The 144,179-nt window shown below is 42.0% G+C and overlaps 1 protein-coding gene across 1 annotated transcript; it reads left to right on the top strand.

The window, feature by feature from the left end:
- Positions 1 to 12,643: 12,643 nt before the first annotated feature.
- On the top strand, positions 12,644 to 99,419 carry RHOBTB1 (Rho related BTB domain containing 1). Its single transcript, XM_051982614.1, is given in 11 exon segments — positions 12,644 to 12,877; positions 47,881 to 48,082; positions 48,715 to 48,818; positions 74,936 to 75,121; positions 79,163 to 80,136; positions 81,424 to 81,542; positions 88,449 to 88,599; positions 92,535 to 92,623; positions 95,334 to 95,439; positions 97,199 to 97,234; positions 97,237 to 99,419. Coding segments are annotated over 10 exon segments (2,088 nt in total). The 5' UTR covers positions 12,644 to 12,877; positions 47,881 to 47,890; the 3' UTR covers positions 97,368 to 99,419.
- The last annotated feature ends 44,760 nt before the right edge of the window (positions 99,420 to 144,179 follow it).

The raw sequence follows: 144,179 nt of genomic DNA on the forward strand, positions 1-144,179 counted from the left end.
ACATTCCTCTAGAGAGGAATACAATATTTAAATAGATTCAAGTCCATTCAAAAATGATTTGTTATGTGCTTCTAAGGATACAAACACTCAAAAGCCCCTGCCTTCAGGAAGCTTCGTTAATCCCATTTAAGTTGTATAAGGATTTACCTGTATTTTTTCTGAATTACATACATCTTCATATGTTTCATTTTTCATAATGATGTCTAATGTTCCCTTTCCTCTGCACCCTCCCCACAGCTCCAACGCCTATTGTCTTGGTCCTTCCATTCTTCCTCATGAGACAGTTAATCCAAAAACAAAAGAGACAGAAAGGAAAGGCTCCCACCCCTGATCCCAGCATGGGACTGAGTGGCCATCTCATTCAGGACATGAGCTATCCCTCAGAGGAGTTTGACCAGGAAGATTTCAGGAAACTTTATTTAGTAGCAAGAACTCTTCATTTCATTGTGAACTCAGGTCATTAAATCTCAGTGATCAAAGGCAGTTCTTGTTCGTGTGAATAACCAGTTTATGTCTGGCCAAGACCTCATGTCTGACTGTGTACGTCAGACTCCTATATTATTTACAAAAACACACAATTTGATTACATCTTCCCACCACCACCCCCACAATCCAGGCACGAGGGGCCTCTGGTTGTCATGTTAATCGCATTCTGCAGAAGGTCAATGGAAACAACCCAAATTAGGTTTTGCACTTAGAGCTTATCAGAACCTAAGAAATGGCAATAGAGCATTTTGGATGTACCAGTGAAATCCTTGATAAGTTTGTTACAGAGATTACACCAAAGGAAGCTGTTAAAATCAATAAGCTTATCACTGTAGTAAGTGCTTATTTATTTACTAAGGTTCTAGGTTTATATAGAAAGAGTTAAATCTTGGGGTACATCTCCTTAAAAATCTCTTGCTCACACTCTTGCTGTGTTTCCTTTGGGAATATCAGAATCTAAGTTTCCCCATCAGAGGAAAAGAGTCTTCTTCTCCTTGGCAAGCACTTGGGCTAACAAGACCAAATATAATACAGATTTTATTTAGTCAGACTGAAAACTCAAAAGGGATTTCTTCTCAGTGGTTCTTGCTTTCAAAGGCAAAACCCCAAAGACATAACTTGTGTGAACTTCATCAATGTTAAGATAGCAGATTGATATCTGATGATGCTCAATGGATAGACACCTAAATCCCCCTCAATATTGCTATCAGAACAATGGGTCATGGATACCAGCAAGAATAGGAGGTAAAATCATGCCATTTCAGACAGCAAGAAGAGAATATTATATTCCTAAGTCATGTTGGGCTTTATGACAGTGATATAGATATATATCAAAGCTTCTTAAACTATGGATCGTGACCCCATATGGAGTCCCACAACCAAATCAAAATTATGATTTATTATCAATGAATGTTTGATTTAAATGACTATTTCATATATCTACATACCTGGGGTCTCATAAAAATTTCTCGGGCAAAAGGGGTCCCAAGTAGAAGTCCCGCTATATATCACAGTTCCTTATATTAAAAGTCTTCTGACAGAAATGTTGGATGGAATACTTTGAATCAGGTGACCACTATGTGCCTCTCCAACTCAGAAACTCTATGATTTTATTCAAATATTGAATAAAGTTTTATGTTTTTTAGGGGGAGGCAAGGAGTATTTGTAAATTCTATACATACTGAGGCAGAGTTACATGCTGCCTTAAAGATTCGATTCCAAAGCATTTTCTTAGCAGCCATTTTTGTAAGAGTATGTTGCATTCTCTTACATATTATTATATTAGCTAGTATCTATTTGCAGAATCTAGGATAGAGCACTGGACTGGAGTCAGGAGGACCTACATTCAATTCCAGTCTCAGATATTTCCTAGCCGTGTGAGCCTGGGCAAATTCTTTGCCCTGTTTGCCTCGGTTTCCTCAACTGTAAAATGAGCTGAAGAAGGATATGGTCAAGTTCAATATTTCTCCCAAGAAAACCCCAAATGGGCTCACAGAGAGTAAGACAGAAATGAAATGATTCAACAACAATTTATTTTATATTTGAGGAGAACAAGACAACGGCAGGTTGTCCATTGACTGGTGTATTACAAGTAAACTGGTAGCAAAACTGGGCTTAGAATCCAGATCTATTAATTTTTAGTGCAGGTTTCATTTGATTATAATCACGAATCTGTGACTTTCCCCCCCTTTTTTTTTTCATTTTGCTTCTGTTCTAGTCTATACACTGCCAGGCGTTTTTAAAAAAGTACAACAAATATCCTTGAGTGTTGATGCTGGTGTTGGTGGGAGCGTGTGATTTTCTTGTGCCTTCTCTCTTTCCTTGTCCTTCAGATTATCTTTGGTAGGATGTTTCCATTCTTTGGAAGCAGCTTTGGCTTAGTATTCATTCCTCATATCTAAGCTCCACCTTCCCCTGGTTTCCAGACTTTCACTCTGCAGGAAATCGAAATACCCTGAAGCGCGTAATGTTGTCATGGATGTTCTTTCCAATAACACAAGTCACAATCCATCCAACCCTGTCTATCCTATACAACTTTTGTCTGTGTCTTAAGTCCATTTGCAAGGAAATCTACACAGTGCTCTAAGGACCCTCTTGTCTTCATCGTGACATTTTGAAGGTACCAGTGTTGTCCCCAGACTGTACGTTGAGTCTTCTTCATTCTTGTTTAGTTCTCTGCTTAAAGACCTCATGTGCTAGGAAACCCGCTATCTCTCCCAGAGGGAGAGCACTTCTTAGGAAGTGCTTCCTGAAACTGCTTCTCTGGACCTGCCACTCATTATTCCTAGATCTCTGCTCTGGCAGCCAAACACTTGGACAAAGTCTGGATCAACCTTAAGTTGTTCTATCCCGATGGCGGCACTAAGAGCAATCGCAAAAGTCCCTTCTGTTTGTCCCGCCTGACCCCCCTCCCTTCACTACTCTGTAGTGATTACTGCCTGCATCCAGAAATCACTGCCCATAGGGTCCAGGTTTAGAGCCAGGAAATGCTTGACAAGGGTCAACTTCCCCAGCCCTTATTGTATTCTAAACATAGAAATTGAGGCTCAAAGGGGTCCAAAAACTTGGCCAAGAGATAGGAAATGGCAGCACTGACTTCAAGGAGTTTCTGTTCCACTGGGAAAATAGACCACTTAATACAGATGGCAAATGTAAAGTTACTTAAAGCAATTTAGGGATGAGGGGACAGCAAGAACCTGAAGAAATTGAAGTAGGTCACTCTTGAGCTGGTTTAGAGAATGCTAGGAGGTATTCCAAGAGACAGAGGTCAAAGGAGGAGATTATTAAAGAAAGGGGAAGGGGGACACTGCCTGGGCAAAAGCAGGGAGGAGATAAATTACATTCTGTGTAGGAAGAACAATGAAGGGAGCAGCTTGACTGTAATGGGAAGTCTTGTGCATACAGCTGTGTAGATGATGTCCCGGAGAGGGATGAAACCAGCCAGACAGAATCAATCTGCAGGCTCCTGCAATCTCCTAAGGAGAAAGGCTTTTGAGGGTGGTCACAATGGAAAGGGGAAGCACTCTTAGAGAAGAAGAATAGATGAGACATTATTCTCATGCTCATTCTTGGAGATTCAGAAACTGAAATTAATTCCAGCCTGGCTAATGCCAACCAGGGAGAACGCGGACTCTCACTAATGTTTACTAGAGAGCATGAAGCGGCCCTGTGTCCCCGGCTCCCAGAGTCACTCTGAAGCAGAGGGATCCCATGCTCCTTTATTATTGATCTGAGGTAGTTTAACTACTGATGAGACTTAAGAGTGACTAGCGGCTTCTGAACTTAACCAATCACATGGGCCGGCAAGTTTACCAATGGTGGTTTTATGGCATCTGAAACATTCCTGTTTCCCCAAATATTAACAGAAGCAATGAATGTTACTCTGTGGCCATGAGCCTGGGGACCACGGCTCAATGCTCGGAAAGGGAAGTCGGCCCTTAATGGCTTTCCAGGCAAGGAGCCATGATAGAAGGCACAGCGCCAATTAAAATGAAACCTCCGAATTTATCTTCCTTCTGGGGACCAAGTCCCGTGCAGCCTCCCAGGAAGGAAATCAACTCTGATTAGGGCTTTAGCAGCCTAATCTGGTGGTGTTGCTAGAACAGGTCTATTTTTTTTTTTTAAGGAACCTTTATACAGGGAAGAAGCATGTAAATTATCACTAATAGATAATTATGACTCATCTCATAGGGGCCCAATAAAATGATTGAAGCTTGAAAGATAATTTAACTTAAAACCAGGAAACCATAGGATCATAGCCTAGTGCTTGAAGGAACCTCAATGGTCAGGCTAGGCCAGTCTTCCTCATCTTAGACATGGGAAAACCATGACTCTAGTTTATTATCCTTTTAACTAAAAAAAAAATGAATATGAATAATAAAAAAATAAAAATCAATTAATTAAATTAATTACTTCACAGGGTTCATTGTGAGGATCAAAGGAGACACTTTGCAAACTTTAAAGTGATCTCTGTGGGTATAACATTATAATAATAGTATATAAACTATTTATATGTAAATGATAATATATACTACTAATATATACTATATATAATATGATAGTATGTATATGATAGTATATATCATGTATGATAGTATGTAAATAGTATGTATATGATAAAATATAGTATATATAATTATTAATATATAGTTATCTTTAATGATAATGTATACTCATAATATGTAGTATATATGATAATAATAGTTATATACTACTAATATGTAGTGTACATAAAATATTATAATAAAAAACATATGTGTGTGTATGGAGAGAGACAGAGAGAAGCACAAAGAGAGAGAAGGAAAGAAATACATAGAGAGAAATAGAGACAGAAAAAGAAGGAAAGAGATAAAGAGAGAGAGAGAGAGAGAGAGAGAGAGAGAGAGAGAAAGATAAACAGAGAGAGAGAAGGAAAGAGAGAGAGAGAAGATGGTTGTTGTCCTTTGTGCTCATAGAAGACCAAAATGACAGTACTATGTTGGGGACAATGTACAGTATGTCTGACTATGGCTGATCAGACCAATACAAATCTCATATACACACACACACACAAACACACACACACACACACACACACATGTATGTGTATACATACTCACAGCTGTACTATATATAGTGCATGCATAGTATTGCTAGTACATAAACCCGTTGTATACTATAAGCACGTATGTACATATGTGACTGTGGGCATATGGGTGCATATATATATAGATATATATCTCTATCCACATACTCATTATAGCCCCAGATTCTACCAATCGTATCAAGCAGCAGGACTGACTTCAGATTTTCCAACTCCAAGCAAGGAGTCGCCGGTCACAACCTGCATGACATTGGGGGTGTCTTAGCGAGTGGCTCTGAGCTTCAGCAGCTGGCTGACACAGTTTAAGGTTGGGACAGGATTTGACCCCGGGGCTTCCTGACCACAGTCCAGCACTCTGGATTAACACATGACCCTGTGCTTGGAAATGACAAAGCACGAGAAATGAATTTCCCTTTTACAGGTGAGGAATTGCTGAGACTGCCAGCCAGTGTTAGAATATTAGCACAAAACACAGAATTTACATCTTTTAGACTTGTCACTATCCAGAAAGAAAGAATAATGCAAGGGATTATGGGGGCAGGGGTATTGGGGAAGAGACAAACAGACAGTTGGAATTCTATGTCTCCCCCCACATCTCCAGGCAACTCCGTAGTGATGTGTGGATCTCTTTAAGTTTTACCATTCACAAATCCTTGGACTGTCTCACTGGGCTCTCTTGTTCAGTCCAGTCCTTCCTCCATCCCATCCACCCCCTTCTCTCAAAAGTCTCCAAACTCATGCTTCTCTCCCCACAGTTATTATAACACTCTGCTAATTGTTCTGTTCTTGTCACTGATCAAGTGAACTCCCCCAACTCTTGTCGGACCCCATCTCACTCCCTTATTCCCTGGCTGGAAAATCTTCTTTGGCTCCCTATTAACAAAGAATTAAGACTTCTTTTCTGAGCATTTTACAGGCCTCTCCAATCTATTTCCTCTTGACATTTCCCCCTTTTGGCTGTTGTTATCTTACTCTTCCCCTTCATAGGTTCACAGACACACAGTCTCTTATTTTCCTGACACAGTAAGATCTTACACTAAATGCTTGTTGACTGACTCTTGACTATCACCCGTATTTTCCACCTTTACCCCTGTCAGGGTGCTTCCTCTTGCTCTTCCATCCCAGATCAATATCTCCCTCTCCTTCCCCTTCCTGTGCTTCTCCCCCCATACTCAGTGTGTAAGCGATCTCTCCTCCCTCAAATGTTCTTAGGACACTTTATCTGCATGTCTGCTTTAGACTCAGTGGGTAATCTTTGTTGTGCATTATATTACAATATGTGTGGGGTGTTTGAGGGGGGATGTCCACCTCAAAGCCTGTGAAAGACTTCCCCCAGCTGATTGGGTGGTTGAGAATTTCTCCTATGGCCAGGAAGGAGCTAAAGAACATGCTCTGCTTAGACTTGGTCAGACATTGAAATGCCAAGGTCAGCCCTTGCCATGCCATCAGCAGATTGACTTTTGTCCTAAGGCTGATGACTCTAATTTAGTTCCTACACAAATCAAGAAATAACCCCATGTCAAGCCATCGATCCTTTTTAAAAATAAAACAAAGATGTATGTGTGTATTATGTATAGGAATACACACATATCTATATATACACACACATATATACATCTACTCACAGACATATTACTACACACAGAGAATTAGGAGGTTCAGTGAATAGAGCGCCAGGCTTGGAGTCCAACAAACTCTGACTTGGGTTCAAATTAGTTATTTGCCTCAGTTTCCTCATCTGTAATATAAGCCAGAGAAGGAAATGGTAAACCACTGTCATTTCTTTGCCAAGAAAACCCCAGAGAATCAAACAAGACTGAAATGACTGCCCAACACATAAGCACACACAGAGTAAGATACAAACAATGGGCCAATCAGGAAAAATCACTCACTAAAAAGTTCCACTCAAGGTAAAGGGATGAAGGAAAGGGGAAGCATGTCAAGAAACAGACATGGAGGTAGACTAGCTCTACTGGGAATACATATAAAAGTGAGAGTTCCTGCTTTCAAGGAACTTGGGTTCTACAAATAAAGTGAACTGATGTGGAATATATAAGAAAGAGCTCTATATTATTGAATTCAATTAGTTGTTTTGACTAAAGGTCTTCATGTTAGATCTGGAAGACCACAATCCTATACCTCCAGGCAAGGGAAGGTTAAATTATAGGGTGTGAACACCCTTCACTAGTTGGGAAGTTTCTTGGGACAAAAATCTAGATTCTGGCTATTTATAGAGCATCTGTCTTATTTATTATAGACCTCTCTCTTATTTACAGTTGAGGAAACAGAGGCATAGAAAAATTCAATAAGTCACACGTGGCCAAACAACAGCTTAGTGTCAGAACAAGGATCAAAATGCCCGACTTAAGAGTTTCTATTCTTGCTATCTCACACCCGCCCCCAAAGCCATGTGGAAGACATTTTAACCGCTTGCCAAGTGATCCTATGATCTCGGTAAGCTCTGGAGACTATAATAGACACTAGGATATATACACTTCACCTTTCATAAAACATTCCTGAAAGGCTGTCTCTAAACTAGGTTTTTCCCCAAAATGAATTGTAAATGCACAAAAATGCTGAATGTTTAAAGGGGATTCCAGCAGTGAAACAAAGACTCCTTTATAAATCATTTCCTAAAGTTACAAATACATCTGTTTTGTAGAGTCAGGTTCTGCTGCACCATTATTTACTTTAATGGGTACATGTGTATTCCTGAAAGAGTTTGTCTTGGCCTCCCTTCTGGGAGTGAAGGGATATGGGATCAAAGGGAGAAGTGCTTAGCAGTGTAACTGGGGGAATACTTTCCGCTTAGATGATAAAAAAGAGAATGATGGGAGAATGAGGAGAATGAGGATTTGGGGAGGGAGAAATTTTGAAGTCTAGAAAATGACAAAAATACAAACAACATAAATAAACAAATCTTTCTCCCTACACACACCAAGGTGATATATGTCACACAGTGAAAAGAACACTGAATTTTAAATCCTGATTTCTGTTTCTCTTTACTAACCTGTGGAGACTTTTGTCGAATCACCTTACCTCTCTGACCATCAAGAGTGGTTTAAAGAACTGAGTGGTTTAAAGGATTTCTGAGATTTCTTCCACCTCTAAATCTGTGAAACTAGATAGGATTGAGATTTCAGCCTAAAGAAAAAAAGTCTTAAGGAAGTCAAGAATATGAGAGAAGCACCCAGAACATCATTTTTGCAAATGGAACTTTCCATAAAATAGACTTTGTCTGATCAAAAATCATAGATCACAAGTCATTACCCTAGATGTTACATTTACTTTTAATAATCAGTTTAGAAACTGAGGCAAATAGCTCATTTGAACCCAAGTCAGAGTGGAAAGGAATTACTTTTAGAGAATAGTAAATAGTACAAAACAGAAGCACTTATTTAATAAAACAATGAGATGCAAGAGAAAAGTGCCAATTGAATATTTCTCCATCAAACCGAATATACTTTTCCCACAAATCACACGTCCTCAATGGGAAAGAGTGAACAATTTAGGAAAGACAATAAAGAACACTCAACAGTAAGCACATATATAAAAGATCATTCTTCATCCATTAAGAAATAGGTGTGTGTCTGTGTGTGTGTGTGTGTGTGTGTGTGTGTGTGTGGTCTAACATTGGTTCTTTAAAAATATGGTCATCTAGACATCTAGACATGTTCCAAGACATTTTGTAGAACACTGAAGTAAAAGATATTTTTAATAACAATATTGAGATTTTTAATTTCTGAAATAGTTATTAAATAGTTATGAAGTAGTTATAATAGTTACAACATGTATATATATAGTTATAAAATAGTTATAACCCCACATAAATAAAGAGGACTTCACTGATTTGTTTAAAAGTCTCTAAGGGGAATGGTCCCAGAGCTAAAAAAGATTTAAGAGCTATTGCCCTAAAGTATATGGAGAGAGGGAGAAACATATAGAAACATATAGCATATAAAGACATAAGTCTAAAGCACATATATGTAGGAACACTCTCTTTAGCCTAGGGGTGCTGCTGGCTGTTCCTGGGGCTACTCCCCTACTTATTTCACAAGGCAACAAAATTTTTCTGACCCGTGTTCTTCTGATCCCGCAGATTTTAACTACTTTACTTTCATTTGTAGTATGCGTATTATTGTCCCATGGGGCATGTAGTTTGGGTGTAGCAAAATCTTCAATGTATTCAGCTTGCAAATTTTATTTCTTTCCCCCATAAGAAATATGAACTCTCTCTTCTCTTAACTTATAGAATCTCTTATAGAAGTGATGTATCAGGCTGTTTTTATGAGACTATTGTAGTTCACCCGGATAAAAGGAAACCCTTAGCTTTTCTTTTTTTTTTTTTTTTTTTTTTCCATAAGGAGCAAACAATCTAGGACTCTTCAGGTTTTAACTATTCAGCTTTTCCTCCTCCAAAAGTATCCGTGCCTCAAGAGGCCAAGCTCTTTTAGAATACAGAACACCAGTCAGTTAAATAGAGCCTATATTAATCTGTCTTTTAACCTGCCATGTCTGGGGGCCTTGTATTGAAGTTCTAGACAATTATCTCTGATAACTTCTAGCTCCCACATAAGGCTTTAAATGTGTATTCTTACTCTTGGAATTCCATTTCAAGAGTGTGGGAAGATTTGACAAACAAACAAAAACACAAAAGATTTGTTGGTCCCCAAATTTGTCAACACCCCCCCGCCAAAGCTTACTGTCGTCATGAATAGAGATTGCTTCAGTCTTTATATTTATAATTCCAGTGCTTCTGAGGCAGTGTCTGGCCATATATATGCAAAGATACAGAGAATGAGAGAGAGACACGGACTGCTTAATTTTAAATAATTGTAGAATTGAATACTCTGATGAAGGAAGAAGAAAATCGACATAAACTAAACTCCCAAGCCAAACAATTAACTCTCAAGGTCTTTGTTACCTGATAGCCCTGATTTTATGATTTATATTTGACAAACAAAATGGAATACTGAGACATACTTTGCTTGCCTGAGAGGACCCATGTAAGAGGCCTGAGTGCGCAATGTAGGAACAGCAAGAGGCTGAAGAGCTTGTATAGTAATGTATCAAGTAAGATGTAAGGGAAGAGATCTTATCAATTTGAAATATCCAAGATGTGGAATGGGAGGCCTTGGGAAGTTGGGAATTCTCTCTCATGAAAAGTCTTTATGGGAATGATGAGTGCTACCCAGTCATTAGGAGATGATTCTTGGATTTGATTAGATGTGTAATGTATCTTCCCCAAGTCCACAAAGTTACACATTTATATACACTTTCAAGTTAGAATTGATGTCATAAAACCAAGGAATACCAAATAAGCAGCAAGAAAGCTATTAAATACCTCTGGTTGATAGATTAGATAGATACATAGATACATATATGGAGGATGGATACATAGATACATAGTAGATGAATGAATGAACATATGAATGGATAGATAGATAGGATAGATGGTTAAAGAGAGAAACAAATATAGATAAGAAGATGGTTCCAATAGTAGATGAAGCAGACCCCAAACCCTGTGGAGTTGAGTCACACATTGCAGATACCAAATTCATCCACTGCACCCCAGACTACCACCAGTCACCTTTGTCCTGCTATAAGACTTCAATGACTATAAAGAAGAGGCACTGAGGCTGATGACTTTGTATATCTCGTCTTCACTTAAATCCAATTCACAAGCAAGTGATGCATTGGTTCTCTTTGAAAAGAAATAACAAAAACAAATAGAAATATATGTGTGTGTGTCAGGAATTGTATTTCATAAGCTCTGGGGCTACAAAGACCAAACTAAATCATCTCTTTCCACAAAGTGGGGACATTCTAATGGGGGAATCGACATTATGGATATATGATAAATGCCAAATATCTTTGACGGGGAAGTTCTAATGTGCCTAGGACTATCAGGGAAGGTTTTCCAATGAAAGTGGTACTTAAAGTGTGGTTTGAAGGAAATCAGGGAGGAAGGGTGTCTCAGGCATGGAGGAACAGACCTGTCTTTTGGGGGAAGGGATACAAAGGTGGGCTGATGGCTTTCCCATGTGAAACAACCAATAGGCCCTTGATCTTATGGAGAGAAGTAAAATACAAGAAAAATAGAAAGGTAGGAAGGGTCAAGCCTCTAAAGGGCTTGTTAGTCCTGGTGGGAGCCCTGGTCAAGTCCCTTCATTTTCCAGATGAAGAGACCAAAGGCTTCTGAGACTTCCTGAGTCGAGGAAGGCTGAGAGCCAGCCTTCACTTTAATTTCTAAAGCGTGATCTAAATCTAAAGTATGATCCGTTTTTGGCTTCCTCACCTAAAATGCCCTTTACAGAGAGTCCTAACAGAACAGATGTGCCAAACCAACACTGTAACCGCCTGCTCAGTGGGCTCAGTTACTTTCTAACAAAGCTTCCTAAGGGATATCATGGGTATCCAATGGAAAAGTAACAGAAAGGACTGGCCTTGGCCTCCCATATCTGACTGGCTCAGCTCTAACAGTACCGTGGCCTTCGAAGAGGAACGGGGTTACCCACTGGAGATGACCCTTTAGAGGAGCAAGCAATGAGTCGGTGGGAGAATTGCCCATTACCCGCCAAAGTTTGCTATTTTGGGGTAGCCCCTTGCATCAAATGAGAAGTGTTCAGAAAGTCTGAAAACCTGCCTTCGGATGCCCAGGTGACATTATTCCTGGGATTAAATGGGATTGAGAAGAAAGGAGGTTTGGGGCCACAGATCTCTCCCTTCTTCTTACAAATGGGGGACATCCCGAGGCCCAGGAAAGTAAAGATGGGTTCTGAATAGCAACAAAGGCTGCCTCGACCTACACTCCCTTCCCTTCGAGAGAGAAGGCAGAAGTGGACGGAGTGTGGGGAGTGGGTGAGAAGAGGGAAAAGCAGTAAAAGCCGGGAGCTGGATGAAGGTGGCCCCACGGTGCCGGATTGGAGTGAGGGAGGACACGAGCAAACTTTCTGGGCCCGGACTCTAGAAGGGGGCCACACGGAACTGTGTAGTGAGACCAGGAGTCCGGCCCCAGCAGAGGGATCGAACCCGGTGGGGGGCGGACATTCCGAGCACGTGTCTCTGCTGGGGGAGGGGGACCCTCCTCCCCCTGGGCCCGGCCCCCTCGGCGCGCGCGCAGCCCCGGGCCAGGCCCGGCCACCAGGCCCTATTTTCATGAATGAAATCCAATGCGTGCCTATAAATAGCCACGAAGGCTGCTCACGTCACAGTGGGAGCCGTGGCCGTGGCCGCCGCCGCCGCCGCCCACTCCCCGCTCCCTCCTCCTCCTCCTCTCCGTCCTCCCCGCCCCCTCTTCTCCCACCTCCCCCTCCTCCGCCCCCTCCCCACCCCCAGCCAGCGCAGCCGCCCGGGCGGGGCGGGAGGGCAGAAGGGCCGGGCCCGGAGCCCCTCGGGACTGGCCGGGGCACTTCGGGCGAGCGGGCAAGCGGGGAAGCGGGCGGCCCGCAGCAGCCGGCCCAGCAGCGCACGGCGGGCCGGGCGGCCGGCGGGCCGGGCGGCAGGAAGCCAGCCAGGCGGGCCGGCGGGCAGGGGAGGGGAGGGGCGGGCGTGCCATGCTGCTGCCGCTGCCGCTGCTGCTGCTGCCGCCGCCTTTGTGCAAAGTTGGGCAGCGGCTGGCGGGCGGCGGCAGCGCGCGGCGCCCCGTGCGCCCCCGGGCCCCGAGCTGCGGCTGCTAGAGCGCACGCCCCCAGCCCCTTGCTGCCAGCCAGCCGGCCCTCCCTCCGAGCCGCCGCCAGCCGACCAGCGAGCGCCGCCCCCGGCTCCAGAGCTCCGGGCTCCAGGGCTCCCGGGCTCCCGGGCTCCAGGGTAGGTTCTGTGTCGTGAGTCCGCTATTGTCCCAAACTTCCGGAGCAGCCGCGGTTTCCTCACTGCCCGGTACCCCTGCCTGGGCGCCTTCCCTTTAGGGGCAGCGGTGTCTGCGGGCCGATCGCCTTGCCCCTGTAGACAAAGGGAAGTGACAGCTGCGCCCCCGCCCCCTCCCACCGCAAGGGTCCGCTTGGTGCAAGGAGGGCCCCCCAACAGGTTGCACCTCCCCCTTGCCTCCACCCCATACACCCTGTTCTTCAAAGACTGGGCTTCCGAAAAAAAAAAAAAAAAAAAAAAAACGAAATGGGCTGGTCCCTCCCCGTGGCCCGCATGACAAAGGGCTGCTCTCTGGCACGCCCTGGGCACTGGGGAGGCACGGATGCGCCAGAAACAGTCTCTGGTCGCACTTGGCCCCCTCAGAATAGTTTACAGCTCGGCCCAGAGTTCGGTGCTCCCCCAGCCCCCACTCCCGCCCGTGTCTGTGGACTCTGTTGTGAGTTGCTGTGACAACAGCGGAGGGGCCGGTGCCGTGCATGAGGGGCTTGGAGATCCCGCATACCCGGTCCCGGTCCTCCGAACTCTCGAAGGGGGCTAGCCTGGGAAAGGTACGGGCATGGGAGGGATTTCCACCGCAGGAGACCTGCGAGGAAGGGGGAGGGGAGGCATTTTAAGCATTCCAATCAATTGCTCTGTTGGCCGGGCCCTTTCCATCCCTTGCGATATCAAACATCTCAGTGCTGAGAAATGTCAATATTTGGACTTGAGCAAGCCAGAAAGTTGGAGCAGGAGATTCAAGCAAAGGGTCCTGGACTTGGCTTGGCTTGGGAGAAGCCAAGCTGTGCCTTTGGAGCTGACTGTACACATCTGCTGAAGTTTGATCCAGCCACTGTCCGGGGCAGATCTAGGAAGGGAGGCCCAGAGAATGGCCTCCTCCTGCTCCTCAGCCCCTCCCCGGGGGCTCTCTAGGGGCTTTCCTGCCTCTCCCCCCTCTCAAATGTCAATCAACAAGCATTCAGCACCTACTAGGTACCAGGCACTGTGCCAGTCTCTTGGGATACAAAGAAAGACAAAAGCGGCCACTGCAGATCCAGTGGGGGAGATAACAATGCTAAGACCTATGTAAGTGAGAGCTATCCAGGGGAGATCCTCCCCCGGAACCTGCCCTGACTGGCTCAGCACCCTTAATGCCTGCCCTGAGCTCCCCACTCAGGCTTTAACTTTTCCCTTTTCACTTGGTTCCTGCTTTCATTTCTGAAGTTTATCTGTTCTGGAAAAGATCAGGCTTCTTCATTCTTGCCAAACAGCATCCACCTGCCTGCCCCCAGATAGGAGTGCATGAGCAGAAATAGGTTTCTTGGATGTTGTCTGGGCAAGCTTCTGGCTCATTAACACATTGTGTTTACAAACACTTGTCAGATTCAGGGAGTTGTTTCTAACTCCTCCTAAAACTTCTCAAAGGCCTATGGGAGACAGTAGCTACTAGTGGTAAACACAGAGCTGAGCGTTTTCCACGTAAACAGAGACAGCAGGCCCAGCGCACACCTCCACGGGGGAGTGAATGAGCCAGTGAGTGATTTGGACCATTGTTGTCCCCCAAAGAAAGAAATCTCTGCTTCTCTTCCGACTGTAAACCTCGTTGTGGGTAGCTGAAAGGCGTCCTGAGTTTGTGAGTCTGGGAATGGGCTTGTGCTGTGTGTGGTATCGGGAACTCCCCATAATCACCCCTGCTCTATGGGGGCTATTCAGTTCAAGCCCTTCTGGCAGCTTCCAGCTGAATATCTCCCCCAGATATCTTGTACCTACATAGGTTTTAGCATTGTTATCTCCCCCATTGGATTGGCAGTGCCTAAAAACCAGTAAATGGGTTTTTTTGCCTTTTTTTTTTTTGATATTTCCAGATATTAGTTTAGCACAGTACCAGCACATAGTAGGTCCTGGTGGCTTGTTGATTGACATTTAATTGTGGCCCCAGGAAGAAATGTAGGTGGTGGAAACAAGTAACAGTCCCAAAGAGAGGAACTGACTTGTTCAAGGTCCTGAAGGTTCTGGAGGTGGGTTTCGAAACGAGTGCAAATCTAATCATCTTTCTACTCTAATCATGTGGAATAAAGTCTGCAGAGACTGAGAGGCAAGCCTGGAAAGGTGACCTTAGAGTCAGAAAGATAGCAGCGGGGTGACCATGGGCAAATAATTCCCCGATTTCGGAAAAGTAGTGACGCTGCTGCTAGAAAGACTCTCAAACCATTCTGATTCATTTGGTAAACTTTAAAGGATTCTCTGAATGTTCTTATTGGAGTGCTAGACCAGGAGCTCAGTCAACTTGAATGCATTAAGCACCTTCTGTATGCCTCAAAATAAAACATAATGAGCTGTGAGCTCAAAGACCATGTTTTTGTGGCTCAGTTGTGGCAGATTCTTCATGACTTCACATGGGGTTTTCTTGGCAAAGATACTGAAGAGATTAAATGTTTCTTTCTCTGATGAATTAAGGCAAGCAGGTTAATGTGACTTGCCCAAGATCATACAACTGGTGAGTGTCTGAGACCAGATCTGAAGTCCGATCTTCCTGGCCCATGCTCAATCCACTGAGCCATCCCAAACATACCTTAGAAATTATCTGATCCAATCCCCATCTTTTCTAATAGATAAAGAGGTGAAGTGACTTTCACCTAGAGAGGAGAAGTGACTTCTCAAGTTGTTATTCAGTCATTTTTCAGTGGTATCTGATTCTTTGTAACCCCATTTGGAGTGTTCTTGTCAAAGATACTGGATAGTGTGTCATTCCTTTGGCTCATTTTATAGATGAGAAAACTGAGGCAAATAGACTGAAGGACTTGCCTGGGGACACAGAGCAAATAAGAGAATTAAGATGCGAATTTACTTTCTCTGGCTTCAAATCCAGTGCTTTCCACCATGGTGAACTCATATTTTGCCAGGGTTTTGCATGCAAAGACCTTTCTCTAACCCCATGGTTTTTCTCCCCTGATTTAAAGGGAGAGCTTTGGTGCACACATGGTATGTGGTTCCTGATACCACACACTTGGTCATGCTTACACAGAGCAGATGTGGAAGGAAGGATACTAGTGAATTGAGTGTGATAGGACTCCCCAGCTCAAGGGTCACCAAGGGCTCCTTCCTAGTGTAATGGGAATGACCAGAGGAGCTAGGCTTCTCCGGGTAACTCTGGAAAACTCCATCATCTGCTTCTTAAAATGCTCCTCTGCCATGTAAGAATCTATTTTCTAGGCAAGGCAGATGTTACAAACAGTGAATCCAGTGGAGAGAGTCAGAGGGGAATATCGACACACACTGTCATGATGCTGGGCAGGTCTTAAACCCTTCAGTATACAGGGCAACCCTAAGAGGCAATACAGAGGATGTGCCGGTCTCCATGAATGGGGATGATTTCCTTCACCAGTGAGTCACACATCTGGACCAGAAGGAAACAGAAGCACAGCAATCTAACTCCCTGATCTCGGCCAGCCTTCACTGTGTGAGCTTAGAATTACTGGATTCCACCCCTAGCCCCACCATTGTTGTCTTCTCCCTAGGACTCAGTTTCCTCACCTGTAATATAAAATGGGCTGGTCTAGAAAACCAGTGACATGGCTTTCAGTACCACATTTATGATGCTAACATGTGCCCTTCACCTTGTACCTGCTGTTTACCACGTGTTTATTTTTTAACGTTCCAAGATGTACAGAACACTGTGCGCACTATAAATTATTGCCTATCAATTTCAGAATATAATAGACACATAGGCTAATGGGGGAGAGAGCTGACCTTGTTAGGAAGGCCAGGTTCAAGTTCTTCCCCTGATTCATGCTGGCTTTGTGGCCCTGAACAAGTCTTTCATGTTTGGGGAGGTCCCTCTTGGAGATTCAGTTGTATGGAAGTCATCAATCGGTATCAACAAAGTTACCCCTTGCCCAGATTTCCTGACATCATTCAAGTCAAGAGATTTGACACCCCCCCCAAAAAAAAGGAATAAAGGCAGCTTCAGACAGAGAACTCAACAAAGGAAAAGGGAGCTCTTGCCCTTTTAGAGAAGACATGTCCCTGCTTAAGCTGAAGCTGCCAGTAGCTAGCTATAGGTCTTCTCCGTGGGCTACGGTTTGGAAGAGTACTTTTGTATTGAAGTAGGCAATGCCAGCCACGTTCCATTCTTTGTTCTAGGTGGAGCGAGTTAATATCTGCAGACAAACCCATCCCCTGGCAGATTGTTCTATTATGATTTTATTTCCTATCCCGTGCCTTGTTTCAGAAGTTTCAGATCATTCCAAGACATCAGATCATGTAGTCAGAGGGAGAAGGGAGCTTGGACTAGAGTTGTTCATTTGACAGTTGATATTAAAGGGTTTGGGGATTTACCTGGGTCTGACTCCTTTGGGGGTTTTCTTGGAAAAAGACATTTTGCCATTTCCTTCTTCAGCTCGTTTTACAGAAGAGAAAACTGTGACAAACAGGTTAAGTGACTTTCTCAGACTCACATAGCTAGTGACTCTCTGAGGCAACTTTTGAACTCAAGAAGATGAGTCAGAATGTCTCTGGGCTGAATGCTTTGGGCACTATGGCTCCCCCAGCTGCCACTAAATTGTGTATAACTGATTTCTCTCTCAACCACCTTAGCCAAAGGCAATCATTGTGGATGGATGGCCATCGTACTTTGTTTCCTGTAGGTGGTAAGGTACTTTAAGCTGAACCCATCCTCAGCCCTCTCAAAATGTTCTGGAACTTAATGTACTAAATAAATATCAGTTTGCTTTCTGGCATGAAAAGCAAATAAATAAATGAAATGAAAGAAAAAGACATCTTCACATAATAGAATATATGAGTTTGAAGCAGCCTCCTCCTAAGTTATTTTCTCCACTTCAGTGAAATGATCTTGGCTGTCATTTTCATTGCTGTTTCGGACATCTCAACACCATTTTAAATAGATCCCATCGTTTCAACATTGAAAGCCAGCCACTTGACCCTCCCTATCATCTTTCATTCACTTCTTGCCCTGGAAAGTAACATATCTCTTTCCACATATCCACTTTCATGGGGAAAGGGAGCTATTTTATTTTTTTGCAGATGGCCACTTATGATCCTCTAAGTCCATCCCTGGGCCAGAAGTCCTTCTTAATACCCTGTGTGGGGGCAGTTTCACGTGTTGAAGGCTTCTTTGTTTACTTTAGGGCTGGATACTTGGCAGCTGCCTAGAATCTAGGTGCTGGAGAATTGAAGTTTTATTCCATAGCTTGATTGCATTTATTTTGGTTACATTTTACACACTAGTAATCAAACAATAAGGGGGATTCTAATTTTGGTCTGTTTAGGTCAGTAGGGAATAGCCCCTGGTGAACAGTGGAGAAGAGGGACAAAAAAAAGTAAGTAGGTTGGAAGGAATCTGAGATCTAGAGTGAGAGAACCTGGATTTGAACCCCATCTTTACAAATTTTTATTCAACATGTGATATCGGGAAAGTCACTTCCCATCCTGAGTCTCAGTTTCCTCATCTGTAAAATGAGCAGGTTGGGCTCTGAAGACCTTGCCAGCCCTACACCATGACCCTACCCTCATTGTTCTCTGGTCCTGAGGTGCTCACAGTCTTGAAAGGTCAGGAGCCAATGAAAATGGATGAGAACAATGAGCGGGGGCAGTGCCAAAGGTTCCTGGGCAGCTCATGCACTCCTCGGTCATGCAGCAGAGATAAGAAATGCTGGAGGAGCTCAGGGTGTTCTGTTCTCTTGCACGGTGGTGGTATCCCGTGGATGGACATGGGAAAATGTGAAATAGTGCCCATGTGGATCCTCTCACAGACCATGTGAGCGAACATCTTGGGGCTATGTGGTTACCTACATTTCTGTCACAGCCAGACCAGGAGAAATCCTGCTCCTTGCCAGCTGCAGCTCACTACAGCCGGATCTGTGTGAGTCAGGAGAAATCTGGGTTCAAATCCCACCTCTGACCCTCATTTCCCATGTTCGGAGGAGTGGGTGAAGGGTCTGGACTCAAACTCCACATACAGGGCGCTTGCTGTCTCATCTAGAGACAGGGAGTGTTGATGGATGGCAATGGTGGCAACACTGGACTTGGAATCAGGGCAAATGCAAATTCACGTGTCCCTGACATTCCCTGTTCATCAACCAATTAACACGGATTTCTCTCCTCCTGTGTGCCAGGAACTGTGCTAAGCACCCTGGGACACAGGAGGAGGCAAAAGCAGCCCCTGCCCTCAAGGAGCTCACAGTCAGCTACAATTATACCCAGCCTCTGTTCAGGGTCAACAGGAAATAATTAGGAGAAGGAGGCAACAGAAGTAAGAGGGCTGGAACAGGATTTGGTAAGGGTGGGACTTTATTTGGCAAAAGGAAGCCAGGGAAGGCAGGAAAGATGCAGAAAGAGGCAGGGGAAGAGAGACACACAGAAAGATGGACAGGCAGACACACACAAAGACAGACAGGCAGACACACAGAAACAAACAGACATACAGAGAGACATACATATAGATACACACAGTCAGAAAGAGACACAAATGCAGAGACAGATAAAGACACAGATAGGCAGACACACACACAAAGACAGAGACAGACAGACAGACACACAGAGAGACAGACAGACATACAGAGAGAAATACATAAAGATAGATACAGTCAGAAAGAGACACACAAACGCAGAGACAGATAAAGACACAGGCAGACACACACACAAAGACAGAGACAGACAGACACACAGAGACAGACAGACAGAGAGACATACACAAAGATAGATACACACAGTCAGAAAGACACACACAAACGTGGAGACAGATAAAGACACAGATAGGCAGACACACACACAAAGACAGAGACAGACAGACAAGACACAAGCACACACAGAACACGCTTTCAGGCAAGGAGGACAGCCAAAAAAATACCTAGAGCTGAGAGATGGAGTGTCTTGCTGGAGCAGCTAGGAGATCAGTATTACTGAGTCACAGGGTGAGTGAGTGTAAGTAGACTGAAAAGAGATGAGGGTTCTAGAGACAGGCCTTCGAATGTCCCCTGTGGCCCTGGGTGAATAGGCCTTTACTTTTCTTGAATCTAAGTTTGCTGACTTGCTCACTGTATTGTTGAAGTTCACATGAGCTCTTGTGTATATAAAGCGTTTTGCAAACACTGGGATAATGATGATAAGGAGGAGGAGGAGGAGGAGGAGGAGGAGGATTTCATTTTCATCTTCATGCACCTTCAGTGTCATTGAGTACTGAGACAAGTAACCATTGGAATTCTCTCACGTGCATATTTTATATTTAATGCTTAGCAGATGATTGCACAGGTGGGTAAAATCATGGGGGCTTTTTAAATAAATGAACAAAAGTGACAGCATATGAGCCAACTTTCCACCAGCTCACTGAAAGCCGCCTCTGGAGAGCTCGCTCTTATAGTGACACGGTGACGGGAATGATATATATCTCATCCTATTAACACGTGCTTTAATTTCTTCTACCAGGTCTCATATTTTGAAACTGTTTCTCCCTGCAGAGAGAGTCTGAGTCTTTAGTAGGACAGCATTTATTAAATTCTTTTTACGGGCCGGTGTTGTGTCCAGCATGGTGGACAGCAATAGTCTTGACTGGGATAATGGTCCAGTTCCAGTATGATCTTTGTTGGATTCTCAAGGATAAGATCTGTCTCTGAAAAATGGCAGCCCTCTGATTGTATAATTCTAGCCACTGGGTCGAGGGCACTTTTAAGTATTGAAAAGGTACTTACTTTCTGCAGCCTCTTATGCACTAGTCCAAGTCGATCTGTGATTCCTAGTGATCCTAAACTACTCCTTCCCAATAAACAACTCCATGGGATCCAACCATTTGCTTAATACTTCTCTGTCAACATATCGGTCACTGATCTCAAAGCTATCATCCATGGAAGTCCACACTTGGGTCTTCATAGGCTCCATCCAAGTGTAAGCCATTTTTGGACTATCCACCGGTGTGAGCCAATAGTCAGTCTTTGCTGTTGCTTGGTGAAGGGATGTCTGCTTGTTTTAAAAGAATCTCTCTTCAGCTTTTAACCTGTTTATCTCTAACAATCTCTTTCCTCCTTTTTGAGCAGGGAACACATTCAACTTTCCATCAGATGCCTTCGGGGAATGGGTCCTGTATTTCATTACTAATACAGTAGGGCTTCTGTTAAGGTACTTTATAAGTCTTTCCTCATTAACTCTATAGATCTGGAAATATAGTTTATTATTTTTTATGATTATTTTTATAATTGTTCTTATTTTCAGAAAATTTCTGTTCTAGTCACACCAGACTAAAGAGGATTGAAGAGGCCTTTTATAAACACATTTCTACTGCCTTGACTACCATGGAAGCTAGAGATTTTCCAGTAAATAATAGCATGGCACAAGAGCAATATGAGGGCCAGATTTCTGTTAGGAACCATAGTTCCCTCTGAGATGCGAGGTATATGTTTGTGTGTGCATATGTATGTTTACATCCTAATTAAACTTCTGCAAATAGGTCACATCCAAAGATGGAGCAGCACTTTCCTCGTTTTGGGCTGTATTGAGGCCATATCTTTGCAATCTATTTTTTTAATTAAGGAAATAAACAGTAGGTGCTATCAGATCCCATTATAAAAATAGCTAACATTTCAATAACACTTTAAATTTTGCCAAGTACTTTATGGACTTCCTCAGCTCTGTGAGAGGTAGCAATATCAGTATCCCCATTTTAGAGAAGAAGAAACTGAGGATCAGAACTTCTCTCTCTTGGGTCTCCATACCTGTCTACTGATCCTTCCTTGTCTCCAGATCTCACCTTCTAAGCATAACTGTCCTTCAGGGCTCTGTCCTGGGCTCTCTTCTTCCTCTATGTAACTTCACTTGTGATGTCACCAGCTCCCAAGGACGCTCGGGTTTCTCCAACCCGCCTGTCCCGCCCCTGTCTCTGCCGCTTTAATCTCACATCTCCAGCTATCTTTCAGACATTTTGAACTGGATGTCCAAAGGCATCTTAGGTTCAACGTGTCAAAATGGAACTCCTTATCTCTCCCACCTGATCTTCCCTTTTACTACTGAGGAGACGTCTCTCAGTCCCTCAGGCTCCAGTGTAGGTGCCATGTTGGACTCCTCGTTCTCATCCCCCGTATGCCAGCTGGTGGCCAAGGCCTGTTGATTTTGCAGCATTCTCTCCATTATGTCTCTTCTCCTCGGACACTGTCACCGTTGCAATCCAAGCCTTCGTTGGCTCACACGTGGATTATTGCAGTAGCCTTCTTGGCCATCCAAGGCCTCGCCTGCCTCAATCTCCCCACGCCATTCACCCACCAAAGGGATTCTTCTAAAGGGCAGTTCTGACCAAGTTACCCTTCCCCACACTCAAAAACCTCTCTTTTTTGCTCCCTCTGGCCTTCAGGAGTAAATACAGAAGGCTCTGTTTGGCATTCAAAGCCCCCCTCCTCCCTTTCTAGTCTCAGTCCACACTCCCCATCACACCATCTTTGATCCAGCAACATTGGCCTCCTGGCTATTCCCTGAACAAGAGCCAGCAAGGGACTGGTCACGGCTTGAATCGAGTCAGAATCTGCTTTCTCCTCACCTACAAGCCTCTGCTTGCTGGGCCCCGAGCCCTTTAGGACGGCTTATCCAGGGAAGTTGGGACTTCTAATGCCTTCTTCTCTACAGAAAGTAGCAGCTCTCCAAATCACATCTCCTCCTTATTCTTATTATATCTCTGCAATCTCTGTGTACTTCAGGACACTCGTTATGAGAAGGTTGTAATCGTAATAATAATCATACATTCATACAATCAACAAACAAGCATACATTAAGCACCGTGGTTGGGGGTTTAGAGATAGCAGAATGAAAAGAATCATCCCAGGCCCCCCCCAGGGGCATAGACTATATGAGGGGGAAGAAGGTGTGTCTCAGTAAGCACAGAGAAAATTAAAATGTTAAGACCAGAAGTAAATTGGAGGAGGCCATAAGGGAGTAGGGATGAAGAAAGGTCACGGGCAGAGAAGCTGGCGTGTGAGCTGAGCTTTGAAGGAAACGGGAGTGTCGGGAGGTGACGTTGAGGAGGAATTAATCCCAGGAGGGGGAGTCCAGCAGGGGTAAGGCCATGGAGACAGGCTAGGGGCTCTTCTAACCATTTCTTATGTAAGAAAGCAAGAGGAAGCCAATGAGAGTTAAAGAGAAAGGGCCGTGATTGGACTAGAAAGAGACTTGGGGCCAAATTGCTAAGGCCTTTAAGTGCTAAGCAGAGTGTACCATGGGGAGTCATTGAGAGGAGGAGTGATGTGGTCAGAGCTGGCATTAGGAAAAGAACTTGTATGGAGGATGAATTGGAATTGGGCGATACTTAAGTCTGGGAGGCTTTTGTATTAATCCAGGCAAGTCACAGTGAGGGCTGCACAAGGGAAGGAGAAACCTTCAACTGGAGATGTTGTGAAGGAAGTATCGAGGGGCTATGGGGAGAAGAGATGAGAATTGCTTTTAGGTTTCAAACCTGAGAGACTCAAAGGATGGTAGGACCTTTTGCTGGAAGAGGGACATATAGTTAAGGAGAATCTTTGGGAGAACTTGGAGCTCTTTAGCCTGAAGGTGATGAGATCATTCTCAAGCTGATACTTGTTCCACTTGATCTTGGACAGGTCACCGGAGCAGGGACTAGGGAGTTGCAAAATGGCAACTGGAGGCTTGATGTTACAACTTCCCAGTAATCCAAGCTGTCCCAGAGTAGAGAGGCTGACCCAGAAGAAGGCAGGAGCTGGGCGATGACTCCTCGGGGGCTCTCTGTTGGGGCCGGGCCCCCGGGGTCACTTCCAACTTGGAGATCTCATAGCTGTGTACCCAAAGCGTCAGGAAGGCTTCAAGCTGGTAGGTGGCACAGTGGGAGAGTAAGACTGAGAAGCAAATCCTGCCTTGGACCTGTGTGCTCCCAGGCAAATCTCAGGCTCAATTTCCTCATCTGTAAAATGGAAATAATAATAGCGCCTCCCTCCCACAGTTATTGTCAGGGTCAAGTGAGATAGTATTCATAAAATGCTTTGCAAAACTTAAAATGCTAGAGAATTATTTTTACTGTTATGTTGTACAAAGAGCATTGAACTCAGATTCTAGAAGCCGGCACTTGATCCCATCTCCAGTACCTATTATTGCATGGCCATTTCTCTGAATCAGCACAGCTTTCACATTTCCAAAGGGGCCAGGAGTACCTCGGTCCCTGTGTGCTTATGTCCTATATGTGAGCCTTGCCGGAGGATTAGAAGGCTGGATAGAAATGGGCGCCATTGCTGGTCTAGCTCTCATGAAATCAGAAAGGCATCCGGAAGAGGTTGCCGGGGCATTGCCGGGCCCGTTGCTCTTAGATGCTCATCTCATTCCTAGCGGATCCTTAGTCACGACTTCAGTGTGAATCCTCTCCACCAATATCTCCCCCATCAAAAAAAAAAAAAAATCACATGTGTACATGGATGTTTGCACGTCGAGTCTCCCTCTGGAAGAATGCGAGCTCCTTTAAGACAGGGACTGGTTTTGTATTTTATATTCTCAGCACTCAGCCCAACATGTAGTAGGTGCTTAGTAAATTCTTTTTGACTTGACAGTGTCCGGAGTTGCCATGGCCAAAAAATCCATCCCCCTGCAGTCACACTGATGAAATGCTTTCTGGAAATGAGCTAATCTGGTACTCAGATGACACGTGCTCTTCTCTTCCTTTTGGCCTTCCTTTGCCAAGGCCAGACTGATCCTCGTGGATCAGCAGAGGTTCCAGTTACTCACAACTTAGTCCGGAATTACGGCCTTTGAATCCAGATGAGCATTGGATCCTCCCCTGCCATGTTGGATTTGAGAGCTTAGAAGGAACATGCAGAAATGAGTAATCATAAGACTTCATTGGTGTAAAGAAATGGCCCGCCATATGCAAACACTTTTGCTTTTTAAAAAATGTATTTTATTATTTATTTTCCTTTTTATTTTGAGCTGAAACTGCTTCTTTTCTTAGAAGTGAATATTTCTTACCTATAATTCTATCCAAGGGGGCTTTCCTGATGCCCTTATTCTTTAGATTCCCATGAAACTTTGAGTCCTACTGTAGGCAGCTCTAGCTGTAGAAGATGCCAAGGGTTATAGCAGCTGTAGAATCACCTTTCTGTGCCTCAGTTTCTTCATCTGTAAAATGGAGTCTATGGCTAATTTCTTTCAGCAAGCTGTGAGGCTCAAATGAGTAAATGTGGGGTTTGTAAATCTTTTATTCCAATAGAGAGGCACAAATTGGATCGGAGTGGAAGCTTAGAGTGAAGGACCTGTGTTCAGATCCTAGCCTTGCCCCTTTGTATCTGTGTAACCATAAGCAGTCACATTATCTCTGTGGGCCACAGTTAGCTCATCAATAAAGCGAGCGTCTTGGAGGAGGTGACCTCTTAAGAGAGCTCTCAATTAAAAATCTAGGAATCTAGGAATGTTGGTAATATATTCTTTATACACATCTGTTTACCCAGAGAAAGGAGAGCGGTAGTGAACTAATAGCAGTTCCTTATGTAGGGCACACTTTTCATTTCAAAGCATTTTCCTGACCACAGACTGGGAGGGGGGAAGGGTAGATACTATTAATTAAGTATTAACATCCCCATTTTATAGATGAGCACATTGAAACTCGAGACAGCTCGACTTGGGAATTGGGAAGATTCCAGATTCAAATTCCCCTTTTAATCATAATATGAGAATGACTTCACCTCTCAGAGCTTCTTTGTTTCTCCTCTGTAAAATGGGAATCATAATACCAACACCTCCTTCGCTGGGTTGTCAAACGCGTGAGAAGCCCTTTGCCAACAGTAAAGTGCTCTCTAAAGGGCAGCTGTGGTGAGGAGAATAGATAATGTTACACAATAAATGTGCCAGATTGTGGCAAAATAAAATGTTCTGTCATTTGGGGTATCTCAGAAGAGCTATCATTTCTTCTCCTAATAGGGACTCCAGGCTTGGAGCTGGGAGAGACCATGTGCTTAGTAAATGTGTGATTTTGGCTAAGTCTTGTCCCTTCTTGGAACCTCAGTTTCCTCATCTGTAAAATGGGAGTGCTACCTACCTGCTTAGGTTGTTAGAATATTTTATAAAACTCAAATGCTGTATAAATGTATTGCTATTCTCCTCCCGGGCACTAAAAATTAATAATAATAATTACTAGAAAATGGCAGTGGGGAAATGTTTCCTTTACTGTCCCATTTCTTCTACTATTGAATTCCTTGCCATTCCCGTCTTCATCTTAAATCACCAGAATCTCGCTCGAGCAGCCTTCCTGATCACTGTCCGCTTGGGACCCAGTCCTGGATGAACTGGGCCCTTTCCTACTCCGAACAGCACCTGTCCCTTGCATCGATGCTAAAAGCATAGATTTGTAACGCTTTCCCTTTTCACCCTCTGTCATCCAATAACCCGCCTGCCCCCCCCCTCACTTCTGTCTCTGGGAAATGTTTTCCAACACTCCTGTCACCAGCTGCTGCTCTCACTCCAGCGCTGGGTGCCCAGCCTGGGAATCTTTGAACCCGGCCGCCGGCGCTGGGTGTTTGTCATCAGCTACCCTGAGGAAGGCCGCCGGGCCTCCATAGCTTTCTCCCCTGTCTTCCTTTGCTGGGAAGCGGGAGAGCGGGCCACAGGTCTTGTTTCAGTAGACTTCTGTCGTGAGCACAAGCCACTCCACTCTGTGGATTACTGAGAGCTCACATTCATCTATATTTTCAGTGGCAGATTCACTTTTCAGCGTAGCGCCCGGCCAACAGTCAGTGTCCACTATTGATCTGATGTTGGCCCGAGGTCAAACACTGAGGGGCAGAGCAGGGCATGAACCTGGGTCAACAGATCCAGCATCCTAACGCAGGTTGTAGCTGTTAGAAGGAGGATTTGCACCTAGATCTTCTGCCCTGTCTCCTTTGTACCACACTGCCTCAACTCAAGAGGTAGATGCTTGGAGGAAGGGTGAATGAATGGATGGGTGGATGGATAGATGGATGGATGTACGTATGGATAAATAAGGATATGGATGGATGGGTGGATGGATAGATGGATGTATGTACGTATGGATAAATGAGGATATGGATGAATGGGTAGATGGAAGGGTGGATGGATACATAATCATATATATAGATGGATGGATGGATGTGTAGATGGCTAGATCGCCATATGGATGAATGGATTATTGAATGGATGGATGGATGGATGGTTGGATAGATGGATGAATAGATAAACACGGATGAATAGGAGTATAAATAGATATATGGATAGATAAGTACATTAATAGATGGAGAAATAGATGGATAGATGGATGGATGGGGGAATGGATGGATATTGATGGAGTTGAAAGAACTCCCTCAAGGTCACATGGATCCATATCACAGCCAGGATTCCAACCCAGAACCTTTCACTGTCAACTCAATGCCCTCACTACTGTGCCGGTGACCCCAGCCCAAGGGGGATGCCTGCCACAGCATGTGAGACATAAACCCCAAGTAAAGGAGGTACATAGATTGGGCTTTTGCAGTTTACTGGGCTTTGTCTCCCCCACCACTTTATGAAGGACAATTCAGGAGATATTAGATACAGATTATTCGATTAGATTTATTAGATTTAATCTACTATAATCTAATATTAGATTAGAACTTCATAGGCTAAAAATTCTGGAAGGACCTGGTACCTAAAGGAGCCCTTCTCCAAAGCACCAGATGAGGCGAGGGTGACTTCAAGTCCACGCAAGCCTAGATTTCCTCATTTAAATGAGTTGCACAAGATGATCTCAAAGGTCCCTTTTATCTCTTGACTCCCCATACTTCTGTTTTCTATCTCCTGTATATACTGAAAGCCTGTGGGTCTGCTGTCCCTGGCTCCTTTTGTGCAGGTATGCTTCGGATCCCTCCAGCCACTGAGAACAATGCTCTTGGCCCTTACCTTCCTGGAGCTCCCTCCATTAAGAGGTTGCCCTCAGACCTGTTTTCAATAGTGAATGACGTTAGCCTCCCCTCAGCAGGTCACAGCAGGCATTGTAGACCCAGAGCCAAGAACTGGATTTGGCAGCCAGTGCAAGGCTCTTGGAAGGGGCCTCTTTTGAGGGAAGCTGTTTCCACATAATATCAGCTAGTGTTTCTATTGTGCTTTAAGGTTGACAAAGCACGTTATCTATGTTGTCTCAGTTTAGAGGTAAGTGATCCCCAATTTATTAATTTATTGTTATTATCTCTAACTTTCAAATGGGGAAACTGAAGCAGACCAAGGTTAAGTTGAATGATTTGCTCAGGCAGCATTCATACTCAGGTCTTCCTTGGTCCAGGCCAGTGCTTTAACCACTGCACCACATGAAGAAATCAGGAGGAGGTTCTACACAGTCCTGAAGTGTCCTTGAAGTCAGAGTGGTGTCCGAAGACAGAATCCCATCCCCTTTATTGCTAGCTTTATCATCTCCTTAGACAAATGATTTCCTCCTCTGGCCCCATCTTAAAAGGAGAGATGCTTGGGCTGGAAGACCTTCAGGTCTTCCTCTTGCTCCATCCTCTGGATTTCCTGAAACCAAAGCCCAGAAGAGTTCAGAAAGTGTGCTACGCCCAGCAAACTTAGAGGTGATTTCCCTCCAGAGCCAAGTTCTCTAGATTGTTTTATTCGGTATTTCCCCTCTTTCTTTGCAACTGTCTGAGTGCCCACATCTTCCTGAACACTCTCGCCACTGAGTCATCCTTCTTCCTGAGGCAGGCAAGGGGAAGCAGGAGCAGAGAATCTGGGTTTGAATTTGTTCTCCGGTGCTTGTTAACTCCACAGGTCACTTTTCTGCCTTCTAGGTTTTAGCTTCCTTCTCTGGGAAATTCAGAGGTCGGACTAGATGATTTCTAAGGGCCTTTCATGTCATGGATGACTCTGATCATGGTTCTGAGAAAGTCCAATGGGTTGTGATTTCCAATTCAATCCCAGCAGTTCTCATTATGTAAATAGGAGCTCTCATCATTATCAGTGTGAAGCACATAGATGGTCGATAAATGTCTAGAAAGAGTGCCTGAGCCATTCTTGCCACTCAGAAGAATCTGGATAATTGTTCTTAGTCATTTTCTGTCATCTCCACCTCTTCATGACCCCATTCTCTTGGCAAAGGTACTAGAGGTGGCCATTCCCTTCTCCAGGTCATTTTACAGATGAAGAAACTGAGGCAAACACGGTGAAGTGATTTGCCTGCAATCTTACAGCTTTGTGATTCCAGGTCTAGCATTTTATGTAGCTTTCCTTAGAATATGAATACTAGCTCTGAAATCTGGTACCATGTTTATCTTTCTAAAATTTTGGATGTTCTTCATATGTTAAAATCAGGACCTCTTCTAGGTGGTTAATGGTAATCATAGGAGGAGAATTGGCTTAGGAGTCGGGGGACCTTAATTTTGGGAGTTGTTGGAGAAGTCGTTGTCCCTTTGGGCCAATATGATAGAGAGAATAATAGATAGTGAGCTGAGGAGTGGTCCCCTCCCTGGACAGGAATGGGAGTAAGAGGTACAAATAGAAAAAAGTCTAATTTTGGCTCATGGTAAGGAAGAAAGTCAATCTTGAGAGCTGCTCCCAAGTGGCATGGCTGCCTTTGGTAGAAGTAGTGAGTTCCCCTCACAGGAAGTCCAAGCCACTTCTTGGAAAAAGAATTCTTTTCCAGTCAAGATGGGACTAGATGCTCTCTTCCAAGCCTGAGATTCTTTGATTCTGGGAGATAAGCCTAGAAAGTTAGTTTTGAGGCAGACTACACATCCCATCTGTTCTACCCATGAATTCCCCTTTATTTCTTACAATTTCTGCTTATTGTTACCTATTGATACCTATTGATCCTTCAGGATCTACATCAAACGCCCACATCTGGAAAGCCGTCCTTAATGTCCCCAAATGAGATTTCTCCATCCTCTGGTTTCATAATATTTCATATTCTTATGTGCACAAAGACAGAAATATATCAACATTTCCCATATCCCAGCTTAGTGCAGAGCGCTACAGGAAGGCTAGAAGATGTGCAAAGTTTATGTAAGACAAGACCCCTGCCCTCCAGGAGCTTACGTTACAGGGTTCTAAAATGTGACTGTATTACCCATTGTCCCACAATAAGTTCATTAGAGACAAAGCAGAACACCATGAGATCTGACAGGAAAGCTCATGACCAAGAGGAGATCCAGGAAGAGTCACTGAGAAGATGGTCTCGGAATTGCACATCTGAGGAGGAGACAGAGTTCAACGGGCAGAGGGACGTTCCTGGCAAGGGGCAGGCTGTGGAAATCAGTGCGGCGTGAGAGCACGCCGCGCATCAGTGGGCACAAAGGCATCCAATCTGGCCACAGCATAATGCAAGGAGAGGGAGTTTGTGGGTGGAAAGGTAGAACGGGACCGTGTTGTTGGAGTAATGATAATAAAAAGAGTCGGCATTCCTCCACTGCTTTAAAATCCGAAAGCACTTTGCAAATATTATTTCATTTGTTCCTCATGACTTGGGAGGTAGGTGCTTTATCCCCATTTTAAAATGAAGTAACTGAGGCTGACAGGGGTTAAGTGACTTGCCCAGTCTTCCTCAACTAGAAAGTGTCGGAGGTTGAATTTGAACTCAGATCTTCCTGGCTCCAGTCCCACTGCTCTGTGTACTGTAACACCACTGCCTCGAGGAAAGCCTTGAATGTCAAGCAACAGGAGTTGCTACTCTACCTCGGAGAGTCCCTGAAGACTTCTGGAAAAAAATAACATGAGTTTTTTTTAATAAAGTTTATTAAATTGAATTGAATGGCCAAGTCTATGGTAAAGAAAATTTACATTCTCAACAAAATGAAGACTAGATCAGAAAGAGGGAATTATGACCATAGTGTGATGTGTAAGAAGAAATATTATATTGATAAATTGCCTGGACTTGGCTGCTGATGGCATGTGAGAAATGGAAAGGGGTGAGCAAGGAATAAATCCCAGGTTTTGACTTCGGAGCCTAAGTGGGTAGTGCTGCCATGGATCCAAACTGCAGTACTAGAAAGACAGGGGAGATTTCAAGGGAAAGCCAGAGAATGAGCTCTGAGGGAGTCTCAGGTGCCTGTGGGACTGTGGAGCTTGGATCTGAGGAACTGAAGATTATAAGAAATCATAGTCTGGGGAGTCATCTCATAAATAATGTGGGGTAGAAGCCATGAGATTGTCAAAGAAAAAAGTTTACAAAGAAAAAAAAGCATAAAGGATCAAGGTGAGAGGTTTTATATGTATATGTATATATATTTATACATATGCATGTATATAGATATATTTCTGTATATGTATTGTATACATATATGTGCATATAAATATGTGTACATACACACATGTATAAATACACTAGACTTCTACCCTCCAGCCCACTTCTTGGGAACCAAAGGTGTTAGCTGAGCAGCAGTCTTTATTGTAGTATTTATTTCTGAACTATTTCACATGCATAAACTTCAAAGTATTTTAATTAATTATTTTAATTAACCTAATTAGGTTGCTACCTTTTTAAATATGTCACTGATGAAATTTTTGAGCATTGTACTCCTGATCCCATTTCTCCCATAAATCCTATGGTTTTTAGTGCGCAATTTTATGTACTGTGGTACTTTTGCATTGAATTATAATGAAATTGACTATATATGTAATTTCAATTCAAAGAGTTCATGATTGTTCAACATTTTTTGGTAAAGAAAATAAACTATAATTATCCCTAACTTAGAAAAATGGAAGAAATACTCAATAGTTATTATAGCAAGTATAATCTAATAATTATTTATTTAAAAAATAAAAAGATTCCATTGATCTAAATTCACAAAGAAAATTCCAGATTCATGGGAAAAGCCTTCTATTTCATCTTCTCCACGTTATTAAACAATCAATAGATATTTAGTAAATACTACTGGGGTAGGAGGAAATGAGGGTACTTATTACCCTTAAGCAGTTTGTCATCTAGTAAGATTGGAGAGATTCTATTGTGAATTAAAAGACAAGTATATCTTGTAAGGTCTTAAAATCACACCAACTTAGCTTTGATAGCTTAAGCAGAGGAGAGAACTTTTAGAGTGAATCTGTCAGAACAAAGTGTAATCAGGGCCTGTAAATCTCTATGAATCAAAGCCATTGGGCAAGACTAGATCATGTGCTGAGAAACTGTATAAAGAAAAGCAGCTACATCAGAACTAGAAGGAGGTTCTGAGTGAATTCAGAGACTGGAACAAGAACAAGACCAACGGGAGGACTGAGCAGTAACTTAGAATTTCTGGGGAGGAAAAGGAAGATATGGAGAAAATAGAGTCATTGGTTCTGTAGGCATCTGTTTAAAAGAAGAAAGGAAGTCTTGAGAAAAGGTCAGTTCCTTCCCCAACTTCCACAGACAATATAATTTAATCCGATGTTTCATTAACCAAACATTTCTAGTAACTGTCTTCTGCCTCGGCCAAAAAAGGGTCAGGGGTTAACTAGAGATAGTTATAAATGTAAGATTGGGCAAGGAGCCCAAGCTCTACCTAATATCAGAAAGTTTCCGAAATGCAGACTTGGAGCACTTGCAAACTCAGAGCTCTTCATTTAAAATAAACTTCCTAAAACTGATAGAAGGGAAACACACAGAAGGATTTAGGGGCTATTATATTGACTCCATCCCAGGTTTAAAATGAGCTGATTTTTGCCATGGAACCTTACAGTTAGAACCGGAGATTCACTTGTGTTCCAATTTGTTAGAATCTCTGAAACGGCTCCTCGACAACAGTTACACTCCGAGTTCCTAGCAGAGGGCAGTGTACATGGGGGGTATTTGTTAAGCTTCTGATTGGTTTGTCATCCCCAAAGTCACAGGAAGGGACGTGGAGGAGGTTGGCTGGCAGGTCCAAAAAACATTCTGGAAAATTGGAGGGCAAGGTTGATAGACAGAAGGGAGGAGGCTGATTCAGAGGAGAAAAAGGCAGCCTGCTGCAAGAGGGACTATACCCAAATTGTCAGAGTTTATTTTGTCTTGTTTTTACAATCTAAGATGTTATAGCCAATTAAATGGCATATCGAATGGATAAAGTACTGAATTTAGGGAAGACCTGAGTTCAAATTTTCCCTAGATACTTGCTGGCTTTTTCACATTGGCAAGTTAACATCCCTGACCCCAATTTCTTCATTTGTAAATTGGGGGGGTAATAGTATCTCTCATCTACCTTATAGATTTGTTTTGAAAATCCAATGAAAGAACAGATTTTAAAAGCACTGTTTTCAGTGACAGATATTTTTAGGATAATAAACAGTGAAAGGAAAAAAGGAGCTACCTGATTTCTCCTTGGTTGTGATGTTCAGTTCTCTTTTCCATCTTTTGGACTCTTCCATGACCCCATTTGGGGTTTTCTTGGCAAAGATAGTGGAAGAGTTTGCCATTTCCTTCTCCATCTCATTTTTGGGGAAACTGAGGCCAGCAGGATTAAATGACTTGCCCAGGGCCCCACAGTTTGTGTATATCCATCATATATAAACAACTGAGGATGAGTATTCCAGACTCCACTATCACCTAGCTGCCCTTCCCATCAGAGGGAGGAAAACAAAAACAAAGTTCTTGCACATTAAAGTTCAGTCCCTGAGTTTCCTTTTCTTCCTCTAGTTCACCCTTAAAAACAAACAAACAAAAAACAGTTCTAATTTCTCCAATGATGTCTTTCCCTAAGTCACAAGGGGGAAATATGGCTTCCCCCTTAATCTTTCCCATCCTGAGAGTATTTCTTCATCTTCTCCCTCAGCTCTGATAACACCTGAGACTGTGCCTCCTTTGATCTCCTATGCAGAGATACTTTCTCACTCATAGCTGCCCCCTTCACTTGGTTAGGAAATCGGGAGGTGGTTGATCCCTTGATTGTGCCAATTACATGGAATCGCCTCATTCTAACAGGCACGTTGCATAACTAGTAAATGTTTAAACTAGATCATTTGATAATTGTTGGGTCAGAACGTCATTTTAATAAGGGGTCTCTCTGAGGCTCAGGAAGCCAGTCTAACTAATCAACATCAGCGGGAACTATCTCCAAGATCCAGTTTTCCAGTGTTTTGTAGATTTACTCCCCAGGTATGGATTTTCTAAGCTTGTTTCATTGATACATAAGATTGCTAGGTTAATATTAACTTAGAATCATGGAAAGAGCATTGGACTTAGCCTTAGTTTGAATTTGAGTTTTTCTATTTAAAATCTGAATGATTTTTGATGTTTTACTTATTCAAAAAGCATTTGTGAAGTGCCTAATATATTTCTGGCAGAGAGAGAGAGAGAGAGAGAGAGAGAGAGAGAGAGAAGAGAGAGAGAGAGAGAGAGAGAGAGAGAGAGAGAAAGGAAGAAAGAAGGAAGAAAGAATGTAGGAATTTTTATTCTACCAGAAAGAAACAACATGTATACAGATAAGTAAATTGCAAAATATATAGATAAATCTATCATCTATCTATTCTCTATAGCTACAGTAATTGGGGGAGAAAGCAGGTAGATCAGGAAGGGCCCCATGTACAAGGTCCCAATTGAGCTGAGGACCCAAAAGGGAGCGTCCTGGTGGCAGAGGTGAGTTTGGGGTAAGCATGGAAGTGGGCAATGAAGAAGAGAAAAAGCACAAAGTATTAATATATAGGGTGTTTAGGGGAGTAATGTGGAATTGATGATGGTTTTGGTCATTTTTCTTCTCTAGGCCTGTTTCTGCCCCTTTAAAAAAGAAGTTTAAATGGATCATCACTAATGTTAAATCCTGAGATTTTGTGATTTTGGGGGGAATGGGGAATATTGACAGTTTTGAATTTTCACTTTTTGACTTATCAGTTTCTCTATTCTTAATAAGCTGGGGTTGAATACATATTAGTGCATAACGAGGAGAAAAAGAGAGAAGGGATGAAAGAGCATTAGCCAGCCAGCCAATGATCTTATAATGAAGTCCTTCCTCTGATGCTTACTATTTGTGTTATCTTGGGCAGTTTATTTTTCCTCTCAAGTCTTTCATTTCCTCATCTATAAATGAAGATTTAGACCTCTGAAGTTCTTCCAGCTTGACCTCTATTAACCTCTGACCTCTTCACAGCTCTTTCCAATCCAGACCTTAACCAACTTGCACTAATCTCTAGGAAAAAAAAAAAACATTTCAAATCAATGGAATATGTTAATATTTTCCCTTCATCTTTACTTCATCTATACTCTTGATATTTCCTTGAAATTCCTTATTTTATCTCAGTTATCTCCTCTCAGTAGTGATCATCATTCCCCATTATAGCTGAAGAACTATAGGAATCGATCTGCCTTTCACACAGTCCAGAGTGAGGTGAAATGGAAGGGAGAAGAATTTATGAATCTTTGTTTCAGGACTTGTAATAATGTATACAACGGACATACAAAAATTCAAGTGACTCTCGGAGAGTTCAGGTTCTGATGGGGGCAGATGGGGCCACCGAGGGAAGTCCTGTTCAGAGTGATTATTGATGGACAGAATGTGAGGGTGCAGCAGCATGGCCGTTGGCAAGGCCCAGCTCAGTGGTGCTTAGGGAACATGGTTGGAAAGAAGAAATCTAATAGTTTCTCTCAAGGGAGGCAAGTTGCATGTTGGGGGAAAAGGAGAGGGAACAAAGGTTTCTTACACCGGTCTATCGTACATCCGTATAACACTCTCCAGCCTTGTTTTTCCCCTTATCGGTGTCCTTAAAACTGAATTGCACAATATTGAATCAAGCTTAAAATATTTTTATTTGCCAACCACTGATCTTTGTAATATAGTTAGAGGGTTTAGATCCAAACAGGGTTATAGTTAGTTCTACTAAATTACAAAAATCATTCATTTTGTGCCAGCCAGAAGTGGGAATAGCTACAAAGAGAGAAATTCAGGCCAAATATATGGAGGGAAGTTTGTTTGTTTTAATCACTTCCTAATGATTAGAGATATTGGATCTGAGTTCAAATCTCACTTCTGTTACTTTCTACTTGAGTCTAAGGTGACTCATTTATTTCTCCTCTCCAAGTCTCAGTTTTAATGGTAAGATGAAAGGCTTGAGCAAGATGCTCTCTGCATTCCTTTCCAGCTCTAAATCTGTGGGGTTTTTAAAAACTCTTGCCACTCGTTTGCTGTTATGTTCAGGTAAAGATCATATTAGTTTTCCAGTGAAGGCCCTTCAAACTCGGGGCCTCTGGGATGAGCCTTTTTCCCACTTCTATTTGGATTCTCCTCAAGTAGCTAGAACAATGTGTGTTTTCCTCAAAGCTCTTGGGGATCATCTCTAAATAGCAAAAGTAGAAAAATGAATTCCATGGGAAGGACCTGGCGTAGATGTTTGTGGCCAGGTTTTAAAAACCCATATTTGAAAAACAGGTTAGGTGAATGGAGGGAACTTTGTAAATTTATGCTTTTAAAAGAGAAATGATTTCCTCATTATTTGGGGAATATTTTTTAAATGCCTCATTGAGCATGCTGAACTGGGCACAGAATAGAACATTTAGACAATTGTGCTTTAGATAGAGGGAGTACTGATCTGGATAAAGGTGAGGAGAGACCAACAACAAAATAAATTCTGAATACCTAATACCTGAGGTCTTCATTAAGTCCTCATGCAGTTTATAACTAACACCTGAAATTATCAGTGCCATGAATAAAGTCTCTGAATGACTGATAGTCAAGGGTGAAGAGAATGTGTTTTTTTTGTTTGTTTTCCCCTCCTGCTGTAGGCTCCAGCTCAAGCATGCATTTGGTGTTATCATCTCATCTGCATAGAGTCACTGTGTTCGTTTGTTGTGGATTCTGGGATCAGAACAAATGTTGATTACCTAAATGTTGTAATGTGAACATCATAGAGTCACGGATTCTCAGACTTGAAAGAGACCTCAGAAGGTACAATTCAGACCTGAAAAAGAAGTCCTCTTTTAATGGTGGTCAGCCATCCAGGCTTGATAAGGAGGCCACCAATGAAAGGAATCCCATTCCTTCCACTCCTGTTCAGGTTTAATTATGAGAAACTTTGAGCATATCTCAAGTCTTAATCTGCCTCTTTGCAACTTCCACCCAGTATTTCTGGTTGCTTCTACCCTCTAGAGACCAGCAGATATTTGATAGTGTTTCAGGTTCTTGAAGGGAATTTTGTTTTTTTTAAATCTTCTCTTCTCCAGGCTAAAGATCCCCAAGTTCCTTCTAACTGTTCTTGTTTTTCATGATTCTGAGGCTCATATTCACTCTCCAGATTGATCAACATGCTTCCTCACATAATGCCCAACACTGACCTCAACACCCTGATATGGGGTCTGACCAGAGCAGAGCAACATGGGACTCTCACCTCCTTCCATCTTGGATGATGGATCTTGGAGATGAAATAACCTAACTTTCTTTCCCTTATATTTGGTGAATTCTGAGTTTTCTTGTTGACTCACTGAGCTTGAAGTCCTTGAAATTTCCAGATCTTTTCAGATGAATTGTTATCCCACCACAATCCAGCCTTCTAAACCACACTGCCTTGCAAGATCCCCGTTCTGCTGTTCAGTTGTTTTTCACCGTGTCCGACTCTCTTAAAGTGCCAAATTGGTAGTCAGCCATCCTTTTAGAGCATCCCCTTTTAGAGGTTGATTGTTTTTAACCCAAGTTTAAGATTTTTGCCTTTATTCCTCTGGATTTTGTCATCAGTGTCTTACCAGTAGGCTAAAACGCCTATTGAAATTGAATCTCGACTCTTATCTAATGCAGTATTTGGTTATTTTGAGTTCACAAACTGTTTCATGTTTAGCTTTGCTTGCTAAGTACCTGGCACGTAGTAGGTACTTCATAAATGCTTGTTGATTGATTATTATTTTTGTTATATTAAGTATGTCCTCCCAGCCCCGTTGTCATCATCAGCATATTTGATAAGCGAATCAGTCACGAACTGTCCTCAGTCACCCGATCCTAAGAAAGATTGGAGATCCCTCGCTTAGGTGACCAAAAATGTACTCGCACACGTGGATTTTGTAAAACATAGATGTGATCTCTGACAGCTCAAGCTGTTCTTACCAACAGAAAGCCTCACAGGAAGGCAGCAGCTCAGAAATGGCCCAACAGTCCACAAGGGGGCAGTGTGCTAGAGAGTCAGGGGGCAGGTGCCCACCTGTGGGAGGGGATCCTTGACCCTAATTCGTGAGAGATTTCAGGCCATCCAGAGGAAATGGACAAATGAGTGACTCTCTAAGCTGATGGAGACAAGACCATTGACCGTGCTCTCTTATTAAAAGAAGTGCCCGTAATGAGGAAGCCGATAGTTCCACTGTCCTGGCCAGTCCGTCTAGGGTAGTGAGAGGGATATTTACAGGGAAATTGACTAACAGGGGCAGTTTCAGAGACATTGACCAGTTGAAATTGAAACCATGTCTGTTTCAAGTCAGTCATAGGAAGTGGACAGTGTTTCAGTTGAATTTAATCTAATTTGAATATGTAGCAAGTGCCCAGTTGATAGGAAGCTTTGTGCTTTAGCTGCCTCGGGGTGGTGAAAGGACTACTGGGAGGAGAAGTGACGTGGTGTAACCTGAGAGGAGCTGGGAGGTAGTGCTCTGTGGTCTTTAAGAATAGATTTGGGGAGGCAGCTAGGGGGCGCAGTGGATAGAGCACCAGCCCTGAAGTCAGGAGGACCTGAGTTCAAATCCAGTCTCAGACATTTAGTAACTATGTGACCTTGGGCAAGTCACTTGACCCCAATTGCCTCAGCAAAAAATAAAAAAATAAATCAGTAGCTAGATTTGAAGACCTAGAGCTTCTGGATGATCCAAGTTAGATCACTTGTCTCTCTGAGCATGAATCTTCATTTGTCAAATGAACAGGGTCAAGATGATTTGTAAAGACCCTTCCCACTCTCAAATTCTGCAATCTTTGATCCACCGAGTTATACAGGCAAATTTTGGTTCAGTGTGAAGAGGAACTTCCTAAAAGGTAGAGCTAGATAATAATCTTAAAAGTGATAAGCTAAAATGTTTCCCATCACATCAGACTCTCTGTGACCCGCTTTTGGAGCTTTTCTTGGCAAAGCTGCTGAAGCGGTCTCTCACTTCCTTCCCCAGCTCATGTTACATACAGTTGACGAAACTGAAGCAAACAGGGTTAAGTGACTTGCCCAAGATCATACAGCTAGTAAGAGTCTGAGACTGGATTTGAACTCAGGTTTTCCCGACTCCATGCCAGGCGCTCGATCCATTATACTGCCTTGTGGCCCCGAGTTAAAGTTACCGGGGTCATTTAGAGACAGACGGGCTGACCGCTTCTGAGATATTTTGGAGACAGAACATCTGAAGGCTTTTCCAGCTTTGAGAGTCGATTATGAAACAGGAAGAGTATGTGAAATGGAACAGATCTTTTCACAATTCTATAGTTTCTATTAACTCTGTTTTCTCATCAGAAATTACTTTGTAATTTATAGTCTTAGAAAGTTATCTAAGGACATTTAACAAATTACCCCAAAGTGCTTGTTGTTAGCAAGCATAAGCAGGCAAATAGTCCCTGGCCTCTAAGGGGTTTACATTTTAATAAAGGAAGACAACACATAAAGGGAGACTAGAGTTGAGGCAGGTAGTGGTGCAGTGGATGGCGACAGAACTGGAGTCAGAAAAACCTGAGTTCAAATCCTGTCTCAGACACTTTTAGCTGTATGATCCTGAGCAAGTCTTAAGAGATTTGTGCCTTAATTTGTGCATCTATAAAATGAGCTGGAGAAGGAAATGGCAAACCACTCCAGGATCTTTGCCATCAAAACCTCTAAAGGGGGACATGCAGTCAGACACAACAAAAAACAACTGAACAACAGAGAGGGGATCTTGCAAGGCAGCATAGGTTAGAAATGGCTGGCCAGTGGTGAGATGGCCTGATTCTAGATGGGCTCACGTTAAAACTCGACAGAACCAGGCTCCCAAGTGCAAAGTCTCAATTCTATAAATGCCCACCAGCCCCTTTTCTGACAACTTAGTGTCTTAGAGAATCGCCTGGTAGGTCCAAGTTCCGTGACTTATTCAGGGTCACTCAGACAGTATTTGTCAAAGGTTGGACTTGAAATGAGCCTTCCTAACCAGCCCATTATAACATGTAAAGCCCTGCCTCCAGATCCTTTTCATCTTTCTTTTCCAAAAAAAAAATGGTTACCTCATTTTTCATCATCATTCAACTGTTGTAAGAATACTGAGGGAACATCAATGAAGTCCTTTCAGCGACTCAGTCAATTAAAGAGACGCCAGGGTTTATGTCCCAAATATTTCTTCAATCCATTTGTTCTCCTGTGTTCATTCTAGAACTTCTTTGTTCTTCTTTGATCAGAGAATGTAAGAGTCCTTTTAGAACTTCTTTTTTCTTCTTTGATCATAGGATGTGAGTTTTGCCAGTTCTGGTTTTTTGTTTTGTTTTTTTGGACTTCAATAACTACGAGATTCTTCCTCATAGAGTTGTCTCTGTCTCTTTGCTGATGAAAAACAATTGTTTTCCCCCACACTAGCCAGTCCCATCCCATTCCTTTTCTGCTCTGGAACTGTTTCCCCAGGACTTCCGAACTACCCGACAGAGGCATGAATAAAATATAAGAGCTTCCCCCCTCCAATTCCTGCTGACCTAAAACCAGTAGTTAAGAAACCAAGATGAGGAAATGTGTGCAGATAAAATACACCACCCTTCTTTCCCATCTTTTGCAGGTCCCTTGCTCAACAAAAACCGTAGGTTTTGAATGTAGTCTGCTGATAAGATGATGTTTGTCGATTCCTTTTATTCAGCGACTCTTGATTCATCAATTGTTATTTCATCCATATTTTTTTATAGACCTAGTAACTTCCTACTGTTAGTTGTCACAAGATAAAAAGGGCATTGGGGCAGGTGGGTGGGGCAGTGGCTAGAGCACCAGCCCTGAAGTCAGGAGGATCTGAGTTCAAATATGACCTCTGATTTTAACACTCCCTAGTTGTGTGACTCTAGGCGAGTCACTTAACCCAATTGACTCAGTTAAAAAAGGGGGGGAGGGCATTACAGAAAAGCTAAGAAACTGGAAACTCTACCATAATACTGAAATTCAAGAATTTTAAGTTCTAACTCAAAATCCTGCTAGATATTGTGTCATATTGGTCAATGATTTCTGAGGCATTTGGGGTTATTTTTCTAAAATTAAAATTAAAATTGTATTTCAATTCTAGCATGATTCAGTTCAGTTCAATTAATGGCCAATGATTATCTTCCATATAAAGTCTTTCCTATTCTCCTACTGCTAACCTCCTTTCTGTCTTGTATTTAACTGTATGAATATTTGTATTTATTCATTATATACTTCTGGGCATGTGTCGTCTCCCTCGTTGGGAGGTAGATGCGTCTTGAGAATATTTCATTTTTTTTAATCTATATGGACACAGTTCCTACCTAGCCCAATATTGGCTTGATATAAATGTTATTGATTAATTCATTGAACATTTCTTGATTGGCTACTATTTGTAAGTCTTGAGCTATATGACCCTCTCAGTGACTCAGAGGACTCAAAGATTTCTCACTATTAATTCCCTAACTCAATGAAATCATAAATCCAATGTTTCCTTCCCCACACCCCCCGCAGATCTTAAAGCATTAATTTCCTCAGCCATTTTAAAGAGAATTTTCTTCATTTATTTAAAAAAAATCCTTGAGTGTGAAAGAGTTTAGAATAATTTTGTGGATACTGAGATACCATGAAAAGAAGAGGAGGTACATGAAGGAGAAGGGAAGAAGAGGGAAGCTGGGAATCCTAGAAAAACACCTTCTGCTTCACAACTTTGCCACATGTGATCTAAATACATTTAGGGAGGTGCTCTAGGGGTCAACAAACTAGAGCCTGCAGCCTGTTCTGCATGACCAGGGACTTAAAATCATTTTTACATTTTTAAATATGACAAAAGTTTATGGGAAAATGTAAAAGCCATTCTTAGATCCCAGAGAAGATCAGTGGCAAGCTACTGACTCTACTTTGTATCAAGCAAAAAAATGAAGTTGTAGGGGAGAGGGAAGGGGGAAGCATGAGTTCAAATCCCAGCTCTTTGACCATCAGCAAGTCACTGTCTTTTTTGAGACCCATTCTGTTCATCAACAAAATGGGGGGCAGGGAATCCTTCCTATACATCCTTCAAGGTGGTTTCATGAGAGATCATGACATAGAAGAAAGCACCTTGCTTTAGCAACCAGAGGATTAAATTAGAGAATCGTGGGGAGATTAACATTAAATGACTTGTTCAGGATCACTGAGTCAGTATTTAATCAAAGGCAGAACTTGAAGCCAGAGCTTCTTAATCAATCAATTCTCAACGGCTATGGATTAGTTAGAATCCAGACTTTGGCCAGGTATCATGAGTGTAACTTCAGGGGGGTCACCCCTTTGGATCTCATTTGTTTGGCTAGGTTTGGGCTAGGGGAGTTTTAAGGACCCTTCCAGCTTTAAATCTGTGACTTTTTATAAAAGCACTTTGTAAACCTTAAAGATGTACAATGCGAGCTGTTGCTTTAAAATATTATGCGTATTTGTATGTATATAGAAAGATAAATCATTTTATATGTTTTCAGAGAACACCTCTGATTCTACTTTCTACCATTCCACTTCCTAGGCAGCTAGGTCACACAGAGGATAGATAGCCAGGCCTGGGATCAGGAAAACTGGTTTTCCTGTGATCAAATCTGACCTCGGCTACTTATTAGCTGGGTAATCTTGTTTGCCTCGATTTCCTCATCTGTAAAATGACCTGGAGAAGGAAAGAATGAATCACTCTATGATCTTTGCCAAGAAAACCCCAAATTGGGTCATGAAGAATTGGTCATGAACTACTGAACAACTACTACATGCAGTCTATACCATATCATTCAGTATTTACTCCATTATTATAGAACCAAAATCTTACAAAATTATATGCAAATAGTACAACTGAAAAAAATGTATCAGTCTACTCCCTTATAACCCCAATCACCTTCCCTGTAACTTTCCAAACAAAAATAGCTTTCGTTGGCCACCACTCATCTCTATGTGCTTTTGGAGGATGGAGGCTGCCTTTGTTTTTTTTTTTTTTCTTTTTATCCCAGCATTTAGCACAGTGCTTGGTGCATAATAAGCATTTCATAAATATCCTTTGGTTCATGTGTTCATTTGTTGTCCATTTCCTCTCATTTTATATGTTTGACTGGACCTTCCTGGCTTGTAAACTTCTTGATGTCCTCCAAGATCCCAGGAGGATCCTCGATGGACCCCATAAAGTCCATTTATTAGTAATGATGATGATGAGCCTTTATATAGCTCTTTGAGGTTTTGCAAAGTTCTTTATTAACATTATCTCTTTTATTGTCAAAACCCATGGGAAGTAGGTACTACTATTATCTTCATTTCTCATATGGGGAAACTGAGGTAGATGGGAGATGAAATAATTTATCCAGGGTTAAGTTACTATTAAGTGTCTGAAACCAGACTTCAATCCAAATCTTCCTGCCTTTGGGTTCTCTCTCTCATCTACTGCACTCACCACCAGCTTCCTCATCATGGTGGATGGCGGTAATGGGGTCCAATAGGATGAGTGCCGGACTGATATTATGTGACTGGCTCATTTGATCTTTAGAGCCTGTTAAAACTAGGTCAGGGTGACTGGAGCTTTGCCCCAAGGGAATCAAAAATTAGAGGGTACAGAAATTTAACACATGAGCTCTTTTAGTATTTAGAAGCCACTACAGTTCTGATTCTTGTAACCATTTTATTGAACTTGTCTTCACTGCTTATTGGATTTTTTTTTCCATCATGAATTACAAAGTCAAATTGAATATGCTGCTGCTCTGTGCACTAGCCCCAGGCACCAAAATTGCTAGTCATTGCAGCGCTCACATTGACTCTATGAAAGTGTTTATGGGTATTATTATCCCCATACATAGAAACTGAGGCTCAGAGGGGTGCATTCAGTCACACGGTGTATAAGAAGTGTCAGAGACAAGCGCCAGAAGCAGCTCCTTTTCTGACTCCAGTCCAAACAATCACACAGTAAGCATTTATTAAGCACTCACCATTTGCCTCCAGTCACATCAGCTTAATAGGCAAATGTAAGCTTCCAGTTAGTCCCTCTCCAGATGGTCCCAAAGCATCACTGACCCTTCAGGTCATTTAAGGCAGTGATACTTGGAGAAGAAACAAATGACATTTGCCTTGGTGCATTTCACCTAGTGATGTGATGAACACTGACAAGACAGTGGGGAAATCATGGCTCACAGAATAGGTTTTGTGCCGCATGGGGCTAGCGCCGTCTGCTTGGAACTGACACAGAGAAGAGTGAGTTTTTGTGCCTTGACGTGAATATCCCTCCAAAAAAATAAAATAAAATTGTTTCCATTTAAAAAACTAAACCCTTCCTACAAAGTTCCTATCCAGTTTTTGCTCATGGTGACCCAGCTTTTCTCCAGTTTCAAGGGTTCTAACTTCCTCCAAGCATTTCATCTGAATCTCTTCTTGGCCCCCTCACGCCCTATCTTGCATTTACTGCTCTGTGCGCATAATAGGGCTGGCCATGCACATTTATATGAGCTGTGTACTCTGACTAAAAGATTTATACAATCCAATAACCCCTGATTTTCCCTATGCTTCCCATGACTGGAGTGGGTTGAAGAGACTTGGCTCAGTTCTTGAAGATGCACTAAGAAAAGATCTCTTCCACTCTCTTTACTTCCTCTATTTTGAGCCATCACTTAGGGATTAGAGAGGGAAACAAAAAAGAAAACTAGACTAAGTGGGTCTTTTTCTGCCATTTCTAGTACGGGAGTTATTTGTGAATTCTCAAGTATAGTTTGAGATCTGCTGTTGTGTCACACAGATCTGCGAAAGACAGAGAGCTTCTGATGAAGGATTCTGTAGGAATCCATTAGGTACTAATATCTTCCACCCTGGAGTGATATATCGCACCGTTACCTTTTTCTTATATTCATCAAAATGGTGACGATTTGTGTGACTCAGCCATTTGTTCAGTGATTCCGTGTCAGCATATTGCTGGCTGAGTTCAGATGGCTCTCATCTACTGAAGGCTTTTTGATTCTGTTCTTGGATCTTTGCTGTTTCATAAACTCCATCTGAAGGTACAATTTTGTTTACATTTGAGAAATTCAGTAGCAGCCACTCAGTGGTACCTTCCTATTCCAAAAGTGTTTTGGTGCATCGTTAATGTGTTTGTCACATGTTCTGAGAATGTCCCAAGGTCTCTCTTAAGAACTTTTGAGTTGATTGTACACCATGGGAGACGCTGCCAGAGAAGGTGCTGTGTTCTGGGAGCAAAGCAGAATTGAATTAGCTCAGAAGAAATGAGAAATGCCCAGTGTTAAAGAATCCACCCAAATGTCCATAGGGACCATTTGTGCCTGACCTGTGCCAGAGCATTTCGAGGTTGAATCGGTCTGATCAGCCACTGTCGGACACGCCGTAACTTCACTCTAATGAGGTAATTCTGGTCCTCCTTGAGAATGAGGGACAGCAAGCAACCGACCAAGAATGTCTTACATTCTACTGTCTTTTTCTTTTTTAATGAGAAAGTGTTTATCTTTCTATAGCTACTCTAGGGTGATGGGCTAAGTGTTTTTTGAATCTGTTCATGGGTTTTGATAAGATACTTTCCAAATCTTTTTTTTTTTTCATTTTATAGTTCCAAAAGGGTATAATGAGTCTGGTATTATATAAGTGTTCATTGAATTAAATGTGTTCTTACCAATGAGCCTTGATTTTAGGATGTCAGTAGGCCTCCAGACATGTCTATTTTTGCCTTGATAGCTTTATGCTCAATGCATCGTTATTAAGGAGGAAGGGGTAAGAATAAGCATTTCTATAGCATCTACTATGGGGCAGGCACTCTGCTAACGAATATTTCTTGTTAAATCTTCACAACAATTTTGTAGTTAAGGACATTAAGGTTAAGTGACTTACCCAGGGATCATGCAGCTAATAAGTATCTTGATGATGAATTTGAATTTAGGACTTTCTGAATCCAAACTCAGTGCCTTATCTAGTGCACCAAAACTGCCACTGCTTAATTTTCTTTAAAGGAGTCACCCTTCAGTTGCTTGAGTAGATCATCATCCTTTTTTTTTTTTATTGTTTCTTTCTCACCCTTATAGCAACGAGCTGACATTTCAGCCCGATGTTCCAAGGAACTGGCCACCTTTCCCTGGAGTATACACTCTGTCCTACTTACCTAATACAAATCTTAGCCAGTAGATGGGAAAATGGGGTAGTGGACAGAGCTTACTTATCTGATACAAATCTTAGCCAATAGATGGGGAAATGGGGTAGTAGACAGAGAAGTGCACTTGGAGGCAGGCTGACCTTCATTTGAGTCTTCCTTCCAACATTAACTATATGATTAAGGATCAAGTCACTCTAAGTAAGTTCTCTACTTGGGGAACATTTCCAAGCAATTTCTCATTCCCATCTCCCTCTGTCTTCCTTTGTTGTAGTGAAGAACACTGTGGACCAGAAAGTCAGGAAATCAGGTTCAAACCTAGCTTCTTGATTGTTATTAGCTGTTTAATCCCTAGGCCCTCAAGCTTACTATCTAATGGAAGAGGAAATCTTGATTGGTTCCCGTGTTTTGAGCATCTCAGATTTCCTTTCTAGGCCGTCACCACCATTAACTCTTTCCCACAGTTTATGAAGATTCTTAGCAAAGAATAACAGTGAACCCCCATCCTTCTTCCAGCTGGAGTTAGCAATTTAATTGTTAAGCCCCTTGTGGGAGAGAGGAGACTTGAATCCACATCATCTTGACTCCAAAACAAGCTTTCCATATATCACACTGCCCCTCAGAGCCCATAGTAATAAACACTTATTAATTAGTAAAACACTTATTAATTAATAAAGTCTTGTTAAATTAATTAAATCTTAATTGAATTAAAGGTTATCTCTTCCAACTTCTTTATTTTCAGGGAGACAGTGGTAGGTATTTAATCAGTGCCTGTTAATGAATGAGTAAATGAAACTTACTCTGTGCAGTGTATTATGGTGGGGAGGGAAATAGGAAAAAAACGGGGCTTGTTCTCAAGGAATCCCCATTTTAACACATGGACACTTTTAGCTACGAGTCACATCGAGGGTTCCCATGATCCTTGGGGGCCAGTTACAAAGCCTCTTCTCTACTATCATTGCAATTGATAAAATGATTTCTGTTTCTGATGTTGAACTATTAGACAGTGCCAATGATTGTCATGATACGAATTTTCCATTGATTGATTATCGTGTTCAAGTGATCTGTAAGCAGTCCCACGGAGCCAGAATTCAGACTCAAAACCCGGTACTGTCTCTCCAGGTTCTAGGCTTTCTACCACCCCTGTGTTAAAGATTGGGGACCCTTAGTCAATAAACCGGTTTCTTCAACTTCCTGATAAAGATAGAATAAGGAGGGAAAATAACAATATTCTTATGTGAAAGCGATCCACATGCAAACTGTGTTGTCCTCCTACCCCGAACCTTTTTGCTTTCCACCCCAACATTTTGCTCGTCTGTCTGGTCCGTTTGCTTGGCGTTCCTTTAAGGTGAGACTTTGCCTTTTCTTCTGTACCTTGCTGCCGCCCGGCTGACCCTGCCCCATCGTGGTAGGAGCGGTTATAATTTGCTGTTAGACTAAATCTCCAAGATCAAGCCCCCTCCAGCCCCTGACTGGGCAGTTTGGCGTTGGGGTAGAGTCCCTAGACATCCAGTCCCTTATGCTGTTAGTTGTGAGCAGAGTTAAGACATGGGCAGCCCGTCCCAGCCATCCCTCTCCACCGAGATTGATCTCCACTCGGCGCGTCTGTGTTTACAGCAAAGCGAGGAGAAAATAACACGTTAAGTGGAGTCCACCATCGTGGGTCCAAACAGCCATGTGCATTATCCTTGTCGTGTTGTGGGTAGAGATAAGGCCTTCCCTGATCTCGGCCAAGCTGGGGATGAATCTGGACCTTTCTGTTGGTTTGAAGGTCCTTCCAAAGGGGGGTGGTAGGCTACCTCAGAACTCGGCCGAGGGAAGGCAGCCCTCAGAAATGAGGAGGCCCCGGGAGACGTGAGTAACGACCCTCTTGTTGCAGATTTGGATAAATGGACACTGATATGGACTACGAACGGCCCAACGTCGAAACCATCAAGTGTGTCGTGGTCGGAGACAATGCTGTGGGGAAGACCCGGTTGATCTGTGCTAGGGCGTGCAACACCACCCTGACCCAGTACCAGCTGCTGGCCACGCATGTGCCCACGGTATGGGCCATTGACCAGTACCGAGTTTGCCAGGAGGTAAGGGGGACCCGCTACCCTGCCAGGCTAAAGGCCCGAGCCCCTTCCAATTTACTGACTCCCAAATGTGCTCAGTGGGGTGAGTGGGAAGGGCAGCCAAGCAGGAAACAAAAGTGACCCAAGAAGGCCTGGACTCCCTCCCTCTTCTTCCTAGAAGAACGTTATTTCCTGGTTGTGATCAGTAATAAGAATGGCCTGCTTTGGGAGTACCGTACCTCTGACTGCACTCACAGGGGGACTCCCAGTTCAGGAACTCCATCCACCAATGCAGATTGACCACATAGAGCTTTAAAGAATTTTCTGTAACGGAAACGTGAAATGACTTGACCAGAGTCTCACGATCTTTAAAACTGGCCAGAACTGCCGGCCAGAAGTCAAAAGGCATTTATTAAGAACTTGCTGCGTCCTAAGCCCTGTGGATATCTAGAAATAGAAAAATTGGACCCCTGCCCTCAGGGAGCCCCTCTTGTCATGCTGGAAGGTACAGCATGGAGAGAAGTAGGTCCATCCCAGACAGACTGAATCCATGGAGCTCAGTGGCTGAGAACGAGCAGCCGAAAATCAGCTCGTGATACAGTCAGGCCCGGGGGCCCCTGAGCAGAAGTGACCGTTTCTGTCCGTCCCTGGTGCAGGTCCTGGAACGCTCCCGAGATGTCGTCGACGAAGTGAGTGTTTCTCTCAGGCTCTGGGATACCTTTGGTGACCACCACAAAGACAGGCGGTTTGCTTATGGCAGGTAAGTCATATTTAACCTAATTTTTAAAAAATTTGACCGTTGGGTTTGCAACAATCAACTCGGCAAAAACAGAGTAAAGGAGACACGGAAAGCACATGATGTGAAAAAGATCTGGGGTATCTTAGTGGACCTGTGAGTTTGAGATGAGTCAATAGTGTGCCATGATGATCCGGCCTTGCTATTTTGGTTGTTTTTTTTGTTTTTTTTGTTTTTTTTTTTTTTTTTGCTTGCAAGCAAAGGAGAGAAATAACATTGGAGAAAAAGGAAGGGAGAGATCAGCCGTGTGCTCTCTCCTGGTCAGAACCTGCAGGATTATATTCTGGTCTGGGCGCTACTTTGGGGGAAGAATATTGAGAGAGTGGAGTGGTCAGGGTGGGGGGACCATCCCATATGAGGAGCGGTTTGTCAATCAATAACAGTGGGAGAGAGAGAAACGATTTCAACTCAGTCTTAGGGAAATCTTCCTCACAGAGCCGTCCAAAAATTGGATCTCAGTCAATAAACATTTATTAGGCACTTAGTGTGTACCAGACATTATGCTAAGCACTGGAGAGAGCGAGAAAGGGAAGCAGACTGAGTTCTGGGGGACTCTGGCAGGCCAGCCGGGGGGTGTCAGTGAATCACAGAAGGTCATCGGGAACAATGCAGCCCAAGCCGCCCTTTTCCAGGTGGTGACAGGGAGACTCAGCGGGCCAGGACCATGCAGGGCAGGCAGGGCAGACTGCCTTTGACCAGGGCTTGAGACATTACATCTGAGGCGCTGTCTCCCGCTTTAGACAAATGCTCCTTGAAGGCCCCTCCATGGTGATGACTCCCCCCTCCCTTTGCCATGAGGATGTGGGCGGCAGCCAGAGCCCTGGGCCGGAGGGAAAATCCCAGCTCCTCTCTCCCGATGGGGGTGATCTGGGCAAAATTAGCTCAGGATTTTGGGGTTCACAAGTAGTTTAAAGTTATAGCGGAAAGAGACCTCAGACTGTCTAGTCCGACTCTCATTTTACTTAGAGGCTGAGAAAGGGCGAGTCATTTCTCCCCAGTCACCCAGCGAGGGAGCAACGGGAGACCGTCGAGCCCTGAGCTTCTAACTTGAAATACAGCCTGCTTTGTACTGTCCCTCACTATCTCTGGGGCACTCCAGCTTGGGACCCATCATTTATAGTCCTAAGTCAGTCTGAGCCACATAAGGCAGAGGGAATTCTGGGCAGTTGTAAATGTCGGTCACTAGCCGCGACCCCTGTGGCCAGCAAGCTGCAGGTGCTTGGAAGGCTCCGTTAAACTTCCCCCTTCGCCGAAGAGGCAGAGGAAGCCGTGGGAGGGGCAGCTCTCGTGAGGCTCCCCAGCCTTCCCCTTCTGCCGCCTCTCTCCTCAGTCTGGATAACACGTCCCCTGCCTTCTGCCAGACGATCTCCTATCGCTCTGGGGCCGGGCAGCCCCGCTTCTGGGCCCCATCTGCTGTTCCAGCCTTTTTGGACCACATTGGGCGGCTCTGGTTTCCTGGGTCCTTCACGACATCTAAAGCCTCTCAGATACAAGGGGTGTCCTTCCTCTCCAAATGGCGTCTCCAACTTCCTCTTTCCATGGATTTCCAGAATACAAAATCCCAGTCAGGACCAGATGCCTTTTTTCTTCTTTAAAAAAGAGTAAGAGGAGGTGGAGATGGAAAAGTGAACCCTAAAGGAGAGGACTATGGGCTCCGTTCTCACGGAACATGGGCAGCAACTGTCGAGGCCCCACGTCCATTCAGTAACATATGAACAAAGTGAAAAATCATTTACTTTCTACTGAGCCCTTCCTGGGGACTTACTAAATGTGTATTTACTAACTGACTGACAGGGCATCCCTGGGCTGGAACACAGAGTTGTCTCAACTTCTATATTCCTCACACGGTCTGGGACCTCAAGAAGCTTCCTACCTAGGAGGGAGAAAATAGAACATGCAGCAGACAAGGCAGTGCCCACGTGCTGGGACGCCTTCCGGAAGAACAGCTCTCGGGGAAGGTTGCCTGGGGACGTGGAGTTTTTAAAGTGGCCACAGATTCCACACTGTGGCGTGGAGGATGGAGACCTCACCGTGGCCTTGCCCCGTGCCTGGGACATTCACTAAGGGTGCAGCCTGAGAAAGACCTCTCTAGGTCTCCTTTTCCTCAGCCATCAAATGGGTCAATTGGACCCAAGTATATATTTATATACATACATTAGATATATACATTTTATTTGACATACATATTTATTCCAGCTGAGAAAACGATCCTTAGCTCCTTAGATAAGTTGTCGGTGCCCCTGGCAAACCATCGGAACTAGAGGCAGCCGGAGAAATCGGAAGGGGCTGGCGCTCGGGAGAACCGGGAACGGCTTCTCACAGAAGCAGATTTTAACTGAGATTTGCAGGAAGCCAACCCGTCCATCCGTGGGCATTTATTAAGAATCCCCCGCGTGCCGGGCACTGGACTCAGCATGGGGATGCCAAAAAGAGGCAAGTCAGGCCTTGCCCTCAAGGAATTCATAGTCTAATGGGGAAGACAGTATTAAACACATATATATCAACATGTATATCAATATATATGTAAATATGTCTATTCAAATATATTACATATATATGATGTGTACATTGCTATATGATCAGTGACGTCCATTCACACACATGTCAATGTAAACATATATGGTGTGTGAACATATTGGCTGTTCGTGTGTACGCACGTGCCTGTAATATACAGGCTATCTGGCATGTCACTTTGTACATACATGTGTGCATATGTAGGCGTGCATGCATACACACGCATGTGAGGCTGTAGACAGGATAAATAAGAGCTCCTTCACAGAGAGGAGTCCCCGGAAGGAAGCAGGGTGGGAGGCCTCCTGTAGGAGGCGGCTTTTGTCAGGTCTCCCGGGAAGCCAGGGAGGCTGGGAGTCAGAGCATCCCAGGCTGGGGAAGGGACAGCCTCGGGGAGGAGCCCAGAGATGAGAACGAGCATCTCATTTGAGGACCAACGTTCGATGGAGGAGGACATGAAGGGAAGGACTGAGCTTGCCGCTCCTCTGGGTCCCTCCAGGGTCTTGGAAACTCTCCCACCAGATCCCTGGTGAGTCACATTGAACGGGAGCCTGGCTTAGAGCTGCCGAGCACCCCCAGTCCCTCTAAGCTCAGCCAGCCTGGGGGGTCTCTGGATCCCGTCTCCGAATGATGTTTTCAAAGGCATAAAATAGAACCTGGAGGATTGCATGGGGAACCGGCCATTTTTGTAATACAGCTCCCAACGTGTTCAGAAGGAAGTGCAGAGCCCCGGGTGAAGGACCCCGGTTCTTCTCCAGCCTCCTCTTCTTTTATAGATGCAGATCTGAAGGTCAGGGAGTAGACGCCAGTCACTCACTCCCACAGACTCTGAGCCACACAACTAATAAGGGTCACAGGGAAGATTCCTCTGATTCCATGGTGGGCGAGCTTTCCCAGCACACTGGTACACATTTAAATAATAACAGGAAATCATATTTCTGTAATAACAACCAATGGCTATTCCCTTGTCAGCCAATTCATGAAGCATTGATTAAGCGCCTACCAAGTGACAAGGACTGTGCTGCTCCCCAAGAGTGTGAGTATAAAGGAGGCGGTCCCTGCCCTCTGGAGGAGAATCTGCAACTCAAATAAGCTTGTTCCAAATGACTCAGAGATACCCTGTGAAATATAGCTGAGGGAGACAAAAGCTAGCAGTAAAATCTATTTGAAATAAAATCTCTTAAAAGTTACTCAAAGGAACTAATAATTAAAAAAAAAAAAAACTCAGCCTCAGTCAGCAGCCGCGGCGGTACAATGGACGGAACCCCTGGCCTGGAGTCAGAAAGAGCTCACTTCAGCCTTGCCAGAACTTTCCTAGCTGAGTGACCTTGGGCGAGTCACCGCTGCCTGTCTCCTTTCCCTCATCAATAAAATGGGGATGATAACGGCACGTGCTGCCATGGTAGTCGTGAGGATCAAATAAGATGTTTGTAACGTGCCTCGCCCGGTGCCTGGCGCACAGCAGACTCTAGAGAGACGCTCCCTTACCTTTCCTTGCTCTCAGTCCTGGGCACTGCGCAGACAGAAACAGTCCCTGCCCCTCCCACAGCTCCGTTCCGCGGGTGGCAGTTGCTGGGGCTCCCCGCGCCCCCCACGAGCCGGCTGCGCGGGGATCGCCATCTTGTTTTTCTCAGAATTCCCTTCCGCCCCGGCTTCGCGGACATTTCCATCCCTCGGTTCTTGGCCCATTCACGAAGCTGCTGCTCGGTGAAGCCGGAACGGCGGCTGCAGAGGGCTGGGCCACCTGGAGAGCAGCCTGTTCTGTGCGGGGACAGAGATGAGCTCAGACCATGGGAGGAGGAATGTCTCCTGCCCCCTCCAAAGAGCTCTGAGCCCACCAGGGAGACTCCCGAGAGATTCCCACGAACCTGGGCCTGCGTCGAGCCGCGGGATCCCCAGGGATCCTCGGTGAACTCTGGAGGATCTGAGGGGGCGCTGGGAAGGCAGCGGGTGGCAGCCGGAGCACCAAACATTAGTCAAGATACCAAACTTTTACTCAGTCACTTAACAGCTGTGTGACCCCGAACGTCATCTCTCTCATCCTCAGTTTCTTCATCTGTAAAATGGGAATAATGATAATAGCACCTCCCTCGCCCACCAACTCAAGTGAGCGAGCACAAGTGCCAGGCCTGACTCCTTTCAGTGCTGACTCTGTGATCTTGTAGGTCTCGGCCACTTCTCGGTGAATGAGCTTGCGATCCTCTGGGTTGGGAGTCTAAAGATGTGGATGGTTTCTCAAACGAGACTGACTCCGAGCTCCTTGAATCCTGCGTCAAAGCTCCAAAGCCGAAAAGGATGTGCAGAGTCATCCTGTCTAGCGCTCTGACTTCGTGATTGCCCCTTCTTAATTGGCAGAATCAAGCAGCACCTTCAAATTCATCCAGAAAATCCTCTGACTTTTCATCTGAGGCCCAGAACTCAGAGAACTGTCTCTCCATTAGAATGAATGCTGCTTGAGGGTATGGACCCTTGTTTTGTAATTAGGGGAGGGGGCAAGCAAGGTGGCTCCATGGACAAATCACTGGGCCCGAGTGGACTTAGGAAGACCTGAGTTCAAATTCAGCCCCAGACACTTACTGGCTTTGTGACCCTGGGCAACTCACTTAACCCCGTTTGCTTCAGTTTCCTGAGCACTCCAGTATCTCTGCCAAGACAAGAAAACCCCGGATGGGGCCATGAAGAGTCAGATGCTGAAACAAGAAGTGTTTTTGTTTTGGCCGGGGGGGGGGGAGGGAGGGGGCTGACTTTGTATCTTCAGCGCATAATAAGCATTTAATAAATGCTGACAAAGCCACATGGTGGGGGAGGAGCAGGGAGGGCACTGGGTTCTTCCACTGCTGACAAACTGCTCCGTCATGTGACTGTCCAAAGTCCATTGTCCTTCGTTCCTTCTCTTAGAGATTCCTTCTGCCGTGAGGGATATTCTTTCAAAATCAAGTTTTGCTCTCAGTCACATGCCTCGGGAGGGCTCCCTTGCACCCACAAATCCCTCTTTCTCACTGCCTTTCACGGGATTTTTACCTTATATTTGTGGGAAGACAGTTTTTCAGGGGACCAAAATAAAACAGCAGAGCCTGAATTCCCATGATGCTCCTCCAGTTCCTCTCTTCTCCTTCCCTTCCCCTGTAACAAAAAACAACTAACACTCCAGCCAGTGGAACTGACCAAGCATCCCTACACCATACTTTGCACCCATAGGCTCCCACTTCTGTGCTGAGAAGATCGGCTGTGTTTCATCATCCATTCACCACTTCATCGCTATCAGTCAGAATTCAGCCACTCTTTCCCTTCGACATCAGTCATGTTCTCCTGATAGATTGTGTGTTATCATGTACCATTGTACATCTCTTGATCCAACGTATAGAATTCTCCTGGTTCCGTCGTTTCCCAGTTGTTCTAACTCTTGGGGGCCTCATTTGCGGTTTTCTTGGCAGAGTGATTGGCCATTTCCTTCTTGAAAAACCTGAGACAAACTGAGGTCACCTACCCAGTCTTCCCGACCCGAGCTGGACACTCTGTCCCCCGCGGCACCGAGCCGCCCCTAGTTCTGGGCATTCTCTTGGGCCCGGTCTAACAAGCTGGCTCGTGGGTGTGTTTCTCCTGGAACTTAATGCTGCAGAAGTCCCACAAGGAATCATGGGACCACAGACCTAGCACTCGAAGATCCTTAGAAGCCCACTTGTTTTATGGAAAAGGAACTGAGGCCTAGAGATGTTAGGTGACTTGTCTAAGATTAGACACTGAGTATCGGAGGCAGGATAGGAACAAGTTTTGGATCTCCAGACTCTTTCCAATATGGCACCATCTTTGTTGTTGTGACTGAAAACCCAGTCTTTCCAAAGATTGAATTTGGATATGATGTTCTAGTTACTTTAGTTAAAAAGCCCAATTCAATCATCATATTTATTCTGAGATTTCTGAAAAACAATATTACTGTCATGATCATCGCCATTGTCGTTATTATGCTCTAGGGAACCTCCTCAATCTCCCCGTCATTTTGACTTTTAATCACACGTCATTTGGAAAGAAGACAGGATCCTCCTTATATTTTCTGTCTCCGCTGGGGTCACAGCCCTGTTTGGGGCCATAGAAATCTGCCATTTATGGGAATTGACAATCCATGTGTTGTCCGCAGACTCTTCCGGAGGCTGTTGAGTAAGTGCACCTGGACTCTTGCTAATCCTTGATCGTACTCTTGTAGTAACGGTGAGAGTATCCGGATTCAGAGCAGAGTGCAGAGAACTCTGCCTCTGGCCCCGTCTTCCCAAAGCAAAGATGAGGGGTAGGAAGTTGTTCCTTGGAATACTCAGTGGGAATTCCAGCGTGATACTCTCCTGAGTGTGTTCTTCCCAGGTCAGGGAGATGTCAGGACTGGATCTCCTGCCTGAGCTCCTGCCATTTCCCCCAGAATTATGTCATGATGCCCTCCGTGGATAATGCCAGCTGGCAAGGTTCCGCCACTTTCTTTCCTAGCAAATCTGATTTTTAAAATAAGGTCCAAATAATAAATACACAAAACTTTTAGCTGAACTGAGGCTCCTACTTGTCCTTCTACTACTTAGGAAAACCCTCAATGGTGTCTCATCCAGCCTGTATAGAAAGGAACCTGGGAACCAGCCAAGGGAGAGAAGCATTTATCAGTTAGGCACCAACCTCATTCAGTCATGCTAGAGCCTCCGCCAAAGTGGAGTGGAGAGAACCTGGATTTGGATGAACTGGGTTCAAATGCCGCCTCTGCTGACTACGGATCAAAAAAAATCAGACTTAGACTGATATTCCCTAAGTCATTGACTCTGATCCTTTCATTTTACAAATGAGCAAACGAAGGTAGTCCACGATAGAAGTGAGAAGACTTGCTGAGGCGACTAAGCCACAGAACCCGTATCTGATCTCATTCTCTGTGTCGCCAAATCCGGGTTTCTTTCTTTGCTTGTGTTCCTTGCCTTTCAGAGATGTGTAGCAACAGAGCTATAACAGAGGCGCTATCCATGCCTCTATCTGGGTCATTGAATCAAATGTTCAACAGAATAGAATCATCCAAACACAGATCCTTTCCCTACACACACACCTGCTTGAGGAGAGGTGGGAATTTTTTTCATTTTTATCCATCCGGTTCTTAACACAACGTCCCAAATATAGCAGTCACTTAATTAAATTGATTTAACACCTTTCTGACTGGCAAGATCCCGCTGCTTTCTTCTCCCAGTAAATCTGATTTTTAAAACAAGGTATAAGTAAGCTTGGAGGTGCCTTCTTATTCTTCATTTACCACACAGAGTCACAAGTATTTAGGTAATGAATTGGGTTAGTCCTGGGATTCTCCTTCTAAGCCAACTTTGGTTGTGATCCTTCGACTGTTCATCCACTTGTTTTCTTGCCTAAGTCGTATCTCCCTCCCATTTTTCCATAAGAATAGCTTTAAAGGCTTCTCACATTTTTCAAGAGCCAAGGAAACCATATATAGCATTCGTAACAATCAAGAAAAAGCAAGGAGAGCAGGCCGACCCAGCGAGCTTGTGATGATGTCACGCTGTCTCTTTGTGATCACTGCTTCCTTTTCTAAAGATCCACTCACCATCCCTTTAATAAAACATCCCGGACGTTGGCAGGATTCACTCATTGGTCTAAAGTTGGCAGATTTGTTCTCTTCCCTTCGGGGAAATTGCATCATTCACCTCCTCCCATTGTGAGACGGCTTCCATTCTCTGCAGTCTTCCAGTGGTCACCAAGGGTAGCTCAGTGAGAAGTGGGGCACGATGGGGGCCTAGAAATGGAATTGTCCAGGAGAACCAAGGCATTCTCCTGCTCACTCTCTCCATTCATCCTGGCTATCAACTCACTCCTGGTTATTTTTGTTGGTGCTGTCTGGAAATCATTGTCTTTGGCGGAGAAAGCCAATGAGAGGCGGCTCCCACTCCCACGGACGGGAATCTTACCCTCTCTCGTGGCTATTTCCCCTTATATAAAGCAAGGAAATTGGACTCCATGATCTGTAAGGGACTTTTGAGCTTTAAATCCAATGGCAAATCCAGAGTATTTGGAAAGTGCTTTGTCCACCCTAACGCGCTCTCTGAATGAATACGAGCTGTTAGGACTACATCAGTGTCTTCTTGAATTCCCATTTCAATTTTATTCAGCCTACTGTGTGCAAGGCCCTGTGTTTGATGAATTAGGAAGAGCCTTGGACATAACCATTACAAGGTAATTAACATTTCTGGAGCAATTTGTGGTAAACAGAGGGTTTTCCACATAACAACAATTTGGTGGTACAAATATCTCCACTTTACGGAGACGTAAACTGAGACTCATAAAGCTTAAGTGGTTTGCCCATGTAAGTATTAGAGATTTAAAGCTAAAAAGAGGCCTTAGAATTACCCTGTCAGTCCATCCTATTCTTTTTATGGAAGAAGATTTAATGAAGTTCACACAATCAAGAAGTGGGGCCATTGTGGGTCCTGACTTTAGCATTTTATGACTAAATCGTGATTGTTGCCTCCTGAAAACTGATGAGAGAGGCCCTCCTCCACCAGCAGCCCTCCAAAGTCTTCTCTTTTCCCAATGAGCCAATCTTCCTGCTTTTAACCCTTTCTTCTACCGCCTCCTTTCTATCTTTTCAGTGGTTTTCTTATTCTGCTGTGGATCTCTGCAGTTTCTTTAAAAGTCCAGATCTAGAAATGGGTTCCACATCAATGGGACAGATAATGAATCAATGGATGGGTAGATGTACAGACTGGTATGGAGGGAGATAGATGGATGGCTAAATGGATGTAGAGTGGTATATTGTTGTTTGTTTGTCCCTCGTTCTCAAAGAGGGTGACCGTGACATCAGGGAGATGCTACCATAACATGCAAGTGAATTGGAGTTAAATGAGGGAAGAGTTATGCAAGGTCACCTGCCTCACTTTCCCCTCCAGAGCCTTCTGGATCCAGTGGCCAGATATAGATCAGGACAACTGGAGATAACCCTGGATGAATTGACCAGACGTTGATGAATTGATTGATTGGTTGGTTGGTTGGTTTATTTATTCAAAGTGGTATATACAGGTAGGTGAATAGGTAGATAAATGGATAGCTATATAGATAGCAGTTAGATAAATGGATCGAGATATAAATAGCAGTTGGATTAATAGATGGATAGACATATAGGTAGCAGATGGATGGATAAATAGATAAAAAGACTCATAAGTAGCAGTTAAATTAATAAATAAATAGATAGACATAGATAGCGGTTGGATTAATAGATGGATAGACATATAGGTAGCAGTTGAACTAATAGATAAATGGATAGACATATAAGTCCAGTTGGATGGAAAACTGGATAGAAGGGATGGAGAGACAGAGGGAGAGACACAGAGAGAATATATTTAGTGCTTACTATGTGACAGGCGCTGACAAATGTCATTGTTACCTCTTTGGGACTTAGAACCAGATAATGCTCCTTTGTAGCAATGAACGATGGAGAAAGCCCCTCCAGAAAACAAGATAAGATGTTCCCGTTAGAAAGTTTCCCAGCCGATGGAGAGAGGGAGGGAGGGAGCTGTCAGCACCCAGGACGGAGCACTGAATCACGTGGTCCCCTTGAACTGGCCCAGAGAGTCGAGAAGACCCCCGTTTGTCCCCTCCCCCTTGGCAAATAATGTTACAGGATCATGAGTTTAGAGCTGAACGGGCTCTTAGAAGCCCTCTTGCCCAGCGCTTCATTTAATAGATGAGAAAGCTAGGTGACCCACCCAAGATCATACTGCTCACAAATGACAGAGGTACAATTACAGCCAAGTCCATTGAATCCAATGCAGTGCTCTCCCCGCCATTTTCTCCCCAGTCAGGAGCTGAGCTGGGATTCAGAGACAGATCTTGTCCCTCCAAACATGGTGTTCTCTCCACTAAAGGCCCCTCTGCCCAGACTGCCAGGCCGCCCCTGAGCCCTCCTCCCACTGCCACTGCCTTGTTCCCTTAAATCCCAGCCCGCCTCCACAAGGCCGCCCAAGGGGCTTCAGCCACGTTTTGGGGGTGACGTCTCACCCGCTGGGGAGGAAAAGTCCCGTGCAGGTTTCTGGTAACGGCAGAAGTGGGAGGCAGCCAGCCAGCCAGTCGGGCATCATTTACCTGTGACAGGTGAATCGCCCTAAGCTGCCTTCCCTCTGTGCACCAGGGTAGTCAGTAGCTAAACTTCCTGCAGGAAAGAGCTGCTCGGTCGGTCGTCAGGGCGTGTTTCTGAAGTCAGGCGCGGGATGCTTCGGTTCTCCCCCTCATGATAACCAGAAGAGCTTGCTCTCCTCCCCCCCTTCTTACTCCCCAGGGATTCTTTTCAGGCAAGGTGGGTTAAGTTTCCTCCGCAGAGGGCACAGGTAATTGTAGACAGAAGTCATTCTGCCCTTCTATTGTGCGGGCTCAAAGAAAGGCCTTTGCAAAACCCCGGACTCGGCTGCCTGGTGCTGCTGCCCTGGGAGGGAAAGGCCGTCCCTGCCTTTTCCTGGAGCTTAGAAATCAAGAAGGGAGCAAAGCTGGGGGACTCTGCTCCCGCCCTTGCTCTTTCCCTGAGGTGGAGAGAGAGGCGCCAGGACATGCCAGTTTGGGGAATGGGTCCTAATAAGGGCCCACATGATGTAACAGCCAGGAACATTGACCAGAAAGGCCCGAAAAAATAACTGCTAGAACAGAAGCAGCATTTATTAAGCACCTACTATATGCCAGGCACCCTGCTAAGACTTTACAGATATTATATACCGAGGCTCACAACTCTAGGAGGCAGGTGCTGGTATTTTTCTATTTTATTGTTGAGCAAACAGGCCGAGTTTAAGAGACTTGCCCAGGATCACACTGCTAGGAAGGGAGGCTGGATTTGGACCCGCTCTTCCTGACCCCAGGCCCGGTTGTAGCTGCTGTATCACCAGCCGAAGGATCGGGGGTTGGGGGAGGCTGGGCTGGAAAAGAAGCCTCAGGTCAGAGAGCAGGCAGAAGGAAAGAGACAGTGTCTGATGGCTTCAGACTCTGGAAGCTGTTATATGGAGACAGAATAAAGCCTCTTCTGATTGAGCCCATCTGGTACCAAGTCTGGCCCAGGCCCTCCTCTATCCCTGGGATGCTGCCTCCTCCCGGTCCCCTCCCAGAATTCCAAGTGCTGTCCAAGGCTCAGCTCGGGGCCCACTTCCTCCCCAGCTCATTTCCCAATCTCATTCAGTTGTCATGACATCCCCCCCTCCAAAAAAAAATACTTAGCAATGACTTCTCTGTGTTAACATTGCAACCCCTTAGGAGGAAGGAAAGAGGGAGGGAGGAAAAGGGAGAGATAGAGAAGAGACAGAAAGAGAGAGAGTGACAGAGACAGGGAGAGAGAAGAGGAGGGAGAGAGGAAGGAGGGAAGGAAGGAAGCAGGGAGAGAGAGGAGGGAGGGAAGAGAGAGAGAAGGAAAGAGAGAGAGGGGGAAAAAGAGAGAGAGAGCATTTAGTAAATATTCACTATGTGGCAGTTGCCCTGGGAATACAAATGCAAGCCAAAATATAGGTGTGTATGTATGTTATATATAGATATAAACACATATGTACCCACATACATCTGTGTGTAATCCCCGGCCTCAGGGGGCTCACCTTCTGCTGAGGGGGATACACAGAGCTGTGGCCAAGGGTAGGAGGGGGGAGGTAAACCATACAGGGGCCAGGGCCTGGGGGGCAGGGAGAGAAGGGGAAGCCCACCTAGTCCTGAAGAAGAGCCAGCACAGGTGTGGGCGCGGATGGCCTGTCACCTCCTGAAGCGATGGGCTGGGACGGGAAGTCAGCTGTTCAGGGGAGAGGGCTGCTGGTGCCCAGGTGGGAGCGGCCCGGGGTAGTTGTAAGAGAAGGACCAGAATCCCCCTGGGGCACTGTGAGCTTTTACCTTCCTCACACAAGCTCAGTGGCTCGCAGGGCACTTGCATGAGTCACAGACTTAGTCTTCTCTCCCCCGTGGAGGTGGCAACTTAACCTGCCAGCGGGCATTTGGGAAGGCACTGCCCTGCTGAGGGCACAGAAAGCATTCCCTGTTCTCGGGGAGCTTCTCTTTTTCTGGGGTGGGAGATTTGTGGTAAGTATATACCAAATAAAGACCCAGTAAATACGAGGTAATAGGAAGGGGAGAAAGGAGCAAAGGGAAGTGCGGGCCCCTGTGGCAGCCTTATGTAGGGGGCCATGCCTGAGCCGAGTTTGAGGGAGCCTCTGAGAGGTGGATATGGGGGCAGCCTCTGCATGGGGGTGAGCCAAGCAAGTCTGGGGCTTCAGACACTGGGGGAGAAGTGGGCAAGCTGGGCAGCGCCCCTCCAAACATGGCCCCCCATGGGCCACTGAGCTTCTAAAGCGCAGAAGAGATTTAGGAGGGATTCCTCAAGGCCCAGGGCGTGTGTTCATGGAGCCATGATTGGGTTGGGAGAGGAAGTCAGGGAGTCTGGAGACATCACTGCCCCAAGGGACGTCATGGAGAATGAGCAGGAGGCAGCAGATGGAATGGCCCGGCTCTGAGTTCAAACTGACACTTGTATCAATACCTGTGGTATCTGAAAGAAGTCACGTTGTGGGGAAGAAAGCTCTCTGGGCCTCGACTTACTTGTCTGTAGAATGAGTTCATTAGGGAGGTCTCTCCAAGAGCCTTCTAACAGACCCCGCTGCCTCGGGCTTCCTGAAGCTCAGGGAGGCAGCAGCCGGACCCACGGCTCCTTTCTGGATTTCTCTGTAGAGCCTGATAACTTTCTAAAGAAATCCTGGGCTCGGTGCTTGGGGAAAGCAGCCCACAGAAAACTCCCTCCTCTTAAGCCTCTCACATTCTCATCAAACAATGAATAACTCCCTCCTCTGTTTATTTAGCTTAGAGGCTCAAGGAAATGAGACCTCCCACTGGGAGTGCTCGGTCTGCCCGAAGCCTTCTGGGACGTGCTAGAGCGCTACTCTGACCACATTCCAGGAAATAGCCCCCCCCCCCCAGGCTGCCATGGGGCTGCAGGGGACCGGAGGGGGCTCGGCAGAAACATCCCGGCGGGGGCTCCGTCTTGCCTAGCGTTCTCAGGGGCTACTCCGAGTGTCCGGGCTCCAGAGCGGGCCTTGGTGCCGGTCAGCTGGAGGATGGAGTGAAACAGGGAGAGGCGGCAGATCCCCGGGCAGCTGTGCCTGTGGTCTGGAGGCCGGGGGCCTGCACCAGGGTAGGGCAGAGTCAAGGCCGAGAAGGGGCCCGGGTCCCCAGGAGCCCCCTGAAGCTAAAGCAGAAAGACTAGGCCCCTGTTCTCCCGCCTGCCTCGGGCCCCTTCCCACCCTCTCTAAAGCTGAGAGACGGGGGATAGGGGGGTGTCAGGTGAGAGGCAGGTCCTGCCTCAGTCACCTTTCTCAGAGTTCAAGTCCCCACGATCCACAAATTCTCGGACTGGGCCCCTCACCAGACGTGCACGTGAGTGCAGGGAAGCAGCAGCGGGAACAGGCGGCAGCCCAGGGGTCAGCGACACGGCACCAAGATGGCAGAGATGGGGTTCTGGGCTCCCCTTACCCAGCCTTTGTCCTTTCAAGTATCTCACCACGGAGTTCTTGTGATTTTGTGCGTGTCCTGGAGTGCTTTGGCAAACCTAAGGACCCTTCTCAGTACAATAGCAATGTGTAAGATAAAATGAATATTACAAATTATGTTGAACTATAGTTGTCAAAATATTATTCAAAATCAGATTGGCAAACTGCAGTTAAAAGGCCCTGATCTAGTCCCGACTTCCCATTCTGTACATGAGGGAGCTGGGGGTTCTGGGAAATGGATTGCGTTCTCTCGGGTCCCGCAGGGGCAGGGGGACAGGTACCTTATTACTTTTGTTATTATTGGTTGATTGATTTCTAGTCACCTTTTCTAGTATTATTTCATATCATTTCCCTTCATAGGGTCTCTGTTTCTAAAAGCAAGACTATACAAGGATTAAACTATTTAATAATAATTAACAAAAGATTTGATTAATTAGTAATGTCATTATGGCTAGCATCTATGTTGCACTTTTAGATTTACAAAATGTTTTACACAGCAGCCCTTGGAAGCAGCTGCAATCATCATCATCATCATCATCATCATCATCATCATCATTAGCCCCTCTTTACAGATGGTGAAACCGAGCATCACTGAAGTGAAGCCGGGACATGTTGGAGACCATATTTTTAATTCTGGTCTTATTGATCCCACACCCACTGTAGCCAGAGGTCTATTTTCTACTGCCATAGATTAGCTTGGAAGAGAGTTTGGGGATCCTCTCTTCTCCCCCAGGGCATGGGGTCTAGCCTGAAGATTAAGGGGCTTCCTCCCTGCCCCCCTTTTAAGGTAGGTCCCCCAACCCAAAGTGCTAAATTAAGCTGACACAGAATCTCTTAGAGATGCCTCGTAGAGTCATAGATTTAAAGCTGAAAAAACAGGAGGGATATCTTGGCCAACTCCATTTTACAGATGAGGAAACTGAGGCAGCGGGCAAAAGTTAAGGTCTTGTCCAAAATCACATGGAAAGCATGTGATAAAAGGAGAATTCAAGCCCCTACCCTCCAGCTCTAAATCCAGACCTCTTTCTGCTGTTCTGCATAAGAAAGGGAAAAGACAGGCTGCTGCAATGAAAGAAGTCCCTTATATGCTGGAGTCAGGAAGATCTGAATTCAAATCCAGCCTCAGACACTCACTAATTTGTCTGTTAACTCCCATTGCACCCCAAAAAAGAACTTGACCTCCTGGGTCTCTATTAGACCTCCAGCACATCATAGCGTTAGTAATTACAGCAGGGGGGGCAACAGTGTCGGGGAGGAGAAACCAGCAGTCAGTTCCCTTTCAGGTACACAGCCTGACTTGCTGACCTGGAGGTTGCTGACCTGGAAACAGTTCAATTTAATAAGTATTTATTAATCACCCACTTTGTGCCTGACCTTGGGGACAATCACTGGGGAGACCAAGACCGAGGAAAGGCAATAGGCTCCGTCCTTATATTCCCCTGAGGAGTGCAACAGTGAACCCCCAAATAGAAGCGAGAGAGCCCCAGTAACTGAGGGAGATAAAGGAGGACGTGGCTGGCCCCTCATTTGGCCTCTGAAGGACGCCCCAAGATGTAGAGGAAGCTGGAGGATATTTCAGATGGAAGGGACTGGAGGACAAAGACGTGGCTTCTGTGACCTGGGACCAACTAATCTGAATTGAGACAGCGTGGAGAGACGTGATTGAATAAGAGCGGAAAAGTTGCTCTGGAGCCAGATTGTGGAGGACTTGAAATGCTCTTAAGTGAGTAGTTTGTAGTTATAAAAACTAACAGCGACCATTTCTGCAATGCTTGAAGGTTTGCAAAGTGATTTTTAAACGTCTCATTTTATGCTCAAAGAAATACTGGGAAGGTCGGGATTGTTCTTGTGGCCTTTTTACGGATAAGGAAACTGAGGCAGCTAATGGTGAAGTGAATGGTTTGTTAGTAAGTGTCTGAGACCAAATTTGAATTCTGCTCTTATTAACTCCAGGAGCAGTGCTGTACCCACTGCCCCACCAGGCTGCTCTGAAAGCTAGAATCTTTATAAATATTCTAAAATCCTTGAGACACTGACCATTTGACATTATCGAGAAATCAAGGGGCGAGGAGAGAGAGGTGGGGAAGTGGAGAGCTGAGGGTGGGCAGGAGACTTTAGCCAGAATTCAGTAGTAATATGGAACTTACTTGAAATGGAATGAAATACTATTATAATTATTTCTGTTGAGAGATTATATGTAATCTCTCTTTCTCTCTCCTTTCTCTCTCTCTCCCTCTTTCACCTCTCTCTTCTCTTCTTTTCTCTTCTCTCTCTCTCTCTCTTTCTCTCTCTCTTTTTCCTGAGGCAATTGGGGTTAAATGATTTGCCCAGGATCACACAGCAAGGAAGTATTAAGTGTCTGAGACCAGATTTGAACTCAGGACCTCCTGACTTCAGAGCAGGTGCTCTATCCACTGCACCACCTAGCTGCCCTATTACATGCTCTCTTAATATTAAAGTTGATGATTTAAGGATTTAGCAATAATAACTCGTGTCTGTGTCTGGCTGCAGCAGCAAATCAACGATTTTATTTTACAGGGCTCCCTGGTTCCCATCAAATGCAGCACGTCCACTCTAAGGGACCGAGTCCTAGAGCCTCAGCTCATGTGAATAGCCTGCCCCCAGCCACACCTAGAATACCAGAACAACACTGGGTTGATAATTTTTGTAGGAATGAACGGTCCCAAGATGCTAAGGCAGGACCCAGAAGAATGTGATGAGTTTTTGGGCAGAGGCAGGATTTGAATCCAACCCTTCTTGATCTGCTATGACCCCCCGTTTCTCAGTTGAAATGCACATTTTTAGAGCCCCCATTTTTTTTCCTCACTTGAACCTCCCAATGCCCCATTCACAGATAAATTGACTGAGACTTCCAGAAGTTGCGATTTGCTAGCGGACACACGGCTCTTAGGTGTGGGAGGGAGAATTCAAAACGAGGTCGGTCGTGATGCCATCCTCGACACCAGCCTGTCTGACTCGGAGTCTTAATCCCGTCGTGGCTTAGAGTTACTCTTTACAAGCATCTGCCACATTCTCCTGGACGCTGCCCTGGCATCTAGGACCCTTTCAGTCTCAGAAAAATAATTAGCCCAGTATCATTCTGGCGGCACGGAAGCATCCAATCGAGCGGGTTAATCCGCCCTTGAAGATGGTTTCCAAAACATGTTGACTATCCATCCCTTCTTTCGCAAAACACTGGGCAAAATCTGGAGAAACGCTGCCTAGTTCCTATGGGTTTCGTTTTCAGTTTTTAGTGGTATTCTTGAAAAACCACATGACGTGGTAGCTAGAGGTCCAGCCGTGGAGCAGGGAAGATCAGGGTCTGAGGCCTGCCTGGGACACGCCCACTTTCCGAAAACGGTTCTTGATTAACCATCTCCGTGCCAAGGACAACTCTTTAAGACTGGATGGAGAGTTGAGTTAGCAAGTCTACTTCAGTGAAGAGCCTTTCCACGCCAGTGAAATCACCGGGCTCAAAAAAAGCCTAAAAGACATAGTTCTTCTGGACTGGTTTACTTTAGTCCCCAACTGAAAAGGCTCCAGGATTTATGGGTTCAGGTTTTTCTGCCTCAGTTTCATCATTCTTGAGTCTCTCTTTGTAGTATATGATACTGGTTAGGTTTATTTTGTGCCCGTCTATTGAGTAATATCGAGCAAATCACTTAACTGTCTTCAAGAGTTGAGGGCAAGGTGGTGGGGGGCTGGCCAAAGTCTCGGAAGTCGGCTGAGAGACCAGCTCACACGGTCACGGCCGAGCACCTCAGTCTTGTGGAATCATTTTCCATGTAAATTTGTTGTCGGTCCCTAATACCATCATGTCCCACCCCCCAAGAAGATGCTGTTTTCGACTTTAAATGAAACACTGTTACATAAACTGCTTTGGTATCGAGATGGGAAGGAAATGAGAAGGAAAAAAAATTATTTTCATCTTATGATGATTCTTCATTTATTTTCCTGATTTCTGTTTCTATAGAAGTCATGTTTATATTATAGCTAGAAAGTATTGTATAAGAAACGGACTTCTGCCTAAGAGGAGGGGGAGGAATCAGGAGCAGTGAATTGCACTTGCAGAGGCCAATTTTGGTTGGGCCTCCTGACAATTAGAGCTATCGAGGAGCTTTGGGCAGCTTGGGAAGCAGGGGGTGCCTTGGGGAGGTGCCAGGCCTTCAGGGTGCCCAGCAAGACTGGATGCCTATGCATCAGGTGAAGTGGCAAGGAGATTCTTTCGCAAATTTGGGTTGTGCTGCATGATGACGAAGGTCTTTTGAAACAACAAGGTTCTCTGATTCTTTGACTCACAATTGGATGTTTGAAGAGATTGCCCATATTTGTGATCAAAGGGTGTGTACTTTGCTCTTCTTATTATAGAACAGGCCAAGGAGAATGAGAGAAAAATACCTGGAGGAGTCTAGTTATTACCTCCCTTCACTTTGGTCCATTAAATGAGTCCTGGCTCATTTTCGGGGGGATTTTCCCATCAGCCCTCTCTTGTCAGGCTAATAGTCACGTGATGTGTGCTATTACACTACTTAGTTCGGCCACTGAAGAATTGTTTGTTTTTTCAACTGGAAAAAAATCTCAAGAGCAGAGGTTCTTAAACTTCTCTGTGTCACGAACTCTCTGACAGCCTGAAACCTACAATTTTCATTCAGAATGATGAAAACATTTATACTGAAAGAGTTCTCAGAATATGTGTGTGTGTATTTATTTTTAAAGTTCACAGATGCCCCAGGTTAAGAATCCCTGATAAAGAGTGATCTATCCCAGGCCAGTGTTTAACACACATTTAGTGTGAAATTGGTGAATGGCCCCGCTTTCATTTTTCAGAGTGCCCCCATCTCATGGTGGGGGAGGGAGGGTGATGATTTAATCTGCATTTTAAAATGTTGCTTCCTACTAAACCTGTAGTTAGGGACCTGGGAAAAAAAGAGAAAGTTCTGCATGCTAATCGCTCCCCAATCTGGATATATTTCAGGGTGTTTTGACAGTTCCCCCCACTTAACATCTGTACTTAAGAAGCCTCTCTGCTCTTGGTAAAGTATGGACGTGATTTCTCCTGCCCGCATCGAGGGCTCTGCATGGTCTCACCCTACCTTACTCGGATCCCCTGCCAGGCTGTCCCCAGTAGGGCTTTTCATTCATCACGAGTGTGGACTGACCCAGCCATCCATCTGCAGGTCCCCTGTTATGCTGACCCTCACTGACCAGATCCCTCCCCATCTCATCTGACACTGGCTGCTCCCTACTAAAAAAGACCCAACAACAACCCCAAACCAAGCTCCCGTGTAACGTGCCCCCATCCCGTGCCTTGCTCCATGCTGTTCTGCGCTATGTGGATTTGTCCGTTTGGTGTCGCACTATCCGATAGGGTGCATGGAAGGGGAACACAGCTAGGAAGGGCTTTGGACATTGTTGTACAGAATGTGCCGTGGGCAGCTTTGGGACCGGGAAGAATGGATCTGAAAGCTCAAGAGCATCATTAATAATTGGACTTTCTTGGAATGAGACCAATGATGAGAGGTATCAGTTCATTATTCTTAGGTAGGGAAATCGTGGGATTATAGTTCACTGAAGTGCAAAGGAAGGTGGGATATTATTGTCCAGAAAGGATGAGGGAACAATGATGAGTCAATTAGCAAAGGACATATTTCTGAGCTGTCTAGTCATGTCTAGACCCCATCAGCTCTTGGCATGGCCATCTGGCCCCATAATTAAACATTGGATCGAGTAACCCTTGTTTAGAGAGTTGAAAATGGGATGTTCTGGCCTTTAATCAAAGCCCCTGAGGTCGATCTGAAAGAGGGTGTAGGGTTTGCCCTTTTGGGTTAAATCAACCTTGTTGACCTTCCAGTTGGACCATCCTATTTCCCATGATCTCTCTGGCAACTTTTTAGTCCTTCTGGTGTCTCCATGCAGTTGGTTGTTCACCTGTGTTGGTCATAAGCCATAGAATTAGAACTGAAAGGGATTGTAAAGCTCATCTAGCCCCGCACCCTCATTTTTCAGATGAGGAAACTGAGATCTCTTCTCTGTTTCAGTAAAGAGAGAGGGATGGGCTGAGCAGGATGAGGAGCAGCCTTGAAGCAAAGGAAAAAAAAAAACTGAGGCTCATGAATCCCTAGCACCTCATTTGGCTCCTGACAGGTGATTTTCTAATTCATTTTTCCAAAGATTTCTTCAAAGGCCAGATTTGATGTTTTAGAAAGGAGATACATCTCTGCATTTGGATCTTTCTATGAACTCTTCCCTACTCAGTTTGCTAAATTTGGCTGGAGACATTCTGAAGATAATTTTTATGAGTCTGTGGCATTTGCTGCTCTGAGTCCGAATCGGGCCAAGAAATACGGGTGACATGCCCCCAACCTCCAACAGCTCTCCTTACAGACATTACGTCCTCCATGTTCCTTTGCCAGTCTTTCCTATATATAAACTCTGCCCTCATTGTTCATTGTGAAGAGTAGGTAAAATAAAGGAATTCTGGGGGTTTGAAGGGCTTTTTTGGTTTCACCCCTAAAGAAAAGTTAAAGTCCTTCGACAATTATCTCTGGTTTCCACCACCCCCACCGACTCAACAATAAGAGAAACTTCCCTTTTCGTTTTCTTTTTCCCCTTTATTCTTTCATTGTGATTGTAATTGCTTCATACTTAATGCATCAAAACTATTCTGAGATTTCTTGGAGGGGAATGTGTCTCTGTTAAATCTCAGATGGGAACATCTCCCACTACTCCCAGAACCTGAAAATGATAGTTTACTTAGAGAAAAAGGATGAGCATTTGTGAAAGATGTGATTTATTGGAAGTGTGCTCTTTTGGTCAGGTACAAAGCACTTATTAAGCACTTGCTGTGTGCCTCGTGCTGGGATAACAAAGGGTGAAAACCAAACTAGGCTCTGACCTCAAGATGCTCCCAGTCTACTGGGTGAAACAATATGGAAACAACTATGGATAGCCCAGATCTAGCCAAGATAAATCCAAGTTAATCAACGGGGGGAAGCTTCTGGCACTAAGAGGGCAGCACAGGCCTTCTGAGACTTAAAGGAAGCCAGTGAGAAGAGACCAAGGGAAGGAGAGATTGGATTCAGAGCATGGAGGATGCCCAGTGAAAATGACCAGAGACAAGGGCTGTGATGTCTTGTTCAGGTTTAGGAAGGACCAGGGAGCTCTGATCTTGTCTTAGAGTCTGTCTGTGTTCATTTGTATCTCTCAGTGGAATAGCAGCTCCTCGGGACAAGAACTTCAATTTGTCTTTTGTGCCCATAATTCCTGACACACCGTAGACATTTAATTAATGTTTATTGGATCATATAGAGCTAAAGTACATTTTGGAAACCAGATGGAACCCCATCAATAAGCTGGACCGCAGACATTTACTAGCTGTGTAACCCTGAGCAAATCATTTAACCCTCTGCCTCAGTTTCCCCATCTGTAAATTGAGCTGCAGAAGGAAATGGCAAATCCCTCCAATATCTTTGCCAAGAAAACCCTAAATAAGACCACAAAAAGTTAGATGTGACTAAACAATAATAAGAAAGTGCATTTTGCTATGTTAGACAGAATTTTGCTTCCCCTTTCCTCCCATCTTTTTTTTGGTTCTCCTTTGATATACAGATGTGACAGTTGACAGCTAAAAGAAAGCTTATAGAAGCCTCTTCTTCCCCTTTTTCTCATGCTATTCTCCCCATTCACACCATGCCCTGCCATGTCTGCCACTGATTTTTAAATAAACTGGATTTTAAAACTTTATTTGTTAAATTTATTTATATTAGACTTTTTATTAAAAATATATTTATCTTTTATTTTATATATTCATGAAATAGTCACATAAAATATTAAAGTTATTGGTTTTTATTAAAATAAATGTTTAGATATTTATATAAGAATGGATTAAAATTATTTGTTAATTAATCATTGCTATTTTAACTATCTTCCTTTCAATTTTACAAAATGCTTCACTCACATTATTTCACACTTCATCTTCACAATGACCCTGACAGGTTGGGTCTATTATAATTCTCACAGACCCGGAAAGTTTGAGCAACTGTTCTGTGGATCACCCAAGTAACGAAGATGAGGGATGGTTAGGGTTTCACCTTTGAGCCCCACTCCCTGTGTGCCTGCCCATGTTGCAGGAAGAAGAGAGAATAATGGCAAATGGCCTTTTCTCATTCCTAGGCCCAGCATTTCTAAAGACAGCCTGGTGTCAGACACTGAGCAATCTCTGCACGGAATGTGTGTTTTGATTAAAAGTTATTGAATATCACCCGTTCCTTGGAGTTCTGCCTAAAGATATTCTTAGCTGCAGGTCCTGTGCTTTCTTGGACTAGAGAGAGAAAAACTGGCTTGGAATCCAGACTGGTGTTCCCAGAATAGCTCCTTGCTTGTATAGATCGGCATTTATGCCAACAGAACGAGGGCGGGGATTTAAAGAGAGATGTGAAGACGAGGTGATTTTGCCAGAGCACCAGCTCTCCGTTGGCCCGTTCCTGCATCGATATCCTTGTATTCTTATTTGGGTGCCAAAAAAACAGGATTTAGAATAATGAGTTTATTACCTTTCAAAAATAAAAAAAGGCCCTCGTGGCACTCTCTGAATCAGAAATGGAGGCAACGTGGGCCAATCCTTCTGGGAGATGAGAAGTGGGTCTATCCACTGAGTCTCATCATGTGAAGAGGAGAAAGGAGACAGAGCTTTCATAAGTCATCAATGGATCTTTGAGTCGATAAGCTATTTTAGTTTTGAGGAAGCTGTGTTATGCAGGACGAGTCTTGGGCTGCATTTCCTACAAAGAAAAATTATCCGGAGTGTTTGACATTGAACCACCTTCCCAGAAATAATTTTTACGCTTAAATATTTGTGTAACAGAAATTGAAAAAAAGTCATTCCCGAAGACCTGGCCTGGTGTGTGGACATGGTGCTGGGATTCTAAGTAGACTGCAGACTCCGAGGTCTTGCCTCTCTGTTGGTCATCCGGGGAGGACCAAGTGTGTGTTCAGGGACACAAGTGTTGCGAGGGTTGCCTTGGCAACTGGTCCATGCCTGATTCCTAGTCCTCACATGCACCGGCATCATGTTCAATCGCGGCACCGAAGTCTCGGCTCCACTCAGGGAGGCGAATTACGCCATGGAGAATGTTTTCCTTTCTGGGTGCCGTTGACGCGCCTCCAGCGGGCTCCTGGGAGTGCCAATTAAAGAGAACCACACGGCGCAGCCAGCCACGTTCCTGATCGTTTCCCTTCAACCCAAAAGCAGAGACTGTTTCATAAAGCCTCCACAATACAGTCTCCTTTTATTTGATGATCTGAAGGAAACACAACGGACAGAGGCGCGGCTAGCTGATATAAATAGAACCTGGGGCCAGAGAAAAAGCCAGGGACTAATGAGTGATTAGTGGAGAGTGCTTTGGGCCGTGTTCCAGGAAACATTGGTGCTGTTGGGTAGAAAAATTGACTACCAAATGTCTGAATCATGAGGTGCTATTCAATAAATCCAAAGGCCCAAAGAGCAGCTGGAGCTCCCCTTGGGCTTTTTGGCCCCGCTCCCGTCCTTTGCTGATTTCTACTAACCTTGAAGCTTCTCTAAGTGCTATCACAGACCACCCCATTTCAACCTCACTTCCAAGGATGTCCCAACACATACGAGCTAATATTTCCACTCAATTCAAAACTATTTTAATATAAAAGGGATTTTTTTCTGGATACTTGGCTATCAATTGATGACGTTTTTCTTTATTAGCAAGTTAGAGAAAGATATTATGTATTTAACATCATAGCTACTTCTTCCCATGTGAATACTTTTAGTACTTTAGTATTGGGGCGTGCAATGCAGGCAGATTTCTTGGCTACCTGTGGTAATAAAAGTTTGCATAAGGCATGAAGAAAACTGTAACAACTGGTCAACAATCCTGATATGAAACTTCCTCCCTCCCTGCACGTCTCTCTGTCCAATTATATAAATGTCTTCCTGTATAGATTTAATAATAAAGCATTTATAAGGACCTACTCTGCGCCAGACACCATTCTAGGAGCTAAAGATGCAGCAAAGACCAAAACGAAGCAGTCCTTGCCCTCAGGTAGTTTACAGTCTAGCAGAAAAACAGGACCTGTCACCAACAAGTAAACACCAAGTAATTTCAAGAGAGAGCGATGGCTTAATAATTGGGTAAAGATAGTGGGCCGTGGGGCATTGGGGGAGGGAGTGTCTAAATGTATTTATCTCCATGGGCTTGGAGAGGATACTTTCTTTGTGTCTGAAAAGAACAGTATTTGGATTCCTAGATGTGATTGTTTATTACATAAGTAATAATAATAAGAATATAATTGGCATTAATACATCGATTTAAGTTTGGCAAAGTGCTTTACATATTCTGTCTCATCTAATCCTCATAAAATATTGTGAGCTAAGGCCTGCTCTTGTCCCCATTTCATATGGGCAATGGATTGAGAAGTTTCACTAACTTGTCCAGAGACAGTCTCTCCGATGGGATTTGAACTCTGTTCTTCGTGACGCTTGAGTTCAGCAGACTGTTCATTTCAGCATGCTGTCCCTTGGAAACACAGAATCTGTCAGAAAACTAAAAGTAGATAAAACAGGGATGAGCTGCTAATTGTGAGTTTAACCCCTTGCTATTTGTGTCCCTCAAGGCTAATTTTTATTGCCATCTAAAGCCTCCCTGTTTTCTCTTCAGCCTCCATGTCTTATAAAGGCTCCCTTTCATTTGTAACCTTTCCTATGAGTACTTTGCAAATATAGTCACAGGCAGAATACCTTTGAGCAGTTCTGACTGTATATCAGGAGGCTGTTTTGTAACGATGCTTGTTCTCTCTGCAAAGATGGTGATTTATTGTATAAAAGATGAGAGAGAAAGAAGGAAAGAGGGAGAGAAGGAGAAAGGGAGGGAAGGAAGGAGGGGCAGAGGGAGGGAGGGAAGGAGAGAAAGAGAGAGACAGAGACAGAGCATAGCTCTGGACAGACAGATAGACGTGGAATCAGGGAGGAAGTTTCATATCAGGATTGTTGGCCACTTGTTACATTTTTTCCTGCCCTATGCTGACTTTTATTAATAAAGATAGCCAAGAACCCTGCCTGCATTGCATCCCCAAAAATGAAAATAGGTGACCTTTTTACAGTGACTTACAACTCACAAAGTGTATCATATACAACATATCAATTTGAGATAGATTTATTGTCACCAATTTACAGATGAGGAAGCCGAAGCACAGAAAGGTTAACTCTCCTGCCCATGGTTACACAGCTGGTGACAGGCAGGATTTGCACTCGAGTCTCTGGTCACAAAAACATCACGCTACCTTCTGTCTTGCCCTTCAACCTGTCTCCTGGTTGGCTGTGTTTCGGATGGTATTTCCTTTGTCCTGCTCTCGATTTGGAGTCAGCTCTTGCACGACTTTTGTTTAATTTTCTTTTCCTTTACAAAAGATCATCCCCTCCTTCTTTGTGTGTCTGGGGGCAAGGCTGGGGTGGAGGGAAGAGGAGCACTGGGGATCTTTCTGCTTGCTTCCTGAAGCCCCAGAGAGCAGGTATCGTCAGTAGCATTCCGGCCGTCTGCTTTATCCGATTGGTTTATTCCATCTCATGTTTATGTTTCAGCCGGTGGGCGCTCCTGGGGGTTGGGATGCACTTGCTGGGGAGGGTTTCGTCTTGTGGGGCAGAGGGTATGAGAAAACTATTTCTCGTGAGCAGAAATAGTTTAGCATGTTGTGATATTATGGCTAAGTCTGAGTCACTTTGTTGTCTATCCCATCACTGCGAGCCTGGTCGGGCGCGATTGTACTCCAAGTGGCTCCTCCAGAGCAGTATGCAAGGAGGGCCTTGGGCTACTGTGTAGTGTGAACATGGAGGCTTCTCATGACTTGTGTTTGCATGATTCCAAGAGGGCTCTCCCACCCTCCCTCCACATTCTCTTTCCTTTCTAAAAAAAATGATCATTTATGTGGCATGGGGTGTGCAGAAAGACACGCAAAAACCCGGTGGAGGGATGGAAATGCTCACTTGAAACAAATGTCATCGGGATTTATTTTGTGGTTTCCTCGTAGGTCTGATGTCGTGGTTCTCTGCTTCTCGATTGCAAATCCCAACTCCCTAAATCATGTGAAAACCATGTGGTACCAAGAGATCAAGCACTTCTGCCCTCGCACCCCGGTCATCCTCGTCGGCTGCCAGCTAGACCTCCGCTACGCCGATCTCGAAGCCGTCAATCGAGCCCGACGCCCATTGGCCAGGTAAGGCCTGCCGTGCCAACAGCCGTGGCTTTCTATCCTTTGGAGGAGTCGGCGGATCTGCTCTCTCCTCTCCTTGGGTGGATGCAAGCTTTGGGATAGGCTTCCAAGAGCAGAAAGGAGAGCATTCAGCAAATCACTCAAACTCCTGTTATATCCCTTATGACAGTGACTTGGATAACAGCAGCAGCAGCAGCTTCTTCTTCTTCTTTCTTTCTTTCTTCTTTCTTCTTTTTTCTTCTTTCTTTATTCTTATTATTATTACTACTACTACTCTTATTATAGCTAGCACTTTTACATAATACCTACTGTGTTCCAGACTCTATGATAAGTGCTTTACAAACCATCTCGTTTGATCCTCAACCCTTATTATCCCTATTTTACAGATGAGGAAACCAAGGCAAACAGGTTAAGTGACTTGCTCAAGAACATAGCTATTAAGTATCTAAGACAAAACTTGAATTCACCTCGAATACACCTAGTTGCCCTGCATCCATCTAGCAGCCTCTTTATAAGATGACTTGCCAGGTGAACTCAGGCAGTGGAACTGGGATCCCCTGGAGGATGCTGAGACCTTGACCTTCTTAAAGCACAATGATGTAATTGGCCAACCGGTCCCAATAGAAATTCCAGAAATCTATGTATCAAAGACACTTGAAAATACCTTATTAGAGGCAACCAATTTTCTTGGACATGGCTATTGGCAGTAGTTAGCTTTTGGGCTAATATGACCTGGCCTTGACCTTAAAGTGCTTTCTTTCTATAACTGGGAAGGAGGAATGGGAATTCTGCCTAAAAATATCTTAGGAGCTATTTATGAAAATACTATCAAATGAAAAATTATGAGATTTTCCCCTTTGTGTACAAACATGATAACATCTTGAATGTCTTAGAAATATGTCTTTGTTTCATTAATATTGAAAATTATGAAAAGGGAGAGGAAAAGAAGCAAAAAAACTGAAAAGATGTTCATTCAGAACTCAGAAGAAACATCAGACCAAAAGGGAACACAGATGATTAGGATAGCTTTGAAAGTTACTTGCTGATTTTTTCCTATGTTTTAAACAAGAGGCAAGTCACACATAATTGAGATTAACAGTGTCATAAACAATCATCTTTTTTTGTTCTATACTGAATACATAAATGTTCATTTCATTTGTTATTTATGAAGTTCACAATAAAGCAAAAATATTTCAAAAAGAAAATGAGGGGAAATAGAATTTTAAAATACTTTTCCCCCACCAATTTTTTTGTAATTTCTAAAAAAAAAAAAAAAAAACAGCTTCACATTTTTTCAAAAAATGGTATTAACGATGATTCATTTCTTTTCATTGTCCTTTAGGATTCTTGTAAATTTTTGTTGTTGTGTTTTTGCAACTGTAGGCAGATATCTATAGTAATCCCAACCACCAACTGAAAATTTATTTAGTAAGTTCTCACGTTTTTTTTTTTTTTTCTTTTTGGAAACTCTTTGGATGAAATTGATTCAAGAGAACATATACAGACAACACGCTACATACACACATGTGCACACACTGCTCCTTGTCTCCATATGGCTTCACACATCTTTTTATTTTAAGCTTTGATATAATAAAAAAAAACCCACCAAAATGCCTCAATGATGAATTGAATCAAGTATGAATTATGATCTTATAGCTATGAATAGTTTTCATTTGACATTTTCAAAATGTGCCAAAATGTATGTAAAATATTACATTTCCCAATTGCACACCCTTCTGACTTGAGAAAGGCAAAATATCACCAGATCATGTGATTTAGAACTGTAAAGGAACAGGTTGGTCGACATTTATGGTTCCTCTTATGAGTTGATCAACAGTCGTGAAACATATCTTCATAGTCAGTAGTCAACATGTCTTTACTAAGTGCCTGAAATGTGTCTGGCACTTAGACTAAACACTAGAGATACAAGGAAAAGCAAAAGGCCGTGTCAAGGAGCAGAAATGGGCACCATGTTTGAAAGTGCTGAAAGACCAGAGACTTTCTCCTGAAGAGAGCTCGCCCGAAGTGGAATGGGCTACCTTGGGAAGAAACTAGCTCTCGTTAATATTTGTTTAGTGTGTTGAAGTGCTTTATGACATCCTGATATGAGGTAGGCTACTAAAGTTTCCATCTGCTTCTAGAATTATTTCATCCTCAAATTGCAGTATACATAATGTCAACAACAATTTGGATGGAAAGACCAACTATCACAAAACAATCAAAAAGGAATGTTGTGGAATTGCAAAGTATAACTAAGGTTCCAAGAAGAGATATGAGGAGACCGCCCTAATCTCCTACTTTGCAGAGGTGGGAGATCTGGGGTAAAGGAACTGTAAAATATCATATCTTTTCAGAGGTTCTTGAAGTATTGATCATTTTTAATAGTCATTTTCTCTTTTTCTTCAAAAATATGATTATTTAGGAAAGGCTTTCTTGGAAAAGGGAGGGGGAAATTTGGATGATATAAAAACAAACTATATTAATAAATTTTTTAAAATTATACATAAGGAAACTGGCTCTGAGAGATTAAATAATTTGTCTATAAAAAGTGATACAGTATTGTGGGAGAAAAAAGCACTGGATCCAGATTTGAGTCACAGCTCAGCTGTACTTTAGTATGTGATCTTGGATAACTCCCATTGCCTCTCTGAGTTTCTATTTCCTTTTCCAGAAAGTAGAAATAATAATACTTGTCCTTCTAGTCCCATAGATTTTTTTAAAGATCAGATGAGATAGGATATGAAAAATTTGTTTAAAAGCTATAAAATTCAGCAGCCACAGAGCCCTCAAATTTAGGAGAAGAAGGAATCTGAACAATTACCTAGTCCAACTCCCACACAAAAGACATTCCTAGTGTATCCTAAAGGGCTCTACAGTTGTCACAGCTTAAAAGTACATTGACATTTTTACTTATCCCATTTGTATGTGGGGAGGGGGGGGTGCGTGTGTGTGTGTGTGTGTGTGTGTGTGTGTGTATAGTTACACAGTTTTAGTTATGTGCAGGTATCACAGATATAAATCAACAAATATTTATTGAGAATTCGCTGGATATAAATAATAATGCAGAGTTCCTTACCTGGAAGCAAATTATGCTCTAATTGGAGCATCAAGATAGAAATATTTACCTTCCCTCTTTGTCCCTTCTCAAAGACGAGCCACCCAAAACCCATCCAGGTTTCTTGACCACTTACCATTAAGATAGGGGCCAGCAGTGGTGTTCCATCCAGTGAGATGGAGGATCACCAGGCCTTATTGTGTGCTTACTCTGTGCTGCAGAAGCCCCAGCATCTGACTTAACAATGGAGTTTAAGTAAGAATTGTTGGGCCTTCCCTGCCAAGATCTGTCCATCTGTTGCCTTAGTGAACTTCCTTTTTTTTTTTTTTTTTGTATTGTCTCTCCTAATTAAAGCGTAAGCTCCTTGAAAGCCAAGACTTTGTTTGTTTCTTAGCACGTAGTAAGGACTTAATACTTTTTTTTCAAACATTCTTAATGGAAAGTTCAATATTAAAGCTAGCAAGGCTTGTAGACGGTGTAGACATGCCCAAGCTGATCACTAGGAAATGGGACACAGTGTTCTAGGGGACAAGTTAGTGCCACAGTGGATACGGAATATTTACTGACTCTTTTTATTTCCTTTTGTATCTATCCTCAGAGTACAGGACAATACCTGATACAGAGCAAATTTATTAACATAATTAAGTCTTGATTCATGGGAAGAATGAATCCCCACAAAGTGGTTACATTATTCAAATTCACTATATCATGATTTGTAAAATATGAAATTGCTTCCTGCCCAATGGAAATATACAGTGAGAATTCAAATGATAAAGGGTCCATTGTTTATTTTACTTGGGACCTGGTTGTAAAATCCTGTTGACTTGATTTGCTAACCTGTTTGAAATTCAGACTATAATAATAGCTTAAAAGAAACTCTTTCCAGGGCTACATGGAAAAAAGGGAATTCCATCTCTTCCCAGAGATCCCCTGTACTCTTCTTTTTTTTAGAATGAGGTTACTTACACCATTTCACTTTTCTGTTTCAGACCTATAAAGCGTGGAGACATTTTGCCACCAGAAAGAGGCCGAGAAGTTGCTAAGGAGCTTGGGATTCCGTATTATGAAACAAGTGTGTTTGACCAGTTTGGAATCAAGGACGTGTTCGACAACGCAATCCGAGCTGCACTGATTTCCCGAAGACACCTGCAGTTCTGGAAATCCCACTTGAAGAAGGTCCAGAAACCTTTACTTCAGGCACCATTCCTACCTCCGAAAGCACCTCCACCAGTTATCAAAATCCCAGAATGTCCCACCACGGGTATGAACGAAGCTGCCTATTTATTGAACAATCCGTTGTGTGCCGATGTCATGTTTGTCCTCCAGGATGAGAAGCATATTTTTGCACACAAGATTTACCTAGCTACCTCCTCTTCCAAATTTTATGATCTTTTTTTAATGGAATGTGAAGAGTCTCCCAGTTTCGTCGAAGGCGCTTGTCCAAAAGAAAAGCCCAGTCTGGACTTTCCAGCGAGGACTTTGAATCTAGATTCTGATGAAGAAAAAGTGGAGGCTGCCTCAATCCCGTTAGCTTCTGAGGGCCAGACATGCCAAAGTGAGGGTGTGTTGAAAGAGCCAGATTTGGGGGCTGGGGACCTCCCTCCAAACACCAGAGACTTGTCCACATGGAGCAAAGGGTTCATTGACATGCACAAAGAAATGTTAGTCAATCCTATTTCGAACAGAATAGGTTCTGTGACTGTGGTCAGAATGGACTCTTCCCTTCAGTTGGGTCCTTTTAGAACCCTGCTTCAGTTCCTATACACGGGGCAACTAGACGAAAAGGAAAAAGATCTGATGAGACTGGCTCAGATTGCGGAGATCCTAGAAGTATTTGATTTGCGAATGATGGTGGAAAATATAATGAACAAAGAGGCCTTCATGAATCAGGAAATCACTAAGGCGTTCCACGTCAGGAAAGCCAACCGGATAAAAGAATGCCTTAGCAAGGGGACATTTTCAGGTGAGTGGATCCAACAGTAATCCAGGTAATTGTCTCATGGGCTCCTTTAATGTTTTCATGAGAAAGATGATCAGAAAACGAGAGGCATAAATACTCATCAAGGCTGTTACTCAACATTCACCCCCCCAAAACTTCCCTGAAACTTTCTCTCCTTTAGCTATTCCTCTATCCTCTCACTACTTATATTTACTAGGAATGAAAAATCCATTGTGCTAGTTCCATTGAGATAGCACTCAACAAAGCTGTTGGTATCACTCCACTACTCCTCATGTTTCATCCTTTGCTACTTCTTCTTTCCATTTTATCTCTCTTTTTTTCTTTTCTCCTTGGCCCAAATTTATCACTTTTCTCTTCTCATACTTTTTTTTTCTTCTCGGCTCATGCCTCAGATTCACCATTGGTACTGTGGTCCCTCTTAGGAATAGGATAACCCTTCTGATGGTACTGAGTGATTTTGTTGATCCCTAAAGGATACGGTATTTTGTATTTTTACTTCATTATTGTTTTTATATAGCTATTTTACAGAAGATTTTAGTGCCTACTTTCTTAAGCAAGGGTCACAGTCTCTTATTTTATGGCTTCCTTCACTGTCTCTCCTTGTGATATAAAGTAGGAAGTATTGGGGGGATGAATTTTACTTTTGACAAGTATTACAGCTTACTGAATAATGCACTCCAATCTTTGGCCTCCAGAGTAGACCATAACCTCATAAGTTGTCATGGACCAATTGCCTTAAAGAAAAAATGAAATACTCAGTGGAAATAAATCTGATGTATTGAACGTGTCCCCTTATTTTCTATTCATACTTTTGGTTCAGATGGAAATCTGTATTCATAGGCAAAGCCCAATGGTATTTTTCACCATTGATCTAGGCCCTCCTAACATTTTTGTCTTTAAAATGGAACAGAATAATGGACCCAAGAGAGAGGGGACTTGGAATAGAATCAGTAAGTGTGGCAGTTGTGGAGTGGTGCCGTCCAAGGGCTGGATTTAGAATGAGAAGATGACAAATCCCAGCTTTGCCACTGGCTACCTCTGCAACCTGAGGCAAGAATGTGTTTTCTTGGGTCTCAGTTTCCTCATTTACAAAATGAGATTTATCTGAATGACTTGGAGGTCTCTCTGAAATCTCAGAGTTTTTAGCTCTGAACCTCCAGATCTGTGATCCTGCAGAAGCTGTAGCAAAGCCATGACAGGGTAGGGAAATGGTTGTTGAACCCAGTATGTCTTGTTTAAGCTATCAATCTAAGGTAGATTTAAGACTGTGTTTCTTCATTCTCGAAGCAGATGTGACGTTTAAGTTGGATGATGGGGTCATCAATGCCCACAAACCACTGCTTATCTGCAGCTGTGATTGGATGGCCGCCATGTTTGGAGGATCATTTGTAGAAAGCGCCAAGAGTGAGGTACGTATCTATTTTAAAAGAAAAACATTTATTTTAATGTCTTTACAAGTTATAGGGGGATATGAGGACTGGCCCAAGAAACTGGGGATGTCTGACTGAGAAATGAGTGAAGGATGGTGGGAAGGAAACTTTCTTTTTTTTTTCAAATTTGAAATACTGACATGTGGAAGAGGGATTAGATTTGGCATGGCCGCAGGACAAAACAAAGAGCATTGGGGGTAAATTGATTTAAGTTCAACCTGAAGAGAGACTCTCTAGTTATAAAAATTGTCCCAGTGGACCACGTCAGGGAGTCAGGATTCTCCATCTCTGGAGACTTTTGAGTAGACCCTGGATGATCAGGTTTATGATTCAGGGAATGGGTTGGACAATGGAACACCTTTCAGCCGGGACTTCGGGAGGGGGTTCATTGAAGCAGCTCTTCGGGCAGCTTCCCCAACACCCTAGTTTTCTTCTTTACATCATCCCCTCCAAAACCTAACTGCCTTCACCAACATTCATGTCATCCCGCCACTGTTTATAAGCACATGCCCCTTGTTACTATCTCACTATTCAGTTAATTAAACCAGGGCAGGTCCTGCTTTCCCAAGCAAGCAGAAGCAGCTGTGCCAAAATCAGTAAGAATCAGTTCACGCCCTGGCTCTGCTACTTAAGACTGTGTGAACTGGGTCGAGGAACTTCTTGCTTTGGGGAGGCGTGAGTTTCCTCCCTCTGCCACTGTCAGCCTGGATGCTGGGTAAAGACCTTCCAGGTCTGGGACTCTCTAGGCTGACTGACACTCTCTCTGATTGATGAATTGTACCTTACTCAGTTAGTTAACATTTATTAATCACCTACTGTTTGTTAAGTACTAAGGATGTCAGGACAAAAACAGAATAACTTCTGCCCAAAGGAGTTTATTGTCCAATGGGGGATAACGTACAAATGTCCAAACAAAGCAGATACAGGATAATTGGGGGAAGTGGGAAGGCATTGGAATTTAAAGGTTTCTTGCAGAGGGTGGGGCTTTACCTGAGACTTGGAAAAAAACAGAAGAAAAGGAGGGAGAGAATTGTCAGCATGGGGGAGGGGAGCAGCCAGCCAGAATATGGAAGGACCTGGGTAAGGAATGAGAAAGAGGCCAGGGTCACTGGACTGCAGAGAAGCCACATGGACAGCTTGGGGACTTGGAGTCAGGGGTCTTCACCAAGTCTCATCTCTGAGCCTCATCTGTAACTTGAGGGGAGGTTGAGCTTGGTGACCTGAGGTCCCTTGATTTAAATTCACAATCCTGTGACTCTGTGAATTGGCCCCCAAACCTCTCAGCCAGTCAAGACCCGGGGTATGGCCATCCCAGGCCATGACTGTGATAATGATTGTTGTTCAGTCATTTCAGTCATGACCCCATTGGGTGTTTTCTTGGCAAAGATACCTGAGAGAGGGTTGCTATTTCCTTCTCCATCTGAGAGATCTCCAGATGAGGAAACTGAGGCAAAAACGATGAGGAAGGGCTGTGAAAAGTCACCAGTCTCACTTTCTCCTCCAGAGCCATCTGGGTCCAGTGGTGAATTAGAGATAGGAAGACTGGAGATGGCCCGTAGGGTCTTTTGTTTAACCAAATGTTATACAGCTTGCATCTTCCCATTACAGCAGTCCACATCTTTATTTTTTTAGATTGGAAACTCTCTTCCCCAACCCATTAAAGTGCTCATTAATTGGTCATTCAGTGAACATAAGCACCTACTGTGTGCTAGACACATATTCTAAAGAGAAAAATGAAAGAATACCAGGCCTCAAAAGGCTGAGATTCTGGGTCGAGGACTGGAAGAATCTCAGAGGCCATCTGCTCTAACACACTCATTTTTACAAGTCAGGAAAATGAGGCTGTGTAAGGAATAAGGTTCAGAGATGGGATTTGAGCCCTGGCCCTCTGGTTCCTGAATGTATGTATCAATAAATATTCAGCATATACCAAGAGGTGACCATGAATTGTGGCTGACCAAGGGCAGTAAGATCATCCGTGTCTCCCCAAGTCTTGGTAAACTGGGGCAGGGGCAGATATTCTACTGCTCAGGTTCTTAATCTGGGGATTCGAAACTATAGATATTTTCATAATATTTCAATATAATTGGTTTCATTTATGCCTTTGAAAACCTGATTCTGAGAAGGAGCCCCTAGTTTTGACCAAAGAGGGGTCTGTGACAGAAAAGGTTGAGTCCGTGGTCATAGTTGTTCAGTGCCAGGGAACCAGTTTTCTGGCACTCTGAGGACAGGACTTCAGGTCTCCCTTCCGAGCCCCCGTGGACCAGAGCACCACGTGTAAGCAGCTCCTTGGCTTTCTCTTGGGTGCCTTCCCTCTGAGCTGATGTCCCTGTTGGTCTCTTCATAACTGGTTTGTATATGACTGTTTGCAAACGTTTCTTCCATTAGAACAGGAGTCCTCAGAGAGCAGACACCCTTTCTTTGTATTCTTTGCATAGTGCTTAGCACACAGTAGGTACTTCACCCATGCTTCTTAACCTGACAACTTGACTTGAAATAGAAAAGAACCCCTTCCAAAAAAAAAAAAACCTAACCTTTTTCAAAGTGAGTAGAAACCAGTCACTTCTGCATAGGGCTCCTTGACTGAGGTAGGGGGTGGGGGCAGAGGGAAGGAGATTTAGATCGGGCCTCTGAAATTCTAATCTCCGAACCCTGATTCTGTGAACAGCTTAGTTTACCCCAAAATAAGAAAGCCCCACCCAGAACAGAAAGTGCTCCCGTACTTCTGTTTCCCCAAGGTCTGCCAGCTGGGTCAGAGTGGCTGGCCTCCAGCCGCTGCCAGGGAGACTAAGCAGGGGCCCAAGATGGTCAAGGTCAAGCACGTAGGCAGGAAGGAATGCCGTCAGAGCTGGCTTCATAAATGCTAATCCCTTTTATCCCTTCCCAGAACAGACCGAGATAGTCCTCAGATTAAGGGGAGGGGAGATGGGACCAAAACAAAAATGGAAGCAAGGAGATAGAGCTGGGGTTGACGATTTAGTTTCTCCCCAAAATAATCATAATCACAAAAACAATAATAATAACTGACATTTTGAGAGTGCCTTAATGTTTGCAAAGTGTTTTATATCTGTTATTTGAGCCCTATAATAATCTTGTGAGGTAGGTCCCATTTCCAGTTTATAGATGGGGAAATTGAGGCATGAGGTCAGTCATGGTCGGCTTTTAATTACCCGACTAGGAAGTGTTAGAGGTGAGATTCAAATTCAGAGATTGCTCAGGCCTATGTCTCACTATGAAAAGACAAAATTCCCAAGCCCTAAATCAAGCACCCAGTTTTATAGTCACCTTATCACCCTGAAAGTAGGGCAGGTGAATCAAATACGGTCAGTGACTGTGGTCCATTTACTTTGCTTGCTGCAGTTGTTTCTAAATTCTACATAGCAATGCTCCCCACCCCCGTGCCGTCCCCTGCATGCACACATACGTGTGCACACACTTTTTATAACCTCATCTGTGCTGGTGATGGAGACGTGCACAGCATCACTGTCAAAGTCACTTTTGTTGACTTTTGATAAGAATTTTGTTTTTTTGTGTAACTTTGGCCACTGCTTTGTTCTATCTCTCCCCTTTCCCTAGTGTTTCATGCTCTCTCCAGCAAACTCTGGGTTTGCTCTGGGTTTTAAGAACGCCCACATTCCATTTTCCTCTCCTTCCTCCTGGATCTCCTTCTCCCTCTTCCTTCCTGTTTCCTCTATAGTAGTCTCATTGACCTCATCTCCTAGGCAAAGTTCCAAGAGGGGCTGTGAAGGGACTGAATGAAGGGGTCCTTTAATTCACATCTTTCCTACAACATCTTACTTCCAAAGAACTATAGCTTTTTGTCTATGACTTAATAGTTTACTTAGAAAACCTCAAAGAATAAGTAAAGGAACTAATTCAGACAACCTGGAGATTCAGTTTATGCTAAAAATTATAATAATAGTCACCTCATTTCCATTTTGTATATGCTTCTGTTTCTATGTGCAAGCTGTTTCCTCCAAAAAATAAATGTTTCTTGAGAGTAAGGGAATGGTTCACTTCTGTCTTTATATCCCATATGCCTAACATACTAAAGAGCTCTCATAAATTCTTACTAACCAGGTCTCCCTGATTTTGTTTGATTCAGCTAAACAGCAAGATTTAAAATAAATCCCTACCCAAAAAAAAATGAGTGTTTCTATACAGAACTAACAAAAACCCAGGAATAAGTGATAGTATGAGAAATTCCATTCAAAAGATAACAAAATGAACAAGACATCCAGGTTAAAACATACTCAGCACTCACTTAGGCACAATTACCAAAGATCTTTCACTGACAGAGACAAAGATATAATAAATGGAGAAGTATTTAGTGTTCATTGTTGGGCCGTGTCAACTTAGTAAAAAAGATAGGATACTAATAATTGACAGTTTGATACTGTGTCAACTAAATTACCCTAGAACATATTTGCTAGGACTGGACTGCACACTACGAGTTGAAATCCTTACTCACAGGAAAACAGCAGGTATGTGTGTTAAAGGTGAGGCTTCTATTTTCAGAGAAGGAGGGGAGGGCAGAGCAGTCACGTAAGGACTCACTGATTGTGGGTAATGAGTCAGGCTATGGACTTGTCCTTCATCCCAGATCATTTTATTCCAGAATTTCTTGGTGCGGCTCCAGTTTTTACAAACAATTAAGAATCTATTTTTTTCTGCAGCATTATTGGAAATGATATTAGGTTAGCCCAATACTAAAGGGAAAAAGAATGTCCTTGTTGGTATGCTTCTAATGGTTTTTTTAATTGTTTAATACCTTGGAAGATGCTGTATTTCACTTATATTTTTCTCATTACTTTTAATGTAGCAGTAAGCATAATTCTCTCCCCAGAAGCACTCAGCAAGGGGTTCATTAAAAATACATACCCAGATTGTAGTAAGCAATGCTCTGGAGGAGAATGTTTGCTCGCTCATGTGAGACCATTTCTGATTATGATCCTAATAGTCTAAGCTGATCTTTGCAATTAAAATTATAAACCAACAAAACTTGAATATGCAAATGATGATATGATCTTGACAGGGAATATAGTCTTCGCCTTCTTTGTGGTCTTAAAGTTTTTAGTGCTTTTTATCATTTTCCCTGTGACTTTCATACACATACAAACACACACACATATACACCCATATACATATGTACTATATATGTATACAAACATACTATACATGTGTAATATGTATGTAAACCTACATATATATTACATACATATATACATGTGTAACGTATGTATATAAATATACTATATGTATAATATGTATGTATGCAAACCTACAGACACACACACAGAGTAACACCCATCTTATGTGCATTGTACACTCACAATCCCCCACCACACCATTGAAGGGGAGGAAGTCTATCCTGGGGTAATTTGTCTTTTTTTTTAATGCTCCCTTCATTCAGTAGAATGCACATTTTAAAAATCCAATTCTTAGATAAGTATACGACTCCCTCTCAACTTTTCCCCTAACGGATGCTAAAAATGGCTTCTTAGGGCTTTTAAAGTTAATTCTGAAGTTTGGAACCGCAGTGAGAACCTTGAAAAAATCAATCCTGGGGAGGAAATGGGTTCCACAGACGAATTCAGCGTTTCTCACTTGCGAGAGCAGCCGCACATCCTGCCTGCTGTGGCTGAGGAAGATGCCGGTGCTGAACATGGCAGAAATTGTAACTCGCTAAGGATGATAGATTCACGCCGAGCCTGGAGGAAACGGCGGGTCACGGGCCCGGGCGGACAGACGTCAGCGCCCAGAGAGGCCCAGGGGAGCCCGGGGCAGCACTGCTTGCTGGCGTCTGTCATCACGTGCTGCCTGAAATGATTTGTTTTAGTCTGTGAGATGGGGGGGGGGACGCGAGGGGGGAGAGGCAGGGCCAGCGGGCTGATGTAATTTAGCATCTGCTTGGTGATGGACACATTCACTTTATTTTTCTTGGAGAAGTGTCCCAGGATACGCTCATAACAAAAACATACAAAGGGGGCTGAAGACACAACATTTGAAAGCTTGCTTCCCCAGCTGGGTTGCCCTGGAGGGGGCTGATTGTGCTGTCCTAAAGGAAAACTTCAGCAGCGCTCTTGGGGGAAGAGCTCTGGACGGGGAAGGGAGGCCCTGGGTTCGAATCCTTATGTCTGTATGATCCCTTCCCTCAGGGATTGGACTCGGTGACCTCTCGGCTCCAAATCTAAACTCTCAGATGTGGTTCTTTACACCTAAAGTTTAGTTCAGCTCATGGATACAAAAGCATAACCGAGATTTCAAGGGGGGTGTTTTGGAAGTTACGTTTGATGAAGTCAAATCATTTTGTAAGCCCAGCACTGGAGTATGGGAGGCACTTAAAAAATGTCTGATCACTGACTGAGACTCATAGATTTTTAGAGCTGCAAGGGAACCTTTATGGCGTCTAGTTCATTTTGCTCTTCCATTTTGTAGATGAGAAAATTGAGGCGGAGAGATGATCACACAGATAGTAAATAAAATCTTTAGACTCCAAATCTAGCTTTCATAGAATCCTAGATCTGGAGCTGGAGCTGGAAAGGATCTCGGAGACCATTTAGTCCAATCCCCCCTCATTTAATAGAAGAAGAAATTCGAGATCATGCATCAGAGAGGTCCTCGGATCCCAGAGCCCATTTTCCATAGGATTGTTTTATTTGCTCTGCTTAAAATGAAGGGGATTCAGTCTGATCCTGCTTTGGCCCAAGCCCTTATCCGTTGTGGCCCAAGAATCATCATCCAATTGCATGAGAGACATCTCATTTTTAAAAAGCAAAATAATAATAATAATAATTGAAAATTTCTGGGGTTTGCCAGCAGACGGAGGGGCCGCCGGGCTCCATCCTGCAGAAGGTCGCCTTCAGCCTTGCTTTGTCTTTGCAGGTAGCCCTGCCCAGTATCAACAAGCTGTCGATGCAGGCCGTGCTGGATTATCTGTACACCAAGCAGTTGTCGTCCTGCTTGGACCTGGACACGCTTGAATTAATTGCCTTGGCCAACAGGTTCTGCCTGCCGCATTTGGTTGCTCTTGCAGGTGAGTTTCCCACCTCCCAGCCTGTCACTGCTCGCTGGATTTGGGAGTCAAAGTAATTGTGGAACCCATAGAGCCCGCCGGCCCGGAACTTCCAAGCTCAGCAGGCCCAGCGCTGTCCCTTTTAATGGCTGCAGGGAATACCAGGATGCTTCTGTGTCTGGAAGATGATCCCACAGGTGGCCTGGGGACCTCATAGGCCACTCCTGGAGGTCTGCAAGCTCAGGCTCATTGGGCCCCGGCCCCGCCGAGGACTCAGGGTTGCTAGGGAAGGTTCAGGCAAGTTTATCATCAGGCTTGCCCCAGAGGAATGAATTGTTTGGCCACATTGGCCCCCAAAGCCTAAGTCATCTAATAAGTTTCAAGGAGTGAGAGGTCTGTGAGTGGGACAAACTGATGGTGTCACAGAGCGCGAGTTAGAATGTCTATGGGGTTAGATTGTTGATAGGGTTATGAAATATGGTTTGGGCTGCCTTCCGGGGTCACAGAATATGGATGAAGTGCTTATGGGACCATAACACGAGTTGGATTGTTGATGGAGGCATCTTTGTCGAGGGAAATGCAATTCAACAAATCTCAATTAAACACCTATTTATCAGGTGCTATGCCAGGACTGGAGCATCTGGGTGGCACAGTGGATAGAATGATGTGGCCATAAAGACCCATCTTCCCAAGTTCAGATCCAGTCTCAGACACCAGCTCTGTGACATTAAGCAACTTTTTTTAATCCTCTGTGCCTCAGTTTCCTTTTTTGTAAAATGATCTGGAGAAGAAAATGGCAAACCACTCCAGTATCTCACGTCTGCCAAGAAAAGTCCAAAGGGAGTGATGACGAGTCAGACAAATGAAAAATGACTAAATGATAACAACAGCAGAGTCCCACGTCTTGGGCAGAGAGGTCAAACATTTGGTCAGCAGGCATTTATCAGTGTGTGGCAGACACTTTGTAGGGACCGGGCATATAAAGTAGTTCATCAAGAAGTATTTATTAAATGTCTGCTTGTGCCAACTACTGTGCTTGATGATAAAGATACACATTCAAACATGAGCATAGAGTCAATTCTCATGGACTTTGAACAAAAATTAAATTAGAGCACCTGCCGGCTTAGAAGTTAGGTGTTCCCAGCTGAGTAAATAGGAGGTAATTTGAGTATGAATAAGAGTTACATCATCAAATTGAGTAAACATTTATTAGATACCTATTGTGTACATAACTCTAAATTAGATTCCAAGGGGAAAGTAGATGATGGTCCCTGCCCTCCAGGAATTTAACAACAAAAGAAGGTCTTTTTTTTTTTTTTGCCATGGGTTACACCTCCTCAGATCTGTATCATCTGGAGATGCCCATAAGTACCTTCATCTTTTCTCTCCCCCCCCCCTTTATATATAGCTTTTTATTTACAAGTTATATGCATGGGTAATTTTACAGCATTGACAAATTGACAATTGCCAAACCTTTTGTTTCAATTTTTCCCCTCCCACCCCCTCCCCCAGTTGGCAGGTTGACCAAAACATGTTAAATATGTTAAAGTATAAATTAAATACAATAAATATTCAGCGCCAAGAAAAGCCACATTTTAAGGAAGAAGTTCTTAACCTTCTCATGTGGTCTGGCTGTGTGCTGACCCTGATGGAGCCTCGTCTCACAGTTGGGTTTTTAACTGCATATGATAAAATAACGAGGATCACAAGAGAGGTGTTGAGATACAATCATCAAAAAAAAATTGGCTTTAAGCTCCCCAAGTTAAGAATGCTTGATTTAAAAAGATCAAATGAAAGGTTAGGTAACATCCCAAGCCAGAATGGGGCAACGTCTGAGACTGAGGCACAAAATGTAAATTCCTGAATGGGCCCAGGGAGTGTTCATTTAGTCCAGGGGTCCTCAAACTTTTTAAATAGGGGGCCAGTTCATTGTCCCTCAGACTGTTGGAGGGCCAGACTATAGTAAAGACAAAAACTTTGTTTTGTGGGCCTTTAAATAAAGAAACTTCATAGCCCTGGGTGAGGGGGATAATCGTCCTCAGCTGCCGCATCTGGCCCACGGGTCATAGTTTGAGGACCCCTGATAGTCAATCCAATTTCTCTTCCTGGTGACTGAAGTTCTCACTGATCTTTATGAAACAAGAGGCTTTCTGTTTGGGTCATTTTTTTCCAGTCTATAAGGACAGATATAGGTGGGTTTACATCTCAACTTGTTACTTCTCCTCCCTAAAAAATACTCTCCTTTGAGGATCTTCCCATTCTCCCCTTCACCTTTCTGTGACTAAGAGTTATCCTTGTATCTTTTCTTATCTTTACCCCTTAAATCCAGGAAGTTGCCATCTTCCCAAATATATTGTTTGGGGCTGTAACTGCCTCTTGCTGGGACTATTAGTATCCTGGCTGATCTCGTGCCATATATCTCAGTTTCCACACACACACAGCAAAGCACTCTTTCTAAATTACAAGCCAGACCTTGATAGCCCTGTGTCCAAAGAAGCTTCAGTGGATTCCCATTACTTTTGGGGTAAAACATAAATTCTTGAATTTGGCATTTAAAGCTCTTTACAATCTGGCACCCAGACTATTTTCCCACGTCAGTTAAACATTATTCCTCCTCAAAACCTGGCCAGCTTGCTCACCATGTATGACTTTTCATCTCCCATCTCCTTGCCTTTGCTCAGACTATCACCCACTACTAGAATGCTCTCCCTTCCCACCTCTGCCTCTGGAACACCTCCTTCCCTTTAAACTCATCTCAGGTGGCTAATCCTGTAAGATGCCTTTCCTGATCCCCTGAGTTGATTATACCCTACCCAATCATGGTGGATTTATTTTATATTAACTCTTATATATTCTTTCTTATGACCACATTGTAATTCTCTGATACAATGCAAATATCTTTTGGGTCTTATTTCTACACTTGAATTCCCAGCATCTGGCAAAAAAAGGGGGCCTTCAGAAAATCCTCATTGAAGGGGAAGATTTAGACGATATAAAAACAAAAGATTGATTTTAAAAAATCATAAATTTTTGAATGATTAGTGACATATCAGGTGCTAGATTTAGAGTCAGACTTGAATTCAAATCTACCTCCTATATTTATTAACTCTGTGATCCTGAACAAGCCACACTTTCTCAGCCTCAGTTACCTTATTTGTAAAATGAGGAGATGAATCCGGTGTCCTCTGAGGTCCCGTTCAGCCTGAAATTTTGATCCTTTGTCTTTGATCCTATGCCTAAATATCTGTTTTGCACCACAGAGCAATCTGAGATCCTTAAATGGAAGGTGCCAGTCCCAGTTAGTAGTAACAGTAACTGTTAATAACTCTTGCAGGGAGCTGCCCACACTAAAATCACAAGTCCAGTGGAGGGAAGGGACCCACATGGTCACCTTGTTCAGTGCTAGGAATGGAGGAAGGAGCATGACTGGAGAGTGTGGAGGGCTCCCCAGCTGTTAGCTGCCCCCCCCATGAGAGAATCAGCCTCCCATGGGGTATTGCCATGACTCAGAAGAGACCCGATCACCAGCAAGAGATGGGGCTCACCAGCAAGCCCCTGGCCTTGGAGTTGGCATGGAGCTCAGTGGTTGGCAATTGTTATCTTATTTGATCATTAGGACCACCTCAGAGGATTGAGGATTCCCATTCAATTTATTATTGTTATTTATTTGTGCTCTGTGAACTCTTACTCTGTTTATAAATTCTCACCCCCTCTATCCACTGAGAAGACAAGAAATATGATTCCCATGGTTCATTTGGAATATGATCTGTATTTGACAGATGGGGAAACTGAGGCAGAGTAAGTGACATGCACAGATCACTAATGTTTAATAATGCACCTCCTAGAGGCCCAATGCGTCATGTGCTCCATTGCTCCCCAGAGGTGTTAGTGATTTATTATCCTTGGTCTGGAGCTGTGAACCACACTCACCATCCCTCTTCCTCTTCCTCCCTCAGAGCAGCACGCGGTGCAGGAGCTGACCAAAGCCGCCGTGAGTGGGATCGCCATCGATGGGGAAGTGCTGTCCTACTTGGAGCTGGCCCAGGTGTGTCACCGTTGGCTTTCTGCCTTTCCCACGCCCTTCTCCAATGGTCCTGATGCTTATCCCATCCCTGCTTCAAGATGTCACCAATCAGAGGGTGGCACCCTGTGCTTGCAAAACAGATTTCAGCTGGGCAAGTCTGCCTCAGTTTCTTCATCTGTAAAATGAGTTGGAAAAAGAAATGGCCAAGTATCTGCCCAGAAAACCCCAAACAGGGTCACAAAGAGTCAGAAATGACTGAATGCTATCCCCTGAGAGGAACTCTGATCTTTCTGACACCAGTTACACCACTGTGTACCCCCAAAAGCGCAGGGCTAGTACACATACATTCAGGCTCCATTGTCCAGTCTCAAGTTTATTTACTGACAAATCCAAGCCATCTAAAGTGAAGTTGGGGAAGGTGTGGATTGGGACGATGGGGCAATCTTAGGATTTTATAACTAGGAGAGACCTCCATGACCCCCTTACCCAAGTCCTTCATGTGATGAATGAACAAAGGGGATGAGGTGTATGGGGGAGGGTAAGGAAGTGAGTTTTCCCTGGGTCCCATAGGTGGTATGTCGCAAAGTCAGAATTCATCGATCCTCCAACCCCAACCCTAATCCCTTTTGTCGCACAAGGTCATGCTTCTCTTGGACTACTAATCCAATTTTTGACTGCTTCCTCCTTTTGTATGGCTTGCTGGACCATTTCTAGAGAGGAAAAAAAAGATTTCAGATCCCATATACCTGAAGCTTTGCCCCCATGCCATCAACACCTCCTTAAATTACTATATATTTGCCAGAGAAGGGGCAAGTATGGGCTGTAGAGTGAATAATCCAGTTTGTTGTCCCCCGAGACAGCTTTGGCCATGAGAGCTTTGTTAAGAAGAAGATATTTGGGGGGAAAATTAATTTCAACTAACTGAAGAAAAATAATACTATGCTTATAGTAGAAAAGGGAGAGGGAATAATAACTTGAAAAGAATCTCAATTTCATAAGTAAATGGAAGAAAATATAAACCTGAAGTTAATAACTGTAAATGTGAGTGGATTAAATTAATTCAATAAAAAATGACAAATTGATACATTTCTTAAGATGAACTAAGGCTTTCCCATAAGTCCATTCATTCAGTAAGCATGTGTTATATGAATAAATAAAAAAATAAATAGATAAAAGAAGGTGTTATGTGCTAGGTACTTAGGCAGACATCAAGCTTATATTCTCACACTCATCCAGCTTGGCACCATGAGCATAGCTCTCCAGGGGGACAGGAGCCATTTTATAGATGAGGAAACTGAGGCAAACAAGGTGAAATCACTTATGCTGGGTCACACAATAAGCAATTGAGACCAGATTTGGACTCAGGAAGCTGATACCACTGTTCTCCCCGCCACCCAAGTTTGTCACCCCACTGTCATCCTCAATACCATCACTCAAGCTCCACACCCATCTCTAATCTCTTACCAAATCTTGTCATTTTTCCTTTCCCAGCATCTCTCATGTATGTCTCTTTCTCTCCGCCCAGAGAGCTGCCACCTTATCACCTTTCCCCCCAGATTAGTACTTGTTAACAGTCTCCCCCTCTCCAATTTTTCCTCCTTTCAGCTGATCTGCCCATGGCACCTCCCACCCTAAGCCTATCGTCTACCTCTAGGGTCAGATATCAAGAGTTTGGCCTTTAAAACCCTTTATAATTTGGCCCCTTTAAAATGTCAAATCCTCTCACATTGTACTCACCTCCATACGCTGTCATGCAGCTACACTGGCCTCTCTTGGTAGATATTCCATCACTTTCTGCCTCTGCACCTTTGCAACTCCTGTCCCTCCACCTCTGCCTCAGTTTCCCTGACTTCCCTTTTCACAGGGGGCCTTTCCTGGTCCTCCCAGCTCCCAGTGCTTCCCCCCTTTCAGATGGCCATTCATCTGCTCTGTATATGTCTTGTATGTAAATGAGGAAGAAGAGGAAGAGGATGGTGATTAATTCCACATTGTCTTCTCATTAAAACATGAGCTTCTTAACAAGGATCCACATTGCCTTTCTTTGGGTCCCTAGCACTTAGCACATTGCACTTGAAAAATGCTTCTTGTTCCAAAGGAGTCCAAACTACGTTCACAGAAGAAGAAACCTCTTTTACTAGACTCTCAGAGAGAATCCCCCTAGTGCAGGGGAATCAGGAGGATGGGTCCTGAGGGCCATTCCTGGCCCTCTCTGTGCCCAGCTCAAGGGACTTTAGACATGGACCCCCTTTCATTTCTCCAAGGGACAGCTCTTCTCTATCCCCCGCCCACCCTTGCAGGGTTCTCCGTTCCCCTTGGAGAATGAGGCTGTCAGATTCATTGCCCTCAAAGGTCTGAGCCTGTGGGGGGACCTCCCACCCCTGCCTGAACCTCTGAAGCTCCGGGAACCCTCAGCCCCCTGCAAGGCTCAGCTTCACGGCTCCTCTTGACATGGGGCCATTCCTGCTGCCCCACGCTCATGCTACTGCCCTCCACTGAGACTTTGGCCTTCTTTTTTTTAACTTGGTCCCCTGGGAGAATGTAAGCTTGATGAAGGGCAAGGGTTGGTCCTTTTCCTTATGTATTCTCGGAGCTTAGAACACAATTTATTATGTGCTAGTTACCAGAAGATGATGGCTGTTCCCGTAACAAAACCTCTCCCCCGCTTGCCCCTTCCTTCTTTGTGATCAGATTTCAGGACTTTAAGTGACCTCTCTTCCTCTCCTCCCTGCAGTTTCACAATGCCCATCAGCTGGCAGCGTGGTGCCTTCATTACATCTGCACCAACTACAACAGTGTTTGCGCCAAGTTTCGCAAGGAAATCAAAGCAAAATCTCCAGGTGAGAGAAACAACTGTCCGGAGCGCCCAGACTTCTTGATGGTGCTCTTTGTGCTCCATGTCCTTGGAAAGACAACAGAGAAAGTAGAGGAAGAATGTTGTCGGGATGGCTGAGAACTCTCAGGATTAAGATGTCCTTCCTTCTTTCCTCCCTTCCCAAATCCTTCCCCCCTTCCTCCATCCCTCTCTTTGTTCTTCTTTCCTTCCTTCCCTCCTTTTCATCATCCTTTACCTCTCTCCCTCCCTTTCTTCCTCCTTTCCCTCCTTCCTTCCCTTTCTTCATTCTTTCCTTCTTCCTTTTCCTCCCTCCCTTCCTTCCTTCTTCCCCCTCCCTTCCCACCTCCCTCTTCATTTTCTCCTTCCTTCTTTTCTCCTTTTTTCCCCACCCTGCCTCCTTCCCTCCCTGCTGGTAGAAGAACATATTACTGGCCAGAAATAGCAGCTTCTTAAGAACAAAAATCACAACTTTATACACACTTAAATAATTAACATACACCAAGGTGCGGGAGCTTCACTATTCAGTCTCCACAAGTTGCATGTAATTATCTAAGTCATGGAATCATACTGAACAGCATGGCACCACTAAGTAAAGTTCCTTTGAAAAGGGCCTGATGGACACAGAAATTCATCTGTCCCTGACGGCCCACAAGTAAGGAGCCACGGTTCTAGAATCAGTCTAAGTTTTAGAATCACAGACTTAATGTTCCTTCCCAACACTCACAGTCTAATTCATTCCCTATGCTTGGATTTTGACTTTCTAGACTTGAAGCCCAGAATTTGTTTATATCTGATACATTTTCTAGACTCTGTCCAAACTCAGAGTTTGGTCCTTTTATTTTTTATATTATATACTATATATTTACTATATACTTATAGATTCTCAGACTTGGCACCTTTTTTCTAGATTCTCTTCTTTTCTTCCCTTTCCTTCTTCCCTTTCTTCCTTTCTCCCTCCCCTCCTTTCTTTTTTCATTCTTCCCTCTCCTCCTCCCCCCTTTCCTCCTTTCTTTCCTTTCTTCCTTCCTCTCTCCTCCCTTTCTCATTTCAAGGCCTCATACCCTCCATTGGCTCTCAGCCCTTGATTGGCTATTAGCACCTAAAGCTTTTTCTAGACTCATCAGTTTCCCCACCTCTGGATTCACACCTAATACCAGACTTTCTCCAAACTTGTGAGCCCCTAGACCTGCAGGTGGGCACTTTTTCTAGGATCCCAAGCTGGCAGTTCCTTGTGTTCTTTCTAGATTAACAACTGATATTTTTAGCTTTCCTGCCCAGCTCTTTTTCTAGATTTGTTGAATACTTTTCCCCCCCTAGACTCATCATCCCAAGCTTAATCCTTTTTTCTTGACTCATGAAAACCCAATTCTTTTTCAGGTTTTCAGCCTGAAGATTTTCAAGTCTCTTTCTGGTCTTGACATTTTTTCTAGCCTCATGACCCACAATATTTCTAAAATCATAGCTCAAGTCTTCTTCAAGGCTCTTGGTTGAGTGTTAAATTCTTCTAAACTCATACTCCAGAACTCTTTTTCTAGGTCTGTGGCCTAACACTCTTTCAAAACTAGCCGGCTCTCATCTTGCCAAAGCTCACACCATAATACTCTTTCTAGACTTATCCAGCCAACCCAAGGCTCTTTGGTCTGACTTTCCTGCTGAACTCTTGACCCAGTACTATTTCTTTCTAGACTTGCTGTATAGCCTCCTTTCTCAGGGTTCATCCGGCTCACAATCTGCTTCTCACAGTCTGATTCTCTCTCCACCAGACAATCAGGAATATTTCGAGAGGCACCGCTGGCCCCCGTTTGGTACTTGAAGGAAGAAGATCATTACCAGCGTGTGAAGAAAGAGAGAGAGAAGGAAGATCTGGCACTGAACAAGCATCACTCGAGACGGAAATGGTGCTTCTGGCACACGTCCCCCACGGTCGCTTGAGTGAGCAAGGAGAGAACCCCGGGACGGACCCACCCAGACCCCCAGACAACAGCAACAACCACAACGATACTGTAAAATTAGTCGTCGTCTTAGAGATGAGATCAAGGTCAGGTTTCAGGCATTTGACTCTCCATCCGTGCGTTTACTTTCCAGAAATATCAAAGCACAATCTCCCCAGAAATGAGCCTGGACGACCGACACTGATGCGTAAACTGCATTCCGTCGACTAATATGTATATTTTTGGTTAGGGAACGTGATAAACTTAGTCCATTATGACAATTTCTTTTTATACGGAAAATCCAGCATTCACATTTCAAATTCCAAATTGGAAAAAAATATTTTTATATGGTCTTGTGTATTTTGTTGAGACAAAAATACTATGTATTGCTTAATTTTACAGGCCGCAAATTAACCACGAGGAGCCAGCCCCATAATTAAGTTGTAACTATTGGCCCACAGATGGACACGAGCACTGAGGCGTCCTTACATAATGAGACGGTTATTCCCACAGTTGGAAGGAAAGAGTCAGAATGAAATTCCCCAAACTGTGAGTTAGGGAGTATTTAATCTTTGTCCTTCTGAGCAACATTGGTATAATTAACAAGTCAACTCCAGGAGCGGGTATTTACAGTATTTGCTGTGTTAAGTGGTAGTAATTATATGATTATGTGTGCCATGTAAAATATAGTGATATCAAATATTCTGTTGTGGAAAGTGTCTAGATTCAAGAGGATAATCTTCATAATCATTGGAAGGGCTTATTAAATCCCAGCATTATCCAGGGCCAACTCACTGATGGACTTGAATTCAGAGAAAGAGACTTCTGCTGTTGTTATTTGGGTGGGGTACTCCTCGATCTTTGCAGGGTCTCTGCATGTGGACTTTCTCTGTTGACTGGAATCAGAGGTAGGGAGCAGGGAGGCGTTCCTGGATGTTGGCCCATTCATGCACATGGCTGCTCACATCTCACCCACCTTGAGCCGGCTTGCTCTGCATTGCCCTTCCCCAGGGATTCCCTTATGGAACTTAGTTCCTTTTTTTTCCATTCTTCCCAAGGACAATTCATTCAGCTGCATCTTAAGGTCATCTTAGCTGCATCTTTTGTAAAGACCGAAGGCACCTGGGAAAGGAGGTATCTTATTGGAGAGTCCCCGAGAACTCTACGGGTTTGGAATAAGGTCCTTCGTGAGTTGGATCTGACTGCTTTGCCAGAGGTTTTCCAGCTGAGCAGCCTCCCACTTTCATCTCCATAACTGATATGACCAGCCCATATGAAACAGCTTTCCAGGGTCTCAGTCTGGGTATGGCGGGGGCAGGGCTGGTTCCCACAAGTCACTTGATATTATAACATGAAAGAACTTTTTTTTTCATCCTCGGGTTAGAAGAAGAGGCAGTTGGACACAAAACCCAGTGCTGCAGAGCAGGAAAGAATTTCCAGATGACAGCCATATGCATTTTTTAAAATATATATATTCAGGTTAGAGATGGAGATTTATTCCTGGCTGGAATAGCACCCCGGGGCAATGGAAACTTTAGCATTGGATGGGCCCAAGTTTATAGGAGAGACTCCTAAAAGAAAAGCAGAGGAGAGTTTAGTACTCCCCACCCTGGCATTTTACATCATGCCTCGATGATGACGGTCTATAGAGAAAGGATACCTACCTGCAGAGTGGCAAGTGGATCATTACTTGGTAGGTGGAGTGGGCGGGGTGGAAGGAGTAAGAACGCACGGAGAATGTCAAGATGAGTCAAAAATTAACATCTCTTCTATCTCAAAGGGGACCGGGGTGGGTTTTTCACATGTTACTAGTCAGTTTTGTACAATCAAAACTCTCGTTTGAATGTAATCTTGCCAAAAAACACCATCATCGCAATGGATGGATCCCGGTGACCCTGGGGTATATGCAATAACCTCCACTCGACTTTGTCTCAGCTGCTGAAACCAAGTGGCTGGTTCATTTGGTTAATGCTGGCTATGGCCTTTACCCTTGGTGGTTTTATTTTATGTTTTTTATTTCACAGAAAGCCAATAAAATTGTTTAGCTATAAAATATCGACTCCAGCTATTTGGTTTGCCTAGGAGGAACGCATGTGTATAAGGGGAATGATGGGGTCGTCACACTAGCGAAAAGTGATTCTGGATAAAGGGGCAGTGGCAAACAGGAAGTCCCATCTCCTCTCCGGGTGAGGGCCTTCTGGGAGCAGCCCTTGGGGTGGGATCCTGGCTGTGGCAGCTCTCCCTTCACGCCCCGCTGGAGCATTATTTATAGCTTTGGATCATCTCGGTGATTGTCAGAGAGCCAGATATGGAAGGTGCCTATGAGACCATGTAATCCAATCCACTTTACAGATGAGAAATCTGACACCCAATCTGAGAGATCTTGTTTGCACAGAGAGTCAGTGGCAAAGGCGGCCTGTAAACTCCAAATACATTGTAGAGTGAGGAAGATCCGACTTCAGATCCTGCCTCCTGACATAACTCTGACCTGGAACAAGCCATTTAATCTGCCTTAGCCTCAGTTTGTAAAGTGAGGGAGTTGAGATCCCCTTCAACCAACCCTCCAGATCTCTGATGTTTTGAAAAGGATTTTTGATCCAAGTAATTTAGAGCAAGGTAATGGAGCCAGACAAAATGTTGTAATACCTGCCCTCGAGGCACTTACATTCTATACAAAGAAGCAGCGAGTGTGGAAAGCTCCATCAGCAATGCCATAAAATGAGCTTGGATGGGGCCATGAAGACAGTCTTTCCTTCCAGACAGGAGGGAAATCCCTTCCTCCTCTCTCCCTACCCCCCAATTTGCCTGGATCTGGAGGCTACCAGGATTAGGCAGTGCCCTCTTGGAATTCTCCCTTTCAACAAGCAATTACTGAGGATTCGCAGGGCAAGACACAAAATGAACAAAATCCAAAGGTTTTATTGTATCACTGCTCACCTAAGTAGATACAAGATCCAAAGTAATTGTATAACAAAGGCTTGTTGATATATGGTATCAAAGTTGGTTATTGTGAAAGGAGCTCTAGGGTTAGGTCAGTAAGCCTTTATTATGTGCCTACTATGTGCTAGACAATATGCTGATACAAGATTGGAGACATATAGGATCCTAATGTTGAGTCCATATCTAATCCATTGGACCCCAAGCAAAGTCAGAGAAGTAGCAGAGTTCAAATCCAGCTTCAGATATTTGCAAGAGGGTTTTCCTGTCCCTCCCCCCACCCCAGATCATTCAATGCTGCCCCATCTTCCCCTAATTTCCTTCTGCATTTTTGGGGTAGTTCAATGGTTACAACATCAGATCTAGAATCAGGAGGACCAGCGTTCAAATGTAGCCTCAGACACTGAGTGACCCTAGGTAAGGCACTTAATCCTGTTTGCCTCAGTTTCCTCATCTCTAAAATAAGTTGGAGAAAGAAATGGCAAAAAAGTCCAGTATCTTTGCCAAGAAAACTCCCAAGCAAGGTCACAGAGTCACACATAACCAAAACAACTGAACCACAATAATTTTTTTTCTTATTACCTAGTCTATATATGTTGATCCCTTAAGGACAAGGATACTTTGGCTTTTGTCTCTCTGTCCACCATACTTAGAGCCTGGAACATAAGCTGAGAATATTCCAGCAGAGACTGAGTAGCCTACATACAAGCCTGGAAGTCAAGCAACAACAATTTTGATTCTCTTTGGGGCTGGCTGCTTTTTCCCTCAGAGAAATTTAACAGTCCTAAAAATGTGATTCAGAACGAGGGAGCCAGCCTGGTTTTCAGCATCTATGTGTGTGTGTGTAAGTATTAACAAAGCTTTAAAAAAAGAACCTTTCCCAGCAGCTTGTGGCCAATGCACCAAAGGAGCCAACTGAACAAGCCTTGTAAAGCTCACATGGACGTTCTTTGCTCCAAAGTGCTCGTTGAGGAGACTGTTCCGTAACTCAATAGTTTCATGTCTTTGGGGGCGTCTGCTTTTGTACGTTTCCCATTTGGTGACCTGTGCCATCCGTAAAGAAAGAAACCCCCAAGTAAAATCACGGGACTAGCCTCCCTCCACAAGAACATCAGTAGAGCAGAAAAAAAAAAACCTGCTTTTCTCTGGAGCACACAACACCCCCCAAAACTGTTCCTGTCTTTCCTTCAGGCTATTTAGACTCCGGTCTTTTAAAACCGGTCCAATGCTGGTGGTGCATCAGAGACGTATTTACAGGTGACTGTCTACAAAATATGGAAATGATGGAAATGATTCAGAAATGGATGACACTTGAGAGGACGCCGAGCAAGGCTGTGGATCCCCCAGACACAGAGAGGAAGCATAGACACAGTGAAGGAGGAGGGAGGTGGGCGGCAACGTGCCAGCCCTGGCTCAAGCTGCCTTCTAAGGCCTTGTTTGGGCACTTTTACACATTTAATCTCATTGGAGTCTTCAGCAATAAGCATTTATTCATTTATTATTTAGAACAGCCCAATGGAGGGGGGGGAGTATTACTGGTAGTATTGGTCCCATTTTACAGATGAAGAAATAAAGACTTAGAGAATGAATTAAAAAAAAATCAGAATGCTTACTTAAAGCAGTAGGGATACAAATTAAAAACAAAGATAGCCCCCATTGTCAGTGACATTCACTGGGCTCCCAGAGAAATCCGCAAGGGAAACTGTAACAAGGATCATCTTTTTAAGTGCTATTCATTTCAATTCAGCAACTACCCACTATGTGCTAGGCATTGAGCATACAAAAATTATGAGGAAACAACAGCCGGTGAACTCAAAAATCATTCTACTGGGGAAAACAACATCGACACAGATAAGGAAACAAAGTATATACAAGTTATTTGTGGAGGGAAGCCCTATGGGTCACAAGGTTGTCATGAGTCATAAATGACAGAACAAACACCAACTACTTTGTAAACCTTGTAACATTATTAAACAAGACTGCACTAAGACTTTTGGGACATCACATATAAAGGCCAGTTATCTATCATTGGACAAGCATTTATTAAGCATTTACCATGGCTCGGGAGCTGTCCTAGGTGCTGGATATACAAATACAAAGAATGAAAAAAGTCTCATGCTCATAATATCTGACTATATAATTTCTGAGACTTCTGCTAGATCGTAAGCTCAAGGATTCTATCTTATCTAAAATTAATTTCCCGATCCCCAACACCAAGTATCCTGCTTTATATACCAGGAGGTATTTAGTAAATGTTGGGTGGATGGATAGACAGGTAGACAGATGAATACATGTATGGATGGATGGATGGATGGATGGCTGCCTGGATAGATGAATGGAGGGAAGGAGGGATGGACAGACAGATGGATAAATGGATGGAGGTAGGGAGGGAAAGATGACATAGATAGTTGCAGATACGTGACACTGACATATTTAGGTCACACCAGTCCCAATCCCAAAATACTGTCTTCCTTCCACATTGTGTCCTTTAAAAAAATAGGCTCTGGTCATCTTAAAAGATATGACACCTAAGCATCCCACCTCCAAAAAGCTCTTCTGATAAAAGAGGCTGCTGGAGTCTAAGTTTGTTCTCTCCTGTGAGGTAATATATTTCCCATAATGACTTGCAACATGAATACTATGAAAGGTCTCATTGGTGGAATGTGAAAAAGCCCCCAGTGCGTTAGGGGAATTCTTTAGGAATGTTCATGGGATTACATCAGAGTGTTAAATTCATAATTGAAAAAACATTTAAGGGAAAATATGGACAAGATTCCCACAGAATGAGAAGGGCTAATTATAAAGGGTAATGCAGTAAAAGAGATGGAGTAATCCACTTGGAGTCAGGAAGAAGGAGGTCCAAATCCTACTTTTAACACTCAGTTGTTTTGTGACCTTGAGTAAAAAGCATAGAACCTCTCTAACATTGCTTGATTCTGGGATCTGAAGCTCTTCCAGTCTCAGAAATTCATTTCACAACCACCTGAGCTTTCATCCTCAGAATCCTCAGATTGATTTAATGATGCTTTGAGGGTCAAGAGCTAGTGATGGTGCAATGGAAAGAGCACTGTTTTTGAAGGCAAAGAGTCTGACTGCCACCTACTAGAAGGATGATCTTAGCCAAGTCATTTCCCCAGTCTGGGCTTCATTCAGTTTCTTTCTCTGAAAAATGAGAATATTAGACTGAACTACCTCTATGGTCTCTTCTGCTCCAAGTCTATGAACCCATGACCTCCTCTCTATGGCCAGTTACATGGCTACCTCATTACTAAAATTCTGTGGGTAGCCTTTCCCCTAGGCTCACTTTTTTTGGGTTTAGAAAGCCTTTGAAGGCTCCATTGAGAATAGGAAGGTTTTTTTTTTTTTCTGTTTCACAGAGCCAATCGCAGCTTGCTGGGAGACAGTCAGAATCCTTCCTCCTGGGAATTCCTTTTTTTAGTTATTTAGTTTTTTGTATTTATTTTTAAATAGCTCTCAGGTTGTCATTAACTGGTGTTCTGGGGATGGCTGCTGAGCCCTCTGACGGTAATCTCTGCTGAAATCTGCCATCCCCAAATGTCACTCAAACTCCTTGACTCTGAGACAAGGTTATAAATGAAGTTCTCTGCATGTGAATGTCCCAAAACGAGAGACAGCATCGAGGGCCAATCAGAACATCTCTCCTGCTCTTTGAAGATGGTGGGTCAAAGGTGGGTTCCTGATCCTATTTAATCTGTCTGGGACATTTGGAGACTCTTATTGACCCTTTGGTTGCTAGATGAGTACTGGGTCTGGGGTCAACTGTCTCATTACCTTAACTATAAAATGGAGATTATAATAGACCTACTTTACAATATCATTATGAGAAATGAATAAGATAAGATTTGTAAAGCATTTAGCATAATGCCTGGTAGATAGAAGATATTTAAATGTTTATTTTCTTGCTTGCTTGCCAAGCCCTTAGTCTGCCATTATTACATAACAATTTAATCTAACAAGCATTTATTAAGCACCTGCTATGCCCAGGACATTGTGCTAGGTTCAGGAGACATGAAAACAAAAATGAAACAGTCCTTTCTTTCATGGAAATTTCATTCTACTGTGGGGAGGGGAAAACATAGAGGATGAAAAGACCTTAGAGAAGACCTTAAAGAATATACTTAACAATTAGGGAAACTAAGGCATAGAGGAATTAATATAGACTATTTTAAGTAAGATTTGTCCTTCCTGTTTTCTTTCCTCCTTTATCTGATAAGCAATAATAATTGCTTACATTTTATTTAGTTTTATATATACCATGGTGGACAATGGATACAATAACGTACTCCAAATAAGAGACTCGGATTCATTGGGTTGTAGTCCCAGCAGTGGCACAATTAGGTCAAAAGTCATGTACTGGATAACAACTTTTTGTGAATAATTCCAAAGTGCTTTCTAACAGGGTTGCACCCATTCACAGGTCCAGCATCAGTGTGCCTACTTTCCCACAGTCTCTCCCACATCTGTCATTTTTGGTTTTTGTCAATTTTGCCCATCTGTTAGGTGGGAAATGGAATCTCAGAATCACTTGAATCTACATTTCTCTAATTAGTAAGGACTTGGAGTATTTTTCATGTGGCTATAGATAGCCTCAATTTCTTTCCTTTAGAACTGCTTATTCATCTTTTTACCATGTTTATCAATTGGGAAATGGCTCTTGTTCTTACAAATTTGAATAAGTCCATCACACAATGTCCCAAAAGTTACAGTTCTAAGATGTTCAAGCTCAATAATAAGCTTAAACATACATTAAGACCTTTAAGGATACTCTGTGAATCCTAGAAATGAGACTTTCATTAGAGAAACTTGCTTCAACTCTTTTTCCAAGTCAATTGTTTCCTTTTAAATCTTAGCTCTATTGGATTTGTCCGTACAAAAGCTTTTTTTTTAATTTGTCATTAAAATTCTCCATTTTGTCATCAAAGATCCTCTCTCCCTCTGATTTCTCATGAATTTTTTCCTTCCTCCATTGATCTGATAGGTTATTTTTTCAGTGTTTTTCTTATTCGAAGATACTTCAGACTTCCAGGATCTTCCCTGAGTATTCAACCTTATAAGGGAAAGAAAGGCAGAAAAGAGGGGCAAGGACACTGGGTAAGCAGACAAGCCATAATTCCAGGAAAGGATCATAACTTAATCCTGACAGGATAAGGGTCAAGATAAGAAAGTCAAAAGCAGGAGATGACTAGGTGAGGGGCAATACTCAAACAAAGGAGAAATTATCCTAGCAAGGATCGAGATAATACATCTAGATTTTATGATGAAATAGAATGCAAAGTGGCCAGAGCTTCAAGGTTTTTCCTGACTCAATTCTCCTAGTCCTAATGGCAAGGAAAGGAGGTGGTGACCATAATAATTTTATTCAGGGCATAGAAATTCAGGGAATAAGATCGATACTGATATTAAAATCATTTTATATATACATATATAATATATACACATTATACTGACATTAAAATCATCATATATACATATATAAATCATATTGACATTGAACTCACTTTATATATGCATATATGATATACAAACATCATCTTAGCAATTTATATATTTATTTATATTTGCATATATATGCATATATTTGCAATTTATATATGCATATATAATATACACTCACATTTACATTAAAACCATTTTACACATGCATTTATAATACACATATCATATTGACAATTAAATCACCTTATATGCATATATAATATACAAATGCCATGAACATTGAAATCACCTTATATATGTATATATAATATACATACATTATATGTATTATTTGTAAATGTATCTGGCTACATGATTTTCCCTCCACAGAACATAAGTCCCTTGAAGGGAGACTTTTGTTTTTATCTTTGTACCTCACCACTTAGCATAAGGCTCCTTGTTGGCTCATTATAAGTAATTAATAAATTCATGGTGGCTTGAGTACTAATCTCTCTTTGACAAACTACCTGCAACACTTTTGTGTCTGTACATTCTGATTCTTGACAATAATTATTTTAGCCTGGTAAAGCAAACGATTTTCTGCAAGCTTCCTTTGCCTTCATGTGTGTGATCCTCATCTTTCTTTTAAGATAGAAAGCACATTGAGGGTTCTGACCTAGGCAGGATATCCCTAAAATGCTGATCAGATTGGACCACGTAGTTGCTCTGTAAATGCTTTTGGAAATGCCCTCGAGAGAGGGAAGGAAATTAGCAGGGCTTGCCTGTTTGATTGGTGCTCAACCTACAGAATGAAATTAGCAAAGCTTGGATCTTTGCCATAGTGAGAGAGCATGGCCAGATGGAGGAAGGAGGTTTTGAAAGGACTGTGTTCTTGGAGGTGTGGAAGGAGGATGTGAAATATTTAATGAGGACTTGTAAGCATATGGACTTTCGGGGAAATTTCTAGCTCAGTAAAGACGTGTCATATTTCCAGGATCCATGATTCCTTCAGTGTGGGTGTTTACTCTACCAACAGACCCCAGCCAGTGCAAGACTGAATTGGTGGTTTTTGAAAGATCTTGAGAGATCCTTGATCACCCACTGGGTCAATTAAGTGATGGGCCTTTCTGAGCTTACCTAATTCTCATTCCTTTTTTTCCTGTGAAGCTTTGGGTGGTAAGTGACTTACTGTGGTCACACAACCAGTAAGTGTTAAGTGTCTGACGCCAGATTCATGTTCAAATCCTCCTGATTCTAGGGCTGGTGCTCTGTTCATCTAGTTGTTCCCTGAGCTTATCCATCTCCAGGCCCATACTAGTAGCCTTTTCAGCTTAGCACCTTGTATTCCACTGAGTTTTCTATCAAGAACTCAGCATATTACCACATGATGAGCAATAGGAGAATGACTGACAGAGAAGGAAAGAGCATGTAAATCCATCAAAAATGGCTTCTATGTGTAGAGGACATTCAGCTCAGTAACTGAGTGTCAGACACTGTGCTATATTCTAGGAATATCAATGCACAAGCAAAATAATTAGTCCTCAAAAGGCTTACATTCTACTAAAGCTCAGTTTAACTACCACCTTCTACAATAGACCTTTCCTTGTCCCCATCAACTGTTAGTGTTTCCCCCCTAAGGTGGCTTGGTATATATTGTATTATGCAGCCTGTATATACCTACTGAGATATATTCTGTGCCTTCTAAGAATGGCAGTTTCTCAAGGGCAGGGACTATTGTGTTTAGAATAGCGCCTGGCACACAGCCAGTACTTAATAAATACTTCTGAGTTGAATGACTGAGTAGGGAGAAAGGGAAGAATTTAAGAAAGCCTCTAGAATGAGAACCCATAAGATTTGGCAATTGATTAGATTGAGGAGTGAGGGAGAAAGAAGAGTTCAAAATGAAATGGGATTTTCCTGCCTCTGAAACTGGTGATGATGGCACTCTCAACAGAAATGAGAATGTTTAGAAGGGGAATGGTTTTCAGTTTCCATATATACCAGGTAATGTGCTTGGCACTGACGATACAAAAACTAAAAATCCCTTTCACTCTAGTTTATAATTTTCCATGATGGCTGGCACTAATATGCCATGAGAAGGGACAGTAAGAATACCAACCTATAAAAAAAAGGCAACTTCAATGGACTAGTAGGGTTCACTGATTCTATATTGACAGAGTTTTCTAACATTTTCTTTCTCTTTTTATTATTCTTTTTCTTTAAAAAATGTTTTAAAGTATGGCCCTCTGAGGAGAGGAACATAAGGGGAAATATCAGCAATGTAAAAACAAGAAATCAATAAGAATCTTTTAAGAGAAACCAATATTATGAAAAGACTCATTCCACATAATGAAAAATTTTAAATATGAAGGAAAGTAGCTTGAACTTGGTCCAGTGGACCATAGAGAGCTATTGCTGTTCTTGAGTGGTAGAATGGCTAACATCAGATAAAAGTAAGTGGTTAAAGAAAAGGAAATTGGTGTCGGTATACAAGAAAGAGTTTAATTTTTGAAATTTACTTTCTTTATCTGTAAAATGTCTTATTGTCACCTAGGATGAAACTAGAATATAGTTGGTGAGTCATAAGTGCTTGTTGATAATTGATTTAAAAAAAATTTTTTTAAAGATAATTGATTGACAAGATGGAGACAAATACCTATACTAGCTACTTCACATACCTATTTTGAAGCTTAATTGAAAAAAAACTGTAAATTGCATTAATTTAAAGAGTGTATATTGAAAATGAGCAAGGTTGATTGCTGAGAAGAATTGAGAAGCACAACTTCCTCCCTTCTTTCTAGGAGTGGGATCCTACTGGTATGTGGTATAGAATATCAGACACTACTGTGTTATTTGGTCTTTCTATTTTTTTCTCTCTTTCCTTCATCTTTATTACAAAGAATGGGGAGGGGAGAAGGAAGGATACACTGGGAAATGGAGAGGATAAAAAAGATATCTGTAAAAATTAGAATAAAAATTAATTTGTATTATTTGTGAACTTTAAAGTACTGGTACTATACCAGTGCTAGAGACCAAATCATTCACTTCAGAAATCAGTAGATTGCAATTCTCACATAAGTGATTATTGTGCAGTCCTTTTAATGGATTCTATATGATCCTAAAGAGTATTGAATTGTCTTTCTTTCTTTTTGGGGGTATCCATCAAATCAGTGACTTGATCAGCAAATTTTTCCCAAATGAAGACTGTGTGTAAGATACTCTGAGGGATATAAAGAATCATAAAGGCAAGATTCTGACATCCGGGAATTGACAGCTTAATGTAAAGACGATAAGATGTCAACGGGTGAAAGATAGCATGATGTAAAGTGGTCCATAGGATCATAGATTTAAGAGCTGGAAAGGTCCTCAGAAGTCTAGGAGTCCAACCCCTTCATTTTACAGATGAAAGAATTAAAGCCCAAGGAAGAAAATTGAATTGGCCAAGATGGTAGAACTGTAGTACAAAATCCAATCCTTTGTTTCTTGCTCTTTAACAAGAGCTGGCAAACTACTGCTTATAGGCTAAAATCCAGTCCAAAACAAGTTTTCACATAATCTGAACTGAAGAAAGCTTTTATATTTTTAAACAAAATGCTACTGTGTCATTATTGTCGATGTTTCAGTCATGGCCAACTCATTGTGATCCCATTTAAAGTTTTCTTGGCTAAAATAATGGAATTATCTGTTATTTCCTTCTCCAATTCTTTTTATAGATGTGGAAACTGAGGCAAGCAGGGTAAAGCAACTTGCCCAGGGTCACAACAGCTAGTACATGTCTGAAGCTGGATTTGAATGCAGGAAGCTGAGTTTCTGACTTTAGGCCCAGTGTTCTATCCATTATAGTGCCACCTAGCTGCCTCAAGGAGAGGATTTTAAAGGCTTAGAACATAGTGGGGAAAAGAGGACCCTAGACTACCTTCAAGACTTGCTACCTGTGAAACCTCAGGAGAATTTCTTGATTTCTATGACCTGAGGAAAATAACCCAGAAAGTCCCTTTTAGCTCCAAAGCTGTACTGGGGTCTCTAAAATACAAATAGCCTATTTCTAGTAACCCTTTTCTTAAGTCAGTTCCAATGAAGAGAGATTCTGAAACCCCCTGATGTCACCAAAATCCACCAGTTTTCCACCTCTCCCTCTGCTTTCTCTCACCAAATCCTTCCTGACTGCCTTCCAGTCCCTGGACCCCTCAGCTCTTGTCCTGCACTAGACATTTTCTCCTCTTTCCCCCATCTTTTTTTTTTTTCCTTTGGTGAACCCTACACTGCTCTGGAGTTTCCAGCTCCATCATATCACCCATTGTGCTCTTCCTTGCCTCAGTCTTCTCTCACTCCCACCATCACTACTCTGATGCAGACCCATCTTCTTACACCTGGACTGCTGCAGTAGCTGCTGGTGGGTTAGCTTGTTTCAAGTCTCTCCCCGTGCCAACCCTTCCCCGTTTTGACCACCAAAGGGGTTTTCCTACAACAAAGGTCTGACCAGGTCACTCCCCTACTCAATAAATGCCATTGGCTCCCTATTGCCTCCAGGATCAAATAGAAAATGCTCTGTTTGGCATCCATAGCCCCTCATAAACTACCTCTCTCCTATCGTTCCAGTCTTCTTAGATTGTACGCCCTGCAATGTGACACTGGCCTCCCTGTTGTTTTGTGAACAAAGCGTTCCATCTCTCTGCCCCTGGCATTTTCTCTGGCTGTCCCCCACAGAATGTTTCCTCCCCTCGCTGTCTATTCACTTCCCTGGCTTCCTTCACGTACCCATTAAAACCTCATCCACAGGAAGCCTTTCCCAGCCCTTTTTAATTCTAACGTCTTCCCTCTCTTCATTATTCCCCATTTATTCTATAAATAACTTATTTGTATGTCTTTGTTGCTTGGTGACTCCCCCAGTAGATTGTGGGCTCTCTGGGACCGTGTACCTCTTTTTATATGCCCAGTATCTGGCACCTAGTAGGCACTTGATAAACATTTGTCTGTTGGCTATATTATTGACCCAGATCCTGGGGTGGATGGATGGGGTGAGAGAACTCCCACTGTAGACTCCCGCTTCAATTCAATTTCACTATCACGGAGCCCATGCCCTTGAATTCTGAATGCTGGCCATCCCTCCGCCCATCACCTGTTGCCAAACCTCCCTCAGCCTCTGGCTTGTTTTGTTGCACACCCATCTTCTCATTTCACTGGCTGGCTAAAGTTTAATAGGCAAAGTTATTCCGCTGCGGTCCAAAGGACACCAGGGCAATGGGAGCAATCTCAGCCTGGAAGTCCATCTGGCTCAGTGGTCTCCAAGGACTTGAGCATGAGATGCCCGCCCTTGGGAGGGCAGGAGGGAGGGCATCTCTTCCCTCAGTAACTGAATCCCTCCTTCATCCTCCTCCCTCATTAACTGAATACTGTTCAATAGACTTGTTCTACAGACTGAGACACACAGCTTGTTCGACCCTAGTCAGGTTATTTGACTTTCCTGTTCCTGTTTCTTCATTAGTACAATGCAGATAATAAGCTCTGCCATACTTACTTAATAGGAGTGGTCATGGCGATCAAAATAGATAGTTGCAAGGTGCTTTTTGATCCTTAAAATAGCCTATAAAATGTTAGTGATCATCAATGTTATTGCAAAATCCTGCAAGCCCAAATGCTTGCATTTACCTTTGAATGGCTCTTGGAGTCAGGAGCCCCATGTTAAATCACTTTACCTCCCAAGTCTCAGTTTCCTCATCTATAAAATGGGGTTCATTGTATTAGCATAACCTAATTCATAGGGTTGTCATGAGAATTCACTTCCATAGGATCTTAGAAATTGGGTTGGAATGGACCCTGAGGTCATCTAACTAAAACCTATTATCTTATAGATGATAAAACAAGTTCAAAAGTGGATCACACATAATGGGTCATAGATTTAGAGCTGGACAGGATCAATAGGTGGCTCAATAGCTATCTTGTTCAATAACCTCATTTTATGGATGGGAAAACTGAGGCCCATTTACTTTATATGACTTGTCCAGGGTCACATAGTTTCTACTTCTATATGGTAGAATTTACACTCAGGTCTCCCTAGCTCTGCTTCTACCTTTCAAAATTAGTTCTGGTTCATTTTGTGTTGTGTCTGACTTTTACTAACCCCATTTGGGTTCTCTTGGCAAAGATACTGCAGCGATTGGCCATTTTCTTCTCTAGTTCATTTTACAGATGAAGAAACTGAGGTACACAAGGTGAAATGACTTGCCCAGGGTCACACAGCTAGTAAGTGTCTGAGGCCAGATTTGAATTCATGAAGAGAAGTCTTCTCAACTCCAGGCCCAGTGCCCTATGCACTATGGTGCCAACTAGCTGTTCCATGCTCCCACATGACTATAGATTTTCTACACTGAGTAGGAGGTCATCATTCTGCCACTTAAACATTCTGATTCATTGTGGCCAAACAAGGATGCGATCTCCCTCCATGGGAGAATAGGTCATCTTAGAAAAACTAAACTTTAACCTGCATACGGGTCTCATCCAAGCTTTGCATCTGCCCTAGAGATCTTAACCTAGTGATCTGTATATATCAGATGCTTAATAAGTGTTTATATTTTTATAGTAACTTAGTATTCTACTAAAGTGTGAGCAAAACTTTGTGTCACTCCCTAAACCTAGAACAGTGATCTTCAGAACCTTGGGACTTGGAAATTATTTGTGAAGGAGAAGACAATTTGATATGATTGGGGGAAGTTGTAGAATCATAGAGTCATAGATTTGAATCTGGAAGAGATATTAGAGGTCATCGAATTTCATCCCCTATATTAGCTTATTCTCAGCAGGCCGGGACAAACTCCCAACTGCCCCACCTTGGTTATACTTCAGATCTTGCCTACAGAAGATTGGCAATATATGTTGAATGAATTCATATTCCTTCCTCTTCTCTACTAATTGTGGCGTAGTGGTGTGAGATGGAAGATAGGGTGCTAGACTCGGAGTCAGGAAAACCCACATGAAAATTCTACCTCAGACACTTAGTAACTCTGTGACCCTAGTCAGGTCATTCAACTTTCCTGTCCCTGTTTTGTCATTTTTCCAATGCAATAATAAGATCTGTCATAGTTACTTCTGAGAGATTGTTTTAATGATCAAAATAAAGTTGTAAGGTGCTTCTCAATCCTTAAAATATCCTATAAAATGTTAGTGATCATCAGCATCATTATTGCAAAACAAGTGCTTGGACTTACCTTTGAATGCCCCAGGTGAGAGAGGAGGGGTTCTCCCCCATGGGAGATCTAGCTTTTGTGGGAAGTTCATTCTTCTGTCAGTGTATTCTGCCTCTCTCAAAGGCTGCCCCATGCCCAGGTTTTCAGCCCGGTATAGCATCACTTGAAATGTGGTCTGGGTATGCCCCCAAGTCCCTCTTGCAGGTTTAGTAAGTCATTACAACACTAAGATGTTTTCATTTCTAGAATGGTAAATATAGAGAGATATAACTCACATAAACAAAAGCTTTTTTTTGGGGGGGGGATCCTTGTTGTGATACAGGAGCCACCTGCTAGTGACTGTTGGAGGTCTAATTCAGACCTGTAGAATGAATGTCTTCATGTGAGAGGAAGATGATGACACAAGGTGACCAAGAAGCTGCTGCATTCTCTGACCTCTCTCCTCTTCCCTCTGCCTCCAATTTATTTCATTCCCAGTCCACAAGCAACACCTGTGTAAAGACTGCCTTGCAACTCTTTCAGATGTTATGATCCACAGCTGTGGAGGCTCTCGGAGAATTGACCTGCCCCTTCACCTAGGCCTGTCCTTCAAGATGTTCAGTGATTTTTCAGAATTAATGAGGACCTGAGATCAAAACAGCCGAGATGCAATGGATGGGTACCACACCAAACTAGTCAGCAATATAGGCAATGCTCAGCATCACAGACTATACTTGGTCAGTCTGGCCAATATAAAGCAATGGAAGCAACATTAGATTCAGATTCAGTAATCCTGAGTTCGAATCCCATATCCTGTGTAATATTAGGCAAATCAAGCCATTTAGTAGATGCTAGGAGCAGGTAGGTGGAGCTGTAGAGCATAACGTGCTGGGCTTGGAGTCAAGAAGACCCAAAATTTAGCCTCAGACGTTTGCTAGCTGAGTAATTATGAGTTAGTCACTTAACCTCTGTCTGCCTCAATTCTCTCCATTGTAAAATGGGGATAATAGTAGCATCTGCCTCCCAGGGTTGTTGCAGAAATCAATGAAATAGTATTTGTAAAGCACTTAGTAAAATGTCTGGTATGTAATACATGTTTAATAAATGTTTGTTTCCATCCTTTCTGGGACTCAGGTTCCTGAAGAATATGGGGGTGGGGGGGGGAATGGGATGGAGATCCTTGGTTCTAAACCAACAGGATGGTCTTGATTCATTTCTTTCTGTCTCTGAGGCCTTGGAGAAGTTATTCATCAAATAAACCATGTTACATGTATAATAGAATATTACTATCCCATAAGAAATGAGGACTATAAAAAACAGAAGTGTGGAAACCCTTCTTGGAATGGATGCACAATGGAGTCTCAAGAACTGGGACAACAATGTATACAAAGTAAATGTGTAACGTACGTGATTGTCACGATGTGACTGAAAAGAGCAAGAACCATGAAGAAATAAAACTTTCTCGTTACAATGAGCAAACTTAGCCCCGGAGAAGAATTGAGAACATGCACCTCCTTCATGCTCTTGCAGAGGTGGGGCATTATGGGGGTGAAGAGCTACTTACACAATCCAACTCAGGAGATGTGCTTGATTGGTTTTACTGAACAGAATGTTTCCCTGGATAAAGGAAGGGATATGTTATGAATGTTATGTAAAAATTAAATACATCTATAAATCATTTATTTTTAAATGAAGGGACTGAGGTAAGTGACCTGTAAGCTCCCGAGTCCACCCCCAAGGTCTCGGAGAAAATGCTTTGGGTCCCAGAAGAGCCAGAGATGGCACAAAGTCACCAAAATGCTGTCTATGATAAGGCACTGAGCAAGGTCCCCTCATGTGCCTCCCATCTCTGTCTGTCTGTCATCTGCAAGGGATTGTGGACCAATGGTTTCCATCTTCTCTTATCTTTAGCCTGCAAGATAAAGTGGCACCCAGGCAGGCCTAGTTTCCTCCCCGGCTCTTGAGTGGAACCTTCATTATTTATGAAGTTGTCCAATTTCCTTAATGCTCAGCTTTTTGGCCAGAGAGACCAAATTGATTTGGTAGAGTGGTTTGTGCCCTCGTGTGTGAGATTCTGCTTCCATTTCCTTTCCTCACAGGGCTGGCTTCTGGCTGCCCAAGTAGGTCATGCTCCGCTAAGTTTTAGCTTTCCGAGCCACAGGCCTCTCATTACCATGAAGCTCCCTTTTCAGCTCCCCAGTCTAGGGCCCCCAGAAGGCCAAGTGGAAAACAACCCCTTGCAGAGCCCAGTGACCAGCTGGAAACCTGCGCTCTGGCCTTCACTGGGGAAGGATCTACCAATCCCTAGCTGCTTCATTATGGCCCTGCCACCCACATCCATGGCGAGGCCATTGGCTCCATCCTGATGCCTCCAAACAGCCACGTTAAACTCATTTTAAGCATCTAAGGATACTTCTAGAAATAAAGACATAGAGTTTATTTCTGAGAGGGTAATAACTAGAGCAATAATCCACTGGGCCCTCAACTGTCTATGCTCCAGATATGGACAACTAAATTATAGTAAGAATAAAAGAGGGAACAATGGCTAGAGTGTTGGACTTGCAGTTAGGGAAAGCTGAGTTGAATTCTGGCTTTAACTCATTACCTGTGTGACACGGGGAAAATCACTTCACCTCTATTTGCCTCATTTGTCTCATCTGTAAAATGGGAATTATATTATTATGATTACTACTACTAATAATAGTAGTAGTAGTAGTGGTGGTAGTAGTAGTAGCTTCTACCTTTCCAAGTTGTTGTGGAGATCAAATGAGATGATAATTATAAAGCACTTAACACAGTTCCTGGTACATAGTAAGACTGTGTTATCATTCTGCACGTCCCCCAAACAGTAAGAATTAAGAAATAATAGCAGAATGGCAATTTGGTCTAAGACCATTTGGATCTAAATTCCATCTACTATAAAAATGGTTGTTTAGTTGGTTTTTTCAGTCACCTCTGACTCTTCATGACCCCATTCGGGGTTCTCTTGGCAAAGATAAGTGGATGTCAGTATCATTTTACAGGTAAGGAAACTGAGGCAAATGGGGTGAAGTGACATGCCTGGAGTCTCACAGCTAGTAAGCATCTAAGACCAGATTTGAAGTCAGGAAGATGAATCTTTATGACTCTAGAGCCAAAACTCTATTTATTGGGTCATCTCTAATATAACAGAGATCAGTAATCCATAGCCAGGGACCCAATCCAACCACTGTTTTTGTAAGGTCAGTAAGCTAAGGATGGAATTTACATTTTAAAATACAACAAAAATATTAAAAAAAAAAAAACCTATCCTTAGGGCAAGGTGACAACAGGAAGGGGCTGGATCGCCTCTTTGGACTGTAGTTTCACAGCCTCTGAAATATAAAATGAAAAGAAAAATAAAAACAACTCATGTGCTCACAGCACTTTAGAATTTGCAAAGCAAATGATTTCATTCATCATTTTATCACCATCTCATTCCATCCTCCTAACAACTTTTAGGTAGGCCCTCTTCTTATCCCTAATTCACTGATGATTCAGAAAGAGTAAACTACTTGCCCAAAGTCCCACAGCTGAATTACAACCAGATCTCCCCTACTCTTCCTCCACTTCACGTCCTCAGAGATCACTCAGAGATCTAGCCATGGCCCTTGTTTTAGAGGTGAAGCTTGAGAACTAGAAGATATGGGTTCTACTTTCAGCATGAATACTTAAATGTCTCCATAACCACTGTACTATGGAGTCCTGCAGAGAATCCGGGGTTGTCACTTGCTCCCTGGGTGATTTTGGCAGATGCCCTTTGTTTTCTAGGTTTCAGGTTTCTTATCTTTAAAATGAGGCGATTGTAGATGACCTTAAGGTCCCTTCCTTCTCAGACCCTGTGTGATCTATCATTCTCAGAATGAATGAAAAATCGTTTTTAAGTGCTGACTGTGTGCCAAGCTCCATACTAAAGCTAGAAACATAAATGAGGGAAAAACCCTCTTCTCAAGATGCTTCCATCCTAACCATGAAACAACCCATCTATGGGAGTACTGAACAGGGAGGGACAAGGAAGGTCAGAAAGTTTAAAAGATTTTGAGTGGAGCAAAGGAAAATTGAATGCTTCTAGGAAATAAAGATGAGCTGGTCATCCTTCAGTTCTAGATCTTAGGATCTAATGGCCTCTTCTATATCCCTAACACTTAGCACAGTGCCTGGCACATAGTAGGGACTTAATGTTTAGTGATTGAATAATTGAGTAAGAAAAAATTCCCTATACCCATCTACCTTTTATCCCTATTTAATTTATTCTTTTGTATATTTTAAGTTCCAAATTGTCTTCCTCCTTATATCCTGCTCTAAGGAAAACCACCACTTGGTGCAGATTTCTAAACACATGTAAAGCTATAGTTTTATTTGTCAGTTTGATCTCTGAAGGTAAATAACATCTTCCTTATAATGGGTCCTTTATAACTGATTTGAGTATTTGTAGTACTCAGTATAATTTGATTGGTCACAATTTTTTGAACAATATTACTGGTACTATATCTCATGTTCTCTTGGTTTTGTTCATTTCATTTTTTATCTTTTCATACAAGTCTTTCTATGTTTTTCTAAAACTAATCTGCTCCTTAATTGATCAAAGATGGACAGAAGCAGCTACACCCCGAGAAAGAACACTGGGAAATGAATATAAACTGCTTGCATTTTTGTTTTTCTTCCCGGGTTATTTATACCTTCTGAATTCAATTCTCCCTGTGCAACAAGAAAACTGTTTGGTTCTGCACACATATATTGTATCCAGGATATACTGTAACCTATTCAACATGTAAAGGACTGCTTGCCATCTGGGGGAAGGGGTAGAGGGAAGGAGGGGAAAAATCGGAACAGAAATGAATGCAAGGGATAATGCTGTAAAAAATTACCCTGGCATGCGTTCTATCAATAAAAAGATAATAATAATAATAAAAAAAAAGAACTCTGATCTATCTAGGGACAACCAAAAAAATAATAATAATAAAATAAAACTAATCTGCTCATCATTTCTTATAGCACAATGGTATTCCTTTTCAATCATGTACCACTATCTACCTTTAGAGGAAAAAAATTCTGGGACAGCTAGATTGCACAATGAATAGAGAACAAGACTTGAGGTCAAATCTGACCTCAGACACTTAACACTTCCTAGTTGTGTGATCCTGGACAAGTCACTTAATCCCAAATGTCTTGCAAATAAAAGTAAATAAAGAAAAAAAAATTCTTCTTTCAGATTGGTCACACTTACCTGCTATTGTTCCCTGCAAATGAACCTTGCAGATGGCCTTGCTTCCTGAAGTCACACTATGTCATGAGATCAAAACTGCAGTAGGACCAGGAAGTCCAAACCTTCCTGGAGGTATGGTACTGAGTCTGGGCCAGGACTAGGTCCATTTCTATTAGAGATTTAGTAATCAGATGATAGGATTCCCATGCCAACCAGGCCAACTTACATGGTTCCCTTTTTTCCCCTAAGGGATGTCAGGATTGAATGAATTCTTTTGTTCTCCAACCTGGGAATGCATGGATTCAAAAAGGAGGGGCAAAAGGAGGCAGGGGGCAGTTAACAAGAGAAGATTACGAATCTACCACCATATTGACTCAGAAACTGAAGGAGCAGAGATGATTTTTCTACAGAATATTTTATTTGAGGAGAAGGGACAAAGCTACCAAACCAGGGATGACTACATTGCAGAAAAGGATCTCAGAAGTACAGTGGAAAAAACAATAACAACCTCTTCCTTTTTCTCACCTGCAAAATGATCTTTAATGAGGATGAATTTTTTCAAGTGATCTTTTTTATAATTGTTTTTGGAAGCTCTCTGTTCATTTCCATTGACCAATGGTCCACTGGGGACTGAGAGATGCCTTTAAATGGACACCTTTTGCTCCTATTTTAATCAGAAGCTTCTAACATCTCTCCTTTGTATTGTAAGGCCAGAGAAACTGAGGCAGGACAGAGATTGGAGAGTTTTTAATATTTTATTAATTGGAGAGCATAACTGACTGGACAGGACTCTCATCTCAAAGTATCCAGACAGAGATTAGAGACCAATTCAATAGTTTATTAAATGGAGAGATACACTGAGACCAATGGATCCATGTTGGTCCCTGGGCTGGACGAGACTGTCATCTCAAAGAATCCAGCACTTAATGGGAGAATCCCAAATCCTTAAATACCTTTTATAGACAAAGAAGAGGGGAAAAGCAGGAAAATTTCTTCACAGACCCATTTGGTTCTGTCAGGATGGGGGAGGCCATAAATTCTTACTAAAAGCTAAAATCAGGATGTCTGAATAAACAGAAGTAAAAATGTCGAGGTATCTGGGAGAGTCTTATCTTTTGGAATATTTTAGAGGGATAGTGTAAATTCTTGAAGACACAAAGAATCAGGAAGTCTGATCTCCCCCTCTTATCTTGAGTCTTACCTTGACAATTTATAACCTTAATGGACCAGAGGGGTTTTACAATTGGATGAGGCAGAACAGTTAAGGAAACTAGTGCAGGGAAACTGAGGTAAAACAGTTCAAAAGAGACTGTGGCATAACAATATGTTATATTGGCTTTATATTTGCAAAGTTTTATAGTGTTTAGGGGAAATCCTTCTATTCCTTTTTTTGTGTTATTATCATAGATTAACATTGAGTTTTATTAAAAGATTGCTGTATCTGTTGAATCTATATCACATTGCTTGCTGTCTTGGGGAGGGGGAGGGAAAATGGAGAGTGAAAAATTTGGAAGACAAGGTTTTGCAAAAGTGAATGTTGAAAACTCTCTGCATGTATTTGGAAAAATAAAATACTATTAAAAATAAAATAAAAAGATAATAATAAAAATTGAAAGAAAAAAGAAAAGGCAAAAATAAATGAAGCAAAACCAAAAGTATTATTGTACCTATTTATGTAATCTTATTCCTTTCATTGTTTTTTGGTTTATATATTGTATTATACTGGGTTTTTTTTCTCACATTGAAGTAGTCTTGCAAAACTAATATAAACCCTGCCTGGTCATGGTGATTAATTTTTAAGTTCATTGCTGTATTGTTAATTAATATTTTATTTAACATTTTTGCAGCTTCAATTGACATGAAATTGAAATATTAACTAAGAAAACTTTTTTTTTTTACTATTAGTTTACCTGTATTTTAAAGTCAAAATCATATTTTCCTCTAAAAAGGTATTGAGTAGGGTTCAGTAAGGAGTTTAAAAAGCATTTATTTAATGCTCATTTTGAGGCAGGCACTGTGCTAAGGATAGGAAGAAAAGAGAAAACATGGTTTCTATCCTCAAAAAACTCACATTTTAGTGGAGAAATAGCATACAAATAATTTTATACATACTCAGTATATACAGTATAAATGAAAAGCAATCTCAGAGTAGGGTGGGAGGATAGAAGCCCTGAAAATCCTTTTGGCAGAAGATGGGATTTTAGAGTGTCTTTATTTTTTTAATTTAATATTTTCTTTTTTCAGTTCCATGTAAAACAATTATTAGCATTCATTTGTTTTAATTTTCCAAATTCTCTCCCTCTCTCCTCCCTTTTTGAGAAGGCAAATAATTTGATATAGGTTATAAATGTATACTCATGCAAAACATATTTCCATATTAGTCATGGTATGAAAGAAAACCTAACCCTATACCATTTCCTGCTCCCCTCCCCCCAAAAAACAAACAAACAAACAAAAAAGTAAAAAAAAAAAATTCTTTGATCTGCATTCAGATTCTATCACTTTGGTTTTTTTTTTTTTTCTTTAGAGGTAAATGGCATTTTTCATCATAAATTCTTCAGAATTATTTTGGATCATTGTCTTGCTGAAAATTACTGTCATTCACAGTTGATCATCATTACAATATTGCTGTTACTATATTCTTCATTTTGCATTAGTTAATATGTCTTTATAGGTTTTTCAGAAATTATGTTGCTTGACTGGCTAAGATGACAAGAAAAATGATAAATGTTGGAGGGCATATAGGAAACTGGAACATTAACTGTTGGTGGAGTTGTGAACTGATCTAACCATTCTGAAGAGCAATTTGCCCAAAGAGCTGTCAACCTGTGCATACCCTTTGATCTAGCAGTGTTTCTATTGGGTTCGTATCCCAAAGAAATCTTAAAGGAGACCCACATATGCAAAAATGTTTGTAGCTGTTCTTTTTGTGTGGCAAGGAACTGGAAACTGCCAGATGCCCAGCAGTTGAAGACTGGCTGAATAAGTTATGATATGTGAATCTTATGAATATTATTGTTCTATAAGAAGTGATCAGCAGGATGATTTCAGAGAGGCCTGGAAAGACTTATAGGAACTGATGCCAAGTGAAGTGAGTAGGACCAAGAAAACATTGTACACAACAGCATCAACTGTGACAGACTTGGCTCTTTTCAACAATGAGGTGGTTCTGGCCAGTTCCAATAGATTTGGGATGGAGAGAACCATCTGCAACCAGAAAGAAGACTGTGGGGACTGAATGTGGATCACAACAAAGCATTTTCACCATTTTGTTTTCTTTCTCATTTTTTTCCCTTTTGATTTGATTTTTCTTGTACAACATAATTGTGGAAATGTGTTTAGAAGAATTATACATGTTTAATCTATATTGGATTACTTGCTGTCTAGGGGAGGGGGAGGGAAGAAAGGAGAAAATTTGGAACACAAGGTTTTGCAAGGGTAAATGTTAAAAATTATCCTTGTGTGTATTTTGAAAAACAAAATGCTATTTAAAAAAATAAAAAAAGAAATCATCCTGCTTATCATTTCTTATACCACAAAAGTATTCCATAACTACAAACATGATCACGTGGTGGTCAGAAAAAGTAGTCCAGGGTCTCTCAAGTCTCTCTTAAGAACTTTGGAGAATTGATTGCATGACATAAGAGTCATGGGATTGACCAGCATGACGTACCCTCACGAGAAAAGGTGCTCTACTCTATGAGCTAAACAGAATTGAAGCAGCTCAAAAGAAGCTCAGGACTTGCAAATTTAGAGAATCCATCCCAAGTGTTCACATGGATTATTGTGCCCAACCATGATAGTGAATTCCAAGTTGATCTTGGTTTGATCAGCCACAGTCAGACATACTGTAACTTGACCCCAAAGTGGTAATACTGTTCTAGTCCTCTTTGAGAATTTAGGAAAACAAACAAACAACCACAACTTGTTCAGCCATTCCCTGAGTGATAAGCATCTTTTCAATTTCCAATTCTTTACCATCCCTGAAAGAACTGCTATATATACATCTGTGTGTGCATGTATCTTTTCCTTTTTTAATAAATCTCTCTGGGATATAGTCCTAGTAGTGGTGTTTCTTGGTCAAAGAGTATAAATGGTTTTATAGCCCTTTGAGCATAGATCAAAATTTATTCGAGCTGAGTATTAAAGGAAGCTAGGGAAGCCTGGAGGCAGAGATGAGGAAGAAGAACATTCCACATATGGGAGACAGAACTGTAAAATATAATCAGGAATTGGAATATTGTGTGGGAGAAAAAACAAGAGCAGCAATGTAACTAGATTTTAGAGTGTGTGTGGAGTGAAGTAAAGTATAACAAGACTGGAAAGGTAGAAAGGGATGAAATGCTGGAGGGCTTTAAAATATGAAACGAGGGGCTTATATTTGATCCTGAAGGTAATCGAGAGCCACTGGAGTTTAATGAAAAGAAAGAATACCTGGTCAGAGTTGTACTTTAGAAAAATCATTCTCAACTTAGTAATGGATGGATTAAAGTAGGAAAAGAATAAAGAGTGACACCAGCTAGAAGGCTGCCATCTATTATTTTTTCTTAGAAAATTTTGTCCATAAGTTTATCTGGTCTAAGGGCTTGTTGAGCCATTTTCAGGGCTGCTCATGCACCTTTGGCATCCACCTGTTACTTAAGAAACTGGAGCATATATAATGGACACACCCCAGTAAAACTCTCAGAAAATGGACTAAACCAGGATGAGAATAATCAATGGATCCCAAACCTGTTGATAAGTTAGAAGAATGTTTCCTGCAAGCATGTGAAGGAGAAATGGGACAATGCAAACAATTTATAACAATGAACAAGGATGAAATAGGTGCTGTGAAATGGTTAGCACTTAGTCAGACATTAAATACTCCAAGGTCATCCATTGTACCCCAAGCTATCATCAGTCATCTTGATTTTTGTCTTGCCCCTGGACTTTGATAACTCTAGAAGAAAGAGTGAAGCTGATGACTTTGTGCAAATCTATCTCACTTAAATCTAATTTATATACAATTCAATCTGTGATGTCAGTGGCCTTCTTCAAAAAACAAAGGATGAACAACTCACATCAATTTGTCCTAAGTTCAGCAAGACAAAGAGAGAGAGAGAGAGAGAGAGAGAGAGAGAGAGAGAGAGAGAGAGAGAGAGAGAGAGAGAATATGAATGGAATAAAATGATCCTTTTCTAGCCAATTGATGGGTTTGTCAAAATGGCTACAAAGCCTTCTCTGGGAGGTTCATTCTTCCACACACCAATTTCATTTGTAATAATGATACACTATTCTTTTTCTCCAGCTAAAACCATTGCCTGAAATGACTCCCTCTTGCTCCCCCAGGATGTCAAGGGACACAGATCATAGTGGCTGGTATCAGGGAATGACTGAAGGAGTAGGGGATATGCCATCCTCTCAATGGATGCCACATGGGACAGGATCACTACCATGAAGGACAGAAAAGGACCACGTTTTCCCCCGCTACTCATCAGAGTCACATCTTGCCACTGGATTTAGTATCTGTTATCCTATTAGGAGCTTGATAAATGTTTGTTGAGTAATAGTCACAGATGAGAGAGGCCAGTTAGAAACTGTCTCCATTTTTAAAGAGTCCTTGAATCATCAGCTCTTCTGACTCAGTAGTCAAGTAAGGAACTCTTCATTAACCATTTCAAGACCTGAATCCTACATGGTCAGAATCAAGTTCCCTCCAATTTTTACCACAATGAACCAGAAAGGGAGTATTTGTACATATGCCAAGCGATGATCCCTATAAACCAGTTCACTTCCATTACATGTTGAATAAGTAAATGTAATGAACAGGGAATGAATGAATGAAGTATTAAGTCGATGAGTGTCTGAGGTACTTTTAAGTTTTCAAGACACTGTCAAATCTGTTACCTTATTACAGAAAAGTAGTCTACTATATGTTAGAAAATGGAAATTGAAAAAAGGGCTTTGCAAATATATTCCCAACCTCGGTTGCAGTGCTAGCTCAGGTGCTCAACTCTGAGCGAATAAGGAAATTAAAAAAAGAACCCAAGCATTCTAATAGCATGCTTGGGATTCAATTTCAGGCCCACATAGAGAAATAGAATTTATGAAATTCCATAGCTAGAAAGGACTGTAAGAAGGATTAAATAAAGACACAGAGGGGAAAAACACGCAAGATAGTCACAGCTTTAGAAAAGAAAATAAACTACTGACAGATCCTTAATAGGCTTTAATCATCTCAAGCTACCATAAAATCGTTAATTATATTCATTCTGGACAACCGCAGCTTCCAGGGGGGTCTCATTCTTTCACCGTGGGCCGACGGGGAGCTTAGCACGATCCTTTCAGCTTATCGGGGCTCAGAGCCTTCTTTTGGAAAGATACCATCAGCACAATACATATTTTAATTTCTAGGAAACACAAACCCAAGTCACATGTCACCTCTCCAAACTTCAAACATGGTTCTTGGCAAAGGTTATATCAGTTAAAATGGCTACTTCTTAGAACAAGGTAAAATCCTTGACTTCCCCTTTTACCCCCCAAAATGTGTGGCCAACTTATTAGAGGATCAGCAAGAAAAGGCTCCGGCCAGTTTTCTGAGGATTGGGTTTCCTGGTAGTGACATCTCTGACCTTCTCGTTGCTGTGCTACAAACAGATTTGATATCACAGAATCCATCTTAGGCTTTGATGATCAGAGTTCATTTTATAAACATCAGATTAAGAGCAGTAAAGGACTCCAGTCCGATGTCCCTGGTTTTTAAATGAGTCATCTTGAGCCAAAAGAACAGAACATGACTCATCCAACATCAAAAGAGTAAGAAGAATGGGAATTTTTCAAACCCAAGATTTTTTTTCCCTCCAAATAATAACAGATGAATATATAATGCTTAAAATTTACAAAATCCATTTCCAAGATTATTTCATTTTATCCTCATGACAGCCACATGAAATTAAGGGGAAGACACAAAAGTTCATAGAGATAAAAGTATCTTCCCTGGTCACACACCTACCTACCTATTAAACATCAGAGAGAAGACTCAAAGTCTATCTTTGTTCACTCCAAGTCCAGTTCAGTTTCCCCAAATCCAATGAGAGAATTGGGTGATACAATAGATAGAGCATGGAGTCAAGAAGATCTGAGTTCAAATCCCACTCTCAGTCACTTAATGACTGTGTGACCCTGCCAAGTCACTTAAACTCTATCTCAGTGTCCTCGATTGTAAAATAGGAATAATAATAGCAAATAGTCTTGAAGGGTTACAGTGAGGATCAAATGAAATATTTGTGAAATGTCTGGTATTCCCTCCCTTTCCCCTCTTCCCCCAGTATGTTTATTGTTCACCATTTTTCTTTTCTGAAATCATATAGTTTATATCTCTGAAGTACAAAAAACTCCACAGGGAGATTGGAGTTTATAAAAAATTTCCTGTCCATGTGTTTCACAGACATGAAATAAAATTCCATGCAATAGAATAAATAATATTGTATACTAAAGTAAAAAATAAAGAATATGAAGCATTAAAAAAAAGATTCGGATGAACTAATGAAAAGTAAACTAAGGAGAATCCAATGACTAATGCATGAAAATATTACTAAAAAGAATTCAATCTGAGTATTTGAAATAATGGTGATGGTTCTGGAGAAAAACTATGGCAACACCTTCTTTACAGCAAATAGGTAGGGCAGTACAAGGAAAGAATGTTGAATATTCTTAGATGTAATTACAGTATTGAATCTTTTTTGCTTAATTATTATTCTTTATTATGAGAGATTTTGATTTCAAGTTGAAGGGAACAGAGTCTTTTTCCAGAAGGGACAAAAGACATCAATACTTTAAAAAAAAAAGTTTATGGATTTTTGTTTCTAAGATACAAAGATGTAGCCTTGACCTTCCATCCCCAAAAGAGAGAACAGTCAAGTATGTGTCTTGGGTGGGTGGATAGGTGAGAGTACAGGAAATCTAATTAATTTGGACCTTACTCATTCAATTCAGGTCAATTCAACATTTACTAAAAACTTATAACATACGGGGCACGAAGCAAAGCAAAAGAGTTGCTATCTTGCTATTTATATTTTCCTATGAGTGAGAGGGGAAAGATTTAAATAAAGCATGGACATCAATATAGGAATAGATTAAAAGGAAAACTGATCAGGGAGAAAGTCTCCAAACTGGAGCAGGGAACAAGGGAAGGCTTCACAGAGCATGGACATTTGAGCAAACCTTGAAAGGAAGAAAAGGATTCTGGGAAGCAATTGGATAAGGTAGTACTTTGCAGACTTGTTAAACTTGTGTAACTAACTGCATAGAAGTTGGAGTTGAAGTGTCAAAGTCAGGAAACACTTTGCAATCCAATTAAACTGGGATATAAAGTTCTTAATAAAGGATGGTAGTAAACAAGACTGGAAAGATGAAGTGGGAGACAGATTATGGAGGGCTTTACTCAGAATCCCATGGTTGTCCTAGCTGAACTGGTCTGAAGTATACTTGTGAATGCGAAAAGCTTTTGAAAAATACTCTGCAAATTAGCCGTACAGACAAAATCACACGTTTGCTTTATTTAGTAGAACAAACCATTTAAATGGCTTTGATATATCCTTTATTTCTTTGTAAATGTTGCTAATATGTGTCCAGTAAGACTCCAATTTGGCATCCATCAATATTAGTCCTTGGATTCAGTTATTCTATTAGTCATTCAACAAATTCTTACCATGCGTCTTACACTTGCCTTGTGCCAAGTGCTGGGGTGACAAAGAAATGAAAAAAAAAAGTGTCTGCTCTGACCCACTCATAGTCTAATTATAGGAGAGGCAACTATCAATTAAAAATCTCCATACAGGAAATTGGTGGTAACTAGCAGAGTGAAAGCACTAGTGTTAATGAGAACCCAAGTAACAAAGTTTTATCTCTTTAAAACTATTTCTTTTTTTAAACTTTTATTCATTTACTTTTTTTTTTTTTGCTGAGGCATGATTGGTGTTAAGTGACTTGCCCAGGGTCACAGAGCTAGGAAGTGTTACGTGTCTGAGGTCAGATTTGAACTTAAGTGTCCTCCTGACTTCAGGGCTGGTGCTCTATCTACTGCACCACCTAGCTGCCCCAAACTTTATTGTTTTGTAATTGAGACTGGTGTCTCTTCAAATTAGGGAGGTCTGACTGAAGCCCCTTGTGAGTTACTTATTCTTTGGTTTTAATTTTGGTTTTTGAATCCCAACTGTCTCATCCTGAGTCCTTGTCACTCTTGACTCCCAGAGTTCACTTCAGACATTTGTTAAGGTCATATTTTGTTTTGGTGTTCCTAGATTCTCCTCTTTCCTCATTCCAAACCTTTGGATTCCTCACTTATAAACCCTACACCTCCAGGAACTTGGGTCTTTTAATTTTCTTTCCTCAATCCACTTCTTTTCAAAATCTGTTTGCTGGGCAATGAATCTGCTCATTAGGTCCCAAAATATATAATCTTCAGATAATCTCTCCTTTTCAACTGGCCCTTTCTGGTTGCCTACAAATATTTCAAGTACCACCATCCTCAAGAAAATATATTTATTTTATTGTATCATTCTGTCAAACTAATATCACTCTTCTTTTGCTTAGTCAAACATGCAGAAAAGCCCAGTTATTTTTATTTCCTCTACTTTCTCTCTTCTCACTCTAATCCTTCTCCAATCTTATAACTCATCATTCGCCTGAAATTGTTTTCTCCAAGTTACCAGTGTCCTCTTAATTGATGACTCTGATAATCTTTTCTCAATTTTTATCCTTAGCCTTTGACACGTTACCTCCCTCTCCTCCTGGATACTCTCTGCCCTCTGGGTTTTCATGACACTAATAATTTTTGGATCTCCTCCTTATTGCTTTTTCTCAGTCTCCTTTGCCAGAATATAAACCAGATCATATCCCACAATTATAGATATCCCCCAGGGTTCTTGGGAAAATTATCTTTTCTCTATAGACTCTTTGAATGATTTCATCAAATCCCATGAATCTAATTTTTATCTATCTTGATGACTCACAGATCTATATATCCAGAGCCATCTTTCTCCTGAGCTTTAGTTTCACACTAACAGCAGCTAAAAGACTTTTCCAACTGGAGGCATCTCAATTTAACATGTTCAAAATAGAATTCATTCTTTTATTCCCAGAAGCCATCTCTCTTCTAAACTTCCCTATTCCTGTCAAGGACATGATTATCTTTCCCATCTCCAAGATTCCCAACTTTATTACCATGTTCACTCCTCAATCTCACTCACTCTACAAATCTAACCAATCATCATATCTTGTCATTTCTGTCTTTACTTCTCTCACTTTCATCTCCTCCTCTCTAGTCATGTTACAACAGCTTTTTTTCAGATCTTCATGACCTCTTACCTGGATTATTATTAATTAACTTCTCATTGATTTCTCTATTTTCTTCCTTTCCCTTGCTAATCCATCCTACACAAAGCTTGTCAAAGGGATTTTCTTAGAACACTGGTTTGGTCATGTCGCTCTCCTCTCAATAAACGTCCCATGTACTGTCCAGATCAAAAATAAAATATTCTGTTTGACAGAATAAAGCTTTTCCTATCCTGACCCCAATCTACCTTTCCAACTTCATTAGATGTAACTCCCCTTTTGTGAAAAATACAGTCCAATCAAATTGGCCTTTTAAATGATCCTTACACCTGACACTATCTCCCACCTGCATGCCTTTGTATTGGCTTTCCCAGTGTCTGGAATCACTACCTCCTCACCTCGGCCTCTTAAAATCTCTAGTTTCCCTCAAGATTTAACTCAAAGCAAACCTTCAACATAAAACCTTTCCTGATTCCCCTAGATGTTAGTGTCCACCACCACTCTTCTATTTTCTTTGGTGAGAAAGAAAAACTGTAAGCATAGGGTAGGGGAATGGGAAGGCATCGTTGGTGAGAACAAATCTTGCAAACATCAATAGACAAGCTCAAAGAATATGAATAAACAGTTCTTTAAAAAAGAACTGCAAAATATTCACAACTTTATTTTTAAAATGCCCCCAAATCAAGAAGCAGCTAGGTAGTGCAGTGGAAGAGGACTGGCTCTATAGTCAAGAGGACCTGAGTTCAAATCCTACCTCAGGCATTTAACACTTACTAGTTGTGTGACTATGGACAAGTCACTTAACCCCAATTGCCTTGCTCCCCCCCAAAAAGAAATGTTCCAAATCATTAATGATAAAAGGAAATGTAAATCAAAATAACCCTAACATTTTACCTCATGATCTGTAAATTGGAAAAAATAAAAAAACAAAATAGCAATTTTTAATGTTGCAGGTATTGCTGAAAAATAGGCACATTAATATATTGTTGAGCAATGACCTGATACAACCATTTTGGAAAGCAATTTGGAATTATGCAAATAAAGTGACTAAAAAAGAGACTCCATTACTGAACTAATGCCCCAAGGAAGCCATTGATAAGAAAAAGATTCTTACATACTTCAAAATATTTGTAGCAGGAATTTTAGGAATAGTGAAAAATGACAAAGAAAGCAGATACTCATTCATTGTGGAATGGCTAAAGAAATTAAGGTACATGATATAATGGAATTCTGCAGTATTGTACAAAATGATGAATGTGATGAATACAGAGAAGCATAGAAAAATCTATATGAACTGATGCAAAATGAAACCAGTAGATCCAAGAAAATTATAGATAGATAGATATGTTTGTGTGTGGGTAGGTGTATGTATGTATATACATATAGAGATATCATAACTTCAATAATGCAAATAGAAAGAAAAATGACATCAAAAAATAAAAAATAATGAAACAAAATTATAAAGATTAAGTGAAATATGAGAGAGATAGGAGAAGATATCCTTAATCCACCTCTCATGGAGATGAGAGTTCCACAGGTATTACTTACTGCACATATTTTTAGACTTTTTAAACGTATTGATCAATTGTGTTGATTTTTTTTCCCTTAAAAAATATACTATTTGTTCGAAATAGCTCTTTTTTTGTCTTCTAAACCTATTTCCACATCTATCATGCTGCACAAGAAAAATCAGATCACAAGGGGAAAATGAGAAAGAAAAAAATAATAAGCAAGCAAACAACAGCAGCAACAAAGGTGAAAATATTATGTTGTGCTCCACATTCAGTTCCCATAGTCCTCTCTTTGGGTGCAGATGACTCTCTTCATCACAAGTCTATTGGAATTGGCCTGAATCACCTCATTGTTGAAAAGAGTCAAGGTCCGTCACAATTGAGCATAACATAATGAGATAACTCAGAGAAGGGAAGATGGAGGTATACTTTGATGATGCAAGATACAGAAAACTCATCAATAAAAATGAATTTAAAAAAATAATTCAAGCCATGATTTACAATCATAAATACACTGAAATTGAACAATTTGTTCTTATAAACTGGTTCAAACTGGTTCTAGAACACCCTCAAAAGATGTGGACTAATGTCTATTCTGCAGGATTTGATTGATGTGTTGGTTGATTTTGCTGACCTGCTTTCTTCACCTCACAAGAAGAAGGAAACATATACTGGAAAATGAAGGTGACTGTAAAAATAAATATTTGTAATAGGAAAAACAATGTTTTAATAGGAAAAATATGTGATGGAGTAGATGAGCTTGAAAGTCCTTTGTATGTGTAATATTCCGTTGTGGAACTTGATGTTGGTCCTAATAGTGTTCTGATGACAGACTTTATCTACTTGGCCTTTTAAAAAGCAGGAATACAATCAAGTGGAAAGAGCACAGGCTGTGCCCTCAAAGAAATTGGCTCAGAGCCTTACTCGATCATTTCTTCCCTGTGGGAGCTTGGACAAGTCCTTTAACCAATGTGAACTTCAGTTTCTTCTACAATAAAATGAACCGATCACACTAAATGATGTCTAATGCATCTTCCAGCTCTAAACTTAAAAATCCTTACAAATGAGGGAATCAAGAAAGGCAGAGCCCAGGTTTACTTATAATAAAGTTAAATGTGTGTTACTAGGCGAGAGTTGGAACCATATTTTTTTTTTTTTTTTGGCAAGGTCTCAACAAGTGGAACCCCTAGTGTCTACAAAATTCAAATTGTAATTGCAAAATATCTCCTATTATGAGGCTGGGATTGTTCCCAGATTCTAAAATATGTAGTTTTAAATTTCCTCCTCTACTAAGAAATTCAAAAGGAGAAAATTAATCTCCTCTTCCTAGAAGCACCTCAGCCAAAGCAGGATTTTGATGCATAAAAGACTATAGGGGATAGTATAACAATTTTCTACCAGTTTCTTATTGAGTTCCTTAGGCCCATCACCTCATTTTCTCCCTTTCTAACTTAAACCCCAGCTTCATGTTAAAGTATAAGGATCACAGAGTGAGGATCAAAAGAAAAAGTGTTGTAAATTCTTACTTCCCTTACATTTATAATTCAAGACTTTGAAAAGGTCATGATTTCATCTGTGAAGGTACCAACCCTTTCTTGAGTCTGTTCACAGCATGCCCCTTATATCCAATATTCTAGTAAATGGGCTCAAGCATTGTCATGGTCTAAAAAAATTATTCTCTGATGATCACACTCCTCATTCTTCTTCATCTAAGACTTTGAAAACCAGGCCATTAGGAAATACTTTTCTTCTTTAAAATGAAGGGAGGACTTCCAGGAGCCAAGATGGTAGAATTAGATAGGAGTGTATGAATTTTTCCAAATCTACCTCTAAACAACTACAACAATGCCTCAAAATGAATTCTGGAGCAACAGAAACAACAAAAAGATGGGGATAAAACAATTTTCCAGTCCAAGACAATTTAGTAAGTTGGCAGGAAAGGTTTGTTTATTTGGACAAAAGGGGAACATAGTCCTGAGCAGGTGATGTCCAAGCAAGCCAACAGCAGACTGTGTCCAGGCAATAGGTCATGTCCCTGCAAGCCATCAGGAGGCCTTGAGCCCCAGGGCAAGTCAATGACTGAAGTTCCCACACAATACACACAAACACACACACACACACACACACACACACACACACACACACACACATGCACACACAGAGAGGAGCAGTAATTGTAGCAGTTAAATCATCAGGGTCTGAAGCCCCTGATGCAAAAACATTGGGACAGTGTCCCTTCTGACCCAGAAGCAGAGCTCAACTTTTAAAGTCATGAAATATGTTGGAAAACTTTTTAAAGAACTTAGAAAAAAGAGAGAAAGAACCTGATTATACAAAGTTACCTTGGTGACAGGGAATATCAAGCTATAAACTCAAAAGAGAACAATAATGTCAAAATGCCTATATGCAAAAGCCTCAAAGAAAAAATGTGAATTGGTCTCAGGATCACAAAGAACTTATGGAAGATCTCAAAAAGAATTTGAAAAATCAAATAAGAGGGGTAAAAAAAATTGGTAAAATAAATGAGCTATGGAAGACAATCATGAAAAAAATTAACACTATAGTAAAGGAAGCACCAGAAATATGAAAAATATTGTATAAAAAAGTCACTGAAGAAAACAATTCCCTAAAAATAGAATTGGTCAAATGGAAAAGGAGGTTAAAAAGCTAACTGAAGAAAATAATTCCTTAAAGAGATAGAATTGGTTAAGTAGAAGATAATGACTCCATCAGACAAGAGTCAATCAAAATCAAAAGAGTGAGGGAAAAAAGAAAAAAAATTGTGAAATATTTCCTTGGAAAAACAACTGACCTGGAAAATAGAACCAGAGATAATTTAAGAATTGTTGGACTACCTAAAAGCCATGATAAACAGAAAATGCCTTGACATCATACTTAAAGAAATTTATTAAAGAAAACTGCCAGGACATCACAGAAGCAGAGAATATCAATGAAAAAAAAAATCCACTGACCACTTCCTGAAAAAGGTCCCTTTTTATAACAAAATTCTAGAATTCTCATGTCAGAAAAAAAAATACTACAAGCAGCCAGAAAGAAACAATTCAAATATGGAGTAACAGGATTTAGCAGCTTCTACATGAAAGGATCAGACTGATTGGAATATTATATTCCAAAAGGAAAAGTAACTATGATTATAAACAAGGATCACCTACTCTGAGAAAATGAGCATAATGAATTCTACCAAATATAGAAAGATGAACTAATTCCAATATTCTATCAATTTGTAATAATAAGAAAAGAAGGAATCCTACTAAACTTCTTTTAAAAGACAAATACGATGCTAATATCTCAACCAGGAAAAGCAAAAACAGAGAAAGAAAATTATAGACTACTTTCCTAATGATGCAAATGCCCTAAATAGAATTCTACCTAAGAGACTACAATATGTCACAAAGAGATTATACAATGTGACTAAGTAGGATTGGTACCAGAAATGCAGGGGTTGTTTAATATAAGGAAAATTATTAACATAATAATTCATTCCAGTAACAGAAATCATTATTTTATCAATCAATACAGAGAAAACTTTTTGACAAAATGCAAAATTCATGCCTATTAAAAATACTTGAAGCAATGGATTTTTCCTTAAAATGGTAAGTCGCCTCTACCTAACACTATCAGCAAACATTATTTGTAATGGGAATAATCTAGAAGCCTTCCAATAAGATCAGAAAACAATGATACCCATTAACACCAATTTTATTCAATATTATACTGGTAAAGGAGATCATTATATACCTCAACAACGATATTGTATGAGGATGTATTCTGATGGAAGTGGATCTCTTCAATAAAGAGAGCTTCAGTTTCAATTGATCAAGGATGGACAGAAGCAGCTACACCCAAAGAAAGAACACTGGGAAATGAATAGAAACTGCTTGCATTTTTGTTTTTCTTCCCAGGTTATTTCTACCTTCTGAATCCAATTCTCCCTGTGCAGCAAGAAAACTGTTCGGTTCTGCACACATATATTGTATCTAGGATATACTGGGACCTATTTAACATGTAAAGGACTGCTTGCCATCTGGGGGAGGGGGTGGAGAGAGGGAGGGGAAAAATCGGAACAGAAGTGAATGCAAGGGATAATGCTGTAAAAAATTACCCTGGCATGGGTTCTATCAATAAAAAGTTATTTTTAAAAATACTATACTGGTAAGAGAAGGAAAAGGAATTGAAGGGATCAAAATGGACAATGAAATAATAAAACTCTCTTTTTGCAGATATGATGGTATACTTGGAAAATCCTAGACATTCAACTAAAAAGCTAGTTCAAGTTAATAATTTTAGCAAAGTAGTAGGACATAAAATAAAATAAAATCATCAGCATTTCTATAAATCACAAAAGCCCTGCAAGAAGAGATATTAAGAGATATTTCATTTAAAATAATCTTAGGCAATATAAGGTACCCAGTAATATATCCGTCAAGACAAATCTAGAAATATTAACATAATTAATAAAACATAATTTGTAAAAAATAGTTATATTTAAATATTTGGAGAAATATTCATTGTTCATGGGAGTGAGAGGAAGTCAATCTAATAAGAATGACAATCTTACCTAAATTAATCTGCTTATTTAGTATCATCTCAATTAAATTATTAAAACTTTATTGAGTTAGAAAAATAATAACAAAATTCATCTGAAAGAATAGAAGATCAAGAATATCAAAGAACTCAATGAGGTGGGGATGTAATGGGAGGAGGTCTAGCTATTTCAGATCTTAAGCTATATTATAAGGAAGTGGTTGCCAAACTGATATCTATCTGATATCAGTCAGGAAATGGAATGCTGGATCAATAGTACAGAACAGATATACAATACACAGTAGTAAATGCTTATAGTAACCTTGTGCTTAATAAATACAAAGACTTAGGCTTTGGAGATAAGAATTCACTATTTGGTTAAAAAAGAAAGAAAGAAAATTATGTTGGGAAAATTGGAAAGCAGTTTGACAGAAATTAGGTACAGACCATTCACCAAGGTAAGGTCAAAATGGATAGACACAAGGAAAATATAATAAATAAATAAGAACATGGAACATATTGCCTATCAGATTCATGACTAGCAGAAGAATTTATCAATAATGAAGAAATAGAGAGCATTGCAAGATGTAAAGTGGGTCATTTTAACTATAATTATAATTAAATTATTTATATTTATAATTATATATTATGATTATATTATAATTTTAAAAGATTTGCACACAATAAAATCAATGTGCCCAATATTAGAAGGAAAGCAGAAAATTGGGAGAAATTTTACAGTTTCTTAGATAATGACCTTACATATCTGTAGAAGGCCGGAACTCTGAAAAGGTATACTTGAATCAAGGACAGTAGTTAAGCACCTACTCAGTGTGAGATAATGGCTCTCTAAACATATACTTACTATGATGTGGTGATGTAATGGTTGCACGTGCTCAGTTGTAGTGATAAAATCATACTGAGGTATTTAAGGATTGGGAGAGAACTGGGAAGAGGAATTCTCTCAGCTACAGACAGAATCTCTCTCAGACACAGACACAGACACAGAAGAAGAATCACAGTCACAAACACAGAAAAGACTTGAGTATATGCTCAAGCTCAGACTCCAGACTCCATCCCTGACCATCATCTCCATAACTCTCCTGCTAAGACCAAAGCTCTTCCAGATATCCTCAAGAAAGCTAGTGTGGACCTTACACATATCAAATATATAGAGAACTTTATCAAATTTATAAGAAAATGAGTCATTCTCCAACTGATACATGGTCAAATAGATGGAGTTTTTAAAAGAAGAAATAAAAGCTATTTATAGACACATTTTCCAAATGATGTCAATCAATATTGATTAGAGAAATGTAAATTAAAATAATATTGAGATTCCACAGAATTTCCACTTACCAGATTGGCCAAAATAACTTTTTTTCAGTCATTTTTCCTCCTTTGGGATTTTTCTTGGCAAAGATACTGGAGTAGTTTGCCATTTCCTTCTCTGTTGAGGACCATGGCTAAGTGCACTCTAAGAAGCAGGTCAATTCTCCAAGAGCTTCCACAGCTGTGAACATTTGAAGGAGTTGCAAAGCAGCCTTTACACAGGTATTGCTTGTGGACTGGGAATGAAATAAATTGGAGGCAAAGGGAAGAGGAGAGAGGTCAGACAATGCAATGGCCTCTGAGCGGGGAGGTCAGAGAACAACAATTATCTCTCAGTCTCATTGAATCACCATCATCCTCTCACAAGAAGAGAAGAACAAGGTAAAGCAAAGTTACATATTGTGTTCCCAACACTTCTCTATCTCATTTTACAATTGAGGAACTGAAGGAAGCAATGTTAAATGACTTGTCCAGGGTCGCACAGCTAGTAACAGACTGAAGTCAGATTTATACACATGAAGATGAATCTTCATGATTTCAGATATAATCCTTTAAAATGAGAGAGGGTAGAAATGACAAACATTGGAAGAGATGTAGAAAATTTGGGAGACTGATACCCCATTGCTGGAATTGTTAACTGACTGATCATTTTGGAGAACAATCTATTTTATGCCCAAGGAATTATAAAATTGTGCATGGCCTTTGAACTAACAATACCACTACTAGTTCTGTTTCTACAAGGTGATCAGGGAACAAGGAATCTAAATGTTCTAAAATATTTAAAGCAGCTTTCTTTGTGGTGGTAAAGGACTGGAAATTGAGGAGATGCCCATCAGTTGGGGAATGGCTAAACAAATTGTGGTGAATGATTATAATGGAATTTGTTATTGTGTTATAAGAAGTAATGAGCAGGTTGATTTTAGAAAAACAGGGAATGGCTTGCATAAAATAGTGAAAAGTGAAATGAGCAGAACCTAGAGAGAACATTGTAAATGGTAACAGCAATATTGTTTGAAACTGTGAATGATTAAACTATTTCTATCAGTAATATGAATATTCAAATCAATTACAAAGAAACTATAAAGGAAAAATGTCCTCTAAATCCAGAAAAAGCACTGATATATCAAAGTATGTACCGTATGGTTACATGAATATACCTGTGTCAAATGCAGGTCCCATCTAGTATGGGGCTGGGATGGCCAGAAACTGGAACTCATCATGTAATTAAAAAAAATAAAATTTATGAAACTATTAATAGCCATATGAAAAGATGCTCCAAGTCATTATTAATCAGAGAAATGCAAATTAAGACAACTCGGAGATACCACTACACATCTATCAGGTTGGCTAGAATGACAGGGAAAGATAATGCGGAATGTTGGAGGGGATGTGGGAAAACAGGGACACTTATACATTGTTGGTAGAATTGTAAATACATCCAGCCATTCTGGAGAGCAATTTGGAATTATGCTCAAAAAGTTATCAAACTATGCATACCCTTTGATCCAGCAGTGTTACTACTGCGATTATACCCAAAGAGATCTTAAAGGAGGGAAAGGGACCTGTACGTCCCTTTCAAGCAGGTCTCTTTGTAATGGCCAGAAACTGGAAACGAGTGGATGCCCATCAATTGGAGAATGGCTGAATAAATTGTGGTATATGAATATTGTGGAATATTATTGTTGGGTAAGAAATGACCAGCAGGATGATTTCAGAAAGGCCTGGAGAGAATTACATGTAATGATGCTTAGTGAAATGAGCAGGACCAGGAGATCATTATACACTTCAACAACAATACTATATGATGATCAATGCTGATGGACGTGGCCCTCTTCAACAATGAGATGAACCAAATCAGTTCCAATAGAGCAGTAATGAACTGAACCAGCTATACCTAGCGAAAGAACTCTGGAAGATGACTATGAACCACTACATAGAATTCTCAATCCCTCTATTTTTGTCTGCCTGCATTTTTGATTTCCTTCATAGGCAAACTGTACAATATTTCAGAGTCAGATTCTTTTTATACAGCAAAATAATTGCTTGGACATGTATACATATATTGTATTTAATTTATACTTTAACATATTTAACATGTATTAGTTAACCTGCCATCTAGGGGAGGGGATGGGGGAAAGAAGGGGAAAAATTGGAACAAAAGGTTTGGCAATTGTCAATGCTGTGAAATTACCTATGCATATAACTTGTAAATAAAAAGCTATAATAAAAAAATTAAAATTTAAAAATTTGTAACATATACCTAATAGGGTTATCATAAACAATATGCTTTGTAAATCTTGAAGTACATCAGAAATAGGAATTGTCTTTGTTGCTTTTTTAAAAAATCAGAATCATTCAACATTGAAACATCTCACCTTCTCATGTTGAGGCTCTAAATTAAGCTAGTCCTTGGTTGAAAGACACACAGTGGGTATGAGGCAGTACTTGAAGCCTTCCCAACATGGCAAAACCAGTCAGATCTGCCACTCTGTTGGGAAAACCTTCAGGAAGTCGGTGTCACCACCATGTCATGATAACATATTAGAAGAGGATTTCAGGAGAGAATCATGTTTACAAGTGCAGCAGGTTTAGAATGAAATCACTCTATGTGCATTACAGATAGAGTAGTCACCTCTGTCTACTGCTACTGACATATTTTTCTTATTCACTGCATTCCAGGATCCTAAAGTAATAGATATGTTCTGATATCCCCACATTAATATCAAAATTTGCAACATTTCTCTCATTAATTAACCAATTGGTCCTGAACCCTCATGCTAGTTTATTAAATTTAGTAAACTAAAGAAGCTTTTTTCTTCAGTGTTTTATTGTATCCCCATTTAACTCAAGTCCCCTAGTCTCTTATTTAAATTAACATTAAGATTCTTGGATATATTATATTTTGTGTAATACAGATATTTTAAAATGTATATTTGTATGCTATTTGATAACAATATAATCAATTAAAACAGTAAAAGTTGGTAAATGCAAAGATAATTTAAAATATACTTATAGAGGACTGGAACTCTGAACAGGTGTACTTGAATCTGAGATGGCAGATGACTTAAAGTTAGTACCTATTCAATGTGAGATAATGGTTCTATAAACATATACTTAGATGATATGGTGATGTGATGGCTCTCCTCAAGATTGGCGCCTGCTGAATGTGTTGTGGTGAGATAATCCTAGGCAAAGATTGGAGGCTGGAGGGAGAGAGTTGGAGTCTCTCTGCTGTAGCACACTCGGGAGGGAAGACTTCAGGCTCCAGACTCCAGAGTTCAGGATTCATCTTTGATGAGTCACGTGAAAGCTTGCCTGCCTCCCTCACTTCTGCTCCTAAAGACCAAGGACTTTGACTGATCCTGACTCTGACTGATCCTGAGACCCTCCAGAGAGCTAATCCAGACATTATATATACCAATTATGATATATTGATAATATATCTATTAATACATCAATTATTTATAATATATCAATGGAGGGAAATTATATTCGTTTAACCATAAGCATAAATACTGACTTCTCAGTTTCAGTCCCACTATTCAGTTTTCACAGAATAGACAAATTCTTTGAACAATCCTCTTCATAATGTTTCTTTACAAGATAAAATGTTAAAAGTAGTTCATCCAGGAAAGATGTTTCTTTCATTTCTTTTCTCTCTTTAACTTTACACAGTCTCTCTTCAATCACTAAAGACAAATAATCTTTCCAAAATAATACTTAATCTCTAAAGAGTCCATCACTTCTTAAAGATACAGTAACAATATCTCTAATCTCTTTTAGAGAGGATATTGAAGCTACTGTTACAAAAATAGCATTCATAACTTTGTCTACAAGTTGGTTTCCAAAGTTAGTTCTTTGTGAATTTTTTGTTCTCTTTAAAAAAAGTCTTTATGGCAAAAAAAGAAAAAAGGAAAAAGAAAGTTAGGATTTGAAGACCTGGTTAATAGATTTTTCTAGCTAAGACAGGGTTGACCTAAAATCTCCTCCTTTTTGGAAGCATAATGGGATTTATCCATTTTGGTTTTTTTTTCCCATTTTTTATTATAAACTTAACCATTAATAAACACAAACATTTCAAGATACAAACACTAGGAAAGAGAATTGGAAAAGAGATGAGTTTCTGCTACATGTTTTTTTTAAAGAAATGTAAATGTGCATTAACTTTAATAAGGTAATTTCTTATTCTTTGCTCTAGTTATATCTTCATTTACTCACTTCTAATTCTAGTAAGAAAAAATGGATAAAGCAATAACTTAGAATCACATGTGATACTTGTGAGAATTTGCAATTGTAATTGCATAAAGAACCTATCCTAGAATTAACAGAAAGAAAGGCCCTAGCTTTATAGCTACAAGAGACTTATTTTACAAATGAGGAAAGCAGTCAATGAGCATTAAGAGCCTACTATGCACTAGACATGGTCCTAAGCTCTAGGCCCAGAGAAACCAAGGCCCAGAAAGAGGAATTGAATCGCCAAAGTCACATAGGTAGCAAGCAGCAGAAACAAAATTTGAAGTCAGGTCTGACTTCAGATCCAACATCCTTTCCATATCACTATGACGGAGAGAAGAGACAGAGAGAGGAAAGACAAAAACAGAGAGAGCAGAGAGAAATACAAAGAGTGAGAGACAAAAACAGAGATCTACAGAGACAGAGACTTTGATCAAGCACTTTGATACCCAAAAAGGATAGAATGACTACATCTAAAATCTATAGTCTTATAATTTCCCACTTTTTAGGTTAAAAGCAAAGATAATGAGATTGTTGAGAAGATATAGGAAGGCAGAGGCCTTGATACTGTTCAGGAATGTATTGAGCTCATTATAAAATGGGTTCTATAGTCCAAGAACCTGAGTTTAAACCCTGTGATGGAGTTTACTACTAATGTGTCATTAGGAAAACCATCTCCAAATCTGGGCCTCAGTTTCCTCATCTGTACAATGAAAGGGCTGGCTCTATTGGTCACCAAGGTCTATTGTAACTCTAAATCTGTGCTAAGTGTCCTGGGTTTTAGTTTCATCATCTATACAATGGACAGATCTCTAAAGTAGTTTCTAACCCTAACTTAAGGATATTCTGGATGAAGGAGCCTCTATATTCCCCTCTAACTCTACGATTCTGAGAGCTGGGAGTGACATTTGAAAATTATCAAGATGCAGAATTAGACCAAACTTCCAGGTTCTTTGAAGGATCCCAAAATGAGGTGAGTAATCTCTGAGAAGGATCCAAGAATGGAGAGCGATGTCAGAGGCATCTTATTCAAGTCCTTCATTTTACAGATCAGGAAAAAAAAAATGAAGTGAAGCAAATTTGCCCCTGGTCACACAAGTAGCAAGTGTCAGAAGTGATATTTGAACCCAGGCTCCCGGATTACAAAGTCAGTGTTCTTTCTTCTGTGCCTCTCTGGTCCTTATGGGACATCACCAAGAAGAGGCTAGTGGCCAACTGGTGAGAGCTCTGCAGAAGCTCTGGTGTGAGTTACACTGAATGAAATCCAACTGAGGTTTTTTTCTAGGCCAGAAGTTCTCTGCTTCACTGCCTCTTCTGTTTTTCTGCTTCTCCATCTCTGACATTCTGTGTGTGTCTCCTGTCTTTGTCTCTGCCTCTGTTTCTGTCCTTCTCCCTCTCTCCATTCTTCCTTCTCTCTTTCTTTTTCAATCACTATGGAGTAATCAGTGATATGAACTGCCTTTAGTTTTGTGGAGTACCAGGAGCTTATAATGAAACTTCACCACTGGAAAAGGGTCAGGGGAGACAGAGAGAAAGAGGGAGGAAGAGAGAGGAAGAGAGATGGTCGTCCAACCTTTTATATTTTTTGTTCAGCAAATACAGCTGTCTGGCCTCCCTCTAGTGGTTTATTTATATACTTCTACAAAAGTTGGCAGTCAGGAATCCCCACAGGGTGTTTCTTCTGATCAGTCCTGGAGGAGAACATCTTAGAACCAAAAAACTGTGGACACAGTATAATCCAGTTTCCTCATTTTATAATTGAGAAAACTGAGTCTCAGAAAGGGAATATGATGTTCAGAAAATGAGTCCCTTTGCCCTCTGTCACGTTTCCTTTTTTTAAATAAATAGAATGCTTTTTAAATAAGTAAAATCCTTGATGACAAAACAATTTAAAGGGCCTTAGGATGCATCATTCAAAATAAAGCTTGTAGATATAAATGGGAAAGGGTTAGGAGATTGGGGGTGAAAAGGCTCAGACCCCAAAGTGCAGGCAAATTTTTGACTCCTTAATTTAAATTAATTTTCTTGTGTTTTGTCTCTTGCACCTAAAAATTTGGTGTATATCAAAAAGGGAGAAAGAAAGGGAGGGAGGAAGGAAGAGAGGGAGGGAGGCAGGAAGGGGAGAGGGAGGAGAGGGAAGAGGGAGGAGAGGGAAGAGGGAGGGAGGAAGGAAGGGGAGAGGGAGGAGAGGGAAGGGATGGGAAGAAGGAGGGGAGAAGGAGGGGAAGGGAGGAAGAAAAGAGGGAGGGGAAAAGAAAAAAAGGAAGAGGGAGGGGGAGGGAGGAAAGAAGGAGGGATTGAGGAAGGGAAGGAGGAAGGAAAGGAAGGAGGGAGTTATCATCATCACCATTGATATACTTATAGAAAACTACAAGGTACTTCCCTCTCACCTCTTTTTGAGACTCACAGTACTTTATTTGGTAGGTGCCATCATTATTCCCATCTTACACACAAGGAAACTGAGCCTCGGAAAGCTCGAGAGGTTCACAGAGTCACTAAGCACCAAAGGCAGGATTCGCACCTATGTTTTCCCGACTCCAAGTCCCTCAAGGAAAGGGGAAGGGATCGAGAGGGGTCTGATAGAGGTTTCACTGTCTCAGGATCGCCCAATGTATTTTCGATGGTTCTGGCCCCAGCATTTGATGTCTTCACTCTGCAATTGGCTCAAGTTCTAAAGCGGTTTCCCTCTCGAGTTCTAAGGCGTTCCCCCCTCGGGTTCTAAAGCGTTTCCCTCTCGGGTTCTAAAGCGTTTCCCTCTCGGGTTCTAAAGCGTTTTCCCCTCGGGTTCTAAAGTGTTTCCCTCTCGGGTTCTAAAGCGTTTTCCCCTCGGGTTCTAAAGCGTTTCCCTCTCGGGTTCTAAAGCGTTTCCCTCTCGGGTTCTAAAGCGTTTCCCTCTCGGGTTCTAAAGCGTTTTCCCCTCGGGTTCTAAAGCGTTTCCCTCTCGGGTTCTAAAGCGTTTTCCCCTCGGGTTCTAAAGCGTTTCCCTCTCCAGCTCTGGAGATTTTGCACCCTGGCCTAAAAGCCTTCTTGCTCCCAAGCTCGCCAGTATAAATGGGATGTTGGACTTCTTTGGATTTAACGGCTTCACTGTGCAGATGTTTCTTGAAAGCCTTTTCAATTCAAATAGCTTTAAAAAAAAAAAAAAAAAAAAAAAACTAAGATTTCTATTAGTCTGGCTGCTGGCCAGGAGAAATAGCATTCGGTTTGCATAGAACGGCCAGATTGTTCTCCCCCTCCCCCAGCCCCCCCTCGAGGTGACTGGCAGAGTCCGAGATGCCATAGTGACATCTTGTGGTCAGTCACCAGAAACACAGCAAGAACCCGATTGTAAGAGTAATAAAAGGAGGCTGGAGAGGAGGGGAGGGAGGATGATTCATTGGCCCACAAGTCTTTCTAGATTGACTTCGTTTTGCTTTTTATTTACTAGTTGGAAATCACTCCAGGTTTTCAGGTTATTTTTGTTTTAGGGGAGAAAATTAAACTCTGCCCTACTGGCTGATAAATAAGATGTGTTCTGGGAAGGGAGCGGAGGACGTGACTCTCAATTGTTTGTGTTTGTTTGTTTGACCGCTATTAAAAACATCTTTGTTACTTACACAACTTGGCACCGTAAAGCCCTCGACTCTTAAAGAAATATGGAAACCTCGTGTCTGAAAGGGACGTGTGAAAAATTGGCCGCCTTCAACTCATCCGGGCATTTCGCTGGTTCGGGAGATTTCAGAAAATAATGGCCTTACTTAGCACCAGCCCTGAAGTCCGGAGGACCCGAGTTCAAATCCGGCCTCAGACATGTAAGACTTCTTGGCTGTGTGACCTGGGCAAGTCACTTAACCCCAATTGTCTCAGCAAAAAAAAAAAAAAAAAATATATATATATAATAATGGCCTTAGTTGATTAATTTTTCTTTTCAAGGAGCTAAATCGCATAATCCTGTTCTCTCTAATCTGCCTCAAGCATCCAAAAATGGCTATAATCTCTTATATTGATGACTTTGAAACATAATGATGTTCTTTTTATTTATGTTCACTGTGCTCATCAGAGACATGACTACGGTATAGCAACTAGAGCTTTGTGAAAATATAAAGAAAATATAATCATAAATAAAGAAAATGTTTCTG

The sequence above is a fragment of the Antechinus flavipes genome, chromosome 2 (genome assembly GCF_016432865.1).
Source record: "Antechinus flavipes isolate AdamAnt ecotype Samford, QLD, Australia chromosome 2, AdamAnt_v2, whole genome shotgun sequence".
Classification (NCBI taxonomy): domain Eukaryota; kingdom Metazoa; phylum Chordata; class Mammalia; order Dasyuromorphia; family Dasyuridae; genus Antechinus; species Antechinus flavipes.